This window comes from Chrysemys picta, chromosome 6 (assembly GCF_011386835.1).
Source record: "Chrysemys picta bellii isolate R12L10 chromosome 6, ASM1138683v2, whole genome shotgun sequence".
Taxonomy (NCBI): Eukaryota; Metazoa; Chordata; order Testudines; family Emydidae; genus Chrysemys; species Chrysemys picta.
In genome coordinates, this window is record NC_088796.1 from 42745811 (window position 1) to 42889989 (window position 144179).

The 144179-nt window shown below is 40.9% G+C and overlaps 1 protein-coding gene across 7 annotated transcripts; it reads left to right on the forward strand.

Moving 5' to 3' along the window:
• Positions 1-30143: 30143 nt before the first annotated feature.
• On the forward strand, positions 30144-104931 carry PIK3R1 (phosphoinositide-3-kinase regulatory subunit 1). Of its 7 annotated transcripts, XM_005301022.5 has the most exons (16): positions 30145-30283; positions 35071-35968; positions 74614-74706; positions 76644-76718; positions 79961-80092; positions 80958-81159; positions 81331-81410; positions 92617-92719; positions 93403-93501; positions 93626-93806; positions 94286-94411; positions 95835-95977; positions 96223-96399; positions 96497-96565; positions 99734-99904; positions 100416-104931. In XM_005301022.5, exons 2-16 carry the CDS (start codon positions 35635-35637, stop codon positions 100603-100605), a joined length of 2175 nt encoding a protein of 724 aa, XP_005301079.1. In that variant the 5' UTR covers positions 30145-30283; positions 35071-35634; the 3' UTR covers positions 100606-104931. The 7 variants fall into 7 exon arrangements, with proteins under 7 accessions (XP_065455133.1, XP_005301079.1, XP_065455131.1 ...); XM_065599061.1 differs by lacking the exon at positions 35071-35968 and having other exon boundaries at positions 30144-30283; XM_065599060.1 differs by lacking the exons at positions 30145-30283; positions 35071-35968 and adding an exon at positions 68989-69297.
• Positions 104932-144179: the final 39248 nt, after the last annotated feature.

A 144179-nucleotide genomic window follows, 5' to 3' on the forward strand; every position in this document is an offset into this window, starting at 1 on the left:
TTGGCACTGGTGTGACCACTACTAGAATACTGTGTCCAGTTGTGATGTCCACAATTCAAGCAATATGTTGATAAATTGAGAGGATTCAGAGAAGAAACAAGAATGATTCAAACATGCCATATAGTGAAAGATTTAAGGAGCTCAATCTGTTGTGTTTAACAAAAAGAAGGTTAAGGGTTGACTTGATCACAGTCTATAAATACCTCCCAGGGGGAGAAAATATTTGATAATAGGCTCTTCAGTCGAGCAGACAAAGATATAACAAGATCTAATGGCTGGAAGTTGAAGCTAGACAAATTCAGAGTAGAAATAAGGGGCAAATATTAAACAGTGAGGGTAATTCACTATTGGAACAATTTACCCAGGGTTATGGTAAATTCTCCATCACTGGAAAATTTTAAATCAGAATTGGATGTTTTTCTAAAAGACATGTTCTAGTTCAAACAGGAATAAATTCAGGGGAGCCCTATGCCCTCTACTGTACAGGAGATCAGAGTAGATGATCACAGTGATTCCTTCTGGATTTATAATCTATGAGTCATGGTAGAAACACTGGAAATATAACAAAAGGAAGACATGGTACTTCTCTTCTGTTAGTTATATCTTATCTTATATCCTGAGTTTTCACCCCACATTACATAAATACCTTAATACCTGTAGTGTTAATTCCTTATTCCCATTTACTCACCATCAGCAAAACAATAGTTTTAAGAACAGAATTTTAATCAGTAGGGAAAATAAATAAAGGTGTTTTTTTTTATATTTAACCAGCAAACCAATCATGCTGTAACACTGTTCAGACATCCTGAATGCGCAGAGAAAATGACAGAAAAAACATATAAATATAGTATCTTTTCAGGTAGGTTTCAGTCCATTTTCCTGTCTGCAACTTTCTTCCTCGTTTTACTGATTTCCTTAACTCCCTTTACTTTCCATATAATTATTTTTTCCATATTCTTCACCCTGCTTCTTAATACTTTCAGTCACTGACGATTTCATCTCACTCCTCCTCAAAAGGAACTTGATATTGCCACCAAAAGTTCTTCAGGCTCCTCTTTCTGCCCAAAGTTCATGGACGTTTCAGGCTCCAACACTCTTTTCTTCACATTAAAGAGGCACTGACTGGAGTGCTTTGTAATTGCTGTCTGGAAAGAAAAGACTATTGATCCATATGTACAGAAGATATGCCAGATTTGTCTCAGCTTAATGTCATTCCTCCATACCTTACAGGAAGATTTCTAATGTGAAATCTTGTCACCTTAAGCCCATTTGGATGCATCTGTAATTCAAAAGTTTGAGAAATCTTGATGGGCAACCTTTTGGCTAGGACTCCTACTTACTATTTCAGAAATGTTCCATAAATAATCTCACGCTCAGCTGTATGTAGAAAGACTATGCATGTTCAAAGGTCACTGAGACCTCAAGGTTCTTAGAAGCTGCTTTATTGGAGACACACCAATACATGCTATCTTCGCCTTCTAAGAACAAGGCTGCTTATGCACTTCCAAGAACATTTTTTAACCTGATTTCCATACAGCAAACCTGTTAAGAAATGTGGTAAATAGGATTAGACAGGAGTTGGGATAATTTATCATGGCGCTCAGTGACTTCAGCATCCTAAAAATGATATGTATTGATCTCCTACCCCCTTTCTGAATAGCTGTCTACTCTTGGATGACCCAGGTTGGGAAGCACAAACACGTCAGCTTTGTGTAGATGCTTTGCAAAAAAGAATGAACATATGTGGAATCAACACAAACTTAAAAGTCTTATCTTGGAAATGCTGGGTCCACACCAGGACTCTGACTTACCTCATAGTGCATGATTACAGGACAAGCAACGAGCCTTGAATTCACTCAGTGAGGAGATATAAGCCAATTATTGGTCTGATTCTCCTTCTCAGTGACACTGGCAGAGAAGAGAAACAATTGACAGAACTAAGGTGGGAAGTGCAGAAAGGAGAAACAACAGGTCCACAGCATGTTTCTTTTCCCTGGGAACTTTCCTAGGCACAGGATGGATTTGAAGCGTGCAGGAACAGAGCCTTGGGAGCAATAACTTTCCATGTCAGATTCTCCATATGACCCAGTAGATTTCTGAACGGAAATCTAGGTGGGAGTTATAGCTAAACTCTACTACTTAATGGACCGCACCTCCATTGCTTCTACACCACTTCAAAGAGTAGTAGTGAACAGCCATTGGGGAGTAGCCAATAATACAAGCATCCTAAGGGATGGGAGAGTGGGGGTCCAGAGAGAAGGGCAGAAGGAAGGCTATTCCCAGGCTGCACCCTCCCCCCCTCCACTACCCAAGGCTGCAAATCTGCCCCTTGGAAGTGAATATGTGGCTTCTGTTCCATGAGGTTCACCTTGTGATGTTCAGTAATTTTTTCATGGCAGGAGAGCATTGGATCCTGTGGGTTTTTTCCCTCAAAAAATCTTTGTAGCTGGCCTAATTCTCTACTGTCTTGCACTTTTCTGTACACCCACTTCATAAAAATATAGATGACTACACAAGATGCAAGACAGAGGAGAATCAGGGTCAGAGTACTTAAAAGTTCATAGGGGAAGAAGTCATTACTACTAGATGGAGTCCATTTGTTCCTGAAAATATCTCGGACAAAAGAGATGAGAAGAACATTTGCTAGGCATATAGAAAAGACAAGCAGCTGTTTCTAGTCATTACACATACATTCTTACCAAATGGTACCTTGGTATGGCTGGTGTATAACATCTAGACAAAGTGTGCCCACAGTTTACTGCAACTAGGCCTGGTCCCTATCCAGGGGGATAAATGAAAGAAATTCCTTGCATTGTTTTCCTCATCCCACTGTAGCACAGTCCAGCCCTATGTTCTTCATAAAAACAAAAAAAGTATCAAGCCACTTGTGTAAAAAAGACCTCAAACTTAATTCTTTGATGTTACTATCTGAAGTTAGCAAAAAATAAATAAATCTAAAACTGGTAAAAATGTTACGCAAGCTCTCGTCAGGGGGTACATGAGAAAAATCTTGTAATGGTGGACAATATCCCTTACAAACCCTTTCCCCCTGTTTTCATAGATATATTATGACCCTATCTCAGATGAGGGTAAGCGGTGGATTACATTACTTGGAAAGGGGTTCGCAGTCTAAGAAGTTTGAAAACCACTGTGTTACAGTATAAATTGTAAAGAGGCTAAGAGACCTAGTCCTGCTCCTACAGAAGCCAAAGTAAAGTTGCTTTAGGCCATTTGCATCTTTTGATTTACAACTGTTTTAAATTATTTATATTTTTAAATGATCTCATCTGACAACTTATCTGCTACACTATGTTACAACTCAAAGCAGTTTTAAATAGATGATCTACGAAACTTCTGAAAACCCCTATTATAATTATATTAATATATGTGCTCTAACTACAATGTTGCTATAGACCCTGCTATAATAGTTGGATAGTTCTTATGGTAAAGTTTACTTCTACTTAGGAAAATAACAGTGTGTCATGACAAGTCCCTATGTGTAACATGAATTGCCTGGCAGAGACCTATTAAGCTGTTTATTTGAAAATTAATACTTTCCATGAACTTTATTTCACCTTTGTTAACACAAACAGTGTCATACAGCTGGCAACTGAAGAGATAATTCACAGCGAACTGAGTAGTTAGAAAGGGCCAAGAACTTTGAAGCAAGTCTGAATGTAAATAATTCATTTAGTTAAAACTGAAAGTGATATGTTCTGTGCATACAATTTCACATTACATTCAGAAGGCATTAAATATGATGCTCTGGGACAGATAAAAGGCTATTTATTAAAACAGCATTTTACATTGAAATAGAAACACTAAATTAAATTAGTCAGACAAAAGGGAATTTCTTCATCATATGTTATTCATCCCAGTTGCACTATTCCAGGAACTGATGCTCCTTGTAATAAATCAGACTGTAACTTTACTCCATCTCCACCCTCATTAAAGTTGAGGTAGTGTTAATATAAAACTTTTAACAATGACATTTGAAGCATGTTCCATTAACAAATTTGTAGCCTACTCGATAAAGATGTGCAGCTATCTAGGGTATAACCAAGTTATTGTGTGGAGTCCCAATTAAACTGTTTTCGGGATGAGTATGACATATATTGAATCTCACATATTTTACATCAAGCTTGGCTTTTCCTGTTGAGAAATCTATGCCAAGTGATAAATGGACTGAAAGAGTTGATATTAAGTAGTCACTACGTTTAATCAGAAAATGAAACAAGATTCCCCATCTGTTTGGATGAGAAGTTATCTTAAATAAAAAGTACAACATTAAAGTTGCCATAGAGTGTTTTTAAATAAGCCACCATCCCAAAATGAATTAAATATACTTTATGTCTGCAAACCCTTTTCCAGAGGCAAGTGATTGAATAGTGACAGCTCACTTCAGTAAAAACAAATAGGCTTGGCTTTTACATTGTACGGCTCACCTAAGGGTGTTGCAGCTATGACAAATAGACTTCTCAAAACTTCTGCAGCCCAGCATGATACAGAGGAATCTAGACATATGCCACAGGACTTGATTCATCCAATGGTCCATTTTTTCCTTACAGTTGCAGAATTGCCAGCATTTCCATAGACTGTGTGGAAAATCCCAACATGTTTAGTCTTACATAATCATTCACAAAGTGACAGCTGAAGAAGTGTATTCCGTGGGCAACTGAAGCAATGAAGTTGACCAAACCTCTGTGGTCTCTCAAGTGCTTTTCTGAGGGGCAGAGGGCATAATGTCACCTTTGCCCTTTCTCCTCAGGCTCTGTGCTGAGAACAGCATGGCTGAACACAAGGATTAAGTTTTATCACAGAAGGGAAGTTCGATTAACTGAAAATAGGAATTTCGAGTGAGAATTTAGAATGCCTTTTGAACTTTAGCTGCATACATTGGGCCAAATTCTGTTCTCAGTTATGGGTACAACTGCCCTTTAAGTCAAAGGTAGTTGTAACCATGTAACTGAGCACAGCAGGGGTCGGCAACGTTCGGCACGCGGCTCGCCAGGGTAAGCACCCTGGCGGGCCGGGCCAGTTTTATTTACTTGCTGACGTGGCAGGTTCGGCCGATCGCGGCCCCCACTGGCCGTGGTTTGCCGTCCCGGGCCAATGGGGGTGGTGAGAAGCCGCGGCCAGCACATCGCCCGCCTGCGCTGCTTCTCGTCGCCCCCATTGGCCTGGGACGGCAAACCACGGCCAGTGGGGGCCGCGATCGGCCGAACCTGCCGCGTCAGCAGGTAAATAAAACTGGCCTGGCCCGCCAGGGTAAGCGCTGCGTGCCAAACGTTGCCGACCCCTGGAGTACAGAATTAGTCCCACTAACTCCTGCTAAAAAAAAACCCCACATGCACGCCCATTTGCTGGGAATGCTGCACTGGATTGTACTTTCTTTTAAGATGTATTTTGAGGGCTAGACTGAGGCTATGTCTATACTTCAATTGCTACAATGGGACAGCTGCAGTGCTGCAGCACTTCAGTGTAGACACTCACTACAGCGACAGGAGGGGTTCTCCAGTTGCTGTAGTTAATTCACCTTCCCGAGAGGCGGTAGCTAGGTCGATGGATGAATTCTTTCCAAGACCTAGCACTGTCTACACTGGGGGTGAGAGCGGCATAGCTATGTCTCCTGGGGGTGTGGATTTTTCGCACCCTGAGAGATGTAGCCATGCCGATGTAAGTTTCCAGTGTAGACCAGCCCTGACTGATAAAGTCCATGACTACAAAACCAACAAGGAGTCCGGTGGCACCTTAAAGACAAACAGATTTATTTGGGCATAAGCTTTCATGGGTAAAAAACCCACTTCTTTAGATACAGACTAACAGGGCTACCCCCTTAAGTCCATGACTCTTTATGAGACACTAATGGTCCACTTTGCCATTGTTCCACTCCTTGCACAGTTATTTACAATAATACAAAAAGTGGCAGGAGTAGAACACTTCCATTACACTTTGGTAGCATTTTACACCCCTTTGTACTATTGTAAATAACTACACAAGGGGCAGGACAATGAAAAATCATGCTGTAGGTGTATTTTCTTGTTTGTTTGCAAACTGCGCTTGTAGCTCCCAGGCCTCTACTAACAGCTGAAGTCTACAAGCGACTTGGCTGACTGTAGCTACCAGCAGCCTCTTCAATCAGGTTTGAGGAGAAAGAAAGATCAGGTAGGTGACCGTTTTTATAAAGTATGTATTTAAAACCATCTGCCCCTCCCCCCAATCTACACTTCATTTCCACAGAAACAGAAGTGGAAGTCTGCCACTAGCCTCTGGGAATCAATTTCAGCTACTCTCAGTTGATTTCCACAACTGAAAAAGGACCTTGGATCAGTTAAAACAAGAGCTTTTAAATGCTCTCTAGAAATAGCTTTTAACTTATTTTTACTGACCCAAGCTCAGTCTCCTGGAACCAGAGTCAGGGAGGCCAGCAGGGAGCCAGCAGCTGAGAATGAGAACTTTCGCTTATAGATTTCAACAGGAAGATGTAAGTGCTGGTTTATGAAAAGCAGCTGAAGCTCTGGGCTCCTGAAGTCTGTAATATTTTTAAGCATTCATAAAAACATTAATTAAAAATGTTTTAAAAATTCTTGCAGACAATGACTTTTTTATATCTATTTTAAAAACATGTTCTGGAAGCCATTTTATAAAGGTAACAACGTGCTTCAAGAAATGCATTTACTTTAGATTGCTGCACTTCTTGGGTGGTGGAAAGCACCCAAGGCATTTGGTATATAACCATACATTTTGTGATACATTATTTTCTCACTGCAGTCCATCCATTATGTCCAATAGATGCAAGTCTAAAGTGTCCATATAATTCTTGACATAAAATTCTAGAGCAGGGGTGGGCAAACTTTTTGGCCCAACGTGGTCATCTGGGAATAGAAATTGTATGGCAGGCCATGAATGCTCACAAAATTTGGGTTGGTGTACAGGAGGGGGTGAGGGCTCTGGTTGGAGGTGCGGGCTCCGGGGTTGGGCCAGAAATGAGGAGTTCAGAATGCGGGAGGGGGCACTGGGGGCAGGGGGTGGGATGTGGGGTGAGGGCTCCAGCTGGGGGTGGGGGCTTTGGGGTGGGGCTGGAAATGAGGATTTGGGATGTAGGAAGGTGCTCTGGCTGGAACCGAGGGGTTTGGAGGGCGAGAGGGGGAATCAGGGCTGGCGTAGGGGTTTGGGGCGTGAGGAGTGAGGGCTCCAGCTGGGGGTGCAGACTCTAGGGTGGGGCTGGGGATGAGAGGTTTGGGGTGCAGGAAGGTGCTCTGGGCCAGGATTGAGGGTTTTGGAGGGCAGGAGGGAGATCAGGGTTGGGGCAGAGGGTTGGGCGTGGGGAGAGACTCAGGGGTGCAGGCGGCGCATACCTCAAGCGACTCCCAGAAGCAGCGGCAGGTCCCTTCTCCAGCTCCTATGTGGAGGTGCAGCCAGGCAGCTCTGCATACTGCCCCATCCACAGGCATTGCCCCTGCAGCTCCCATTGACTACAGTTCCCGGCCAGTGGGAGCTGCGGGAGCGGTGCTTGGGGCTGCTACAGTGTGCAAAGCAGAGCCCTCTAGCTGCCCCTACGCATAGGAGCCAGAGGAGGGCCATGCCACTGCTTCCGGGAGCTGCATGGAGTGGCCCCTGACCCCGCTCCCCAGCTGGAGTGTCGGAGCGGGGCAAGCCCCAGACCCCACTCCCCAGTGAGAGCTCAAGGGCCGGATTAAAACAGCTGGCAGGCCGGATCCGGCCCATGGGCCGTATTTTGCCCTCCCTTGTTCTAGAGTATTGAGTTAAGAGAACTCAAGGGCATTGGCTCTGAATTTTTGGCAAAGACATGTTGCAGAAACATAGCCTCGTTCTCCCCTCCTGTTACTTGTACATTGGTGTAGTGCCATTGATTTTAATGGTGTTACTCCTGATTTTTATAACTGAGAGGAGTTTCTTTTGTAAGAAACCATAGAAATGAAAGCCCAGTTTTGAGATATTTTTCAAAATATTGTAAATGTATAGTGAATCCCTTTGACACTACTCTGCTGATCATACAGTTTCTCTTACTTTATGGATGTTTGAAACACAGACCCTGAAGAGAAGAAAAAAGCAGAGGCAATATTCTTGTCAACATACTTGCAATAATGAGGGAGCAGAGCTAGACTATGTCTACATTAGAGCTGGAAGTTGTAATTAGCATCTCGAGGAGACATTCATACACTAATTCTGATTGAGTTTCTGCACTAAATATAAAGGAGTAGTCACGGTGGGGGAAACAGCAGAAGGGGTGAGCCACCCTAAGTGTGATCCCATTCAAGACCTTAAATATGCATGCGGGGCAGCTATCCTTTCCTGCCACTCATGTCACAGTGGCTGCACTTCCATTTTTAGTACGCTAACGTGATCAGAGCTAATGCATTATGTCTTCTGGAAATGGAATTTACACCTTTCAGCTCTAGTGTAGACATACCCCTAGCCTTGTCTAAATAAGTTACTGTGCAAAATCATTGAGTACCAAGTTTTCAAAACTCAGTGAAACATGTGAGCCACTAAAAAGACAATGGGTGAGATCCTCAGCTGGTGTTCTCAGCTAAATATCATAGCTCCATTGAAATAAATGGAGCCATGACAGTTGACCCCAGCTGTGGACCTGCCCCAGTGTGCGCATGTGTTGTTTTCTATGTTTGCACGCAACACCCATTTGAATAGGTTAAATGTGTGTTAATGATGCAGATGCTAAGACTGGACCTACAGTTTTGTGGATGCATCCATTGCAGCAGGCTTTATACGTTTGGGTAGAGGTAAATTCACAGCACAGACTTCTAGCTGGGTTGGGAGTCATGTAACAAAAATTCCGTGTAGCACTTCGAATATGCAGGGGTTACTAGGTTCTTCCTTTTTCCGATTAGTTTTACACCCTTGACATGATTACAGCATAAAAATTAAATACTTCACAGTATTTTTTTCAGGAATTTTGCATCAATTCTGCACTGTATTGATATAAAGGTCAAGTTCCATAAGCTTCTGCCAGAGAATTCTCTGAATTTTGCTGGGTTTTGTTCCAAGACACACAATAAACCAGAACATTTGTTCTAAAAATGTTTAACTTTTTAGATTGTGGTGTTTTCTTACTTTTTTTTCTTCCAAGCTGAGCTTCACTTTTGAATAGTATTTGTTTATTTCTTTGTTTTTTATTTAGCTCCTTTATTTCAGCGCTGAGCCATCTCTGTCTTGGGTTAAGCCCTTAGTTCAGTCACCACAGCTCTCAGAAGTGAAAAAGAACATCGTGTTCCTACGGACTGCCCAGGACACATTCTTCACAGCTGTGCCAAGTTTGCAGCTGACCAATTGGCCTACTTTGCAAGAGGACTCATTTTCAAAATTTACAATCGTTTTTTTCAAAGTGTGCCAAATGGGCTGATGCACTGAGAGATGTCTTTGATTTTATTGAAAGCTAGAGCCCAATCCAGTTCCCAGTTAAGTCAATGGAGATCTTTCCATTCACTTCAGTAGGAGTTGGATCGGTCCCTAACAGGGCAGAACCGTTTCACCATGTCACCTGTTGCTTCCATTGATACACTTCAATAGGTGGCTGATCCTTACTATAGTGTAATCATGAACAATGGCACTTACTTATTTTGGGATTTATAAAGTCCTCCATCACATTACCTCTCAAGGGATTTACAAAAATGTAGATGGCAATTGAATTAACAAGCAACTAACAATTCCTCCAATTCAAGCCTATCAGGGAAATGGCAATGGCCAATAGTGGAATTTTGTTTGTCTTTTTCCAGAAAAAAATAGTGTGTGTATCTTCACTATTCTTATTCTCTGGTCTCTGAATGTGGTTGGCTAGTCTGGGTCCAGGAAGAACGTAAACTTCAGATGTATATTAAATCAAATGTTAATATTCTTAGCCTAAATAGGATTTGTTCATAACTGTAGAACCCTGCATAATTCAACCGTATGATGTTTTGATTATAATTTAGCATCTGAAAATATTTTAGACTGAACAGTTCAGTTTACAGAGAGTATAAACAGACTTCTGAAATTCAGTGTTTGCAGAGATGACATCATAAACTGGAAGACTCCAAACCCAGATGGCATATGAATACATAGTCAACAATAGCACACACTCAAGAAATGCAAAACGAGCAAGGGAAGTGACGATATTAACATATACGCTACAAGCCCAAGAAAATTGATACAGTACAAGTACACAGCTGCTTCTCAGGTATCAAGAGAAACAAGGTGACAAGGGAAAATGAACACTTTGGAGATTTCCAATGGAATGGCCACCACAGTACAATAGGAAAAAATAAAGCGTAAAGCCCCTTTCCATACCTCAGGGAGGAGCCCTTCAACACCCTGAAACAGCCTCATATGAGGATGGAATTAAGGAGCAGGAGAGGAAGGAAAGAAGAGGAGGAAACAATTACAATTCACCATATGAAAAAGTTTTCCCCCATCATTTTTTTCTTAACGGGCCTTCTCTTCCCTTTGATCTTTTCTCCCCTCCACTTGTGTCTCATCTTCCCCCTAATTTTTTTTCTTTCTTGTTCTGGAAGTCCAGCTGGGAAGAGATGATGCGGCAAAAGAAATTACAAAGATCAGGTCCTATAAAAACTCTTCAGTGATCTCTGAAGTCAGTAGGCAGACTTCATGCTGCTGAATGAATATTCAGAAATAGCTGGTTATTCTGCCACAACTGATGTAACCACTTCTTTTGGTTTTCCAGCAATTTTTTAATGTCTGAATTCAGGTTTGCTTCAGATCACAGATGTTGAACTGACAGCTACCTGTATGCATTAGTTTGGCACAATATTATGCACCAGCTAAGCTAATCACAAGAATGTTTTCTTTTAACCTCAAGGAGTGAGAGAAATTGTTTACTGTGATCAAAAAGGGATGTGACTAGTTCTGACTAAAGCCGGACAAGGGAAAATTAAAGCTGAATATCAGGAAAAGTTTTCTAATAGCAAAGACTATCAGAATGTGAAATAATATCCCAAGGGGAATGGTGAAAGATCAAAAGTGTCAGTCACTTACCAGTATATAGAAATTGGTCAAAGCATTTGAGAATAGCTTGTATGGAACAAATCTGCATTGGAGATGTGTATGCATGAACAAGAAAACTTAATAAGCCCTTTCCATCTCAGATTTTTATTATTTTAAACTCATTGAAGCAGAATTACTATGAAAACTGCAAAAAGGACTTAAACAACCAGTCAATTATCCAACAGTTTTCTGGTTTTACAGCACTTGCATTGACACATAGATTAAATACAGGTATGCTGAATTTTCAAAGGATCCTATGGGAGTTAGACACCCAAACCCGATTGAATTTCAATACCGATAGAGGACCTAACTCCATAATCTGTTATTATTTGTCTTATTGTAGCCCCTAGGAGCCCTAGTCATGGACCAGGACCCTACTGTGCTAGGTGCTGTACAGACCAACAGGACAGCCCCTACCTCAGAGAGCTTACAATATAGGCATAAGACAAGAGACAACAGATGGACACTGACAGACAGATGCGGGAGTACAAAGAAACAATGATATACTTGTGAACAGGATAAGTAGTGCTCTCAGCACACCTGCAGCCTAACCATTGTCAGGTTTTTTTGTAGGCATCATGGAAAAGGACAGTTTTAAGGAGGATAATGAGGCAGCTTTGTGGATACTTACAGGGAGCACCTCCCAAGTGTGTGGGGAGCAAGAGAGAAAGCATAAAGGTGCCTGTTTGCAAATTTAACAAGTGGGCAATAGAGGCTGGCACCATGGCTTCTTGAAGGCAACAGTCGACATTTTGATAGCGAGTAAAAGCTGATAAGTAGAGTGAGGCTAGACCATTAAGGGGGGGCCTGAAAATGAAGACAAGCAGCTTGTGTTTGATGTTAAAGAGAAGGGGGAGCCAGCAAAGGGATGCAGAGAGAGGGGGGCAATGTGGTCAAAATGACAGGCTAGGAAAATGATCTTTGCAGCAGCATTGAGAATGAATATACATGGGGCAAGATTGCATTTGTCAAAGCCAAAGAAGGATGTTCTAGTAAAGGCCATAAACCTTCCCCCAGGAGAAGAGAGGGAAAAAAAACAGAAGTTAAGTACAATGAGACCTTTATGATGAGTCAGCCTGGTGGCCTAGAGGTGCTGGTAATGTTTCTTGGTACCAAGTGGGAAACCGAGATTGAAGAGTAGCCTTTAGTAATGGCTCAGAAGGCTGCAGGGGTGGTACTCTCAGTTTTCATGAGGGAAGGGAAGTGCTGTAAAATCCCTGCTGGCCAGTTAAGGAGCAGCACTAACTAAGCACCAAAAGAAACCAGGTTCTTGGTGTGAGGTTGCACTCTGTACTCTTTATGGAAATATGCTTATAAAATGGATATGACATAACTGAGATATACTTTATGCAAGATGGGTCTTGTAAGGTATCATTGGAAAGGTTATGATTTTCTGAATGTGAATTTCCAATTTGTATGCACGTACCATTTCTGTATCTAAAGTTAGAAATATGGACTATGTAACAATTACAACTGGGTGTGTATTGGGAAGACACCCACCACACGACAGGTCATCAAATTTGATGAACCATCAGGAAGGAACAACAAAACCATGAAGATACTAATCTCGCTTCCTCCTGAGCGGCATCCCAGGACGTAACTGTGACACTACTAGGTCAGGTGGTCTTGTCACCTGAAACTAAACATTACCTGGGACTTTTTGTAACTTTCCACTGGAAGGGAAGGAGGGGGTCAAATTTGGGAAACAAAAGATTCCCGCCTTATGTAAACCCTATTTAAGGGTGGAGAGAAAGGCAAACATGGCTCCTCCTCTCCATGGCCTGTCTGATCAAGAAGAAAGACTGCTTAAGCCACCTGAAGGGAAGGCAAGGGGGAAGTCCAGCCTGAGACAGGGGTCCAGCCTGAAAAGGAATATAACTGGAACTCTGAAGCATAGAAACTTTGCAACCTGCATAAAATAACATTTAGGGTAAGAATTTACATTTTGTAACCTGTTTCTCAAGTATATTGAGCTTAGCTTGCGTATTTTGCTTTATTTGGTCAATAATCTGCTTTGTTCTGTCTGTTATCTCTTATAGTCACTTAAAATTCACCTTTTGTAGTTAATAAACTTATTGTTTGTTTATAATATAACCCAATGTATGTAATTTCTAACTGGGGGGGGGCAAGAAGTTATGCATATCTCCCTCCACATTGAGGGAGGTGGCAAATTTCATAAAACCTTTGGGTTTGTACCCCTTAAAGGGAGTGGGCATGTGAGTGCTGGGGGAGCGCTCTCACACAGAGCTGACTTCAGTCTGTGTCTGCAGCGGGGTGTGGCTCTACCTGTGTGTGTGTGCTGCAAGAGGCTGGAGAGCCTAATCCAGCAAACCAGTAAGAGGGAACGCAGGCTGATTGAGCAGGGGGGGGGGGGGGAGGGAGGCTTAGTTAAACCCCAGCACATCAGGTGGCATCCCAGAAAAGGGGGTCCATCCGTCACACTTGGATCTCCTGGCTGTGAACAGTTATGGCAATGCAAGCAAATATAGAAAGAAGGATGTTACATTGCCGGAAGAGGGGAAACATGGGTCACCTTTGAAGTTTACATGGGCCTGGGAATCACCCTTTACCTTGCAGATCCTTAGGCCCCTGATTTTCTGTCTCTAAAATGGTTCTTATCTCCAGGTCTCAGCGTTGTTTCATATAGCAGTTATGTAAGAATGACAAGAGCTCATGGACTAAGATGAAAGGGGGCTAGTTACAAATAGGAAGAGCACCACACCTGGATCTGAGAATAACCTTGTTATGAGAGGGCCAAGCAATCCAAGAAGAATCTCAGACACCTCTCACTTTCCGAGAGAAAGGATAAAACTATGAAGACCAGAGCCAAGAAATGACTTTTCATAGTTACTGTAGGCAGAGAGATCCAATGTTAGAATCACATAAGAAAGCCAGGGATTAATAACCTAGGCTTGGTTTTGTCACTGTAGCAGGAATGCAGAGCAGACAAAGAAGAAGCCCGTCTCAACTACTGGAGTAAGTCCAATGACTCAACAAGGTAGCAGTAATTGATTATTTGTATCACAATAGCACTGAGAGGCCCCAGTCTGGACTGAAGCCCTATTGTTCTGAGTACTGGAAAAACCCATAGTAACATACAATCCATGTTCTAAAGCAGGGGTCGGCAACCTTTGGCACGCGGCCCATCAGGGTAATCTGCTGGCGGGCCACGAGACATTTTGTTTACGTTGACCGTCCACAGGCACGGGCCCCTCCCCCCAGCTCCCAGTGGCCACGGTTTGCCATTCCCGCAGCTGCCATTGGACAGGAATGGTGAACCACAGCCACAGGAGGCTGCGGAGGGCCGGGACTGCAGACGGTCAGCGTAAACAAAATCTCTCGTGGCCCGCCAGAGTACTACCCTGATGGGCCACATGCTGAAGTTGTAGACCCCTGTTCTAAAGAGTTTACAGTCCAAGCGTATGTCTCCACTGCAATCACAGGTGTGACTGCAGCATGTCTAGACATGCTCAAATAACAATACCAGCAGCACGGGCTGTACAAGTCTGCTTGGAACCACGTGTATGTACTTCAGCGCCTACCCTGTGCTGCCACGGCTTCACTGCTGTTATTCAAGCTAGCTAGATCAAACCTAGCGCAGGGTATGACCTCCTATGCTCCTGCCACACCTCTGATTGCAGTGGAGATGCAACACCGACAGACCCCAGTCGTTGGCGGGCAGGATCAAACTGGGGACCTCTGGAGCTTAGTGCATGAGCCTCTACCGCATGAGCGAAAAGCCAACTGGCTCTTAGCTAGGGCTGTAGAGCAGACTCATTTTATTTCTCTAAGTGGTCTCGATGCCACCAGATGGGACACCACACCACACCCAGGAGGTGTGTGGGTTACAGAGACATACCCTAAGACAAGAGGAGGGTGCTGAGGATCTAGTAACTGACAACTGGGAGGGCTCGGGGAAAGAGGATGAGCAATAGAAATCCATGTTACATAGACTAGACAACTACAGAATTAGCAGGTTTCAAGTCCTTTTTTATTTAAGATTTAAATGAATACAGAGTATTTCATAACAGTAATAGATATTGGCCACCTGCTTAGTCAGCTAATAGCTTTAGTCATCTCACCTCCTCGCTTGGCCAAAAAAGTGACATATGAGCAGGAGATAATCTGGATTGCGAAACTCCAGAATCAAACGGGAAGCTGACTAGATCTCTCACATATCAGAAGAGCTAACATCGGAACAGAGGCTTGGGATGTCTGACTAAGAAGCTACATTTCACATTTTGGGGGAAGTTTGTTTTATATTTTTATGGTAGTGTTGATCTTGTTTTTATTATAAAGAATTAATTAAAGTCTTATGTCAGTGCTGCACCTGACAAATTAAGATGTAATGATTTAATGAATATGTAACTCAGACATTAAAACAATCTGCGTGGGCACAGCCAAAGGGCCCATCCACCTGCCAAGAAAAAAGAACTCGTACTTTGGTGTGTTGGGAGGGGGCCCTCGCTAACCATTAAACATCTGTACTGATCAGCAGTTTATCAGAGATACTATCTCAAGGCTTTGTGGGTAACATGTAAGTGCAGACTCAGCAGATTCAATACAGAGTCTTAGTTTACAGCCTCGGGATGAGATCTAGCTGACAAGTTTGTCTGTAGATCCCATATCAAGCTGGCTTGTTCTTGTTTGTCTTTTAAAACTGATCAAGGCATGTGATAGGATGTGCTTTGGGATGCACTGCTGACTAATGAAGACCCAAGTCATCTGAAGCATTACACTTCCAGTGTTACATGTACAAATGGCACATGACAAAAAGGGAAGATAGATTTATTTATTTATCCATCTCCATGGAACTGCATATTAGCTCTTTCAAAATGAACTGTAAGTGTAAATTAGAGTACTCGTACCATCAGCTACCAGATTTGCATCCCTAATCATCCTGCTGACCTTTAAATGGGAGCATAAAGTCAAAAGCAGGTGCAGGTTGAGGTTACTGTTTAGAAAGTTTGTTCCCTAGAGTGGGAAACCAAACCATGTTTGGCCCTTTTTAAACCCTACCTTGGGAGCTGTGCCCTTTAAAATTCTTATACAAGGTCTTAATACTGGTGAGAGAGTGGGACTGTTTGTTGATTATGAAATCTCTTCCTTAGTCCTTTTAGAGACTAAATTCACTAAGTAGTTAAAGAGGGATAAGCCAAATTCCCATTTTTCCTTTCTTCATATCAATGCCATTTTGAATCTTATAATAATGACAGATTATGAAATGAACAGCCAAGCATCTGACATGATACCTCTGTCCCTTACGGGGAAACTATTTTCTTGGAAAGCTAATGATCAAAATCCTTGATCTAGGAGAGAAGTTTGTAACTGGGCTCCTTGCTTAATTATTTTCACCTTCTCACATTGCATTAGATAACATTCATCCATTGTCCAGTGCAGAATTACAGCTCCTTTCTTCAGAGATAAACATACACACAGCCAAGATGTTCTCATAAAAGATTAAAATTCCATTCCATACCAACAAATTACTCATTCGTTTTCACATTGTTGCACTTCAGAATCAAAGAACATAAATTATTTACTATTCTTATATTCCTTACAAAAGCAACTATTTTAGTTAGTTGCTAGTTTGAGCATGACTTAAAAACAAACAAAAGTGTAGTGTACATTTTGGTCATATTGAAACCAAAAGTGGATTCCAGCAAGCATAATATTAGTACTTGGTACAGAGATTTAGAGTGTGCAACTCTTCACACAGAGTGGGCAAATAAGGAATTTCACCAAATATTGTGATAAAGAGAGAGACAGAGATATTTAATAATGTTTCTGCACTGTACATGGCTCACCAGCTAAAAGTATATTTTCATTTTTCCTATATTTGGAGACTTGACAGCTGACACGAGGGAGTATAATTATATAATTTTGCAAGTGTTTAACAATCCTGCTTGGTACCCTGATGGCAAAGTTCAATCTTATCTATTACATGAATAATTAATACTTTTACAGGACAGGACAAAGTTAAGGCCCAGTTCTACAAAAGAGGTGGCCAATGCAGACCTTTGTACCTGCACTGAACCCAGATCTTCAGCTGGTATAAATAGATATATGCCAATTTACATTCGCTGAGGACTCAAATAGTGTGGGTCCTGATGCCATAAGGAAAGTTTAGCAGAATATCATATCTAATGTTATGAACAAAACTAGTCTAAGCATTTCAATGAAATATTACTAGGCAACTCTGCAGCAAGACATTAAACAGAAAAAAAATGTACACCCTCCCCCCCCTCATGTATTTTCCTTCTACATGAAAATAACCCAACTGATGGAGTAATGGAGCCATCACAGCATTGCATCAGAATCTTTGTAGGTATAAAACCCTGATGGGCAGCAGAACCCATGGACTTCGATATGTGGGGTGGGGAGGTGGGCAAGAATGCAGGGAGCATATGCATGGAATCTGCCCTAAAATGGTTCCAACCACCCAGAACAATGGGTGAAACAGAGGGTGGGGTGAAGGCAGGGCTGTTGGAGTTGCAACTATTGTGAATCCAACAGCCAAGGTCCATCCCCCATGGGCATGTATGGGAGGGGCAGAGCTTCAATTAAGTAACCCTGCACTGATGTTATCATAGGCCTGATTGTCAGCAGGTGGAGGATGGGGACAGCATGCAAAGAGTGAGCATATGTACAACCATGTTTGTGCAATATTTTGGTCTACTTGGTGGCCTGCAGCCTTTGCTGGAGTAGGTTCAGTGAGGCCAGTAACCTTGAAGCTGCTTTCTTACAATAAAACTTCTGGAGGACAGCCAGGGTGCACATGTAACCCATACTGACTAATGCATTACTTGTCTCCCTCTGTGTCACATGCAGAGGATGCATCTGTTACAGTCCCTACCTAAAGTCTGACTCTTTAGCTCAAGCTGTTGAGACTCACTTTTAGCTTTGGAGGTCCTCACTCAGTAGGACCACCATCTTGGCTACCATCATACAAATATTGCCTGTCCTCTCTTAGAGTACATCTACAGTGCAGCTGGGCATGCTCTTGTAGAGTTACTCTAGCTAGCTCATTAAAAATAGAAGTGAGGACACAGTGGCCCATCTAGCCCCCTGGGTGCATACTTGCTTGTAAAGCTCAAACCCAGTGGTTTTCAACCCGTGGGCTACGGATCCGTAAACGATGTCTAAGATTTCCAAAGGGAATGTACCTCCATTCGAAATATTTTAGGGGTCCGCAAATGAAAAAAGGTTGAAAACCACTGGCCCAAACCAAAGGCCATGCCACCACATCCTCACTGCTATTTTTAGTGAGCTAGCTAGACTACACAAGCTGACATTTGCACCTCTAGCAGCAGTCCAGCCCTCTGAGGGCTGCTGTGCTCCTCTACAGTCACAAACTGCAACTGCCTGCATCGGTGAGGGTACATCAAGTTTGTTATTGCAAATACCATTGACACTTACATGGGAACATAAGGTCCCAGATGCAACAGCAAAGCCATATTTCCAGTAGGCCGGAGACTGTGTAGTGTGAAGGCACACAAAAGGAACCTGATTTTCCTCTTATTTAAGACAGGGTAACCAAGAGTATCTGTTGAAATCAATGGAGTTACATACCAGCATACACAAGAGAAGTATCAGGCCCACATAATGTCTATACTTCATAGCAAACAGATCTCCATAGTGGCCTTGTGTTACCATGGCTATGATGAGAGGAAACAAGACTGTGGCATACGGGTCCATGCACAACACAGATCCTCTGGGCACAAGCCTGTGAAGGGTGAGAGCAGTGGGACACATCTGCAACTACATTTCTGAAGGCAACCCATTCTGCTGAGCAACTGAGGGGATGCTTCTCTCTCAGAAGCAACTAGATAACAGAAGTGAACCTGCCCCTTCCTTGGAATCACCTTGGCCTGCCGAATGCCATACACATACATCCCTCATGAGGTCTTAACATGGGGGTGGCTTCTTCTTTGGGTGGCTGAAAGAATCAGACAGGAAATAGATTTTTAAAAGGGCAATATAAAAAAAGTGATGTAACTTAAAAAGGTTTCCATCTGGGGAAATGAAAGCCTTATCTAAGAATTCTACCCTGCCCTCTCTTTTGCCCTTCAAAACAGGTGCTCATAGTTGGGGTGGTGAGGAAGAGAGAAACCCACTTAGCACTTAGCTGTTATATAGCATTTTCCATCAGTAGATCTCAAAGTGCTTTACAAAGGGAGGTAAATATTATCTCTGGGAAAACAGGCACAGTGAGAGAAAGTGATTTGCCCAAGGCCCACCAGTAGCAGTGTCAGGACTAGAACTAAGGTCTCCTGCGTACTACTCTAGTGATCTACCCACTAGGTTTTGCCTAAGCCTCGCAATTCTGCTGTCTTCATTGAGAGCGGGAGGGAATCTTCAGTACATATTATAGTCTCATAAAGGAGATTTGGGTGCAAAATAAAGTATTTGTTTATACACCTCAAAAATAAAAAACAGCTGTTTGTTTTCAAAGCTTACAATGACACCCTAAAGATACAAGGTAATATTTACCCCTGTGCAGGGAACCAGCAGTAAGCCAATGCCTCACTAAAATCCCACCTGAGCCCTGCCTAGCTACATAGAGTGGGCATCCATCCAACCTGAGAATAAATGGTGCCCTTCTGATCCTGTTCCCACAATAAATCGTTGAAAACAGTCACTTTTCAACAGACTGCAGTACAGGACATCTTTTAAGGATTAAGGTGAGACATCCTCTTTTATTAAAAGGTCCCGCATAGATGGTCCTCTCCAGATGACAATCGTGTAGGAGTTTTAGTCTATAGGGCAGAATCTTCACAAAGTATACGCCCTTTTTAAAAATAGTCTGTTCCCTAAAAAGCATGTTTTTCAAGTTAGAGCTCAACAGCCCAGTATCTGAAATGCCATTCCTAAGTGTTCTCTCTTTTGGGGAAACAATGGCAGCCAGAGAACTAGTTATAAACACAACTGGATTACGAAGTCTAGAGCCCTAGGCTCAACTCACAGTAAAATTAATGCCACAACCATGGCTCTTGTATTAGCACATATCCACCCATCCCACATTCATCACAATGTGAAAATCCTTTGGGAATCCCATCATATTCGAGGGAACAAGAGTCTTCCAATATGTGAAGACCTAAATAATATCGAGATTCTGACACAAATCCAGAAAACCTTTAGCTTTCAGTTCAAGAGCTTGAAGACTCAGGGTTTTGTCCTGAAGATCAATGGTGAGCAAGATGGATAGATGGCACTATCCCAAACAAACACCTGATTAAAGACCCAACCAAAGAATCCATTGGCTTTTCACTCCCATAGAAAATATGGTCCTCTTTGAACCACCACTCCACATCACAAGGCAGATTCATCTACCTCCTTCATAAATGGGGACTGAGACACAATCCTATTTGTGACTTCAAACCTTGGAACACCTCACCAACCAATGTCTCACACAATCATATCCTGGTGGTATCTCTTCCATCCAATGTGCATCACAATTGAGTCACTAGTCTAGACTTGGACATCCAACATTGATGTTTTTATGCCATGCAAAAGAAGATGACCAGGCTCCATCAGCTGCTGCTCTTTCTAGAGAATCATAACCCCCTCTCCCCCCATCCAGGTCTCTTATCCCAGGCTTTCCACAGTGGCAGTGTAGCACAGTCCCAGTAAGATCCCTTCCCAACCCTGGTCTCTCTGTGTTGAGCACAGGCTACTTCTTATATGGCTCCCCCACAGGCAGTCATGTGATCCCTGAGACACATGACTCTTCCTGAGGAACTACAATTCCCAGAATTCCTTTTCCTTAGCGAGAGATTCCTCAGTATCAGGCCATCTGAGGACACTTTCTCTTAAAGGGGTTGGCTTCCCTAGAAGAACTATGATGAGATGAAACTAAGCCACACTAGTACCTGCACCCCATAGAGTTCTCTGCTGGAATGATAGTGGTGAAGGCTTTCCCTGAGCCACAGATTGCAGAATTAAGTTGGATGGGACAAGTCACAACTTTTGGCGCTTTTGTTTCAGGCTGTCTGCTACTGACACTGGCTGCTGAAAAGCTAATGCAGTTCCAGGCTGCATTAACTCACTTTCGTATTTTCCACATGGCTTTGAGGGGCTGATGCTGTAGGTATCTATTAGCCAACCCCCCTCCCTCCTTTGTTATCCAAAAATGACTAAATTTGTAACAAATATTACTTGAATTGAATAGATTAACTAACTCTGTTCCAGGCATTCTTTCCCTACCCATTACACATCGATAGCCTATATTCCAAACAACATTTAAAATAAAGCTCTGGAATTGCGGGAGTTGTACAAAAGCCCAGGATCATCATCTCACATGAGATGGGCACTAACAAGGAACAATTCTAACAGTAAGGAGCTGCATATCAGCAGCCTTATCTTTGAACTTACATGCTTTCCTCAGAACTCTCAACTTCATTTTAGTATAGGGTTGTTGTTTTTTTTGTTTTGTGGTTTAACAGTTAAAATGAGAATTGGGAGGGGGTTGCACCATTTTAGCTGCAAGTAAAAACATTAAATTATTCTGTTATTCTGAGGCTCACTGATAATAGGGAGATGACAACTGAAGCATGTGGATAGTATTGCTCTCATTCTATTAGTAACAGATGGATTTTATTTCCAATTTAGCAAAGTCCTGGGCATACTTGTTTTGAAAAAATAGTTATGGGTAGCTGTTTAAGAACGACATATCAAAACAACACTTCTCTGCAGTATTCCTTTAGGTTGGACAGCTGATACCTTCTCTTTTTCACTTTTGTAAGAAAATAACTTATAGACAACAATTCTGTTTATATTTAAAAATACTAACTAAAATTTATTTGATCACATTTTTGGTGATTAAACACATTAGTACTACAAAAAATCTTTCTGTAAAAATTTATTATATCTGGCAAACATTTTTTTTAAAGTTGCCAATGCCAACTGAAATGAATTTTCCCCCAAAAGGATTGTATATCAAACAGCAACCACTCATTTTATTATGTTTGTTTTACACTGACATTTATTATTTTTTTTCTTAAAAACATTTTATTGTAATGCATATTATTTCATAATATAGAATTTTTATAGCAGCTATAAACAGCAGAAACACACTACACAAAAGGACAATTGCAGTGAGAACAGTGGTATATATGTTTATATTATGGTCCCAATTTTCAAAAGTATCCTCTATTGATGTCTCAGATGTGGGTGTGCAACTTTAGACATGAAAATGCTTATGTCAGAGGACATGTTTTGCTATTTTCATTTGTGTAAAAAAAAAAAAAAACAACCTACCCGTGAGGATTCTTGTGGTTAGGGCACTTGTCCAATGGCTCTGGCTGCAACAGTGGGGTGGAACTAACACAATCATTGTATGTTTCACTCTGCTACTCCTGTCAGAAAAATGTTATGTGGAGGAACAACAGAGGCACTGCGTTTGTAATTTAGTATCATATGTGAAGGTGAGAGACACTCTTCCACTCCCTTACATCCATTACTATCTCAGTTTTATGAAACAACCCTAATTTTGTCAAAAAAAAAAAAAAAAAGGGTAACAGCAAAGAATCATTCTTGTCTGGTGCTTCAGCACAGGATATTTCCCCAGCCCAAGCAGCAGAATGAAACTGATTAGATCCTGCATTCTTCCTGAACCTTAAACTCCCACTGATTTCACAGGATGGGGCCCTAATTTCATGTTAGCTTCAAGCTACTGATATCTCTCAAGGAGGCATTTTATGCATGAACATTTTATGTACATATTACTGTCAGGCTGAATTTGGATCATTCATATTTATATTGAAATATCTTCACCCCCCTCCAAAAATAATTCTGTTTAAATTGGAAGATCAACCTACCCCAAAACTTTCAACATCAAGCTGAAAATATTGCACGGTAGGGCATTGTGCCTTGCATGCTTTGAAGACATGAAGGTGCTGCCTATCTGCTAGGTGTATCACTATTTAAAGTGATCACTGACTGCTATGAATAATTGTTTTACGGGGAACTGGGTGCCTCAGATGACTGGAGTCCATAGAATAAACTGGAGAGCCTTTACCATATGAGAGTTTACACAAAATGAGTTGTAGTTCATTTAAATCTAACTGGCAAGGTGGCATCCCAGAGCACAACCTCTCACGGACCAATGTGATCCTGCAGGCACCTGTCCTCTTTTCCCTCCTGGTTCTCCGAGTAACTTATTCATAGTCCTGAGTACTTCAAGTGACCCCTTTTGGGGTTATGATGTCTTTACAAAAATCAATTTCCTTTGGCCCTTTCAGGCCCAACCCTTCCCTCTTGTTGTTCCATATCACCCTTATTCCAAGGCTTCAAGTTCCCAGTTCTGATGCAGTTCATCCTGAGTCAGGGAGCTCTGCCAGTCTCACTGCAGCCTCTGGCCTCTCTAGAGCATCTTTTCCACAGATCTCCTCCCACCCTGGTCTCTGTTGGTCCTTCCCATTGGTTCAGGGGCCCCGCAGCTCTTCTTCTTGGGGCTGTCCTGTGATTCAAGATGACTTCCCCAGGTCACCAGTCTCTCTTCTGGTTCCCATCCCAGGGAACTTTCTCTCCTGACTCGATATGCCCTGCAATTCTCTTCTCCAGGCTGTCTGCCCTCTCTCCCCTTCTGAGAGTCACTTAGCAGATGGGTTTTATCATATTCAGGAGATGGCTACCTGATTAAGACCTGGTCCCCATCCCCCATCTTGTCTGCTGCTCCCTTGAACACCTGTTTCCTTAAAGGGAACACGTCATGGAACTGGGGTTGGCTGTCCTTCTCCCCCACTACTCCTTAAAGGGGACACACCACCATCCTGTTATGCAAATCTATCTGTTTCTTGCATAGGGCCCATCATCATGGAATTTGAATCCCCCCAAGGTCAGCTGTCTGTATTAAAACCCATCTTACAACTGTCACCTCTATTAACAGTCTCAAAAGAAAAGATATAAATTTGATGGCTATAGAAATTTAATTACATTTTCTAATTCCTAGGGGAGTCCCTCTAAGACAGTGTTGACTTACATTGGGTGTATCAGTTATATGGTAGTTGTAAAAACTTGTAAGACTCCTACTCTTGATGTATTTGCTGTATACACAGAACACTTTAGTCTGCAGAGCTATTTAACCTATACCTTTCATGAACATGAAATAATCTGTACAGGACAGTCGGAGGTGTTGTAATGGAACTTCAGCAACAGAAAAAGAATTACTCATATTTAATAAGAGGCAGAATCTATGTTTATATCATTTTACTTGGCTGAAAAATAAACACAGATGTCACAGTTGCAGATATGTTGTTTGTAATACATTATTTTACCACTTTCTGCGATGTCGCAGCTAAGAGAACCATTAAATATCTCTCTCAGTGCCTTGTAGTGCTGGTCAAAAACATTCCACTGACGTTTTGTTTTTAACAGAAAATAGCTTTTTGACAAAATGAAATTTTTGCGAAAAATGTTTTTGTTGAAAATTTCTAGGGTTTTGTAGAAAAAATAAAAAATTCAGTGTTCAGTGGCTGAGAAATGAAAACCCCCCACAATGTTTGGGTTTTGACATAAAACCTAAAAAATTTCAAAGAATTTTGTTGACAAAAACAAAACAATTAATTTCAATTGACATTTTTTGCAGGAACAAAATAGTTTCCCAGCCCATTCTAGTGTTTCGTAAGTTTGCTCATCACCATAATATTGGAACACCTTCTAGTTAATAGATTAGCCTATCAAGGTCCCTAGTGAATGTAAAAAATTCTTTGGCTTTTCTCCTTTTACTGATTGTAAAAAACTGCTCATGGGGTAAGGGTTTTTTTGGGTGTATTGAACTTGGGTAATTGCTCTAAGAGTCATTCTGAATTATTCTAATTATTGTGGAAAAGTTTAACCAAAAAGGAAGGTCTAGCAGTATGACTGGTCAGGATTTTTGGCTCCTTCAGATGAGTGATATTCATGTGCTTTTTCTATGTGCCTGGTCAGGTTGGGGTTATCTTGGTGGATTGAGGAAAAATCTTGGGAGCTTCGGAGATATTGTCATCACAGCCATATTCTGTCGACTGCAGAACAAAAGTCTCATACTTACCTCTCTAAACATTCTTGCTTTTAATCAAACAAAGCAAGTAGATACTGCAAAAGCTCTCCATTTGCAATATGTAGGGACTATAAGTACATATGACTTTGTTATCTTACATGGAATTGTAAAGATATACAACTAGCAGCTAGCCTTTGCTCTCTTTAATATCAGTATGAGTCATAAAACTACTCCATTCTTCACCTCTTTTACTTGCAGCATGACTGTTACTCATGTGCCAGTTCAGCTTCTTTACAGTCTATTTAATATGTATTTGGCTGGGTTTGCTTCCATGCATCTCAATATGATAGCAAGCTTGGGCTTTTTCTTTTATACATTCCTGTGTAATTTTTAGCATCCCCTCCATCTCTTTAGGTCATGGGGTGGCCATGTATTGGTGTTAAAAACACTTTTAAGCAAAGAAGCAGCTTGCTTTTCATGTTACTGTTTTGCCTTCCAAAGGCTGTCCATTAAGCTTGATTCTTTGGAATATTATATGCCCTTTGTCCAAGCTATGACAGGAATACATCACAGTTCACAGCCTTTAATTCCTTCTCTTCATTGTGATTTTTTCTCCCTTCTTTCATGTTTGCAATGAACTTGGCTTGGTTTTCTGTGTTTATCCTGACTCCACATACTTCTCCTTAATCCTTTGGGGTTTTACATAAGTAACTTAGCAAAGACAATGTGAACTGTGCTGGTACAGCCACAGACTTACTATATACACCTCTACCCCGATATAACATGACCTGATATAACACGAATTCAGATATAATGCGGTAAAGGAGTGCTCCGGGGGGGATGGAGGGGGGGGGCGCGCACTCCGGCAGATCAAAGCAAGTTCAATATAACATGGTTTCACCTATAATGCGGTAAGGTTTTTTGGCTCCCTAGGACAGCGTTATATCGGGGTAGAGGTGTATATATATATATATACACACACACACATACATATATATATATGGAACAATGAATAAACAGTCTCTTTTACAGTTCATACACGGATTCACTTTCAACCAGCACTTCTCAACTGCATTTAAATCTGCTGGTTGAAATCTATTCCAGAATAATATGATATCATCTCAAGTGTCCACAGGACTCAGTCAGTTGATGACAAGTGATGCAGACACTTCACTCCTCCCAAAGCACTTTCCAGCAGAACTTCCCTACACACAGACACCCCTTACAATCTGCCCCCATGGGCCAAATTCATCCCCACTGCAAATCCACTGAAGTCAATGGAATTACCCGGAGATGAATCTGACTTAAAATATAAAAGATTTTAAAAGCAGAAGAAGAATTTTGAAACTTCCCTGCCCCCAAAAAGTAATCGGACAGTGAATACACAAAAGGGATTTCTCAGAGGAAATTGAAGTGAGGGACTTGATGCTGTGGGAGCTCTGGCTTCCCCATGGATCCTGTTTGGTAGATGCTACTCCCCTCATCTCAGATCTTTTAAACAAATACAATTCTGGTTTCCTTTCTCTCACCTCAGTTTTTGTTTTTTTGAATTTCCAACTTGAGATCAGGCTGAACCTCTTTGCTACAAGGAAATATGCTCCCTGGGCTAATTTCAATCAAGTACTGCATAGGCAGGGCTTTTGTAAGCAGAAAGTCTACCCAAAGGTGTAATGGCTCAACTCAGCTAGTTGCTAACAGACAGCACGCAGAAACCTCAAAGTAATCAGCACCAGCTCTAGAGAATGGTATGCTTACGGTAGATGGAAATTCTGCTGATTTATTGCACCCCCTTAGGCAGCCTTTGCCAGCAGTCCTTCTGTGGAGCCCCTGATGAATGAAGATTAAAGATGTCCTTTACAGCAAACACCTCTTGTGAATGTGGCTTGCACCTTGCTAATCCAGTTTTGGTGAATTGAGTTCTCTTTTATTTCACCCTTCCCCCACTTCTGTCTTGACTTCTTTTCCCCAATCGCCTGGTTTGACAATTTTCCTTGCTTGTTATGTTACATTGTGGCTTTGCCTTTCAGTTGGTTAATGAATTTTTTCAGGAGAAACTTTGGGCCTTATCAAGCAAGTCCTCCACAAATGTAACTCCCACTGAAATTCATGCAAGCTTTACATGCAGAGGGCTTGCAGGACTGGGTCATGTATTTCTTTCCAAGCAGCTGTTCAGAGGAGAAGCACCCACAAATAGAATTTTCCCCACCTCTGCGCTCACATTTCAAGGCCCCAAACTGCAGAGGCTTTTGACGTCTCTTTAAATCCTTAATTAACTGACCAATGCCTGGAATTGGCTTTCCAACCAGCCTTCTAACCCTCTTCAAAATTCATGTGGTTTCTGCCCTCGGCTACAGAAAATGCCAGAGGTAGCAGTTTGGACAGAAGAGATGTACCTTTCTTTTCTTTCTTTACTCTACCTTTGCCTTTAATGCTGCATTTTTAAGCCCTCAACAAATGTATGATGGATAGGCCTGGCAGTTCTTTCAATATCCCTCAATTTATTGTATTTCATATATAAATTACAGTAATGTTCAGGCAGGTCCCTATCACGATTGGAGCCCTGCTGTGCTTGTTGATGTACACAGAAGCAGAAAGCACCAGTGCTGAGATAAGTCAGCCTAAAGAACTGATGAAGTGGTGCTAATGGTGTTCAAAGGGAGTCCATTCAGTTATCCTTGGATGCAAAGGCAGAGGTTGCAATGAGGTTGGGGATTCAGAGAGGAGGAAAAAATTTTAAATAATCCACAGAACCCTAGAATGAAATCATGGGAAAACTTGTCTCAGGAGAACATCTTTGAAAAAAAAAAAGTTTGATTTTATGTTCTACTTAGAAAGGTGTGGTGTCAGATTAGTGAAAAAATGCTCCTGGCTACAAAATACACCCCAGCCTAAAACTCATTTGTTTAATACTGGGCCTACATAACAGTAGTAACTAATTTAACATACCAAAGAGAAATGTAACATTTAATAATAAAGTTCAGGATTTTCCAGAGTTTTATGATTAAAAATTCCTGATTAAAAAGAAAAATATAGGGTCAAAAGTAAGCCAGAACTCAAAAAATATTTAGTTTCCTCCATGTCCACTAACCTTTTAGAAAGAGTGAAAACTAATTAGATTGTACTGAAGTGAATCTGTTTTGCTCCCTACCAAAAGTGGTTACAATCAGTCGATGAACAGATTTATTTTTTCAGGAATGAACCACTAAAAACAGGGCAGTTTCCTATAAAAATGTACTTTTGTTTTAATCATCAGGCTCCACACCATATACCTTTTTGGGCATCTGCATCACTTTATCAGTTTTAGTCTTGCTGTTTCTTCTACCACATTTCAAAGATCTGACCTTTTCCCTCTGTCCAGATAGGCAAAACTCTTATCCATGCCCTTATGTCCTGTCTTGATTACTGCAACTGCTTTTTCTCTGACCTCCTCCACACTCACATCACTTTCTTCAATCCATACAAAGCACAGCTGCTAAAATCATCTTCTTAGCTAGTCAACCTGACAATATCCCGCCCTTCTGAATCCTTCCACTGGCTCTCCCTGTTCCACCACATCAAGCTTATATTTCTTGTCCTTGCTTTCAAGATTCTGCATAACTCCACCCATGCCTACACATCCAGCCTAGTCCCTTATCTCAACGACTGTGTCCACTCATACCCTCCTCCCTCCCCCCATGACATGGCCTTGATTACCCGTTTGCTTTTTGCATGGCTGTCTCTGTATGATTTTCCATGCTGCTGGCCTCTATGCATTACCTGTCCTCCCAGAACTGACCTGCCAAGCCACTCTCTCACTGAAATCTCTCAAGACCCACTTTCACACTGATACCCACAAGTGAATCATAACATTTGTATACCTATTTATTATTTACAATCAACTACCTGTTCTAGCATGATGTGTACATGCCTTAACTGCATGATCCTGTTGCCGCAACCCATGTGCTTGTTGTCACATACAATTTAGAGTGTAAATTCTTTCAGAGCAGGGACTATGTCTTTTTAATCTGTACTGGGTGGAGCCTAGCATACTTTGGCACTGTAAAATTATAATTAATTATACCTGCCTAGTATTTTGGCTCCTACTGCCTCCCATTTTACCGTGCTTCTTGCTTTATCCTCCCCTCACCCCATGCCAGGGCTGTTCATAGTAGTGACACTTAGGTCCCTCGCAGCTCTGGGTTCATTACAGCTTAGAGTATGTACCACAGGATGGAGGTGAGCAGTGCACAAGGGTTCATTATCATCTGTCCCAGATTTTGCAGGCTAGCCCTGTTTTTTTAAATAGGACTGTCCCATAGTCAAGTTTGAGAACTTGGGAAATTTCATCACATTGTGACAGGATGATGTTTTGACACAACACCATGCTGTTGGAGCAGTCACCAATGAAGAAGCACTGCGTTGCAGTGGGTACCCATAATACACAGGGGTACAGCCAGGTCTGTCTTCTGGACACTCTCAACCCGACCCTCATATATTACATTATAAAAAAACACACCCAAAGAGGATCAGGATGCTGAGAGGACGGTAATCTCTCACTGTCCCAACTCTCGTCCCCCGTTATCCTTCCTCCTCCTTTGTGCCTTGGCGTCCTTTGCTGCGCTGAGTCGGATTCACACTGCCACTGGCCTGCCTTGGGGGCCGCGGCTGTGTGTACAGTGCCACGTACACTGCGGGGCGGCAGGCACAAAAGTCACAACTAGGCTGCCCCGCCAGCCCCCCGCATCCTAACCTGCTTTGTCCCTACGGACAGGAAAAGCCAACGGGCCCCGGGGTCCCTGCGGGGTAACCGAGTGGCAGCTGCGGGCCTTGATTTCCTTCTGCTGACTTGCTGGGGGCGGGGGCAAAGGAGGGCCCCAATTTCCGCCCTCTCGGGGCTGCAGAGGGTCTCTGGGCAGGCGGGGAGAGCGGTTCCGGGGGGGCGGCCTCCCGCTGAAAGCGGCGCCCGGCCGGCCGGGAGAAGCCCCCGGGTGGAAGCGCGGCGGCGGAAGAACCTGTGCCGGACCAAGCAGGCGCCCAGGGCGGCGGCCAGCGCAGAGGCTGCCCGCCGCATGACAGCGCGGCCGGGTGGGCGGTGCCCGGCCCTCGCAGCCGCAGCGGGTTGGTCGGGCGTGGGGAGGCGGGGCGCACGCCGGGCCGGGAGGGGGCAGCGAGCGAAGGGGCGCTGGGGCGGTGAGTGGAGCTGCAGGAGCCGAGCGGGACGCGACGGCGGTGCAGGGTGCAGGGGCTAGAGCGGGCTCCCGGCCGCAGGGAGCGAGGGACGGCGCGGAGCCGCTGCGAACGGTAAGGGCTGTACGCGCCCGGCCCCGCCTGCCAGCCGCAGCCCCGGGGAAGAGCGAGCTGGGCGCTGGGCTCCTTCCTGCACGGCCGGGGCCTCTCGGAGCGGGGCAGGAGCTGAGCCCCGCGACCCCGGGGTGGTGTCAGACAGGGCAGGAAGCGCTGCCCCGTGCAGCGCGGTGGGACTGTGCTACAGGCGGCCTGTGTCCCCGCAGCGAGGGGCGTTGGGCTGTTAAAACCTGGCTTAGCCCTTAGCCCTGCCCGTGGCCGAGATGGCGAGAGAGCGCTCCGGGTTTGCCCTGTGCAGTCAGCCTGGCTCTTTGTGTGCAGCGGCTTGTGCAGTTGCTGGGGGAGCCTGCTCCCCTGTTAGACCGTGCCGCGACCTGCCCCGGAGCTTGGGGACGGGAGAGGGGATCGCAGGACGCTCCCAACTTTTAAACTTCCAAGTTAATAAACTTGGAACCAAAGCAGGCATGATGTCCCCAAACTGTACTAGTGATTCTTTTTCAATAAAGGAATTGGCTGATTTAGCAAACCAAAGAGTGGACGACACTTCCTACTTCAATGATACAGTGTGTGGTGTATGAGCATAGCAAGATGTTAAATTTTTATATTGCTGAAAAGCTTTTATGGCATTGCAACTTTAGATTTAAATGTCAGTATTCAATCTCTTATTCGTGGCCAATATGAGCAATCCCTACAACTTCACATGAAATACTGCCCCGTTTCTTTCTTCTTATTAGAGCTCTGGGGTATATGTACATAATGCATTTATTCCTGTTTTTTTTAAACGAACTGTGCTTAGAAACTTTTTAAAAAGAAATTAATATTTACTTGCATTTATGTTGAGAGATTTATGGTAAGAACTATGCTTTGCCTTTCTTTCCCTGTGATCTCTCAAAACTTTCCCCTTATATTTAAAAAACAAAACACAAAACCCTTTCAGAGTTACTTAGTAATATAACTAATGTCCTCAATTTAGCAGGTTTATATACAGATTTCTACAACAAACTTCTTTCACTGGAGACATTTAGCAGCTTGGTATGGGAATATTTTATACTACTTTGAGAAACTGCATTGCTTTCTGAATCTTAATGAATCTTATTTGAAGAAAGAATAGCTTTTGTTAAGTGTATTGCGACTTTCCTGTCTGGTTTGTAGAAACAATCTTATGGTTCAAGGATTCTGGTCCATAAGTGGGAGGAAAAAGTACACTTGGTTGCCAAATCCCTGCCTCCAAGCAATGGCTGTACTTGCAGTATGTTGTGCTGACAGTTATTAGTTTGCCTCCCAATCCTACACCTGTAGGGACAGAATTCTGTCCCTCTCTGGCTGATGGAAAGCTGATTTCCTTGCAGAAGTGATTTCAGTCTATGGGTGACCTCTTAACTGCCTGCCAGAGGAGGATTCTAGAGGGGATTACTTATCCTTCCTCTTAATAGGATGGAAAGACACTTAGGTCTGGCTGCATTATAAGTTGGTAAAAATAAAAAATAAAAAATTAATTCATTAAAAAATCCAAGACGCTGTCATTTATCTCCAGCATGGCCTTGCAGTCAGTGTATATATAATATTTGATGGAATGTCTGCTTAAATTTCAGAATGGCATTCCTTGCTGGAATCTGGGATTGATCAACGTAGTTTGTCTGTGTAGAAATATTTGAATTAATTCAGTGCAGGAAACCACAGATGCTTAAACTGCTTCATCCAAGGATAAGGCATTATAAATGGTGTGATAAATCATACATAATACATTTTATGATACTTCATTGGTTTATTATATTAACTTTATTTTCTTTAGCAAAATAACATCCAAACAAGCTACTTATCTTGCTTATTTTTATTTAGAGAATGGTAGCATCACACTCTCATGGTAGAGATAACTGAAATTTGAATTGTACCTTGTAGACACCTAGTGGGGAGAAGTTAGTCAAGCAAATATCCATTGTTAAACTTCTATTTCAGTTCTTTCAGTGCATTGCACTGCATCTCTACATTTGTTGATCTGGTCTGTTGACAAAGCTCATGTGATAATTAAAGAAGGAAAGTTTTTATGCTAGGCAGATTTTTTTCTAGGAATTTTCTTTTTCCCCACAGTGGATTAGGGAATCTTTGGAAAGAAATGTCAGATGAATGTATGTATGATAGGAACAATTGTATCGTGTGTGTAGTCTATCGGGTCAGGGAGGGGATGGATTTTTGTTATCCTGATGATATAGAAGTATTTTGTGGATACATGTGAACATGAGCAAATTGAAGCAAGTCTCCCTCCAGCGTGGCAAAGATTGAAAGCAGCATTTATTCATGGGGGTGGAAGGCAGATACATTTTCCTTTTTAGTTAGTCAACAGAGGAATGCTGCTGTGGGAGGAAATGCTTTGGTACCACAGGTGTGGGTGCCAGAACATTATTTTTTGGATATGGGGAAAAATAGTTAAAAATCTGAGTGGAGGATGATATGTAGGAACCTCTAGCAATCTAGAGTTGAATTTTAAGTAAGTGTTGTTAGCACAACACAAGGCATATCATAGAGCGAGTGGAATTCTGCCCAGAATTAGGGATTGATAAGGGTTACAAGTACTCCTATCTCCTCAGGATCAAGCCCTTAGGCTGCAAATAGAACAAATTAGCATTTGGTATGTTTACAATCCTTCTACCCCATCGCACCCTACTCCACTCCGTCTGCCACCTGACTATTCATTCATATTTCCTCCCTAAATACAACGTTTCTTGCCAATGGTATGTCTTTTTTTCTCCTTTAAAACTCCCCTTACTGAATAATAATTAAGGCAGTCTCTTAGCTATTTATTTTTAACTCAAATGTCTGAAGATAGAGACAATATAACTCCATTTGGAATAAAGATAGTCTATTTATGTAACATCTTAACAGGACAAAATAAAGAACTAGTGACACCGTTGATTTTTCTAAAGAAAGTGTTGCTGTACAGCATCGAAGATTCATTTATTGCTGTTTTTTTTAAACTCTTTAACCACATTTGCACATCAGTGTATAAAGACTGACTGGGCTTTATGTGAGGAACTTTGGTAGTGGGACAAAATGGCTGCTGTCCCCCCATCCAAAATTGACTGATGTTGTGGTCTAACCTTGCGGAAACCGTTATTCCTGGCAGACGCCACTTCTACTCCAGCATGCTATCTGCAACTTCTGTGTCATTGTTTGGGCTACTACTTATGTGCAAGTGTGGCTTCAATAACTCCTTCCCAGTCCAACTGCAACGGTGTGCTAGTCTCCAGGTGCCATTATAGCAGCCAGAAATTACCAGGAGCAAGGATTTTATGTTCCCCCTCCCTTGGTAGGTGGGATGGAGGGTGATGCAGCAGCCACTATGGCAGTTCTGTGTCTCTTGAGAATTCTACTATACAGGATGAATCCCAGTTAAATAGGGTTTAGGGCAACTTCATGCTACCTGAGCAGGGCAAAATTTTTCTAACATAACAGTGAATTGGGCCCTTTGTTCTGTTATAGGACTATTCGTCTTGATTTTTTTTCTACTACATTAAACTGGTTTATAACCATTTCTTACACTTGCACAGCACTTCAATATACAGTAAAACTATTGCCTACTCATATTACATAATTCTTAAGACTTTTTTTCTGCTGCATTCTAAAAGTTTTTCATTGCAACACTGAATAGTTTGCACTCTTTGTTATCTTAACACAGCCGTTCAAATTACGATTGGATGTAAGTAGATGCAAAGGAATAACAGTTGAAATAATAAAGTTTAAAAGGATTCTGTTCTGTCTTCTTACTGTATATTAAAAGGTTATTTTTCAACAGTGTTTTTTACTCATTGCTTTCTAGTTAGACTTGATTGAACTTTCAGACCTGGAGTTTCTTGTATTAAGTAATTTAAGCACCCAACCTCTCAACGCTGCTCAACTGCTCCTTCTTAGGTGGTCTGTGTGTGTCATTTTCAGTTGCTGAGTAACATACTTTACCACTGGAAAAACAAATTAAAAATTGAGGAGGAAGACCCTCACCTAACCAAAAACACAAAGTAGCATAATTTAAGAAAAATTGAGAGAGGGAAGGATTACTTCTGACTTCTATTACACAGAGCATGAAAATTAAAGGAAATGGTGCTAAAAGGGCCCAAACAATTTGTTGGAGGGAGGGAATCTTAGTCAAAGTAGCATCGTTCGTCACCTCCCCCTTCCTCCCCTGGCTGTTTCTCAAACAGCAAGTAAGCTCCTCTATGCAAGCATGCATGGAGGTCCCTGCGGTTACAGGAAAACAATTCTGCACATCCTCATTTTCTATTAAAACCTCGGGGGAATACCCTGGACATGAATTCTGACCATGTCATCACTAATTCTAGTGGGTTACCATTCTGTCCTGGCATATCTCCTGTGAAAGGTTGGGGCCATGTGCTAGCAGAAAGGCATTAGATGGAGTCCTGCTGCCAGGTTAGACAGTGTGCTGAGGGAAGAAGTGTGGAGCAGCTAGTCCTCTACATGTGCCCCAATATCCATAGTGTATGCCGTGTGTCTTGAGACATGGAGGTTCAGAGGGACATACCTCCTATTTGACTGAAGGATTTAAATTGGTCTCTTCTGACCAGGTAAGACTTTGGAAAATTAGCATGTGTAAATGGCCATAGTTTTGGTGTGACTTTGACCCTCTTTTTGGCCTTTCCATGGGAATGTATGACCTATCCCATGTTTTGAGAAGTATGTCTTGCATATAACTTAAATGTAACATAGTTGAATTCTCGCAAAGTTAATGAAGTCTGAAACAATGTCATTAATCTTGTTTTTTTTTCTTTTTATAGGTACAGCATGTGTGCAGAGCTCAATAACGGATGTTAAATATATGGAGATATACCTATCTCATAGAACTGGAAGGGACCTTGAAAGGTCATCAAGTCCAATCCGCTGCCTTCACTAGGAGGACCAAGTACTGATTTTTGCCCTAGATCCCTAAATGGCCCCCTCAAGGATTGAACTCACAACCTGGGTTTAACAGGCCAATGCTCAAACCACTGAGCTATCCCTCCCCCATGTTCTATGGCAAGTACATCAGAAGAAGGTGTAACAGGCTGTAAAATTCAGCTAAACTTGAATTCTTGGTCCCAGGAGTGCCAGGAAACTCAGAAAAGGAATTAATTGGAAGAATATTGATCTAGACTTGAAGAAGTGGAACACATCAGCAACATAATACCAAATCCTGGTGCTTTTTGAATCTTTGGAGGATTGTATTCTTTAGGAATTCCTATTGACATTTTAACTATCCCATTTAGTACATTTTTAATCTGTTTGTACATAAAGATTAATCTGGACAACTTGAGTTTTGTTATTGTTTAATTACGTTATTGAATGTTGAAATATTTGCCAAGATGAGTGCAGAAGGATACCAGTACAGAGCTTTATATGACTACAAAAAAGAGCGAGAAGAAGACATTGACTTGCACTTAGGGGATATATTAACTGTGAATAAAGGTACCTTAGTAGCACTTGGATTTAGTGAAGGGGAAGAAGCGAAGCCTGAGGAAATTGGTTGGTTGAACGGCTGTAATGAAACCACAGGGGAGAGGGGGGATTTTCCAGGAACTTACGTAGAATATATTGGAAGAAAAAAAATATCTCCCCCGACTCCGAAGCCTCGTCCTCCTCGACCCCTTCCTGTAGCACCAAGTTCTGCAAAAGTTGAAGCAGACAGTGAGCAGCAAGGTTAGTGCTGTTAGCTCAATAATTGTTTTTCTTGTGAGTTTTTTCTCTTATCAGATTTCTCTGTATTCCGTAGTTTTCATTTAAATATAAGTTTGTGTATAGGACAACCTGGCAAATGTACTGTAGTCAGCAATTTATAGAAATCTTATAAAGATTTCATATGGAGAATGAGCAGATATTGTTGTTTAAGTTTTAAAAAGCTGAAGGCAGTTTTTCCATTTTTGGTGCATCCAATTCACTAGCAGGAGTTCCCTGCAAATATTGCATTCCCACTGTAAAATTATTTTGTTAATGGCTTAAAAAGACAGATATAACCCTGGGTGAAAATATTTCTAACATTTTCTCTTAGAGTAAGATCAGATATTTATAAAATAAGTAATAGAATGATCATAGAAGAAACTCCAGTTATTTTACCGTGTCCCCTGTCCAGAAAGCATCTAGTTTAGTTCTGTATAAAGCAGAAAGAACGTCCTTCGTTTAAGCACATACTTCCCTAACTTCTGCAATATGGTGGTCAGAATGAAAGTAGGATTTGGCCTATGGTCTGTAGCTGACATTGGAAGGAGTTTTAATTGAAAATTGTAAGTAAATATCTGTGTCAGGGTGATTAGTCTAATCTACCTACTAAGATTCAGACTTTTAGGCTATGTTTACACTAACACTTTTGTCGGCAAAACCTTTTTGTTGGTCAGGGATGTGGAAAAAAAACACACCCCTTACCAACAAAAGACTCACCCATAAAAGCGTCGGTGTCAACAGTGCTATGTTGGCGGGAGAGTGTCTCTTGCCTACATAGCAACTATCGCTTATTGGGGGTGGCTTAATTATGCAGGCAGGAGAGCTCTTAGATATTTGCCTTAAACCAAAAGAAACCAGGCAAGCCCAGCAGACAGTATTTTGATATTTAAATTGAAGGACACTTTTGCATTAGTCCTTATTTCAAATACAGAACAATTACTTAAGTGGATTTTTGTTTTTGTTTTAAAGCATTTCTGCAACAGTTTCCTTTTATTCTATTTTATTTGTTTTTACCAGTAATTAACTACATGTAGTAGCATTTTTGTTTAGATCACCATGATTTGTATGGTGGCACAATCCTCCTATACAATGACATCACATTGTGCTACCATGGACGTGGTGGTGGCAGTGTTACTCGGAATCATGACCTCAGTTAATCAGATGGAGTGGGGATGGAAGCTGGTTATGAGAGGTTCTGTTTATACGTAGCTGCTTTGATAATCTACAATGACCAGAAAGGGAATTCAGAAAATCGTATACAACTAAATTGGAATTTCTAAAACACACTCTTAAGATGTGGTGGAGGCTTAATAAAGAACTTACGTGACTTATTCTTCACAGTAACTCATCCTCAAATATTTATGAATTACTTGTAACTCTTAGTGTTTTGATCATAGGTACTTAGACCCCGGGTAAAAATTTTAAAAGCATCTATATCCCATTTTTAAATTCTGGCCCGAAGTGCCTAAATCACTCAAAGTATTTAGTCGCCTAGTGGGATTTTCAAAAGCACCCAGGCCCAAGTCTTTAAAACTACTTATGCTTTGCTCTGCTCATTGTTGTAATGCCTAATCCCTAGGTGGCCTGCCCCAGACTAGGCACCCAGCTTCCCGTACAATACGTGTAGAGAATTTAGGCACCTAGAAAGGGATTTTCAGAACCTGACCAACTGGGCATGAACTTTCCTAAACTATTCAGAAGTGAAGTGGTGGGAACAAGGGCTTAGGCATCTAAGTGGCTGACCTGGGGCACATGGCTGATAGGCCAGAGATAGTCACCTCTCCACTCAAGATCATCAGCTGTGACTCTTCTGGAGTTAGGTACCTAAGCCACGTCAGCTTTTAGGTAGCCCATGCCCTAGCATCCAGAACTGTATCTCCTGCTTATGCTTGAAGCCTGTCTTATGCTTGCCATGTGCACTCGTTGCCTTTTCTGCATGTGCTTTGCTGCCCCTGCACCTATTGGTAGTCTGCCTCTGACCCTCCTGATGCAGGGGTTGACGGGTAACAGGTATTAGGCTCTGAGCATACCTACAGGATTGGGCCCCACTGGTGAGATAAGTGTTCCCCTGCCTACTTTAAGAATCCTATTTTGGTGTCTCCGGGGCTTAGAGCTATGGCTCCAAGCCCCTCTTTGGCTATAGAACAGCATCAGCGCTCAGGTGGCTTTACAGAGGTTGACTTAGGTGCCTTGGGAACTTAGATGCTGGTGCCTATGAAAATGTCAGTGGTGCCTAAATGGTGAATGTGGGCACCTAAGAGGCATATAAATGCCAACGTATCTTTAAGGATTTGGGCCCTAACTCCCATTGATTTCAATGGGAGTTGGGTGTCTAAACACTTTTGAAAATCCCATTAGGCACCATATCTGTATCTTTATTTAATATTTAATCTGCTCCAGCCTCCTAAATCCCATTGGCTTTCAATGGGATTTAAGCTCCTGACTCAACTAGGTACTTTTCAAAGTCCCAATCTTTCATTGTCTTTTTGGCAACTGGAACATGCTGATTTTGATGCGACTACCAAGTCTGGTAAAGATTGGTTATTTCTGCTCTAAACTTGTTACCTGCAGAATAACTTACTTGGGTGGGCAGTAAAAACAAGAAGCGAGCACTCGGAACACAGGTAGCAGGCAGTGTTCGTTTGAAAATACAGCAGGCTAGGAGTGGAGTACATTTATTGCCTTAAGTGCTGAGGCAGTCACCATTAACGGGCAGTGATTGCTGAGTCAGAAATTTAGGTGGTGCGCAGTAACTTGCCTGAGCTCCACACGTCTCCTCCCCATTTACTTTATGGCAATTTAGAAAGCTACCCTCAGAGCTGTATAGTGACTGTCAAACTTTTCAGAGAAGTCACACAGCTAATGTTGATGCTTTGGAGCCCCATATGGAATGTGCTCATTATGGGCACTTCTGCAAGCTATGACTCTGGCTCTTCAGTGAAATTCTGCCATTGCCTTAGAGCCCATTGTTGGCTTGTATATGAGTGCACTGTGCTGGTAAAAATCCCAGACGAAAATAAGTATCTCCCTTTTGAGTAGGACAGTGCCCAGAGCTCCAGTGGCAGAATCTCCCCTAGCTCTTGCCTCAATCCAGAGTATTAATTAAATGTGAGATTAGCCTTCTTTGATTACCTTGGAGCTCTGGTGACTTAGAACTGCCAAATTTAACAGAGAATTTAATCATTTGAAAGGAGATTGGCCAACAGCCAGAGTGAGTTTTTGCAGAAACTTTTAAAAATCATTTTTGCAGTCCTAGACCTGTAACTTCCTGGTAAAAATCCTTTATTTCTCCAAGACTTCTTTGAATTCAGGGGTTTCTGTGTATCTTGTAACAGTTGACTATACAGTTAGCACGTAAAGATGAGTGAATGGTGTTCTCTGCACAGTTGTGAGGGAAACACAAAACTTTGAACTCCAGGTGGCAGTGTGAAGAGTTAAGTTTGTATGTTCACTTGAGAAAAATTTGAAAAAAGTAAAGATTGAAAAGGGATCTGTTTTTTTGTTAAATAAAATACACCATACAAACTTCTTAAAGAAGTAAGGTATGAGTATGTGCACCAAATACTGGAGACAAAAGAGGATGGGTTGAGGGGAAGGGGGAAATCAAACTGAAAGGAGGGGATAGAAACCAATGTTAAATATAAACACAAGAAAAGAGTCATTTGGACCCCCCCCCCCAAAAAAGGGGGGCAAAGGGTGTCACTGGAATGAGACCTGTAGGTGAAAGGGGAGATACAGTCTAGTTACAGTAACAGACGAAAATAAGAGTAGTTAAAAATGCATTTGATTTTCAGATGGCTAGTTCTGGTTTAAAAATTGCTACAGGGAATGGAATAGTTAGTATTGTCTACAAGCCAAACTAACATGGCAGCAAGCCAATGAGATTCTTCCCAGGATGATAAAGTATTGCTCTGCACACCCCTAAATGCATTTTGAATATATTAATGCTTGCTGAGAAACTTGCTTGACTGTATTTGGTCAAGTTTATATTTTCATCGCTTAACAATTTGAAACTGCTGTAAATCAAAGCAACAGACTGGTGGGGGAATTGGAAATAATGACATCTTTCTTCACTGCAATAGTCTGTCTATAGTTTGTGTGCTTTTTATTCTGTAATTTGAGCCAACTGCGTGTGTATATCGACACAATGATAGTCGTTTTAGTGAGCTTATCAGAAAGACAGTTCTTTATACCATACCAGTTCCTTAAAATTAATTTTAATCTGTCAGTGTCTAAAGTTGGGAGAATTTTTAATAATCTAATGTTTGACTATTAACATTTTATGTTTTTTTGTTGTTTTTGTATTTTTCTCATTTTAGTCAACTTCACTTTCAGGTTTCCATGCACTAGACCGGGGGTAGGCAACCTATGGCATGCGTGCCAAAGGCGGCACGCGAGCTGATTTTTCAGTGACACTCACACTGCCCGGGTCCTGGCCACCGGTCCAGGGGGCTCTGCATTTTAATTTAATTTTAAATGAAACTTCTTAAACATTTTCTATAAGTCTATAATGAAACTATTGTTGTATGTAAAGCAAATAAGGTTTTTAAAGAGACCTTCTAAAAACGTTAAAATGTATTACTGGCACACGAAACTTTAAATTAGAGTGAATAAATGAAGACTCGGTACACCATTTGTGAAAGGCTGCCGACCCCTGAACTAGACCATAGCCACCATTTTTGGCCCAGATGAATAACTGCACATGTTAGTAGTCCTATTAAATTTAATGGCACGAGTAAAATTAAAATTATTCCTAACATTTGCAGTATCAAAGCCTTTGTTTATAAACTGCATAGAAATCTTTATTATTTTTCAAAATTATAAGATATTAGAATATTTGTCAATCTTAAATTCTGTAAAAGCAGTTTTTACTAAACTTAAACTATAATTTTGGGCACCATTTGAACTGACTGTCCCATTTAAGTTATTTATAGGAGAATGGGGAGGGCCGGAATTCTGGTTAGTTACATGAAATTTTAGGACTTTTTTCATTTTGCGTATCTTCTCTCCTCCTTCCAATTTCTCTGAATTCAGAACATGTTTGTTTTGCATGGGGTTGATTTTTCTACTGCATCTGGGTGGGATCATGGTTTGGGGGAGGGTGGGAGGAGGAGCTACAGGGCACTGATTTCAGTGCTGGTCAGGGCTATGCTGCACAGAGCCAACCTTACCTTATGTCACTGGTACAAAGTTCCTGCCCTGACATGCACCTGGTGTACGGAGGAAAAAGGGAGGCATAGGGATGCTGGCACTGTAGATAGCAGAGCCACTTCCACCAGGGGAGCATTCCCCAGCACAGTGTGGATTCTCTCTCAGCCTTCTGTAGCCTCTTGAAGTTTACACATTGCAATATAGCCTTATCAGGCAGGAGAATCCATCCCTATGACTTCAATGGACATAATAAGTTCATGTTTTACAGCTTAGGTGAGCGATTCCCTTCCTCTGCCCTACAAATCCTTCTCTAATTCCAAAATTAACAGGTTACTTGTAGCCCTGTTAGGTTCCCTGGTTTTTTGACTCAGCTCTCATCTGACCAAATGTATTCATAGAATATAATTTATGCATATCTGAATCAGTTTGCTGAAAGTGGATCTTAGACTCTGGGGTCTGAAGTTTCATTAAATTACAGAAATGTTTTTCAAATTGCATTTTATATGCTAAGTTGTTCTCATTTTTTAAAATTGCCCACCTTATTCTGCAAACTCAATCAGACCAGAATTTCACCTTAGCTATTTGTTTCACTTTTACTATTCTAGAAAGCTTGGTTACTTCCTGTTCAATTTAAAATGGTCACATCTGTTAACAATGAACTCGCTCAAAGGGTATGCAAAGCATTAATAATCACAAGAGGCCATTCAGCGTCATCACAGAAATTCAGCATAATTTTTTAAACCCTTCGTTCTCTATCCTGCTATATAGATAAAAATCAGCAAGTCAAACACGATGGCTGTGATGGGGTACACTCATTATAGGGGGCACCTCCTTGTGTCTTCCTCTGGAGACCAGCTCCTGCGTGATGTGGTGCCCTCTTCCATTGGCTATTCAGGCTGTGACCCTTCTCTCTCTTCGATTCAGGGTGCTCCCTCTTTGTGACTCAGTCTTCCGGCCAGGACATTATATAGTCCTCCCAGGATAACAAAGTGCCTCCAGACTAGCTGGCATCTCCAACAATTCTTTGCCATTTCCCAGGAGCTGGTAGGGGAACCCAAGCCTGCTCTCTACACAGGGTCCCTGGGCTGGAACCCAATAATGAGCAGCCAAGATCTGCTCAGTTGTACTCCTTTTTTCGGTTTACCTAGACTCTTCCTACTCAGCCCTCTCAGGCATTCTTTCCCCACAATTCCTCTGGGATTGACCTTTCTTCCAGGGCTAGGATCCCAGGGCTTATTCTCCCTCTAGGTTTTCTCCTCCCCTCTCTCTGGTCCCAGAGAGTGACGGCACACTCCCTCTTTGCAGCCGCCTTCTGCTCTCAAGTTCCTGACTTTAAGCTAACCGGCCTGCTCCTGCCTACCTGGGCTTCATGTTCAGTTAAGCCTGGTATTCCCTCCAGGTGCAGCCAGATACTATAATTGGCCTCTCAAGCACACATTAAGCCCTTCAGGGCCTGAGTTAAAGTTTGCGCATGGCACAAAGTGTTGGGACTCCCTTTCCCCATACTCCTTAACCTGTCATGACCAATTGTGGGATGCAGTGTGTGGCAAAGACCGAAATGGAGGGCGACTAAAAACTTTATTTATGCCTGAAAGTTAAAATGCTATAGGATTCATTTCTTTATTGTAATTAACCTCAATGCAATTATTTCTTTCCAATGTAAATAATGTTCAATAATAGCAATGAGGGAGACACTTTGTGTGGAATATAGGTAATTTGGGGACTAAAATGAGTAATGTCCTTCAAAGTAAGGGGCATTTGAGAAGTATGCCTGGAGCACCACTTCCTAGAGAAGTGATGGCTATCTGATGACCTGCAAGCTCAGGTATACAGATCTTAATGTTGTATGAGCTGTGAGACTGCATAGTTCTAAGGTTCCTCTATCCAGAAATAATGTTGATTTGGTGCTCCACTCGCGTTGCTGCACTGGAAAGCTGAGGGGAACACTACATCAGCACTTTCTGCTGGCAGATAAACCCTAGTGGTGTGGGGAGAGGAGATGCCAAGGGCTCATTATTTCCTTCCTTCCTTTTTCCCTACACAAACACACTCTTTGAGGATGAGTCTCCATCCTCCTCTGCAAGGTGTGGAGGAAATAGATCATGTTCCTCCCAACCCATCATGGGTTGCCAACTTTCTGGCTGAACAAAACCAAAAACCCTTGCCCCGCCCCTTCTCCGAGGCCCCGCCTTGCTCACTTCATCCCCACTCCCTCCATCGGTTGCTCTCCCCCATTCTCACTCACTCGCTCATTTTCACCGGGGTAAGGAGGGACCCTTTTCGACCGAGTGTTTGGTTGAAAACTGGACACCTAGCAGCCCTACCATGCGGGTGGAAAAAGAAGGAAATTGTCAGGAGAAGGGAAGAGTCTTTATCTCATTCAGTTAAAGTATTTGAAGGCTTCTAGGAAGTTGTCAGGCTTGCTCCTAGTGTCTTAATACTGGTCATAACAACCTTAGAGTTGTGAACTTCATTTTTGAAATGTTTACTCATGGGGGAATTCTGCACCACTGCGCAATGCACAATTTGCGCAGAAATTAATGTTATGTGCAGAATTTCCTTTTCTTCCCACAAAAATGGGCTGCAGAGTTGTTGGCCACCGTTATGGGGCGCTGGACCTGACCGAGCCTAGCTCACAAATAGAAGACACTGCCTAGGGGAGGGGGAAGAAGCTGGACGGTTCCCAGCAGCTACAGTACCCAGCCTGCCCTGAAGGAAGGAGGCGGCATGCTGGAAACGCCATACAAAACTAGGACCCAGCATCAGGCTGTTTCTCCTTCTGGATCCTGGGGGGGGTGTGTGTGTGTGTGTGTGTGTGCGGGGCAGGGCGGGAGGCGGGGGGCGGGGTGAGTCAGGGCTGGGGAGGCACAGCTAGGCTCTGGGAGATAGGGGGTATGTGCAAGTGTCTGGGCTGGGGGGGGGAGGGCTACAGCTGGGTTCTTGGGGAAGGGGGTGTGGGTGTCTGGCTCCCCTGCTGGGCTGGGGGGCGGGACAGAGAAGCAGACACTGGGTTGTCATAAGGGTTTCCGTAGCGCTCTACTGCTGAGGGAATTTTTTTGTCTGTATTGTTATAGACACAGTTGTTAAGTATTTTGAAATAAATTACAAAATAATTGAAACTGGCCTGATTATATAGGATTATTTTGACAAAGTTTGCAGAACTTTAAAATATTGTGTCTAGACTTTAATTTTTTGGTGCAGAATTCCCCCAGGACTAAATGTTTGACCTACCGTGCTGCTGTAAACAGAAACATGACAGTAAAACGATAATGTGGTAGTGCATTGGTGACTTCATTAATTTACAAATCTAAATATTTTCTAACTGTCAGATCAGCCAATGTATCTGAAAATCAAGTTCACTACCTGTTACATCATGAACAGGAATGAAAGTTCTCCAGTCTACTGCCACCTAGCGGAGGCAGAACAGAACACGGCTTACTTTCACAGCTATAGTGGCTCTACAGTGCTAACTGTAGTTAAAACAGGAAATGGCTGGCCCTGAGTAGGAAGGTGTCACTTTATTGACCATGGCTTTTGACTATTAACCCACATTTAGATTTGGTTAGTTGTAATTTAATGTTTTCTAAAACTGCATTTAATAGTTGAAGAAAGTTGCCTTGCCAAGTGCCTAGTTTCTGAACTATTAAATTATATGGGCCCTTGAAACTTCATAGCAATGAATCTTTTATATCTTCTTGCTTTTCTTTGCTTCTTCCTCCTTTTAAAAAAAATGTGAAAATATCCCCTCCATTACATTAGAAAATTATTAAGAGGGGAGCTCTATCTGCAGATGGTACCTGTTGTGAGATACACTTGTTGGGCTGTTGATTTTTAGATGGAGTTGCTAAAAACAAAATGTACAAAATATGCAAACTGAGTATACAAAATAGCTATATATTTTGCAGAACAGTTCTACTCTGAAAATTGTGAGAGGCGTCTCTTAGGTGCTTTATATTTGGTCAGGATCATCTGCAAGTTAGAAAGGCTAGTGTAGTTGTCAGGTCCTTGCAGCATAGCAACAAGGCCAAGCAGTTGGCCGTTATGGTAAAGATTAAAAAAGATCAGCATCAAAGTTCAACTTCTGAAAAGCCACTTTTCATATTGGATTGCTGGCTTCTGGTCTCAAAAAAAGCTTTTCACGGGTGTGTGTGTGTGTGTGTGTTTTCCCCACCTCCAAGTCTGAAGTGCTCTTGTGAATCTTGTTTGTTTGTTCCTCAAAAATGTGTTGCCTTACTATACAAAATGTTTTAAAACAACAAATACTGGGGGAAATGTCAGGTTTTTCCATAGTTATGGGCATTTTTGTGAGCCTTTTTCTCCATAGGATCAAGGCATTTGGCCTACATGATGATGATAAATGATCTCTTGTGCCAAATTCTGCCTTGGCTTACACTCTGTGTGCAATCAGTTGCATTGGGTGTAAGTCACTAAAGTCAAGGCAGATTTTTCTTCTTTATGACTTTCTTTGTGGATACTGTTGAATAATTGCCCTCTATTTCACATGCCATGAGCTCTGTAATGTAATAAATACCATAAAGACAAATGTCTAGCATGAGGGAAGCTAGTCTGTCTGTCTGACCTATTCTTGCAGTTAATGTGAAATACTGAACAGATAGTTGTCAAAGGACATTGTCTTCAAGTGCCCTTTTTAATTAGCTCAAAGAGTAATCATGCTTCACTTTTCACAAACAGCCTAGATATTTTTTAAAAGAATATGGAAATTGTGTCCTTAGTAGACTTGTAAGGATAAAAAATCCTAACCATGTTCTTGTTTTATTCAAAACAAGAAAAATGACTCCTTAAATCCAGTAATCTATACATTTTTATGTTTGTGCATGCCAGTGCAGCTGGTAATTGTTCAATGATCAGAGATTTTATACTGAACTGGTTAGTTTTCAAGTTGTATTTGCATTGCACAAAGTATAGTGGTATATCTGTAAAATTGAGCTTAAATTGTATGTTAAACACTAAGACATGAGGAGGTGCATGATTGTTGCCTGACCCCACTGGCTGGTAGAGGGAAGTAAACATGCTAGTATTGCAAAAACGCAGATTGACAAAGAAACTACCTGTTTTACGCTGTAAGGAATACTCACCTGTTAGTTTGGTTCTGCAGTTATTTTAATGATGCTATTTTAGTCAAATCTGTTATTTAGCTCATTATATTTGTGTTTTAAAAGTACAAAACAATCATTTTGACTTTCAGTCTTTTATACTACACATTCGCCACTTTTAATAGCTCCATATGTTACACACGCACAGCAGATTTAAACTTTGGCAAATACCAAGTGGCCTCCACATCTTAATCAGGATCATCGTAATCTGTTCTAGCATCTATAACTCATGGCTGTCTGAAACAGACACTAGACTAGTAAATGCTTTTCATTTAGGTTGTACATGAGAAAATTAAAACTTTGAGATTCTGCAACACATGGTGTCTTACAGCTGTTGAGTACTTGCCAAGAAAGAATAATTCTGTACCACCAGCAAATGACCATACCCTCTTAAATAGTTGCATGGTGCCAATTACACATCCGCATTTTCTTGTGTGAAAGAACACAGATGTTAGCAATATAGCTGGCCATCAAATCCTTCACATGTATATCTTTCTTCCAAGCTGGTTTCCATGATAAACTACCATGAAATCAGCTGAAATCTGATGAATTACATTATTTTAATAGCTAGGACAATTGCATGATAAGTACTTAAGAATAATGAGGCCTTATGTATTCAGAGCACTTGCAATACTTTGGACATTAGATTGAAATCACCCTAAACTTGAGAACTTAGTTACATTATTTTAACACCAAAGGGAAGAAAAAAAATGTAATCTTAGATTTTATTTAGTAATGTAATTAAAATCAATATCCCACTGTTTGGTTAGTAAGACTGATTTCTGTTTGCACATTTTACTTTAAAAAGAACTATTAAAACTCTGTCATAACTTACAAAATGCTTTTTTAACTGTAACTTCATATGTACCTATTAAATTTGTCTTCCTAAATCATTGCTGTTTGTTTTCAAAGTTAAAATACTTTTTTCACCTTAATTGACTTAGTTAAGGAAAGGTGCTATGTCTATAACTTATCACCTGAAGTCTTGTGATGAATTACAAGGAGGTACAACTGCTTGTACCAACTCAACTTCCCTTTGTCACAACTGATGTTTAGATTCCATAGTGCAGTCTGGAGTAAGAGCACCGATATGTTAGTCTGCAGTTTCATAGTTTGACCATTATTACAAAATCATTTACAATTGGATGGTATCAGAAGTTATTAATTATGATGGTAATAAGTAGGAGCACAGGCTTGATATAAGTAGGAGCACAGGCTTGATATAAGTATTTAAACTCTCGAATAGTTAAACTGAAATGCAAGCTTCACTGGAGATTTAAACCTTTATTTTGTTTTTAAAAAAATCTAAAATGGCAAAAACCAAGACATAAAAATGTAAACTTTGAATGAAATTTGAATGAACAGAAGCTTGATGAAAAATTAAGTGATTGAGGGAGAATGAGTTTAAAAATCACCCTCTTTGGCAGTCTTTTATTGGATTATTTTTTATCCCTTTTACAAGAAATCTAAAACACTCTGGGATCTATCATTTGTCTCCATTGTTGCTCCTTCTGTTTTCGATTATGTCAATATCAGTTACACGGTATGGACAAGTGCTACATTTATTATCTCTATTTTTTGGGAGGGGGTTAATAATGACAAATGGGAGCACTAAGACAAACCAATGTATTTGATGAGGGTACCGTCACTGACTCACTTTAGCGGGAGGGAAAAAGACCAAACTCCTACCTCTGTAGCCTAGGAGAAAGTTCCTGCGCTAGGAATGGTGAGTCCTGGGGTTCAAATCTCATCTTTTCTAGCTACTGTTGATATTTCCATGCACTTTACTTCCCTTACCATTGACTAAGGCCATGAATTCCAACCCTGGAAAGTGCTGGCGAAGAGCTGCTGAATCTCTGCTAACATTTAAATAAATGAAGGTAAAGAGCTTATGTTAAGTCATTTCATGCAGTCAGGAATAGAACCCAGACAGGTGTCTAATGTGACAAACCTCAGTCTTATTCTCTGCACCATATTAGCTGTCAGTATGATTATACAAATTTTGGACAGCCTATCTCTAAGCACAGTCCTCTCCCGGAAACAAGGGTGGAATCCAGGATTCTTGATCACCAGTATTCTACTGCTGACTAGTAATAGTTGTGTAACCCCCTGGAAAGTGTATGTGAAGTCCAGCTCCAGGGGCTGGTAATGAATACTGTAACTCAAGTAGTTAGGTTCTAAACTAGAGAGCTAAAGGTAAGGGTGTTCAAAACCTATTGCTGACCTACTGTGGGGGATGATTTGACTGCATGTGATTCACACAGTGGGAGAACCTCTCTAAAACATATTTGGTACATTAAAAACTAATCTGTAAACTATTGTGTGAATCACCAAAATGTGTTTCACATTTCAGTAATTTGTCAAGCATTCTACTTGTGTAATTGACCGTCATTGTGTGTTATGCCTCCTTTTTGGGACCCATTTGATCCAAAGAGGATATGAGTTTGTGGCAGCTCCTTAATGTGAGAGCTCTGGGGCTCCCTGGTTCAGTCGCTGAGGGTGGCCGTCACACATGACGTGTTGAGGGGTATGCTTCATAGGGGCAGGGACAGGAGCCTTCCTGCAGTGGTTAGAGCTGCTGCTGGGATGCAGCTGCTTCTGGCTGCATCAGGGATTCAGAAGTCTGATTGGCCATGGAGTGATGACTTGGGATGGTAGAAATTTTTCTATCAAAAATGTGTTTTGACATCAAATTGGGTTTTTGACCTAAAAAAATTATCATGGAAAGTTTTTTGCTCTCCGAGGAAAATTCTAATATTTTGCCATAAAACTTGGTTGACAACCAAAATATTTCAATTGAAAATGGCATGCAGTGCCTCATAGGACTTGTAATTTTGATGGCTTATGTGCCCTTTCTCCTCTATTGGCCAGCTTTTCTGGCCAGGCTACATCTGCCATGATGCGGCACAACCAGGGACTCCTATGAGACACACCTCACCACAAAGGGAGAAGGTGGTAAATCACAGGATTTATAGTTCAGCTGGAGAGCATGGCCATAGAGGAGAATGGAAGCAAAAAATGCCCCCAAACTACATCACCCACGCCATGAGACACCCTTGCCCACTTTCAGTGGAAATACTTAATTTTTTTTATATTTTGGTAAAAACTCAAAATTTTCAGGGGGAAAATGGACTTTTTTTTTTTTTTTTTTTTAACTAGTTCTCGTGATGATATGAACTCCTTCAGAGGTTCCCCTCAGCTAACAGGTTATGTCATTGGTGCTAAATAGGGAGGGTTGCTCTTGATGCACTTACTTCCAGTAACTTTTAAATGGATAAAATGTTACAGACATACAGACCTTACTGCAGCGTGTCACAGCCTTTCTGATATCTTCTGTCACTGGGTTTTTGGTTAGGCCAGTGAACACAGAGCTCTACTCCCTCACACTAGGGAGCTGTCCCCTGGAGGTTCACCAAACTTGTATAAAAATACTAGTAAATTAACAAAGAAAAACTACATATAGTGACAGTTAAGGTTGCATCACATGACAATACCCCAAAAACCTTAAAAACTCTGAAATAAGAATCTAAGGTGAAAGATTCTTGCAGACTTTTCCACTTTCATATTGCCTACAGCACTGTCAATAGTGCATCCCAATGCTCCATTGCTAGGTTTTGGTTTCTGTTGCTACCTGATGGTGTTAGATGGAGGAGTAAAAATGTCTACATTATTTAAAGAGTTAGGCCCAGATTGCCTCCAGCTTGGGAATGGTTGTCGGAGAGTGCATTATCACTCCCTGATTCTCTGAACTGGTTGGTGCTGGCCCTCCAGGCTTCAGTGCCAGCTAATGTGGGTTGGAGGTCTCCCAGGTACTGTAAACTGTCTGAGGAGGGGCAGAGTGCACTGTGTTGCAGCCATGTCCTCTCCCTGTCCCAACCAGCCCCATATGCAAGCCAGATATAGGGGGTGATGCAAGGGTCAGCTATGTTGACTTTGCAGCAATTGAGAGCTCCACCACACTGGGGGAATTCTTAGCTAGCCAGATGTGGTTGCTTTTCAGCCCCGTTGTGCCTCTCACAGCAGTACAGGCAAGATCTGGCCATTCCTTTTTCACTTCATGTTTATTTTACTTGTTTGCAGTGTACTTTTTCCCTGGAGAGAAACTTCAGAAAATGTCATCTCTTGACATTTTTGAGGCAAGTTATTTTGAGTAGTTTGGAGTGGATTCTGTACAATGGTTTGAATTTAATTTAAACTATGTTCCTGCCAATCCAAATCTAGTCAATTGTTCTAAAGCCAGAATAACATAGTTACTCATTAGCCTACATAAGCAATTTTCTTATGAAAAGCAAGCCTTAGCGAGGGTTTTTTCCAGTATAAGCCTGTTCTGAAACTTAAATTCTCTTTGTGGTCTTCACTTTCTGGCCTGTTAGCAAGAGAAAGTGTTGAGGAATACATATTCAGTTACACAATGGTAAGTAGCAAAAGCTTGCTTTGTATCAAATATCTGGAAATAAAGGACCTCTGTTCATTTAGTAAGGGGTCCTCGAGGGCACTGGGAGTTGTGCTGAATTCTTTTTGCTTTGCTGTATTTGTAATTTATTACCATTAGTTGAAGGATTAGCCTGCATTCCCTACTGCTTTTATGTGTTTCTAACTTCCTCTTGGGTTCAAATTTAGGGCTGACATCTACTAACCTCGTTGTTGTTTAATCTGTGTAATTTGCAGTCCCAAATTTAAACTGCTACATTTTCCTAATCTTATTCTTAGCAGGATACTTTCTTTTTGGTATAGTAAATCACTGGGTTAATAGCATTTACCACAGAACGTTTTAAGATCCCCGGCTTCTTTTGAGCTGGTTATTGGCTGACTGTAGAATTCTGTTGCTCTGCAGAGCTAAAGGAACATTTTGCACCCATCTGTTGTATAGAATATTAATTATTGTCCTGGACTATGCTAGTTTAACAATCAGATCTGCAAATACCAGATGTGTTTTTCAAACTCATGTTAAATCTCACAGTGAAAAACAAATTGATATCTCGATGATGACTGAAGATAAGAAACTTTGACTAGCTTTTATAGCTTAGTGAAAAGGGGAAGACAGTTATAGGCTGGTATGGTTTTTCTCCAGATGTTTCCTCCAAGACAAATATCTAGGGTTTTATTATGACACGGTAAGGGCGCACCAACCAAATAATGGAAAGCAAAGAAGATTCTTATCTTACTGTTCTAAATATCCAGTCAGTCAAACACAGTGGTAAACAATGTATGTCAAAACATTCAGATGGAACATACATGTACTTGTTAAAAAGATGTGAGCAGTTCTCTTCTAAATAAAGAAATAAAATATTTTATTCAAAAGCCTATCAGATGCAATGAGAAGTTCTTTTTAGTACTAGAGTGCTTGTAAATGTTGCACATAAGTAGGGGGTGGGGTTCTTTGCTTGTTTAAAGGAATAGTAATATAAGATAGAGGAGGCCCTGATCCTACTCCTACCTAGATCAGCGGCAAAACCTCCTTTCATTTCATTGGGACTAGCACCCAATTTATAGTCAAGGATTAGCAGCACTGGGACACATCCTGCAGTCCTTTAATTTGGTCAATGGACATTTTGCCTGAGAAGTACTATGGGATTTGGACCACCAAAGACATAATTATGCCAGCTCTGTGGTGTAGAACCACCATACTTACAGTACACCAAATTAGTGAATAATACACTATATACAATAATTTAAAAGAAAACAATTATTCTTTGTCCTTTCTGAGACTTTAAAACCATTATGGGACCATTATGATCATAGCAGAGGGCACAGAATTTCACCCAATAATTCCTGTATCAAGCCCATAACTTCTGGTTGAGATAGAGTCTCTCTCTCTCTCTCTCTCTCTCTCTCTCTCAGGGTATGTGTACATTGCAATTAGACACCCGTGCCTGGCCTGTGCCAGCTGATTTGGGCTCAAACTAAGAGGCTATTTAATTGTGGTGTAGATGTTTGGACTTGGACCTCAGCCTGAGCTCTGGTCCCTCCCACCTTGCAGGGTCCTGGAGCCCGGACTCCAGGCAAGCCTGAATGTCTACACTGCAGTGAAGCAGCCCTTAGCCCACGTCCTGTGAGTCCAAGTCCGCTGGCATAGGTTTTTATTTGCGGTGTACACATACCCGTAGTCACCTCTGTCCCCTCTTGCTGGTACACATTTAATGAAGTTGGTTTAACTTTTTCACCATGCATATTTCCTGTACAAATAAAGATTTACTGGAGTCATGGTACTATTGCCACCAATTATGGTCCACAAACTTAACTTAATTGCAGCTGGTGCTTAAAACATGGCACTTTATAAGTAGATGCTGTTTAGCCAAATTGCTGTCTCTTTGTATTCCAATATCTTCACTAACTAATGTAAATAAGAGAGATCCATAAAACTAGATAATCTGGCAAGCACACTTGGTTTCTTAGGTTACAATTGAGTAACTAGTATGGCAGTAACTATGGTTTCTCATAAGTGAGGAAATGAAATGGCCACAGTTTAAATTTAATACTCTGTAGCAATAACATTACTGTACTAGAGTAAACATGGAGTTTTACAATTTTGATGTAGGTGCGTACTGTACATAGAATGTATTACACACAGACAACTATGTTTAAAAGAACATTAAGGTTGAAAAGTCAAGAAATGCCAGAACTAAGGTTGCCTGCAATCTTAATTTAGCCCTGTTGAGTGTATGCATGGCGATTGGGCTTGGTAGGATTCGGTATTAATTGATAACTGTTGGTAAACGTCGATTTCAGCTGACACTAAAATCAATGGGGAAAAAATATTAGTTGGTAACAGTTGTCGTGCCTGCAGAGACTGGGTGTCGCCACCCCTGTGGTAGTGCAGGGAGCCTTCTGCAGCCCTGCTGTCACAGGAGTGAGGGAGCAGATCTGTCACAGTGGAGCTGCAGAGGGCTCCATGAACTGCTTCAGGGTAAGAGACACCCGATCCCTGCGGACGCAAGGTGTGGGGTGGAGGGAGGGAGGCTGTGGTTCTCGCAGGGCAGAGCAAAGACCCCTGGCCAGGACTGCAAGGAGGAGGAAAACGAGCCCCTGGCCATGGGGGAGGCCACCCCACTGCCTGTGGTGTAGGTGCAGTGAGCTCTTCGCAACCCTGCTGTCACAGACCCTCTCTCACTCACTACATGGGAGTGCTAGGGGTCTCTGCTCTGCCGCACTAGGAATACAACTGTCCCTGCACTTTATGCCAGCAGTGTGGCTGTGCATCAAGCCCTGTTCTACAGCCCCAGTGTAGCAGGAGTGTGGGAGCAGGGCTGTGACAGCGGAGCTGCAGAGGGCTCCCTCACAGCCAAAGGACAGGTGACACCCGTTCGGGTGTGGGGAGGCTTCAGTCAGGCTGGCCCGGCAGAGCAGAGACACCCCCCTCCCCCACCTCCCTGCCAGGATTGAAAGGGGGAGGACAAGTCTCTGGCTGCGGGGGAGGTCACCCTGCTGCTGAACAGTTCCTGCCTGGGGATGGCTCCCACACTCCTGGCAGTTGAGTGAGTGGGGCTGGTGACACCTGATCCCTGCAAGCACAAGGTGCAGGGAAGTACTGTGTGCATGTTCTCTTTCTGAGATTGTTTGCACAGTCCTCCTAGTTGTCATTCCTTTGACGTCTCATGTTTTGCTGGATCTTTGGCATGTAAAGAAAGAGTGCGTGCAAATGAAAATGTCTGTGGGGAGGGGTGGCGCGGGCACAGGACTTACGAAGAACCACAATATTTCCACTTTTGAAAACCAAGGGTGAATGAATATACGTCCTTATGAGAAACCCAAATTACAGGAATCGTTGTGTTAGGCTGTAAAGGCATCTGACAGATTACGTGCGAGTACATACATGTGTGTTTCATTATTTGATTGCCGTAGGAGACTGGTGTTTAAATTGGCAGATCTACTTATTAAAAGCAAAGCTTGTCTGCTGGCAAGATTACAGAATGCCAAAAGAAAAATAAATGGACCAAATGCCAAGGAAGGAGGAAGAGTATGTAGTGTGTTTAAAGCATGGGGAAGCTATAAAGTGAACAGGAAAAAGTATAATTAAATGTGGTTTCAGTCTGTTCTACTGTGTTCAAGATGATAGCAGTTCAGCAGTAAATGATGAAACTTTCTTATTTCAAGATCAAGTTAATATACTGGAAAATCTAGAACTCTCTATTCTATTAACTGTTAGTGTGATTTAACTTCTCGTTTGAGGCTGCAAAGAAGGCTGTGTTGTCTTCTCTCAAATAAGAGTAGGAAACTCACTTTGGGCCTGATCCAGACCCACTGCAGTCAGTGGAAAGGCTGTCATTGACTTAAATGGACTTTGGAACAGTCCCTTAAGTTTTTGTTCTGATTCTATTTTACTGGTTTGTAAGAAGTGATGATATCAACTCCCAATATGTCTTAAATTTATACAGGTAAATTGGTCCCTATTCAATCACACCAGTTTAGAACAGGATTGGTCCCCTTTAAAGCTGACATGGAGACAGAAGCCAAACAGGTTGAATTTTTACGTCTCCACCTTTTACCACATTTTCTCATTCTGGTCTATTGCTGGAAAACTTTGTACAGCAACTTCAGGCAGCATAGGTAAGAAGCATCATATTCCCTTTCACTATTTTCTCTTAACTGGATGTCATCAACACAGCCATCATTTACCCACTTCTGTGCATTGGACCAAGTACAAACCCTAGGGTGTGATGTTATATAAACCTGCAACCTTAACAAACAGTCCTGCATACCTGCCTTAGGCTTTGTCTCCCAAGTGTCCTCTGATTTAAGCATTGGTGGAGATGAAGTGCAAACCTGACTAAAGTGCGAGGAAAAGAAGCAAAAGAACTGGATGACTCCTCTGAGAAACAATCTAATTCTTGGTTTAAGAAATCCAGTGTTTCTGTTTAAAACAAGGCTGTAGTCTTAAGTGAGTTCCGTTTAGTTTCTCTTCATTGAGACAGTCAATAGTGTAGTATGAAATAGTACAAAAATGGTTTTTTTGTTGTTGTATGTTACAAAAAATGACTGAATCCTAAAAGAACCACAGTTCTGGTGGTGGTGATATGTGGATAAGGTAGTTTATATAAGCATCTGCAGTATCAACAGTTTTTAAAGTAGCTCAACTTCATACAACTTTATAGAAACTTCTAAAAATGAAAGGGTACAAGTTAGTTCCAGCTGCATGTTCATGTTCAATAAGGTAAAACTAAATGGATATGGATACAAAGATTTCAGAGTGTTCTGGAGCTGCATGGGGACATCTGTAATATCCTTAGGAATAAGGGATCATTAGCCCATTAAAGAAAAATGAAGTCTACTTAAAAGACAGGTTCTTCCTCTTTTTTGGGCAGGGAACAGTTTTTTGCAATGAATTAATTTTGGCAAGCAGGAAGGAAGTTCTGTTCCTGCCTCAATAGGGTCCAAATAAACAGCTCCCTTTATTCCTCCTTGTAAGTAGGGAAAATAAAGGGGGGGAGGTCCCCTTTTAGCAGGGTCAAAGAAAGTCAACTTTGGTTCTGTCTTTTGGCAAGAAGAAAGCCAAGGGATTTCCTCTTGGGCACAAAAGCAAAAACAAAGTTCCGTTTTTCACAGGGTAGCAAAAAACAAGTAGAAAGTGTCTGGCCTCTTAACATAAGAGCAGCCAGAGCCAAATCCTCACTAGCCAGCATGGAAGAAGGCAAGCTCTCTCCAGCCAGAAGCCTCTCAACTCAGCAAACCTCCACCCGTTTTATGGCTGCGTCTTGTTGAGTCATAGCTGGAAGACCTTTTCGTGTACATTTTTATCATAGCTTGTGCAACTGTGGATATTTTACTAGTCATTAATCATATATTTGAAGAAGCAGCTAGAATATTTTGCCCTTCCTCTATTTATTAATTATAGAGTATTTTTTAATTATGTTTGAAGAGGTGAGTAGGCTGGTCAAGGTAGTGGATAACATAAGTGGGGAGGCAGCTGTCAGACTTTCCACCGTGATCTGTGGAGATGGGGAAGGAATCTGCCTTATGCGTGCAACACTTTAAACAAATGTATGGCAGATTGTATTTTTTGGCACACTGAGTTGTACGCTTAGTGCTCCCATAGGCTCAGATGGAGCCAGTTGACTCAAGCTTCTATCCTGCTCCTCTGAGGTTCTCTCAGTCTGGTAGGGAAGCACCGGAGCCACCACAGCTACTCCCTCTGCCATCCCCTGCAATATGCTAGCAGAGGAGCTGCTGATCAGCTACAGCAGATGCTCAGCGTGCTCCCCTATCCCACTAATACCTGCCCTGGCAATGCAGGAGTAGCAGTGAGAAGCAGTGCCCCCTACCTCCTCCCTGTAGCAACGAGGCTGATTCAAACACTTGAAATCAACTTAGCAGGGAACACCTCTTCAGTTCCTAATCAAATACAGGTGGCGGTGTGTTTGTTTTTGTTTTTTAATCACAACCACCCTCAAGCACTCCAGTTCAGCACCTCCAGGGTCCTTCATGTGATCTTTGGTTACTTCATGTGATAAGTGGTTGAAATGAAAATGAAATATTCTGTCCCCGCAATTGAACCTTGCTGCTTTTGTTTAACATGTTATGTTTGATCTATAATCTGACCTTTAAAAATATTACATTACTTATAGAGGGCCAAATTCTATCTTAATTTATATCCTAGGGAAGCCCATTGAGCCCATCAGGGTTGCATGGAGTGGAAGTCAAGCCTTTTCCCAGAAGCTCAATTGTTTAAAATTTGGATTTCCTTAAAGAGAAAGCATCTTCATGGTCTTCCCATTGTCACCTCAACTTAGCAGCACCAAAACATACAGGGTGAAATCCTGGCCCTATTAAAATCAATGGGAAAATTCAGGAGGGTCAGGATTTCACCTGTGGGCACAGACATACACTAATATCTGCTAAAGTATGAAACTTCGAGCTTTTCAGTAGCTCCAACCTAGCTATTCTTTCCAGTTCTCCATCTTTTCTCTCTTACCAAAAATAAACTTTGTGTTGTTTGTGTCTAAACTGAGCACTACTCTGCAATATATAGAGAAAGACAAGTTGTTGTCCCAGTTTAGATTAAAGGGACAGTACAATTCAGAGACTTACTGCTTTGAATTAATCCAATTGCTAACTTAGCAAATAAGCCTGAATAAAATAAGTCAAGCTTCTAGCAGTCAGACAGTAAAGTTTGAACAAATTTACAATGGATTATGAAGGCGCTAGAATAGATTACTTTGAACTCCTGTGCAATACATGCCAGTACTTCATATTCTTCAGAAGGATATTTGGACAGCACCCTGTATGGTATGTGAGGAACATGAAGCATATTAAAATGAGAAATCAAACACATGTCTACACTGTAATTAAAAACCCATGGCTGGCCTGTGCCAGCTGATTCTGGCTCAGGCTAAGGTGCTGTTTAATTGTAGTGTAGACATTCTAGCTCTGAGCTCTAGGACCCTAACAACTTACAGCCTGAGCCTACATGTCAATTAAACAGCCCAAGCCCCGCAAGCCTGAGTCAGCTGGTACAGGCCAGCCACAGGTTCTTAATTCCAGCGTAGACATACCCTGATACTGATGCATAAAGGAATCTAGGTGGCTGGGTGGCAGGATTCAAGGATCTTCTTATATCCAGACTAAGAATCATCATCTTCTGTATCTTAAATAAAATATTATAATTATCATTATTAGATTTGCCATTGCTCTTCTACAGGACCAGTTTATGAATTAAGAGGCAATCTGAGTTTTGGAAGTCTCCTGATACTGACTTTTATTGTTCCTTACCAGTAATATATTCATGTGAGGTCAGGCTGTAATTTAATGGCTCTAAGGTACAATTAGCCCATATTTAGTTTATGGTGAGTTCACCACAGCATGAATTAATAAAAATTTATTTCACATTTAACTGATTGCCATCATACTTCTAGCATTGCTCTGCTCTTTCAAATTCTTAGAATAAGAGATGCATTTCCCCTTTTCTTTCAGGGTAAGGTAGAGAAAGAGACCTGAGTTGAAACATGTTGACTTACAGAATGAAAAAAGCCATCCTAATGCTGGGATTTTTTTTTTGATGGGTGACTGCTGTACACTCATTATTTTTAACTTTCTCATTTCTCTGGAAGGATACTTATAAATGCTTTCCATCATTCCCAAGATGAAGTAGTTGTTTTGGCTTTTGTCTGTCATCAGCTTTTGCCAGGATTTTTATGTAAATCTTCCAAATCTAAACAATTTAACTTCTCAAACGCAATTGCACACAGTATTTTTCTATTGCAAAGGCGAAGATTTTGTTCTACTTCTCTAAATCGCCTGGCTGGATACTGTGAGAGTGACTTGATTTTTCCTTCACTTCCACATTCATGTACAGTCACTTGATAAAACAGAATTTCATTTTATCTGCACAAAACATCTTATTACCTCAAAGTTGCATATTTTCACTCAAATTATTGAATAAACAGAATCCTTTAAAAGACGTCTCTAGAGCAGAACACTAGCACAAGTTGGTGGTCCTTCCTGGCCTTAAACTCAGTGACTCTGATGAGGACCTAGTAACTAATGATTAGCTCGCCAGCAATATTAGTTGGTGCATATTCAGTTTGATACAATACCGAAACAAGCCAAAATAGCATATTCACAACACTCGTAGTAAGGCAAATTCTGTGGTGAGTGTGAGATAAATTGAGGTTTGTGTTGTTAAAGTAGTAGTCCATTTTAAAATTTTTCCCCAGCAAAAATAATTATGGAGGAATTTGTATGTGATCTATACTTCTACTATGAAAAATGGTACATAGTAGCAAATAAAGAAACAGTAGGAAAGAAGCTGTGGCTCCTGTTTCTCTACTATATAAAATTATTTATATTTTCTCTAGTTTAATTTTGTTAAGGTTCTCTGAGATTTGAACCCTTTCTCTCCAGCCCTTGTGAGCCTGTTTGCCCTTCAGTGGCACATCATGGCCTAAGAGACACTTACTATGACCTTGTGTCTGATTCAGCAAAGCACTTCAGCATGAACTTAAGTCCCACTTAGGTGACTAGGAATTCAGATGTGTTTAAGTTAAGCCTGTGATTAAACTCTTTGCATATGATAGGTGCTTTGCTGAATTGGGGCCTTAAATTGTTAATCAAAAACTATGGCTACACTATGAGCTAGGGCTGTGATTCCCAGCTTGTGTAAGCACACTCATGGTAGCTCTCCTCTGAGCTAGCATGCTAAAAATAGGTAGTAGCGATGATAGCACAGGCAGCAGCAGGGATGGCCCAGGCCAGCTGCACCAGTATGTGCCCTCAGGGGTCCGGGTGGGTTTGTACTGGGGTCAGCTAGCCCCTCGTGCCACTGCCTGTGCAACTGTGGCTGCACTACTGTTTTTAGTGCGCAAACTCAAATGAGAGCTAGCACAAGTATGTCTACGTGAGCTGGGATTCACACCCCTAAGTTGTAGTGTTAGCATAGCCTAAGAAGTTAAATATGCAAAATATTTATTAGATTATCAGCAATACCAGCTCCAAACATTGAAAAATCATGAGTCAGAACCCCCTCTCCCCCCCCAAAAAAAATTAGTTTTAAAATCTTTTTTGGAGGGGTCTGCTTTTGGGTTTTTCTGCACATTTTGAGAATGATGGTACCCCAAACTTGTCTCAGGGACAAAATGTGCACATGCACAAATTTAGAACCCCTTGTTCACAGTTTGTGACTTAGGGGCCACCATTGTCCCTAATGGCAGCCTGACTTCAGCCCCACTGGAAACAATAGGAGATGGTGGTCATCCTCTTTGCTGGGGCATTGTCATTTTCAGAGAGTAAAGATAAGGTAGTTATCTTGCTGAGGACTGCCTGCAGAGCAGCCCCGTTCACTCCTGTGAGGGTCTACAGGTGAGTCAGCAATGTCTTGTGATCAGTGGTATTGAAGGTTGCTAATAGATCTAATAATACCAGCCTGGACACCCGGTCTTCGTCCATTGCCAGGAGGAGATTGTCAACCAGTGTGGTTTCTATGCCATAGCCAGGTCTATACCCAGACTGAGAAGGGCCAAGGAGACTGAAGGTCTCTAGTTATGTGAAAGCTGACCTATCACTTTCTCCACAATCTTACCCAAGCAGGGAAGGTGTGATACTGGTCAGTAATTAGCAAGTTTGTCAACTCCAAGAAATGCTTTCTTAAACAAAGGCTCCACTATTGCTTCCTTCTGAAAAGTAGGCAGCCTGCCCTCTCTTAGAAAGGCATTAGCAGTCTCTGCAAACAAGTGACCCAGTGCTTCCTCACTCGCCGGGATATGGCTAAGAATATGGATCCAAAACACAAGTTGTATGACAAAATTCTCCCAACACCTCCAGGGTGAAGAGCTGGGTGGAGGAAAGTGAGGACTAGCATAGGGACAAGCTTGAAGGGGAACAGGGGCAGAACGGTCTATGCCCACTAGAGGATACTCCCGTTCCAGAACCTGAATGGAACCTAAGAAAACAGTCTCTTCTGCTTCTTAACCCCAAGTAATCCCTAGAGCACTCTCCTTTCTGTGCACTGAAGGAATCAGGGATCCTGTGGGGGAAAAATAGTCTATGTAATTAAAGACTTACCAGAATGCATATGCACAAGGTGGGCAAATTAAGATTTCACAGGCAACCTTAATTCTGTCATTTCCTCATTTCTGAGTGCTTGGCTTGGCAACCTTAATATTCTTTTATGGTAGGGTATTTTTGTGTGTGTGAGTAATTTGTATTTATTGTATCCCTTGTAGTGTACCACAAGTCAGCCGGAGGGAGCCCTGCTCCTCCTAACACTCCCCTCAATATGTTCACAGTAAGTGAAATCCTGTGTAAATAGCTAAAATGATATTCTCTTCCTACATCTGGTATGTTTAAAATAAAGTGTGTTCTTATTGAAGTTGGACAGTGTATTTTTAAATGGGACTACGGAATGCAGAAGTAGTGTTAGAAATAACTGCATGGTTTTAAATGTAAGGAACGTTAACATTCTGACAAGTCACATGCTTAACTGAAAGGTCATTGGGGCAAGGACTGTGTTTGGACTGTGCCTTCTACAACGGTGCTTTGACTAGGGATTTCTGCAATATAAAGTTATGCAAGGATCTGGTAGGTCACCAGACGTTGTCCTCAATACAACACACTGGTAGCGCTCACAGCCTATCCAGGATACACGCTAATATTCAGTGGAGCACCTTCTCTCAGCGCCCCCCCCCCCCCCCCCACACACACACACACCTTCTTTTAGCTATAAAACCACTGCTACAAGCTGTAACATTGTTATAGCCACTCTGTGGCAGCAAAGTTCTTAATCACAGCGTTTGCTGTGAGGGAAGCTGGATAGGATTCACACTTAGGAGCACGTCACTGCTGTAATTCTGGAGCTGCCGTCTTGAACAAGAAAGAGAAGGGGAGAGTGTGCCTCAGAACATGCGCATGACAACAGGAAATGAAGAGCGCAGCTTCTGTGTACAAAATAAAATAACAAAACCAAAGGACTGGGGTGGTCAGGAAACATTCCTCCACCAAATATGTCATAAATTTTCACCCTGATGATCACGTAGGCTGCTTCAGCTCAGAGAGCAGTTTTCCTGATTAGTCATTTAGAGAAATGATTGACTTGGGGAAGCCTTGGTATATACTGTGCTCCTGTAGTCACTCAGATATTTAGGGTGAGGGGCATGGTATACAAACCTAGATGGAAATATGTATTGGCTCATACTGGCATATCGGTTAGAAAAGCGTGGGAACTACTGAACAACCAGTTTTATACATACATACTATTAACAATTGGGAATGAAAGAATGAGACCCACCTTTGATCCAGACAGGCAGTAGTACAAATCTGTAGCCCAATTCTGCTCCCATTGCAGGGTTGAAAATGTCCTGTTAGAGAGTGCGCCTATTCTTGCCAGCTCTTCCTGCTGGGTTCATTCCCATCCTTGGAGCAGACAGGTAGCTTGAAAACCAGAATGAGGTAAAAGCAGGAATTACTTTTTATTTTAGTGTTTCTACTTGTCACACCTTTTGCTTGACAACTATTTCTTTTCTTTCTACCTCCTCCACTCATTTTGAATCTTTTTACAACAGATTAAAATTCATACAAACAAGGCATGTAGCTTTGTGACGGAATATATGTTGTATAGATCTGGTAACTTTCTTGTTAGCCTTCCATGGGTGGTTGTGGTTGTTGTTGTTTTTTTCCCCAGAGTGCAACTTCTTATCTCTTTTCTTTAATTATATGATGTGCATATATTTCTGTAGAAAGTGCTGATTAGTAATGTAATGCAATGCAGTGATTTCAATAACTAAATGAAATTAGAGAGACGAGGTGGATGAGGCAGTATCTTTTATTGGACCAACTTCTGTTGGTGAGAGAGATCTACATGGCTAAAACAACGCTGCTTCCATAAATGCAATTAGACCTTTAAGGGGTACTGCAAAAACTGACCCACGGGGGAAGCAGAATACAATCTTTACAACATGCTGTTAACTTCAGGCTGCTGCTTTTTTAAAATTATCTATGCTCCAATTGAAGCCAACAAAAAACATCTGTTGGATTATTTATAGCTCCTATTTCTAAGAAGTATATTATATAGCAGATGAAAAAAGTGGATGACAGCTCATAATTCATAAAGTTACTGAGGCCTAATCTGATAGAACACTATGTACACGACTCCTCCCCACCATAGACAATATCACTTCCTTTTCAACAGAAGATAGAAACAAGGCTTTATGAAACATTAAATTAATAGGTGCAGGACCTAACTTGCAGCAGTTAAGTATTACATCTTAATGAAGAAAAATAGTATCCCAAAATATCACCAGTTGGCTTTAAGCCAATGGCACAGTGTCACTAAGATTTATTTTGTTTGCGCATCACACCAATCTTTTCCAGTCAGATGCTTTTTTTCTAAAGTTTGTTGTGGAGGGATTTTTCCATTATTAATGCTGGAGCTCTAGCATGCTCTGTTGTGTCTGTGACAAAAATTTGTTTGCGGGAACACAGATAAATAGTCCCCCTCCTTTGGTGGGGCAGAAGATCAATATATAGGAATGTATGACTTGCCATACCAGATCAGAACATTGGCCTGTCCATCATCTAGGAGTGACAACTACATTAGTTTTTATAGCAAGCTAATTTTCATCCATGCATGCTCCCCTGACTTCCGCAACCACCTCTTGCTACCCGCTTCCCCCTCCCCCCAAAAATTGCCCCAAGTCTCATTCAGTGTTGTACATGCTGACTGGGGCAGGGATTGTTTTCTGCTTTTCTCTCTTCATCTCACCCCATCCCCTCCACCCCATCACATGAAGCTTGACACTTGCTTAACCAGATCTTTGCTTGTATAGCTATACTGGTATGTCCTGAAAATATCCAGGCAAAGTATTTGACTCAACTCACTTATAGCATTAATTTCTAGAAGCGACTGTATGACTTGTAGCAAACTTATTTCCCTTTTTAATGAGTAGGCAGGGTAAAAAAGAAGGTACATTCAGTTTTCACTATGTCCTTTATATATTGTGTTGATCAGATGGATGGTCCAATTGGATTGTAGTTTTATTGTACTTTTATTTGCCCACTTGAAAATCAGTTGTATTGTTGTGGGTTTATTCTATGAAATATTGTGTGTTATTTTCTCTCCACAGCTATACAAAAATATTTTTACACCTTCCCTTGAACATTTTTGTCATAAGTACCTACCTCATTTACGGGATTCTACATTTGTTCACTAAACATTCTGAGCAATATTATGGATTGATTGAAGTTCAGAAGTTCAAGTTAATAAGGGTGCCCCTCCCCTTGACTTCACAGTCCCTCTTAGGAAAGAGCATTATTTTTTCCTTGAAAGCATTCTTACCATTATTCTATGCACTGGTATAGGACCGAAAGAGGTTTTTTGTTTATTTGCCTTTTTTCTTAAAAAACAAAAAGGCACTTAGCAGAGTGCTCTGTAGGATATGAGAGGTCATTGGCATTGTTGAGAGAGATGTCATAGGAAAGGTACTGCTGGGTCATTCAGCTCTCTCCATGCCAACTGGGGAAGGAGAGGACAGGCTGTTGTGGTAAATTCTCCTGCCAATAAAAATCCTCCCTCTCTGATTGTGGCTAAAATATTCTGCAGTAGCATTAAAAAGGAACATCTAAATGGAGTTGTCATTCTCATCCTCCAAATCATAGCACAGCCTACTGTTTTGGTTGCAGTAAGGGGACAACTTTGGAGAAAATCTCATTTGCAGCATATTGTGAAGAAATTTCTGATGTGGCTCTAGGCACAACTCCATTGCTCCCAAGTTTCCCAGTTGTACTTTACTTCACCCCAGGTGAATGGCAGTGGTTCTTTCTCCCACTCCTTTTCCTGTCAGAATTGTTTGTGCCTTTCATATCGTTCACAGCCCAATAAATCTTGACTTGCAAACCTCTCTCTGCTCAGACAAAAAGGGGTTGTTAGTCCAAAAGGCTTTTAGCCCAGGTAGGCCAAATTGCTTCTGTATCTAGCTCAGCGACATTCTGCATTTCTCCCTTACTGCCAAGGCTTTCCTGGTGACCTGAATCTGCACCATCTGCCAGGTTGACAACATCAGATAAAAATAAAAAGCCAAATTTAGTAAACAGGCCTATTAAGCCACCAGTAATCACACATGTCAAGATTAGAGATGTTTGAGCCCTCTCTTTTCCCCAGGAACTATGTTGACTTTTAAAATATCTTCTTAATGAGGTGCTGGATAGCTCTGTCCTAATAGTCTCCAGAGCCCTGAACAGATCTCTCTCCCATGCTGAGTGGCACTTTCATTCTTCATATAGCCAACCCAGCCTCCTTGGTTAATGAGGACCTTAAGAAGAGCTTCTTCCCTCCCAACAGCTTGACTTTCTACTCTCAATTATAATACTTGACTAATTTATGACAGACTGTGCATTGTTACTTAACCTCTTTCTCTTTCTTTACCCACAACTTTCTTCTTTATATACATAACGCAGTTAAAGCCTTGGTTAACAGAACCTGGCTTGCTTGCTCCTTTAGCTAATACCATTAAACTCTTTACCATTACTAATCCCAAAGCTAAATTGTGATCATAGGTTCCAAGGCCAGAAGGGAGCCTTATGATCATGTAGTCTGACTTCACATACAACAAAGGGCATAGAACATTCCTAAAATAATTACTAGAACATAACTTTTAGAAAACCATCCAATCTTGATTTAAAAATTGTCAGTGATAGAGAATCTACCACAATCTTTGGTTAAATTGTTCCAATGATTGATTAATTCTCTCAGTTAAAAATTGTATCAGAAACCACATAACCTTCTTAGCAGTATAACAACCAGGGGTACAGAACTCCCTAGCAGACAGTCTCAGCAGACATTTGTCCACAGACCATGAATGCGAAATTTATTATTCTGTTCTGAACCAAATCTTCAACAGTGGGAAACACCACCCTGGGATCTCTTTGCCTCACAAGGAAACAAGAATCTACCCCAATACTGCTCCAGGGAAGCTCTGGGCCATGGCTCAAAGGACAATACCTTGCTGCTACCCTGGATGGATCACCTCAGATATGCCTTCCCTCCAATCTCACTAATACCACAAGTCTTGCAAAAAATCTGCCATGACAGGGCTTGGGACATCCTGATGCCCAACTGACTGACAAAGTTCTGAATCTCAGAACTCCTGAGGATTTGAACCCATCTGACCATTTCCAGATCTGCTGATGGTACAGTGAGGCATGCCAACCAAGGACAGCTACAACTCAAGGCCTGGTATCTGGATCAGCATCAGATGTAGAGCCCTCATGCTCAGTGGGAGTTCTCCAACCAAAGCAGGAGATGCTGTTTGGGCCCATGGAAGTGCTTCTCCTCTTAGCTGGCATTCTTGTGACCATCTCCAGAATCCACTAGGATCCCTATTGTTCTAGAATACCTACTTACCCCTAAGATATCAAGCCTCTCGTCAGTTCCCTGCAGGTCCATCTTGCAACAGTTCCCCTAACTAATGACCATACCATTCTTATTCATCCCACAATGACTAGATTTCTGATGGGACTTATTAGAAGTTTTCCACCAATGGCGAAGCCAGCACCTCAGTGGGACATCAACCTTGTACTTTCAGTTCTCACCAAACCTCCTTTTGAACCATTAGCCCATTTCTCAATAAAAGTTGCCTTGCTAGTTGCCATCACATCATCTAGGATCATGAGCAAGTTGGGAGCACTTATGACATATCCATCATATACCATCTGTCATAAAAAGAAGGTCTCTCTTTGCCCCCACCTGAAATTCATCTCTAAAGTAATTTTAGAATTTCACATGAATTAAACCATCCACTTACTGGTATTTTTTCCAAAATTGCTTGCCTCTGATGAGGAGAGAAGGCTTCATTTTCTAGACGTCTGATGGGCACTGGCCATTTATCGACAGAGAACAAAAGCAATTAGAAAAACCCCCAAACTTTTTATCACAATAATGGAGCAATCAAATGGTCAAGTTCTATCTGTGCAGAGACTCTCTAAGTGGATTTCAAGCTGCATCCTCCTTTGTTACCAAGAGAGCCCATTCCACCAGAGTTTAAGCAGCCCCTATGGCATCTCTGTGAGATATACCTTCACTAGATATATGTAGGCCGGTGACCTGGAGCTCCATACACATATTTATGAGACGTTACTCATTGGTCCAGACTTCTACCAAAGATGCAGCTATGGACACAGCAGTAATATGGATAGCTATACTATCTGCATCCTTGCACCTGCCTCCTGTTTGACTACTGCTTACTAATCTCCCACATGTTGAATGAACATAAGGGAACATGCTTCATTTCTTCTTTGAGTGTACTTATCTATAACTGGAGGGTCTTCTAAATGTATGGTCCATATGTGTATTCCACTACCCAACCTCTGTCCCCTCTACTGTGGATCATGACCATATTCATGGTAAGAATAGGAACTGGAGAGGGGTCTGTCCGCACTGCCCTTTATACGGTTGGTTCAGAGCACAATGAGATCTATTGTGCATGTGCACACCAATGGACACTGCTTAGTAAAAATTTCTAGACTCAGGCGCATGGTGCACATATATACCCACATATGTAATACAGAAAGGGACCAACATCTTGAAGAACCCGCAGTTACAGGTAAGTAACCTCCATATTTTGTATTGATAAGCAGTTATTTGCACTAATGAAGAGTTTTAAAGCCTCCAAGGGTATTTGCCCAAAATTGGTGAAAGCCAGTATTAAGGTAGCAACTAGGATACATTTAATGGCAACTGCCAACTGATGGTTAGTGAGAAGGGAAGCCTTCATGATAAGACTAAGAGTTACTCTGCGCTTCCACACCAGGCTTTGTAGAACTGTACCTTTGTATCAGTAGAGAGAGTATAGTGCTTCTGCCTTCTTGAATCCCACCTTCTCTATATTTTGGAGTCTGGATTTGTGTACAAGTCTGGAGATAAACAAGTCCACACAATCAAAGTAATGTGTTGGTGGGGTTGTTTGTTTGTTTTTGTTTGTCTGTGGTTGGGTTGTGGTGTTTGTTTTGTAAACTGTCAAGCAGTCTATTTTGCTGCGTTTGACAGTCAGGTGTGCAAAGATTGCGTCATCTTTAATTTGTACCTTCATTTAACTTTTAAATAATATACTGCACAAGCATTTGCACTCAATCATTATGAATTCTAAATTTAAATTTAGAAGCTACTTGGGGAATATGGATGGTAAAATGAATTTTTTTTTTCATTTTTCCCCCTACCAGGTATTGTACATATGTTTGTTTCCTGGATTTAACTATATGTGAAGCAGCTAAGAAAGATCATTTATTTCCCATCAATTTTCAATACTTGAAATACTTAGTATGGGTGCTAAATTATCTGGAGGTTCTTCTAATGTCATAAATTATACTGAGGGCATCAATTTAATTTGAGGATATTGTTTGAAAATGTGTTGAGTGGCTCCTGACATCCACTATTTCCTAATCATTTGCCTAGCTAATCATGTTGAAAGCATTACCCAATTTGCTTGATAACTCCGTTTACTGTTATATATTTAAGTTTAGTATTCATCAGGATCTCCTTCTAACTAGGCAGACTTTTTCTTGCTCAAATGTGAAGAGTTTGATTTTCAAAACTGGTGTGTGTGTGTGTGTGTGTGTGATAGACATATGGAGAATGATACAGTTGAGTGGACAAAATGGACATCTTTGCTCACACAACTAGCTATGAACATAATAGGACCTATATACTTTCATATACCAGACTTGCATGCACCACTCTGATATTTGCATGTGTAGTTTGTGTTCACAATTGCACATACCCATGTCTAAAAATCTCAAAAAAATTGCGTGGAATCATTTTGGTTCCGATCCAAATTCAATTGTTTATGTATGGTCTCCTCTATAAAAGACTTGTAAATGAACCTTTTTTCCATAGTGTATCTTATTTCATTTTAAAGGGCAGGCTTTCATTTTTTCTATCCACTTTCATGCTTCTTCCAGCAATAATGAAAGATTTGGCTCAGAGACTTGTGGATCCAATATTCCACCTTTAAATTTCCATTTGGCTTTGCCAGGTACTAACTCTAAAATATCTCTTTTTACTGAGAACTCCTCCAAAAGGTGCAGCTGTGTGCTGGTTTCATCTTGCACTTTGCAGCTATGTTGGCAGCGCTTAAATGTAAGGTATGCTATCGTCTCCCTCCCATTGCTTTTGCCTTAGAGCTGTTCAGGCCTGCCTGTATTGGTGAGAGAGAGAAGAGCTCTCAGATTGGAGGGAATCCTGACTTCTGTTTCATCTGATTGGTTATCACTATGGCAAGGTAAAAATAGAACTAGTGGAAAATTCAGCATTTATGATGTGTCATCAGAAGGCTTACTACTATCTGAGATACGTACTACTTCCCAGACTTAATGGCTAGCAAAGAAGGCAGTAGTAGTTTATAACAACTTGTGAGAGTCGTGATATTTTGGAGACAGTGGGATTTTTAAAAAAAAGTTACGGAATTTGTTTTGTGAAAAGCAAAATGATTACTTTAAGTGAAAAACTGATATTGGATTGTAGCAAAGGAATCTACAAAGTTGCTCAGATTCTTAAGAGTGGATTTGGTTCTCCAAACCTCTGTGCTGTGCTACAGCATGCTTCAAAACAAAAGATAATTTTAAAATCAGGTACTAAATGCAGGTTGCATGAGGGTTTGATTCTTTGTACTTTCACTGAAAATGGCATGCTTAAAAGGGTTTTTCCCTCCCACAGTAAATCTCCTGATGTGTACTGTGTTTTGCTCTAGAACATCTAATCCATGTTCAGGACGTCCTTTAATGATAACTTGTTTTATGGCTTCAGAAGTTGAAGCAGAGACTTTTTTTCCAGAGTTGGTCATATTTTTTCCAATTCAATTACTGCCATTTCCTTTCAGTATTTTAAAAGTGAAGGGCACTGTGCATACATTTGGCTTTCTTCTGTGTAAATGTTATGAACTGGCATTTAGTTCTGAGAGTGGTGTAAAGTCTCTATTCTGGCAGACATATGTTTTCTGAGGTCTTTCATCTTGAAATGACTATAATTTTCTGTCTTGTGCCAAACGTAGAAAGACTAAATTACCAGTGACAATATAATGCTATGGGAATTTTATAAAGGAAATACATTGAATAGCATATGTAGCAGCAGAGAATAGAAAATTGTAGAATTGTTTAAAAAAAAATTTGTTTTAAATGGTATCTCTTCAACTTTTATATTGTGACATTTTGTCAATGTTGATGACTTGTGCGTCTATGTTGTTCAGTTAAATTTCCCTTTTATCAGCGTATTAAAAGACAACTTAACGTTTTAAAAAACTTCCTTTATATTTATAGCCTTTTGTTATAAACTCCTTATTTCTGTTGTGTGTTATTATTGAAATGGGGATTTGTAGCCCAAATAGTCACGAATTCAAAAATATTTGATCACTTATGCAGTTATGAAACAGTATTATTGTGGTTTCAAAAATATTCTAAGTATTTGCAAAATTATCAGTTTCTCCGATGTAATAGTTATCTGTAGCTGTGGGAAAAAATGAAACCAAAATCCTTCAAGCTCTCTATATTTTATTATATTATGTTTTTTTCCTCTTTAAAACAAACATTTTCATTTGAGAAGGAGTATGGGGGGAGGGGTGTTAATTTTAAAAAAGATTAAAGTTGCTCTAAATGTGTATATTATATATGTAAATATGTACGGTGTTTCCTTTTCATTGAAGTCTTTATAATCCAATACTGATGTATCAAAAGAGGATTTGAGCACAGGTCAAATAGCTTGTAAATTAGGCATGTGCTTCAGATACTGCGTGTGTGTTGAAAGGCCATCATCAGCACTTTTACATAGGCACTGGAAAATCCATGACCTGATTTTCAGAGGTGCTAAGCACCAGCACCTCCTCCTGATTGAGAACATCACCAGTAGCTAAGATATGTGGGAAAAAATTAAGCTACTTAAGTGCCTTAAGATGGATTTAGGTGACCAACCCAAGAATTTGGGTGGAATTTTCAAAAGTGTCTAAATGAATTGGGAGCACAAGTCCCATTGAAAAATCAGCTCTGTTGTAGCAGGGCAGATTTCAAGATCAAAAGATGGGACGAGGGGGTAGTGTTTCTTTTGTTTTGGAAGAGAATGGTTTTATGTCTCAGACAGGTTTTTACATCATTGATATAAAGTCTTTAGCATTTCAGGGTATTTTTGGAAATGGGTAGTAGACCTAATGTCTGCTTCTGTTTCCAGAAGAATGACATGACAGAGGACTCTGTTTACATTTTGCTGTCACCTCATGGATGCTTACATATGTTGCCATAAGTCACCTGCTTAAAATGTAAGTGAAAAGCAAAGGAAGTAAGATAGGGTCTGGAGAAGCTTTCAGTTTTGGAGTAGGTTGGAGGCTGTGTCCCTCCATCTTTGCCCTTTTGAAAAGAAACCATGTTTTCTGAGAGAGTTCCCTGCCTTCCCTGTGGCTTCCTCCCATGACATGAAGCCTTCAGGGGACACCAGAAGCATAGGTTTTCATTTTTGGTCTGCCTAAACTACACCTTTAACTTTCAGAAACAAAAATCAAGTTAGAAATTAGTTGAAAGGGTGTTCCTTTTCCTAAAGACAACTTAATTTTTCTAAATAGGCATTTGTAATGTGCCTATTATCATAGTCTCTAGGCACTGCTCGCTTAATTTGACGTAGTGTAGCACTCTAATTCCTTCTGTTGTATGAACCAAAGAGTATATTGTGGGTTAAGATCTGTAACTGGGCCTTCCCTGCCCTGCTCTCTCCTCAAGCCTTTCATCCTGGATGTCATTTACCCCTACCATCCACTTTTTCCTCTCCCCTTCCTTTCAGTTTTGTGTAATAGCTCTGCATCTTGCCTTCAGTTAGAAGAATGAGGTGAGCATCTCTGCTCCGAGCTCATGCCATTTCATGACTTGGCAGAAGGGAGGTGGGAGAGTAGTAATTAATGCAACTAACTGCCTAAGGGGGCAAAAGGTTATTTTCATCATGGAAAAAATGTAATCTCTATTTTTAAAACACATTCTCACCTTGATATTGGGAGGGATTTTATGCCTTTGACTTTCCAAACATCAGAATGAGACTTATTAATAGTAGTAGTAGTGTTAGATTATATCTTGCAATTGGTATTTTGTAATTTGAGGATTTTCTTGGCAGAGCCTTTGATTTGACACTGTCATATTCTTTGAATAAATGTACATTTATTATAGCAGATTCATAAATTCTAAGGCCAGAAGTGACCATTAGATCATCTAGTCTGACCTCTGATATATACAGACCATTACATTTCACCCACTTACTCCTGCACTGAGCCCTGCACTTTTAGTTGTCTGGCTAAATCGTATCTTCCCAAAAGACGTAAATTTTATTTGAAGACATCAAGAAATGGAGAATCGGCCACTTCCTTTGGTAGTTTGTTCCAGTGATTAACTACCCTCACTGTTAAAAGTTGTGCCTAGTTTCTAATTTGGTTCTTCATATGCCTTTTTCCACTACATCAAACAGCATTTTAGTAACTGGTATTTTCTCCCCGTGAAGGTACTTACACACTGCAATCAAGCCACCTCTCAATCTTCTTTTTGATAAGCTAAACAGAGGAAGCTCTTTAAGTCTCATTGTAAGTCATTTTCTCCAGCCTTCAAATAATTCTTAGGACTCTTTTTTGCACTCTGTCCAATTTTTCAACATCCTTTTTAAAATGTGGACACTAGAACTGTATGTAGTATTGGTCTAACCAATGCTGTATACAGAGGTAAATCATCTCCCTTCTACTCACTACTCCCCTGTTTATATATCCAAGGACTGTGTTGGCCCTTTATGCCACAGCATCACAATGGAAGCTCATGTTCAGTTACTTGTCCACTATGAGCCCTACATCTTTTTCCGAGTCACTGCTTTCAAGGATCCAGTCCCCCATTCTGTAAATATGATCGGCATTCTTTGTTGCTAGAGATAAAACTTTGCATTTGGCTACATTAAAATGCATTTTGCTTGAATGGGCCCAGCTTACCAAGTGAACCAGATCACTCTGTTTGGCTGCTTTATCCTTGTTATTATTTACCCCTCGGCCAGTCTATGTGTTAGCTGCAAATTTTTATCAACAGTGATTTTATATTTACTTTCAGGTCACTGGTGAAAGTGTTGAATAGTGTCAGGCCTGGTGCTGTTCCCTGTGGAACTCCACTAGAAACACCCCTGTTTGATAATGATTTCCCATTGAAAACTACTTTTCATAGGTGCTAGAACTAAGAGTGTGAAGGGTGCTACCGCACCCCCTGGCTTGAAGTGGCTTCCATTATATACAAGGTTTACAGTTTGGTTCAATGGCTTTCAGCACCCCCATGATACAAATTGTTCCACCACCCTTCTATTTTTTGAGCTCTGTCAGCCAGTTCTTAATCCATTTGATGTATGCTTTTCTTATCAATATTCTATACTTCATAATGTCTAAATTCTATCAATTGGTATCTGTTTTCCCTGTTTTTTCCATTTGTTATATATTACTCATTTATTTCTAATTTCTGTATTCACTTCACCACTGAACCAGGATGGACTTTTAGCCAAAATAGTCCTTTCTGTAGATTGTGGAATCATGGCTTTTTAGCCATCTAATAAACTCTTCTGAAATAATTCTCAATTTTCATTCACATTTTTCTGTCTTAATTTTTCTTCCCAATAAATTTTGTTCATAATATTTTTCAGCATTGTGAAATTAACCCTTTTAAAGCATAAGGTATGTATATTACTGCTTGGGACTGTCCTCTGTTTGCCCATATTGAATTTAATCAGGTCATGATCACTGGTCCCTAGGCAACCACCAATTTCTAATCCAGTGATTAATTCATCTTTATCCATCATAATCTGTTGCTGGCAGCTGTTTAATAAGAATATCTTTCTGTAAACGTCCTAGCTTTCCAAAAATTAAACACAACTGCTTTTAAACTTTTAAACTTTGCATTTATCACAGAGCGAGAACGTTCTTTTATTCAGTTTGTTCTTTCAGTAAAGAAACTGCATTGTGTGTGAACTGACTTTGGATAAAATCAGTATGCAGCTTTGTTTCAGTTTGCAAAAGATTCATTTTAGAATATCTTATTTTTATTCTTTATTGATCATTGTACAAAACAGGAGGCTCTCTCTGCACCACGGGGCATATATTGTCAATATTGTGAACCTATAAAAATTAAAACAAACTGCAACTGTTATTGAGCTTTTGCATTAATATGACATGTTGGTTGTTCCTGCAGAGAGTTCATACCAATAGAAATGTGTTTCATTCAGTAGATTAGCAGTTGCAAGGAGATATGTATATAGCTCCCTCATCTGGTGCACCATAGGAGAACTGTTCTTTTTTTATCCACCTTTAAGAATTTTATATGGATTCTATATGGCTTCTGTGTGGATTCTACACTTTTTACTTTTTTTACTTACCTTCCTCACAGCAGTAGTGAAAATTTATTAGTGATTTATAACGCATTTTTTATATTCTCTGAATGAAGGTGCCATAAAAATGCATTTTCCTTACTGTTATTGTTTATCATCACTATTCAGTCTTGGAGAATGGATTTGTGTAAATACAAAAGGTGAGGGGTTGGAATATTGGAGGTACAAAATGTCATGAAGTGGACGTCTTTGCTTAATTAAAAAAGAAAAAAAATAAGATAAACAAATTAGGGAACAGTTACTAGGATTTTGCTAATTATGTACTGGATATTTGTCTTTAGTGTAAATATAACAGTGATATTTAGCATGTGAGGGTTGTTTTTTTTAAATTACTGGTAAGTAATTATGTAGTGTTCTAATTTGCATGCAGAACAGACGAGCAAAATGTCTACATGGACTTTCACAGCTGATAAAATGAATTTGTTCAGTGTTTAAAAATTAACCAGTTGCATTATATCTCATGACTTTCATAAACTGAAATTGCATCTAACTGTAGCTTAACTGATTTTTTTTAACAGCTTTTACACTTCCAGATCTTACAGAGCAATTTTTGCCTCCTGACGTCGCTCCACCAATTCTTATCAAGATAGTGGAGGCTATTGAAAAGAAAGGTATGCTGATGAACAGTCTGCCAGTGTTTTAGTGATGTTTGTGAATGGGGACTGCAGGATCAGGCCCAGAGTTTGTACATTTCCTACCAAGGGTTTGTAATGTATCACATTGCTCAATTGGTATTCAAGCAAATCTAGTCAGAGCCTTATCTTGTTGGTATGTGCTCAACAGAGGTTACTTGGGTTATAGAGGTAATAACATAGCTTATACCACCTGACACCTGGTAACCTGCTACAGAGCAAAAAGAGAGATTTTTGAGGTTTTGAATAATATAATACAAATATCAACTGGCAGCAAGAGTAATTGCAGAAACGCATTGCCATGAGATAGCAGGGGAAAATATCTCAATGCTAAGTCTGGGGAGGTATTTTTTGCCCTCCAAAAGGCAGTCCTTTATTGCTACTGTCTGTTCAATCGGCCCGTATTTGTTGTATGCCCTTTGACTTTTCTCCCTTCCCATACTTCCAGCTGTCCCCCTCTGTACTGTTCCCTTCCTCCCTATCCCTGCTGGCCTTCTCAGTCCTTTGCTTCTCTTCCCTCCTGTTTAAATAACCTATTCTCCGTCCATCTCTTTCCTCCTAATCCCCTTGTCTCTTTCCCCAGCTTCTGATGCTGATGTCACCTTCATCAACCTTATGTGATCAGGAGATGCCCCCTGTTCCCTGCTCTCCTAATGGCCATTTAGCTGGGAGTGGGAGGGCAAGACAGGATTTGTGGCCTGGTTACTACCAGTGTCAACACTTTGAGGGTTGGGAAGACACAAACGTTTGATGGGTGGATCAGGGGCTGCTGATGCCAGTACTGAGAGCCAGAGTTTAATGGCAACCAGCATAGTCAGTCACTGTTTCTAGGAGACCATACTGAATGTTATTAAATCATATATGACCTGTATCCCTGGGCATGCTCTTTAATATAAAATATAGAGCAAAAAATTGTACATTTATTATGGTGGCTTTTATTTGGAAGGATGTCTGCGCTTTAGAGTATACCTAGGAATCCCTCCCTCCACCACTGAAATGGTGCTAATACAGGGCAACTGTTTAACATATCTGCAGCAACACCGCCCAGTACTGACAGCTTACATACTGTGTGTGCTCTGTATGTCTGAAGTCAATAAAATAAATATGCAGAAAACCAGATACCGATTGGCTTTAGGGTAAGAACAGTAAAGTATCCCCCCCAAAAAGAAAAATAGCCCCTTCGGCTCTGGATTACACACACTATCACAGTGTAAGGAATTATTTATTCTCGAGCAGTTTTTCAACTGTTCTTTTCCCCTTGAGGCAGGCCGTGTTTGTTGTCTCTGCTCAAGTTGTATTGCTGGGGTGGCAGGCCCTGAGTGTCTCTCCGCTTTTGGTAGGACAACTCCACTTCATTTTCTCTGTCTCCTCCCTGCATCCCATCTCTTCTCGCCTTATGAAGGCACTTGGGAGAGATGGGGCAATAGAACACGCACAAGGGAGCAGTAGTTCCTAGAGGGTTTAGGGCCAGCTGTTCCTTAGCTGGAAAGGTACGTAGAGTGGCAGGGAAGGGCTGGGTGTTTCCTACTGAACTGCACTCTGCTCCACTGCAGGCAAACCTTTACCTTGGCTAGTACACACTTCTCCTTCTGCTGGTGTTGGTCTCCTAAAGCCAGCGCACAGCAATTTGTTTGAGTGGCGGAGGGGGAGTGGGGGAAATGAGGGTTGACTGTATTTCTACTGTTTCTTGGCTGGCAGCTTCTGCTGGCCCAGCAGTTTGCAGGCATGGTATATTTTCCTGTGTGCTATATTGTTGCCCTATAAAATCAATAGCATACAGTATTTTGTCATGATGTATAAGAATGATACTAACTTATACTGTAAATGATTATTTGAGGACAATAGAAATATGTTGTTTCCTATATAAAGGCACAAGGGATATTAAGTTCATGTATCCAATGTATTGTGTTTTTAAGGTCTGGAATGTTCAACTTTGTACAGAACACAAGGGTCAAGCAGTATTGCAGAACTAAGACAAATTTTTGAGTGTGGTAGGTACAACTGTTCTTAAAGTACAAAATAGTTTTTGTATTAAGATTGAACGGGGGGTTTTTTATGCCCCCTATTCAAACTATATAATTTGATGCTTAGTTGATATTAGTTTTTATTCCATTGCATTTGCCGTAATATTAACCTTTCCACTTTCATGGAATAAATATTTTTCTCCAAGTCCCCATTATACTGGTATTTTGTCCAAGAATAATCAGTTTAATGTTGATTAGTAATTTAACTGTTGAGGACAAAAAAAGCAGGGAGAGGAAAGGAGTCTCATTCAGAAGCAAGATAAAGATGCACTGTCCCAATAATGCTGTGGGCTAAATTTTATTTATGCATGTACAGCTGCACACAATGTTGTGCATCCATTAATACATTCAGCCTTCTGCTTCCTTTGGCCCAATAGAAGGAGTTGGAGGGAAGCCTACTGGCTCTGCTGCATGTTCCCTGCCTGGTTCTGTGGTGATGGGAGGGAGGGATAGCTCAGTGGTTTGAGCATTGGCCTGCTAAACCCAGGGTTGTGAGTTCAGTCCTTGAGGGGGCCACTTAGGAATCTGGGGCAAAATCAGTACTTGGTCCTGCTAGTGAAAGCAGGGGGCTGGACTCAATGACTTTTCACGGTCCCTTCCAGTTCTAGGAGATGGGATATCGATATTTTAAGATGCTGGAGAGTGAGGGAAGAGAACCTACCTGACAATGCTACTCTGTGCAGGGATCTAGGTATCAGGGCAGTAGAATTCCTCCATTTCCCCTTCAAGTACAACATGCTTCCCCAACTCCTATCTCTCTCTTCTCCTCCCCTGTGCCAGAGTCCTGGGGTTTCAGACATTCATCTGGCTTCTCCCTTCTCTGGCCCCTGCAGTAGCCTAGTGGAGTGGGGAGATACCCACCTGGGTACTTGTCCTCTCGCCTCAAGACATACATGGAACTAGGGGTTTAGCAGCACCCCCTGGCTTGAAGTGGTTTCCATTATATACACGGTTTACAGTTTGGTTCAGTGGCTCTCAACACCCCCATTATACTAATTGTCCCAGCACCCTTGCCTCCAGTCTCCTTTAGCACAGATAAATTGTGATTCTTAAAAATTTAATAAAACCTAACCATCTAAATGAGAAATAGTTCCAGAGCAACAACCAGTCAAACTGTGGAAGAGCAGGAGCTCTACTGTTGTGGCGGGAGCGTTACCCAAGCTTCTGCAAGCCGTATGAACTTCCCCTTTCAGAGCAGTGCATGAGGGTACAAGGGCATCATACCACTGCATGAGGCTCGGAAGTGAAACTGATTACACGCCGTGTTATCAAAGGCACAAAATATGCAAACTCTAAAAAAGGAAGTAATTTTTCTACTCTTTCAATTTTAGTAATTAAAAGTAATTAAAGATTAAAATTGAGGAGGAAATGATTTTTGAGTTCACTATGTTTTAAATCTAGCTGGCATTATGATCTCAAATGATGGTAGAGAAAGGTATGGAATTGTGGGGTTAGCAACAGAAGCTTTATTCTTAATATTTTTGTTTTCAGCACTAACTTTCCAAACCACAAATACCTGAATTTCTTAATTTATTCAAAATCCATATAGAATCTCATATCTGCAAGATCTACCTGTATCCTGAGACCACTGTAAAACTGGGGTTTGCCTGTATTCTTCTTCAAAATTTAATTTGGTTGGAAAACAGGAAAATAAGGCTTTAGCCTTTGAGGAACTGACTGTCCTTCATTCCTGTTGAGCAGAGCTCATAATCTTTCAGGATAAGCCAGTAAAGGTGATCAAAAATAGAAAGGTCACAACAACAGCAACAACAAATAGCTTGCTTTATAGCAAATAGGTCCAGCTCTCACTAAAGCTCTCGTTCTAGTAATTTGAGATATTTCTTACAGACGCTGGACCAGTGGAACCCAGACTTGATCTAGCATAGAGAATAAAAGCCACAGTGACTAATGTAGTTTGAGTTCTTGCTCCGATAGACTGGGCTTTTTAAAGAATTATTTTCCTTTCTTCCCCTATTCCCCACCCCAAATTATTGGGCCCTTTGGAACTTCCTGGATTTGGGAGCATTTGGGAACTTTTGTGAGAGCTTCATGTCTGACAGGAAACCTGTCTGGCTTGTAATAAACACTTCTAAAATTTTGTTTTTTATTTTCACTTCTTGCATTCACTAAACCAGTGTTAACAGACAATCCTATAAGTGATAAAGTTCAATAGAATATTCTATCCCAAGTCGTAATTACACTAGCAGGCCAGGGGTCATTACAAGTGTGTAAATTCTAATTGCTATTTAAGAAACCAAGGACCCAATTCTGCAAATATATCTACATGTGCTTCAGTTTATTCACATAAATGTTTCCAGGTTCAGGGCCTGAATTGCTAATCAGCTATCAATAGAAATACTGCATTTGTACCCAGCCCTAAGTATGGATTGCTCCTTACTATAGTAGTGTTTACACAAAATATTTACAAGTAAAACATAAACCTGTTAAAAATATCCAGGTGTCTCGTAACCTTGCAGCCCTATAACAATATTACAAATATTGCCACAAGCATAATTTGTAACTTTATAGTAACATTTGAAAAGTATGCAGAATCCAGGGTCTTCCTTATATAATTTACAAGGTTGGTATATAAAGAAAGCAAGGTGTTTTTAAACATTGGTCACTTCAAAAATAATACCAGTGAAGGTATAACAACCTTCACTATGGGCCATCTACAGAGTTTGAACGCAGGACCTTCGTCACCAATATATAAACCACCACTACTATAGCTATAGTAGTAATTTTATCAAGTGACAGCTATAGTATGCTGTTAGTCTCTATGTAGATTAGCCACTAGAAGGGACATGAGACAATTTTCAAGCATGTTATAAAGCCATTTCTTGGGTAATAGAATTTGTGTTACTTATAACATTTTAACATAAATATTTTCCTGGATTGGATATTGACTCCCATGCATAATTTACATCTTATCATTTATTAGTCAGAATCTCTTAATGATTGAAGAAGGCTCTGACCCCTTAACTTTACAGTGTATAGCTGAACAATTTTGGTATCTACTGTGGGAATTCACTGCACATTGTAAATAATACATTTTAGCAAAGACTTGTTTAGATGTTTTCCGAGATTTCTTACAAATTGTTCTTCATACATCAGATTTGGGTTATCTGTTCTGGTTTGGTATGAAATGACAATTTTAAGGTACTCAGAAATTTTTAAATTGCATATGTCTGGGGTTTTTTTTTTTTCAGATGCCTCATCAATGGATTTTGAGCCAATTGATGTGCAGATCTTATCAGATGCTCTCAAGAGGTATCTCCTGGACCTGCCAAATTCTGTCATTCCAGCATCTGTTTACAGTGAAATGACTTCAGGAGCTCAAGGTATGAATGTGAAAGTATTTCCACTCACAGAGGGAGGGGGAGGAAGGTTTATTAGGATTGTCAGTACCCAGCATGAAGGGGCTGATACTGTCTCAGCCTACATAAAATGTGCGGGAAGATTTTTGCACACCACAACAGGTGGTGCTCATAAAACAAAAATAAGTCTTTTCCTCACTTATTGTATATTAGCTGGTTTTGATAAAAGCTGCTGAAATTACCTGACAATATAAATATAAATGAAAATTGTAAGATATTACACCGCTTGATGCATTTAGTCAGTACGAATAACTGCATGTACTGGTTAAAAAAAATCAAGGACTTATCTGTGTGCAGAAAGAGCTAATCGTTAACCTTTTATCAGTGCTGACAAAGTAAATGTATTAGAGAACACAGTGTTCTGAGGTCCATTGGCAGTTATGGAATACAAAGTAATAAATACATGAATATAAGGTATATCTTTGGCAGTGGTCATTTCAGACAGTACAGTTAACAACTTTCAGTATGTGGGCCTAGTACTGTTGCATGTTCTACAGGCAGGACATTGTGGTTGGTAACCTTCAAAGTTAGAAAAGCACCTGTGATTCTTATCTACTGCATCTCAGAATTACCCAATCATGTGTGACGCTAAACACAAGACAGACTTCTACCAGTACGCACTGCACATACTGTGGTTTTTACCAAACGAATGTTCTGTTTCCATTTTACATTTATTCAGTTGTTTTCTTCTGTCACTTGAGTTTTTCACTTTTGAAAAAGAAGAAACAAGAATCTGGGTTCTATTGAAGGACAGAATATTTTTTCTGTAAAATTGATACTTACCAGGGAACCATTTAATGGTTTCATTTTACTTTCTATTTGCTTGCAGAAGTTCAGAGCTCGGACGAATATGCTCAGTTGCTGAAGAAACTCATCAGGTCTCCAAATATACCTCACCAGTATTGGCTCACTCTCCAATATTTGCTTAGACATTTCTTCAGACTTTGTCAAACCTCCAGCAAAAATCTCTTGAATGCAAGATCCTTAGCTGAAATTTTCAGCCCTCTGCTTTTCAAATTCCAGTTAGGAAGGTATGTGAGACATCTTAATTATCTAGTATATTGTAACCATGATATGTGGCTTTGTTATACAAAATAGTTAATAAATTCATGTATAGGAATCATGCTCATGCTGTTATCTTTGCATTACTTTTCTAAAGGCATTTATGTAAGCCTTTACATTTTTTCCATTACATTTTACAGTTCTGATAATGCTGAACACCTCGTAAAAATCCTAGAAGTTTTAATCACAAGTGAATGGAATGAGAGACAGCCTGTACCAGGTAAAAACAGTTTGGATTTTAAAAAGTAATTGGTTATGGATGATTTTTAAATAGTTCAAAAATCAGTTTGATGGCCGTTAAACGTCCATTATTATTATTATTATTATTTTCAAATTAAGTAAGCTCATTGAACAAATGTATTAAAGTAATAAAATTATGGAAGTAAGTAGATATGCAGAAGAAGTTAATTTTTGTTTTCAAGGAACTATCCTTTACTCTGAAATCTTTGCATTGAATAATTTGTGCATATTTTTTCATAGCCTTAGAATTTGTATTACCTCTTACTGAACACTGTATGAAAAATCAAGAATGTGAGATACTTGAGAAGCAGTATATATTTACTTTTGCATTCCTTACTATTAAAAGCGGGCAAATTCTGAAGTCCTTTCTCAGCTCTCACTCAAGCCTTTCTAGGCATATTTCCTCAAAAGAACTGTGCCCAATGAGGACTGATTAAAGACCTCAAATTTGGACCTCTGTTTAGCTTTGTGCATTTTTCAGCCAGGTACGTGGAAAGATTTGTCTGTTAAAATCCACATTCTTATTAGTGCAGGCAGAATCAAAACTGGTTCAGGATAGCTAGTTGACACATTTTCACTGTCTGTGCTAGCACTCAGTTCAAACAACCAAAAGCAAAGGTTAGCAAACTTTATGCAACAGATTGTATTTGAAATCAAGTGTTCCTCCTTTTCCTAGTATGGGCGAGGCAGTGTTGCTAGACTTGTGCAAAGGAAATTGTGCTGCTGTGCAGCGCGACTTTCTCAGTTAAGCAAAGCAAGCACGTGGTGATATAGAGAAGCTGAAAGCCTTGGTTTACAGTAATATTAGCAAAGGGTACTTTAAAAAAGAAATTACCACGATGAACAGAACATTTTTTAGTGTTCCTCCTTCTCTGCTTCCAAACAGTAAAGAGATCACAGCAGTAAGGTTTTGCAGGATTGGGTAAGAACTGGAAGAGCTGGTACAGACTTCTCAGAGTGTTGGAACAAGGAATCTTCCAACCCCACCGTACATTGATTTGAGCGAGTGATGTTGCAACCTGACATGCAGGGTTGCAGCACCTTTATGCTGCAGGGGCACCTAGGCCAAACCAGACCCACGCTGTGACAAGAGCGGGGAGCCAGGCCCAGCCCCAAGCTGCAGGGTGACTGCGCGGTGGGCTTGCTTTCCAACTTCCTCCCTGTGCCTCCCCTCAACACTGGGCCAGGATTAGGGTTGCCGTGTCAGGGCAAAGGGTGCTCTACAAGTGGTCTGTGTCCCCTCGTTAGGACAAAGAGAAGCAGGTGAAGGATTGTGGCCTATGATTTTTGGTCTCCCCATGAATATGGGCCCTAGGCACATGCCTAATTGGCCTCTCCGTTAATCCAGCCCTGCCTACTATGTTTTAACTCTGCATTTTGATAGGATTTGTTATAACAACTACCATTCTTATCTTTATATTTCAAAATCCATACTTGGCAAAAGGACAATCTGTGTAGTAATTGCCATACTGTACATTATTCTTCTGTTAAATATAATATCTGCCCATTCATTAATATGTAGCCAAAAGGTTTAGGCCAAAATTTTCAAACTTGGCAGTCTCTGGTTAGTTCCTTTCAATCCTGCTCCTGAAAAGACTCTCTCTTGTGCTTAACTTTGCATGCCCGAATATTTTTCAGAAGCATATGAATAAATCTTTGCAGGTCTAGGATCCAAATCTCTGCTTGGGCTCCTGAAAAATCGAGTCATCTGTTTAGAAGTGCAGAGTCCCCACAGCTCACATTGAAGATTTAGGGACAGATTTTCAAAAGTGCCCAACCCCCAGCAGCTCCTTATTGTTCTCAGTTGACGCTGCATTTAAGTTCCTACATGGGAGCTGAGCTCTTATGAAAATTTGGCCCTTCATATAATTTAGGCAGCTAAAGTAGAGAATTTTGACTTGAATTGCTTTACAAACATCTTGACACTAACTGAATTGTAATGGTTATAAGTGGGGAAGGGGAATTTGCAATTTACCAAGGCAGGGGTTTACTGTTGACATCTTTATTTTGACAATGCTGGCTCCCAATGCCCTATAAACCCTAAACAATGTAAATGTTCTACCAGACAAAAGTACAATAAACTGGGGTTTATATGTGTTATATTTTGAGATGACACTTATAAAAATGCATCCATGTGCTTCTGACTGTCTCTAAGAAAGTATCTCCTTCTCTTGTATATCTTTAATTTGCTGGACATTTTTCCTCCTGGATGGAAAAGCTGTCATTTCTAGATAGTTATGATGCATTGCATCATAACTGAAGTTTAAAAATTGAACACCTTAAGCGTATGTAAAAATATGCAAAACCCACTGTCAAAGTTCATTTCTAATATCTGGTATGTTGCAGAATATTCATGTGCAATATAGTTATGAATCAGGCCTTTTAACATCTCTGGCTTGAGCTTCAACCAGGGATGTTGCAAGATGTTAAAATAAAGAAAGATTCCTAAAAAAGTGAAAGGCAACTTTCAGCAATCTTTTTCCTGGTCATGAGCAGTTTGTGCCAACACCTAGTGAAAAGAATTTCAAAGATGAGAAATGGAAGGACTTTTTTAAAACAAATCTTACTTTTAAAAAAGATTAAGACTTCTTCATAAAGTGATTTGGTTTTGCCTTTCTGTTTGTCTTTCTTTCCTGTTGCCCTTTAACCTGGCAAGATATACGTCCGTCTAAAATGAGTTGTGTGTGAATTTTAGTTGTGTCATGTACACGATGCAGATGTTTTAATTCAGGGGTGGGCAAACTTTTTGACCCAAGGGCCACATTGGGGTTGCAAAACTGTATGGAGGACTGGATAGGGAAGGCTGTGCCTCCCACAAACAGCCTGGACCCCGCCCCCTATCTGCCTCCTCCCACTTCCCGCCCCCTAACTGCCCCCCTCAGAACCTCACCCATCCAACCCCCCCCCCCCGCTGTTTGTCCCCTAACCACCCCCTCCCGGGACCCCCCGCCTCTAACCGCCCCCCAGGACCCCACCCCCTATCCAAGCCCCTTGCTCACAGTCCCCTGACTGCCCCCCCCCATCCACACCCCCGCCCCCTGACAGGCCCCCCAGGACTCCCACGCTTATGCAACCCCCCCGTTCCCTGTCCCCTGACCGCCACCCCCACCCTAACCTCTGCCCCATCCAACCTCCCCCTGCTCCCCTGACTGCCCTCTGGGACCCCCCATCCCTTATCCAACCCCCCAGCCCCAGCCCCCTTACCATGCCACTCAGAGCAGCATGTCTGGCAGCCGTGCTGCCCTGCCAGAGCTAGACACGCTGCTGCTCAGCTCTGCAGGAGCGCGCCACTCTGCCGCCCAGAGCGCTGCTCGCGCGGCGGCATATCTGCAGGGGAGAGGGAACAGCAGGGGAGGGGCCGGGAGCCAGCCTCCCTGGCCAGGAGCTCAAGGGCCAGGCAGGACAGTCCTGCAGGCCGGTTGTGGCCCGCGGGCAGTAGTTCGCCCACCTCTGTTTTAATTGCTTGGTTTTTTTTAAATACAAACTTTCTTTCTCTCCATGCAGCCATGGGACGTACGAAAAATAGGACTTGTATATTAAATTGAGCCATGTGCAGCTTTTCATCTGTAGTTATGATGATGAGTATCCTAAGGCAAAAACAGGATTTCTCCCTAGGCCCATTTTTGATATTTTTTTAACACAATCACATAACCTTACCCTGCCAATATGTCCAGCCCAATGTCTGGTGGCTGAAATAATTATTAACCAGTTCCATTTTCTGTATTACATTGTCCCTTTCTAGTTCTGTTTAGCTATTCAGTCTTTTGACTAGAATTACCAGATTTTTTCAATCTTTTTTTTTTTACATCCAAATTTGATCAACTAAACAAAAATATAAAGGTGGTGGAGGGAGAGGGAGAGATTGCTTCTACTCTTGATTAAGGCACTGGGAATTTTAACATTGAATTGACGGTTATAGCATCATGAAAAAGGTGTGTGTTCCTTAACATGTGCCATATGAAACAACAGTGCTAGGAGAAAAGTATTTTAACTATAGTGCAGTTTAAAAAATATCAAGGAGCGTGTCCTTTTACATGTACATATTTAAAGAGAGTATTTGGGAGTTGGGGCTATAAGTTCCTACAAGTATAAGAAGCCAGCTGATTTTTCAGGTCATGAAAGATGTTAGCAGTGTAGTTGTGGCTGTGTTGGTCCCAGGATATTAGAAAGACAAGGTGGGTGAGGTAATATTTATTATGGACCAACTTCTGTTGGAGAGAGAGACAAGCTTTCAAGCTACACAGCTGAAGAGCTCTGGGTAAGCTGGAAATTTTGCCTCTAAAGTTGGTCCAATAAAAGATATTACCTCACCCACCTTGTCCCCCATCAGTGACATTGGCTTTTCTATCTAGGCTATTATCCCAGTTTATTCCAGGCTTGCAAACATTTGTGAAAGATGCCTCCTGTGACAAATGTTACAAACTTTGGTGTGAAATGTCAGATTTTACTGTTTTTATAGGGTCCAAGGTAAAAGAACATATGAGGTAATGAGACTCTTTCACAATTCTGGTTTATACACAAACTGTCACTTGCTGAAATGTTGGTTCGTGGTGTGGTCATAAATGTCAATGGCAAAGCTGAAAGACAAATTCTCTGATTTTATAGCTGTAAATGCATTAGAGAGATTTCCAGCTTAAATGTTATGAAATATACAGACGCTGTAACTGATGCTAGTTGTTTCAGGTGAGTTTAGTACAATAATAAACAGAGCAGGAAAATATTTGGCTCACTCCTGTTCCCATTGAAATCAGTATCAAAGCTTCCACTGACTTCACTGGTGCAGAATCTGCCCCCTACTTCATAACTGTATTGTAGTGTGTTGTGGTACCAAAAAAAAAAAAAAAAAAAAAATGTAAGACCGTTATCAGTTGTCAGCACTTTACATGCAGTGTCATAGATTTAGTCTATATGTTTCTCGTAATTCAACATTATTTTGTAAATGTTAATAGTCCTGTGAATATTGTGGCCTATGCTAAGAATGTTCTGACTTTTCACAATTATAGCTGTTGTACATTCTCTTTTTCATCCAGCAGAGGGCTCCCCTCCTAAGCTAATAAAAATCATGCGGTTTACACCTAATTTAACAAAGTCAAAATACATTGTTAACTAATCTCCAGCCTTGGCAACACAAGGTTGTTCTATTTAAATTTTGACAATATGTAGAGCTTAGGTTTCTCAATGCCTTGTAATTATTGTAAAACCACATGTACTTTATTATAACAAGTATATACCAATTAACTGTACACAATTCATCCCCATGCCCAACTATCAGTCCTGCTTCTTACATTGTATGTCTTGCATGCAAACCACTTTAAGTAGCAGCAATCGTGTAATAAGAATTAGTATGAAAACTGATCTTTCAGCAGTTGTAAAAGCTATAAACTGCACACCAGTTGAGGTGATGTAACTTGTAAAGATAAGTAAAGTCTCAGATTCAGCTGTAGTGTGCAAATGCATGTGTGTTCATATATTCATGTGGAGACACACACCTGAATCGCATGTGTGGGGATGAGTGGGAATTCATTTTTGCATGGGTCATTGGAGCCTAAACAAAAATTAGACTTAGTACCGCTTTTCCACAGTGAAATTTCAACAGTTGTGCCTTGTTTGTGTGCTAATTACAGTGCTGGTTTGGCTGTTGTTCCTCCCCCTCAGATCTCCTGAGGGAATACCATAGTGTACTGTGGCTGGTTGATGGAGGTTGTGTGATGCATGCTGTACTCCCACCTCCTTGAAAAGGGAAAGTGGCATCTCCAGCAGGTGAACGGTCTGTGCCAGCTCTAAGATCAGGACATCTCTGATGGCTCCAAAACTCTGAGCCTTCCACAGCACTGTTTAATAAATCATACTGGCTAGATATTTTTTAAAAAATCCTATAGTAGAGTGCATATCAATTACTACCAAATGTTAGGTTTTTCTGTTCTCTCACGGTTTGATCATTAGTACAGAAAGACAGATTACCATCCAAATGAAATATGCCATGTTATTTCCAGACAAGACTGCTTCAAGGGGCAAGTAAAAATGGCTATCCTTTAGTAGGCAAAGGGAAAAAAACAACAAAAGCAAAGAACTGTTGTAGGTGAAACCACTTAATTGGAAAATTGATGTATAGGTTTTTTTCTGTGTAGTTTGGGTGTATGTGTGTATTTTTGTTTTGGGGGACAGGAGTTGGTGTTGCAGTAGCATTTTTGACAAATGTAGAGGAGCCCAAATTGATCCCAAGGAATACAGCTAATTAGTAGAAATACTAGTTATGGTGTGGTAAAGGAAACAGGAAGTCTTAAGCCTCAGCCCTTTGGAGGCCTGTTTCTCCTTTCACTAACTCCTGATCCTCCTTCGGTATAACAATTGAAGTGGTTACTTAACTGTCTTCACTACTGAAGATAAAGGAGTGAAGCCATGTAAGTGAAGGGGGAAACTGACCCTTTAATTCCCTCTTCCCTCCCTTATCAAGCATGCATACTTTACCTGACACTAAAACTTGGAAGATTGATTTGTCCCAGTCACCTTCCTGCACCACATGCCCATGAAGCCAACTTTGTCTCACCAAGTAATGAAGAGAACATGTATCTGGTATTGGAAATCACCATGGACATAGACATGTGTCTGTCTAGTGGTTAAACTAATATTAATCTGACTGTCCAGTGTTGTTGTAGCCATGTTGATCCCAGGATATTAGAGAGGCAAGGTGGCTGAGGTAATGTCTTTTATTGGACCAACTTCTGTTGGTGAGAGAGACAAGCTTTCGAGCTTACACAGAGCTCTTCTTCGGGTCTGTATAAGCTTGAAAGCTTGTCTCTCTCAGCAACAGAATTTGGTCCAATAAAAGATATTACCTCCCCCACCTTGTCTTTCTGTTATTCTGACTAAACAGTTTAGAACTTCATTCTAAGGGTCTTCAATCAACACCTGTAGTTGTGGTCCTGTGAGTATGTGGGAGGTGGTGCAGGGCATGCAAACGAGCTACTTTTGCATTGGGCTGTTCTGAGAGGTACAGAACTTTACAAGGAAGCCTTTGATTCTATTTTTTTCTAAACTAACTCAGCCACTTCCTGTATTTGGCTGCTCATAGTGCTTTTCTTGACACTCGGTTACTTTAATACTGCATTGAGCAGCCTCTTACAGAGACTATTTTAAATTCACTTACAATGGTCTTCTCATTTACTTGGCAAAATGAGAAAGTTACTCCTGCATTGGCCATTTGTTAGCTGATGACAACTTTTACTTTGACTCTAGCTCCCCCTCCCCCATCTGAAATCCCTGGCTCAGCAAATATTTGAACCTGCCCAAGTTAATCATGAAACTGAGATCTTTATCTGAGGGAGCCAGGCAAGCTACTGAGGTTTTTTCTACAGTACTAAAATCCTGTTCACTTTTTAATGATGAACCAGAAATGTGTGGATACCCGTTGCACAGCACAGAAGTTTAATTTGTTTAGAATAGAAGAGGGGGCTTGGATTTTCTGACTTCATGTTACAGCTCTTTCGAGTGGATTTTATGGAGTGTTAATTGGAAAGCACAGAGCGTCTTTTCAGAACTGTTCACCTAATTCATTCAGAGAAGTGTCCTAACAAAGGAATTTTTTGAAAAGACTTTTCTATGTGAAAGAATTGCTATCTGAACTTTTCAGGTTGTTGGATACAAGTATTACAAGGGGGAGCATTGCAATGCATAATTTACAAAGTAAGTGGTTTTGAATGTGTATGCATTTCCCCCCCAAGTCCTTATAGAAATACGGGTGTAAATATTTTCAGTACTTTATTATAATTGATCACCAGTCATAACGTGCCAGGTTAAGCTGGGACAGTGGAAAATCACCTGTCTGTCTGTATCCTGCCTGTTCTGGTTTGCCATATGGTGCCACAGCAAGCTAGACTAGTTTGGGCTGAGCAGTAACCTGATTTTACAAGTGTGGCTCTCTAAAATTTGGCCAATGATAAAAGAAAAGTGGGCAGAATTTTTTTTTCCTGATAGCAGTTTTTGATGGAAGTTTAAATAAAAATCATACTAACCTCCTATTAGACTAAATGTAGCAATATATTCTTTGTAGGAAATCTCTCATAACCTACTTTAAGTAATGTACTGTGGCAACTCAACTGCTTGAGGAGTAGGTGGGCTGGCTAAACCCTCAAGTTCAATGTTTGGACTTGTGTCTGGGAGCATCTTACGTATCCTGTTACCCTCTGCAAATAGAACAAATCTTTGGTGCTTGTCTGCCTAAATGGGGAAGAGAGGGAGGCTACTTCAAGAGGAGCTTAAGCGTGATCATGTGTAGGCAAACCAGCGTGTACAAGTATTGATTATGTTGGTACTGTAACCATCTTCTTGCATGCTAGTACTTGTCTAAAAGGATAAAACTACAACGGGATAGTTAGGGTCGGGATGTGGGTGCAATATTGAGGAGATGCAAATAATTTTGTTCATTTTAAAGTATATAACAAGTATTAGTATAATATGTGCAGATTTTAGCTATACACCGGTCAAAAGGATTTCTTAAGATGACTGAATTGCTTCAGTTACTTATATTTTTGGTATCTAGTTTTCTGCCTAGATAGAGGATAGTGAATATTAAAGCATTCATAAGTGCTATGCATAGTAGCCCACTGCTGCGTTAATAGTATTCTTTAGAGGAGGCTCAGAGAGTAATAGTCAAAAAATCTTTTTTCATATTCAGTATGGTTGAGAAGAAATACTTTTCAATAGCAGGAGGCTCTTGCTGATACAAAGTCAGATGTATAAATAAGAAAATGACAATGGCTCCTGCGTTCAGAAAATAACTAGCCTGGTAAATAATGAGAGCGGGCCAGAGAAACCATGGGAAAAGGCAGACTAAATCCTGTATTCTGACTGACAGGCTCTGTATGTTCAGAAGAGTCATTTTTCAAGATTTTGCTTAGTTTGGTTCACTGCCCTGGTTTAAAAAAAAAAACTCATTAACATCTTTAGTATGAGATTGCAATATTTTATTTCTAGCTTTCAAAATTAAAGTGAAAATGTTTAACAATTGTATTGCACTACAAAATGATAAAGAAACAAGACACTTGATATTATATAGAATGTATCAGGGCATTGGGACCATTTAAAACTTGAAAACTCGGCACTGCTTAGAAGTGCAATTTCTGTTTATTACATATTTGGAGCGCATGATTCCCCCCCCCCTTTTTTTTTTTTTAATATGTAAAGTAGGTACAAAAGGCTTAAAAAGGATCTTGAATGGTCATCTTTAGGTAACTTAGTGGGCTATTGAAACTGAGAAGTTACCTGCCTATCTGTAAACACAGATCCACTGTGTATTTTTTTAAAAAAATAAAAAAAGCTACGTGCTGCAGCATATCAGCCTTTGTCAACCTGCCAGCAGTGGAATGTACCATGCTGCAAAGAGTCAGAAAAATAAAATGGAAAAATCAGCATAAGGAGAACATACTCAGTCTGTTTGTGTATAACATCGTTCATATATTGCAATTCTGTTTAAATGTAGAGTCTTTCTGAAACTGAAATTGTTTTAAGATTAGTGTAGAACAAAATGATGAAACAGGAGTGGTCTGGTGACATTATTTTGACATGATTGGCTGAGGATTATGATGTAATAGGTTACAGTGCAGCCCCTTATAGGTTTTAAAATGAATTCCAAGACACCATTACAAAGAGAGCCTGATTCTTTTTTCTTATAACTGAGCTTTACTCAGTGAAACTCATACAAATGTACAACACTGTTTGGAATATGGAAGAACTGGATATAGAATATCCCAAGACAGATATAAATTGTGGCACAGACTTGATGTTTTACATAGAAATGGATCCACCAGGTAATACTGCAGTCTTATTGTAAAAGCCTAGTTCATTTTGGTCTTTATGATAGCTGCTGCAAAATCCTCATTAGATGTTTAGGATTTACTTACTTTGTCATTGATGCAAATTATTTTATTTTTTTCATAAATTGGAATTAAAATGTGGTTTTAATGAATAGAAGTAGCAATTAGAATCATAGCCTGTAGTAAAGAATTGAATTGAATTCAGGTGTTTCAGTTTTGATTGTATTTTCTCATATGTAGTCTTAGTTCTGTTTAGTATATACTAAAAATGTTGCATCATTTTTATTTTTATTTTTGCTATTTCTGCTCTATATTATGACTGACAAGAGATCTTATAAATACACTTATATTTCCTGATACAGTGATTACACATCAATATGCAAGATTGTCTTGAGGAAAACATTTTAAAATCTAACAACTTAATTCCTCACTTCGTATCATTTAGTCATTTGATATTGGAATTGTTATACTATCCTGACACACTTTTTATTATTATAAAAACATCGTCTTTTGCAGTCAAGCATATTATACAAACAATCATATACATAAACAATGTAAAATTTACTATAGAACTCAAAACCTTGTTTCATTTTTAATGCTGATTCCAATGTTGTCCTCCTAGCTAGTAAGACAGAAATGCTGCAGTATCTTTTTTGGCACCCAGTGGTGTACGTATGCAGCTTTGACATTGAGAAAAGGGGATGTGGTTTTTAATCAGACTTGGCATTTGGAACACAATTTATCCTGTCAAATACTAAGATTAACACTAGGGATATTTGGGTCACAGATGGGTTCCTGAAAGTGGTTTTTAGCAGATCATTGTATAAAATGCTGAGGATCAGAGAAACTCAATTCCTCCCCCCTAAAACATACAGTATTGCTGTGGTTTTGCTGTTTTTATTACCCACAGCAGCTCTTGTACAAGAAAGGAGCAAAATTCCTCTTGGATAATTAAATGGGAGGAAAAATAAAAATGAAGCTTGACATGTTTTATTATTTGTAATGATCTCAAGATGGACATTTGTTGTAGGAGGTGGACTAAGGTGAAAACAAACTTCAGTTTAAACATTTTGCCCAAAAATGCTTTTTTGGGGGTTGTGTTTTGCTTGAAATTTATTCTTCAGTAACTAACATACATCTTTTGGTATAGTACATCCTTATGGTGTAATTACGTTTGTTGCCAGTAAAATATCTTGATTTATTTGGTATCTTTCAAAGATTGCCGATAACAGAAACAGTGTGTTTTGCAATCATTTTAGCTTTGTTTTGACATAATGATTGTTGTAAATCATAGCACAAATTAGAATTTTGAGGCATGTACTATTTAATTCGCAGCTAGGCTACAAACAACTTTTTTTCCCCCCTCCTCTGCAGCACTGCCTCCTAAACCACCAAAACCTAATACTGTAATTAACAACGGTATGAATAACAACATGTCTTTACAAGATGCTGAATGGTATTGGGGAGATATCTCAAGGTAAGAGAGAAAAAGGCATGTATGTATTTGCTATATTCTCTTTGTATTCTACTTAACTACAGAAGAATGACTGTAGTATTAAGAACCATTTTCAGAACATTTTCCAACACAAACATACCATAGATGGTTTTGTTGCAAAGATGACTAAAAAGTGACTGACAGTCAGTTAGAATGCAGTATGTCCAAAAATATAATTCTTTGTAAGTTCTATTATTTTAAGACCTCTATATGAAACACTAGCATGAAAGGACAACCCTGAGAACCATCATTTTCCCCCCTTCTTGCATCCAAGACCAGAACTCTGAGGCACAATACTGTTGTGTTAATAAACCAGACTAAAAAATGTTGTATATAAGCAACATTTTTAACCTTACTATATATAGGTACAGTAGGGTGTCACTGGATGCTCCAATTGTGCAGGCTTGTATGAACAAGTAGGAAGAACTTTGCATAAATATAAATCTGTTCCAGCAGTGGGAGGGTATTGGGTACAGCATTTTTATATTCCATTTTTTCACCAGTAGAACTATTAAATGAATGTAATGTTCTTAGGGAGATAGAGAAGGCTGATGGAAAAAGGCAAAGATGTATTTCTGTTTTAAGAAAGATAGAGGGAGAAATGACAGATTACATTGAGGAAATGAGTAAGAGGTAGTCATTGGTTACTTTTGCTTTCATTTTAGGGAAGAAGTAAATGAGAAGCTTCGTGACACTGCTGATGGTACCTTTTTGGTACGAGATGCTTCTACCAAAATGCATGGAGACTACACACTTACACTAAGGTAAAATACTCAGCTAGATTCTGATATTGGAATATATTTTTACAGAGCTGCATTTAAAAATGCTACTTTCTTTTGGCAAGAGCATCTGAAGTATGGCTGACTGTTTTCCAAACTTTATTTACAGGAAAGGGGGAAATAACAAATTAATCAAAATATTTCACCGAGATGGGAAGTACGGCTTTTCCGACCCATTAACTTTCAACTCTGTGGTTGAGCTAATAAACCACTACCGGAATGAGTCTCTAGCCCAGTATAATCCTAAACTGGATGTAAAATTACTTTATCCAGTATCCAAGTACCAGCAGGTAACATTTTTTATTCTCTTTTTATTCTGCTTATGTACCGAAAAGTTATTAGCATGTAGAGCCATTCAATATGGAGAAACTCACTTCAATTAATATTTGAGATAAGAATAAACTGGATCTAAGACTTAAAAAGAAAAAGTAACTTTACATATTGTACATCAAATAGTACAAACTTTAAATACTGTAGGTAGCTCAGTAAGAAATAAACTTACCAGGTTAAATATGACAATTTTAATGGTGAAATATATCATTTTCAGCATCATGCTGACAGTGCAAAATTGTCTTTTTTGCTTAATTCCATTTCAAATGTGCATATTATATGCATTCAGTACATCTCTTCTCCATATTGTAAGAGAAATGTCAAGTTATATTGTATTTCTTTTCAATGGTCACTTTTTTTGTAACCAATTTTATTATGAAAATTTGTACTGTGTAACTGTTTCTTTACTGGATATAGTTTCTTTTGCTTATCCTCCCAGGATCAAGTTGTGAAAGAGGACAGTATTGAAGCAGTGGGAAAGAAATTACATGAATATAACACTCAGTTCCAAGAAAAGAGTCGAGAATATGACAGACTCTATGAAGATTACACCAGAACATCTCAGGTGAGTTATCTTTGAAGCAGGACTAGTAGAGTGCAGGACTTCTTGTTTGGTTTTAAGAGGACACTGATATAAATCGCTAATGTTAACTTTGAGATACTTTTTTTCTTTTCTTCTTTTAAAAGACAAAAGTTGCTTGATGTGAGAGTTCAGTAAGTTGGAATCGTTTACTCATGTTTGAGCCGTTACCCTCTGCACAATATAACCATAGGTTGGTACCCATTCTTGCAAACACACAGTATGAGGAACTCCTACTGGTTTGCATACTGACCATTTGTAGGGTCTGGATCCCCATGCCTTGAAGGCACAAATTAAAACTACCACAATACCTTAGAATTTCTTTTGAGAGAAAAGTATCATGTGCAAAATGTATGGAGCATGGGTGTGACAACTAGACACAGTGCAGGAATGAATAGCAACCCACCTCTTTCATATTTACCAGTAATTTACAGAGCCTGGGAATGCCAGGGGAGTGGCACTGTTTTATAGTTGCAGAATGAATACTGTGCCTTCTGGAATCTGCAAGAAACATACCTAAAAGATGGGAATTTTGAAGCATACTGGAGGTGTGGGTGAAACCCCAAGAAATCACTCAGATCAGCTGAGTATTTCAAGAGTCCCAACTATACCTGTAGGGGTACAAAGGGTGAAGTGAGGGCAGTGTTGAAAGGCTCCCATTGCAAAAATAAAACTAATATATAAAACAAATGTAGTAGATAATTCTATTTATGGTCATTGCCTTTCTTGGAAAGCAGCATCCCTGTAGATGACAGAACAAGGAGTAACGGTCTCAAGTTGCAGTGGGGGAGGTTTAGGTTGGATATTAGGAAAAACTTTTTCACTAGGAGGGTGGTGAAGCACTGGAATGGGTTACCTAGGGAGGTGGTGGAATCTCCTTCCTTAGAGGTTTTTAAGGTCAGGCTTGACAAAGCCCTGTCTGGGATGATTTAGTTGGGAATTGGTCCTGCTTTGAGCAGGAGGTTGGACTAGATGACCTCCTGAGGTCCCTTCCAACCTTGATATTTGGGGGGAGGGATAGCTCAGTGGTTTGAGCATTGGCCTGCTAAACCCAGGGTTGTGAGTTCAATCCTTGAGGGGGCCACTTAGGGATCTGGGGCAAAATCAGTACTTGGTCCTGCTCATGAAGGCAGGGGGCTGGACTTGATGACCTTTCAAGGTCCCTTCCAGTTCTAGGAGATGGGATATCTCCATTAATTTATTTATAATTTATATTCTATGATTCTAAGTTATACAAGGCTTGCTTTTCAGATATTGGATGGGTCCACAAACAATACATATGTTGCTTCAGGGATATTAAAGTACAATCATTTTGCTACAAGATAGCTTAAACCTTTCCAGAGATATAGGCCAATAAATCATCCCTTCAATTTTATAGGGACTATAATGATGATTACTTTATTTTCAGGAAATTCAAATGAAAAGAACGGCTATTGAAGCGTTTAATGAAACAATAAAAATATTTGAAGAGCAGTGCCAGACACAAGAAAGATACAGCAAAGAGTATATTGAAAAGTTTAAACGGGAAGGAAATGAAAAAGAAATACAAAGGTTGGTACTAATGCTTATCTATTTAAAATGTGTGTGATTTAGACAAAGTAAAAAAAATACAAAGTCCATACATGAGAAGGAACATCAACGGAATAAATCTGAAATGCAGTGGGTGACAGCTTGCAAATTTTGCAACTGAATCTTGAAAAATAAATCTGGTTTTAGCTGTTAACAAGTGAAAATAGGAAACCTGGATTATGTACCAGGATCTAACAAAGTATAACAAACCTAATTCTTCTCTTCAGAATAATGCACAACTATGAGAAGTTGAAGTCTCGAATAAGTGAAATTGTGGACAGCAGACGTAGACTAGAAGAGGATTTAAAGAAGCAAGCAGCTGAATATAGAGAGATTGACAAACGTATGAACAGCATTAAACCAGACCTTATACAGCTGAGAAAGACAAGAGACCAGTACTTGATGTAAGTACATGTATGAATTATGAAGAATTGTTTTCCCATAATGTCCAAATTTTGCCAATTAAAAAAATGTATAAACCTGTTTTTAATTATTTTCCAGGTGGTTGACTCAAAAAGGTGTTCGGCAAAAGAAGTTAAATGAATGGCTGGGCAATGAAAATACAGACGAGTAAGTATTTAAGGAATTGAATATTCCTGAAATCAAATAATTCTACACAGTAATGAGTTTAAGCATGTTTAGTTCAATGACTGTAGGAAGACACACTGTGCTATGCCAGAGAATCTGAGCATATCTGATACTGGTTTGGACCTGACACTCTGTTTTACTGAGAATATTAGCAAGGGCACCAGTCTTATCCTTTGTTCTTCTATAAATACCTAAGTCACCTGACCAGACACGTCTCTATAATGAGGAATTGGAATCTAGGATTCTGGGTTTGGCTCTTGACTCCATCACTGACCTCTTAAGAGACTTGAACTTAAACTCTAACCTTGCTGCTCCTGTCAGTAAAATGGGGATCATATGATATAAATACCTCAGAGGGGTATTATGTAGCTGAATTAATATTTATAAAACACTCTCTGAGAAATTCTGATGACAGACTCTTTACAAGTGCAAAGTATTGGTGGTGGTATAGTATCAACCATCACCAGAAATGGACAGAATGGAATAGCTCATCCAGAGCGTGGATCTGCTCTGCCTTTATATTCCATTTTATGACTTTTCTGAGTGGAGGCAGGTATTGTTCTGACATTAAAGCAAATGAGTTGGGTACAGGTTTTTAACTTGCTTTGGCCACTGGATCATCACCACACATAGATCATGGGTGAAAAGTGCTGATCATGTAACTGTTGAGTATTCCAGGCTATGTGAAGTGGCTATAGTGATGGATTTTAGTTTCCCTTTAAAACCAAATCTAACCAACAGAAGAATGCAAAAAGTAACTTCATGAATCAATAGTTTTTAAAAAAATAAATAAAACCTGAATGTGAGAAGGAGTGTCAGTGGAATACATATCATGTTAACATTATCACCCTGTGTTGCTTCCTGTCCTTAACTTCTACACTGCCTTTCTTGGTCAAAGGTAGCAGCAGCATGGTCAGTGGTATGTTTTTCTATGGTTCCACTCTAGCTTTGTCCAAAATAGTGGTTTGGTTTTTCTTAGTTGTCTTCTATTGCTATAGAACTGGTGCAGCTCCACTAGGATTGGCAGTCATAGAAGTATTGGATAGACAGGGCACAGACATTTTTACAACCATGTTGTTTAACCTTTCGGAGCTCCGAAAGGTTAAACAAGATAAGGTGGTAAAAATGTAGGCAGACAGTCTCCATTGGCCCTCCCATCATTGTTATGACAAGAATTCTGTCATACCATACACCAAAGTGCACATAAATAATTGGTTAAACAACCACAAACAAAGTAACTATGAATGGAATGGTGTCGGATTGAAAGGAGATCTCAAGTGGGTTTCCACAGGGATCTGTTCTGGGTGTTTTTTAACATCTTTATTAATGACCTGGATGTAGGAATAGAGAGCAAAATGAAATTCAACAAAGACAATAAGGTGCTACAAATCACTGGAGGTGATAGTACCACTCTACTTAGTGCTGGTTAGGCTCAGTTGGAGTACTGTGTCCAATTTTGGTCACTGCTGTATAGAAGGGGTGTGGCGAAACTGGGAAGGATCCAGAGACAAGCAACAAAGATGATCAGAGGGATGGAATGCACGCCATATGAGCAAAGGCTGAAGGAACTGGGTATGTTCAGTTTGGAAAACAGGAGATTAAGGGGGGGAACATATTAGAGGTCTTCAAATACTTGAAAGGCTGCCATAAAAAAAGTAGAGAAAAATTTTGCTCTCTTGCCACAGAGGGGAGGACAAGAGACAATGGTCTCAAACTACAGCATAGCAGATTTAGATTAAATCTCAGGAAATACTTCCTAACTGTAAGAAGAGTAGGACAATGGAACAAGCTGCCTAGGGTAATTGTGGAAGCTCCATCACTGGAGGTTTTCAAGGACAGACTGGATAGCTATCTGTCTTGGATGATTTAGACGCAACTAGTCCTGCATCTTGGCAGGGGGGTTAGACTAGATGACCCTTGCAGTTCCTTCTAATCCTGTGGTTCTATGATTTTATTCTTAACGCTAGAACCAATTGGAGATTTCTCCAAAATAAGGCTAGTGCAGACAAGGCCACAGTTTGGGAACATAGGATCCAAATATGAAATGAAACATTGAAAAAATAGCTTTTTTTTATTTTGTTTCTTTCCTTGTTAATGAGCCATCTGATTTCTGCCTAAATTTATGCTGACACCATTCAGATTGTTTTCTGAAGTTATAATATAGCCAAAATAAACATTGAAAATGAGCATAAACAGACAACTGGGATCCCTGTCTAGGAGATGGCTGGAGTTAGAGTGGTAGAAATACAAATAAGGACAATGGGGTGTGGCAGGATAAGGAAGGTAGATGGTGTTCATTAGTGAGAGAAACCAGAATCTTCCAAAGAAACTGAATTCCAACAATGGACACTGATGTTTGTAGCACAGATTGAGGCTAACTAGAATCAAGGAATTGGGGATGAATGAGAAGCCGTATTTATTCAGTGCTTGAAGGCATGGGGAGGGAAGAGCCTCTATTCTGTACCTTTCTTAGAACCCCCCATTTGCAGCAGAGAGGAGAGAGAAGTCTATTATTCTGCCCTTTCCATGCACCTTTTATTTTTTTGGGTCTCTTTCCCAAAATGAATAATTCAGTTGCCTGTCTCTGCTGTTGCACTTAACTTTCCCAAACAGCAGCATGAAATTGACATGATTCCTGACCATTTCACTGCTGACCACAGAGTTCTGACCATCAGCAATGAAATTGACCCAGAGTGCTGTTCAGTTTGCTGGGCCTGCTGTTTGCCAAAATTAGGAGCAGCAGCAGAAGCACTGAAGCACTGTCTGAAGACTCAGGAAGATAACACTGCCTCCATTTATATTTCTTTCATATTTACAAGGGTATCTGCACAGTAGTGCTAGAAATAATGTTTTTATTTTTACATGAAAACTTAAAGTCAGAAGAATTATATGGCTTGGGCCCCTGTACTCACCTTCCTGCTAGTGGGTTTTTCAAGTCTTGCTGCCTGTACCTAGTTTCTTCACTGTAACACTACTGAATGTGGCTTGCTGGTGTAGGCATATGATTCTTGCTTTGGGTGTGAGAGATCCTGAGTTCAAAAAATCTTGGACAAGCCCTTGTAAAGTCTGCGTTTGAAGGCTGGACTCGATGACTTCTTGAGGTCCTGCGAGTGTTACATTTCTATGATTATTCTTTTCATATTTGTACAGCCAATACTCTATGGTGGAAGATGATGAGGATTTGCCCCATCATGATGAGCGAACGTGGAATGTGGGAAATATCAACAGAAGCCAAGCTGAAAATCTGCTGCGGGGAAAACGGGATGGAACGTTCCTTGTTCGGGAGAGCAGCAAACAGGGCTGCTATGCCTGCTCTGTTGTGTATGTATCCTGATTTTTTGCATTGTTTGTAAAGCATAGGGGTGACAATGAGGTCAAAAAAAATTGTTGCTAGTAAGTTTACCTGGCTGATGAGCAGATATCCTGTTAGGGCCTTGATCCCATTGACTTCAGCAGGCTTGGGACTGGGCTGTTAGGCATAGGATCATCTACCCTCATTGCTGCTCCTCTCCCTCCTGCAAAGTTCAGCCCTGGGAAGTTCCCACAGATGGACCTTAGAGCGAAGGGGGAGAATGACAGCATAGAACTACTGGCTGTCAATCCACTAAGTTCTTTGTACCTTCTGCCTATCAAAACAGTGTGTAAAGCATGACGCACTGAGAATTTGGTTAGATTTAAGATGAATGGAATTATTCCAATGTAGCATACTGTCATTTTGTATATTTACCAACATTTATATGTTCACTGTCAATTCACTATTCTCTAGCCTGCTTTTTAAAATGTAAACTGCTTTCTTGACCAATTAAAAACCTTTCTATTTTTTTCCCTTTAGGGTGGATGGAGAAGTAAAGCACTGTGTCATAAACAAAACCCCTACTGGGTATGGATTTGCAGAGCCATATAACTTGTACAGCTCTCTTAAAGAACTGGTGCTACATTACCAACACACATCACTCGTGCAGCACAATGACTCTCTCAATGTCACACTAGCCTACCCAGTATATGCACAGCAGAGGCGATGAAGACCTTAATACTCTGTTTTAAAACAAAAAAATCAACAACACTGAGGCCTCTGGAGAGAGAAGGTTCCTTTCAGCCTGATTTGTGAATTTCAGCTGCAGTATCAAAGCTGTCTGTCTTCAGATGGGACTAGAGCTTTCTTGACAACTGCGGTGGGAGAGATCACAGTATTAAGCTGTGAATGTATGTTTCTAATCTAAAGTGCTTTTTTATTGAGAAAAGAAAAACACAACAAGAGAGGGAAATGCTATACCTATCTCCCTGCAGGAACATAGAGGCCTTTAACCATGGTGCTTGTTTACGATCTCTTTGAAGCTTTACCAGCTAGAATGTGGGATTCTGCAGACCCAAGGGGCAACAGGTCTGTGTAATTCTGTTAATGGAATTTCTCAGTCATGGCGAGGTTCAGATTTGGTGTTGCTGTACTCAGTGGATCCGGGCACAGAGCATTGTGGATTTTCGTTTCCTGATGAATGATATGTAGCAGAATGGCAGGCACTTTCACTTATAAGGGACACTTTAAAAAGACTTCGGTTACAGTATGTTGTTCAGAGGAAATGATGTAGTAGCAAAGTGCCAGGAAGTGTTTTGTTTAGATGTTTAAAATCCCGTGTTAAGAACATATTTAAAACTGAAGAGAATGGGACTTTCAATGGCATATGGTATATAAAAATGTACATAGTGGATGACTAACTATCATCAATGGAAACTATCAATACCAAACTGCTTCTATTTTCTCTTTTCTGTTTGCTGAAAGCTGAATCCTTAGACAGTGCTATGCAATACTGAATTTTCTTTTGGTTATATTTCTTTTTCAAGTATACCTACAGGATAAGCTTTTTTTCTGTTTTTTGTTGCCTGAAAATGTTTTTCCTGAGTATTATTTTTTGTTAATATTCATTTTGTTGTTCGGGATTTTTTGTTTTGTTGTGTTTTTTTAAGAAATGTACAGGATGCCAGTAAAAGTTGGCTTCAGAATTAAAACTATGAATATTTTACAGTTTTCCTTGTATAGAAGGTTAAAAAGGTTGGTTTTTTTTATTTTTTTTTATTTTTATTTTTATTTTTTTTTGGACTAAATATTTTGTTGGGCAGTGCCTGATAAGCTTCAAAGCTGCTTTATTCAATAAAAATATATGAGCATTACAAAGTATCACTGAGTCTAACAATATTGTTTCAAGGATACCTTTAGAATACGGTACCACGCTATATTTGCTTCTTAAAGCCTTTTGAACTTCTGTCCCGATTGTCTTTGTATTTGGAAGAAAAAAAATGTGCATCCTCTTCTGAGTGTTACTATGGAAGAACAAATGAAAAACTGGATACTATAGTAGTCAGTTTGGATTTCAAGCTCAATCCACATAGTAAAGCCATCATAAAAAGTAAATCCAGCATCTTGACCTACCATAGTAGACTTTGTCAGCATGTCAAGATACCTTTCATTTCATATGAAGGAACAGAGGGGTAGCCATGTTAGTCTGGATCTGTAAAAAGCAACTAAGAGTCCTGTGGCACCTTTTAGACTAACAGACGTATTGGATATGTCTGTTAGTCTATAAGGTGCCACACGACTCTTTGTTGCATATGAAGGAAGATTCTCTAAAATGTTTGTTTTTTGTATTAGTAGAAAAAGACCCCCAAGTTTGTTCTGAACAATAGAGTACAAGATAAAGTAAATTCAGATGGGAAAACCTTGCTTTTTTAACATTACGATTTTTTGTTATTTTCACAAACTTATTTACTGAAAGGTAATGTCATCTAAAACAACAAATTTAAAATTCCAGGTACCGAAGAGTTACAGGATTTCTATTAGTTAAAGAAACAAAGGATGTCAGTGTCCCACTTACCAAAATTGTAAAGGGTTATTCACTGTGGGTTTCTGACATGGTTATCCACTCACAACATTGGATAAATTCATGCTGCTACTTCGCGTTTTATGGATTAATAGGGCAATGATGTCTGAGAGGAATCTTGAAGATTTTTAGTCCAGGTGAAATATTAATTTGTTTTTCTTTGAACTACAAGTGGAACACCCTTTATTGTTAAAGGGAGTTAGTTGCATGCACAATGGTGGGAATAAATCCCATTGAGTTCTCTGATTATTGCCCCCCTTTCAAGAATGTACATCTCTTAAAATGAAGTATTAAGTACTTATTTAGAAATCTTTACCTTTTAGAAATACTGTTCGGCAATTAGTTTGTCACCTGTGGTTTATTTCTACATTACCTCTTCATTTCTGATGTTGTGAGGTTTTTGTTTTTATTTGGTTTTTGTTTTTTTAGCCTGTTGACTTTGCTTTTCTGTGGAATGTATTTTATCTTACCAGAACCTAATCTTTCACATATCAGGGAGCAAAGCTCAACCATCATTAATGTCTCAGGACAATTAAAATTTCAAAATCATTCTGAACTTTTTTCCAGTTATACAAGCCTACAGTTCATCTCTCCTTCCCAGGCAGACTTCTCAGAGTGAGACAATCTGAATTTGTTTTTTGTAATGCCTTTCCTTTACTTCACCAATTATTCTGCTTTAAATGTCATTCAACAGAGCTCAAAATTCAAATCCATCCAGTATACAGCAGTTAAGCAACCTTCATAGTATGTCAAAATATCCTTGTAAGGATAAACAAAAATTAAAAATGTTAAACATGTTGGAGGAAAAGTATTGCATTTATTTTCTTTAGGCAAAATGTATATAGCCTGGATTGATGTGTCCCTTAAAACACTTTTCAGGAAAGGAGGTAGTGATTAGACATTTGGGACCTGACTTTCCTCTCGTGTCCAGAGAAGTCAGTGGGCCTAGTTCTCAGCTGGGATACATTGGGTTGGTCCATTGCCTTCAGTGGTGCTAGACTACCTGAGGATCTGTGCTTACGGTGGAGAAAAACTAGTATATGTGAGAATCAGGCCCGGTCTTCTCTTGCACAAACAAGGACAAACAAGCACAAAGCTGAGAAGATTTTTTCATTAAGGCATCTTAAGGTGAAATTTAGCCTGCACAAGGTCTATGCACTACTTAAGGATCATTTAAACCCTCAAAATAGGGCTTTAGTTGGTTTGATGTGGTACCTAGTCCATGCGTGGACTCTGCAAAGTGAGGTGTACAGTACTGCAGCTTTGCCAAACACCTTTTTTAATTGTTGAGGTTTATGTCCTTCATATATTGTATGATCCACTCACTTTGGTTGAACTAAACCAGCTTTAATATACCTGGAAACTCAAACTTCATATGAACATGAAACAAAGATATGTTGATATAACAGAAGAAACATGGTGCTTTTAATGTCATTTCAGCGGTAATTTTCCCATCTAATATGATTAAAGTTTTTGAATACTTAAGTCTCTGAGTTGCCGCAGTACTTTTTACAAGGCTGCTGAAAGGTAGATGTACATGTGACCACAAGAAAAGTGAGAAAAAGCAAATTATTGTTTCTTTAAACTGAAGCTTGGATTGGGGGTGGGGGGTGAATGGATCATAATTTAGGTGCATCTTTCACCAAACACAGTCATTTTGTTCAATCAAGCACATGCTGTCACTCATTCCTTTGTTTAAAAATACAAACATACACACACAACTTTTTAGGTGAAAGTTGTTTCCAAATAAAGTGAGAAGATTGTGTAGTTCTGTTTTTAAAAACAACTCATCTGGATGGTTCACTTATCTATCAAAAAATCTGTAAAGCCAAATCTTCTATTTAATGCCAGCTGTTCTGTAGAAAAGGAGTGACTTTGTCTTGTAATTGGCAATGAACCATAATGCTTGGGAAATCCTTCTGATGCTTCTGATTGGGAAAACTTCTGCCGGTTATAACACAGTGCTTTTGCTATGCATGGTATTCAGTTGGGAAAGTGAATCCTGATATTATTTTTCTTCAGGGTCACTTTAGAAATGGGCAGCTCAACGCACAATGCCTCCCATGGGACAAGATTCCAAAATGCAACATTCTGTACAAAAAAAAATATGAAATATTACTATCATAGAAGGCTAAACTGGACTGGTGTGTGAGTTGATAGTTACATTGCACTTGTCCCTATGAGACTGCATTAGCTGCCCAAGATGCTGCTATTTTTTGTATTCTTGTTTTAAAAAATAAAGCTCTGTTCTGTTAAATGTCTTTAAAACATTAAAATTACTTTGTTAAAAAAATGGTCTTGGAGGAGATGGAAGGTAGGATGGGTTGTAAATTGCCTTTACAAGGCAATAATAAAAATGTGCCTCCTTGAAATTTTGTTCAAGCTATAGATTTGATGGAGCTGTGTCTTGTTTTTAAGTTGCTTTAAAAATTGTACTAGGTCTTCAAACAGAATAAAGATTGTTTTGAAACTGCATTTTATTTGTCGAGGCCTCACTAAGGACTTTTTGAGAAGTTAATTCAACAAGTTACATCACTGACTCCTACAGTGTGCTTGTTCCCCACTTTATAGAGGAGAATTGAAGGTGCATATTGGTGAAGGGAGCTAGTTAGCTTATGATTTATACTCATTCTTAGTTATTCTTCTAACTTAGTGAAGTGACAATAGCCACTGAAGAGCTCTGAAGTAGTATCGTGCATATAATGACACCAAAAATTGTAGTTATCTTAGATCAGTGACACTGCAAAATCAATGTAAGGTTCATGAGTTATAAGCCTGTTCCCTATACCTTCAGTGTAATCCTGGCTCCACTGACGTCAATGAGGGTTTTGCCATTGACTTCGGTGGGGCCAGTATTTCATCCCCTGTATCCAAATTTAACCTAGCAGCATGAACACAATCATCTACAAAAAAACAATGAGAAAAAAAGGAGGGAAAAAGTCATTCTCAATGTTTTCTTCCAGACTTTGCTAGTGGGAAATGTCTAATTGTCTCTACTTTGTAAAAGAGGGTGGACTTGGGAAAAACAATCAAGATTTCCCTTCCATCTCAAAACAAAAACAAACAAACAAACAAAAAAATCCAGACGTCTGAAGGCTTATAACCTTATCTGGGGAGGTCAGGTGACAGTTCTATCCATAGTAAATGTTCCATTCTAGAATTTGCACAAATAGTGCAAATTATATTTGCATACTGGGGCCTCCAGAAATCACAGCATGCAAATAATAAGTTATGAATGTTTTCACAGCCCTAGTAGAGCTCCCATTACTGGACCCTCACCAGGGTCCCATGATTTGGGTCCCATGATGCTGGACCCATGTTCTCATAACCGTCCCTTAATCCTGGAGCCTACCCAAACCATCTCTTTCTTTGGCTTCTCTGGACTATTGCCTGGGCATAAACACTGACTGTTATTCCTCCTCAGAAGTCAGACCTCGCTATCCAGTTGCCCATGGCACCTAGGTGACTTGTGGTGAACACTCCAGTAGCTTAAGCAGAACTCGAACCTTGTGGGCACTCTGGTTTACAGCTTCTCTCGCCAGAGACACGTGCTAGTTGAAGCACATAACAGGCTTTGTAAAGGGTTTCTAACACACTTTACGTTAGCACAAGCGATATACAGATCTAGACAAAAACACCTGTATGTCATTCCCTGCCCCAATTACCTCCCCACTTTTGAAGGTTGTTTGGGATTTGATCAGAGTCCTATAGAGTATTCAGGATCCCACATCCTGCACATTGTTTCTCCTCTGAATGAGGGAGTCTCTCTCTCGTCCTACTTCAGCTGATCTTACCATCAAAAAGGACAAAAGCATGCCCCTCTATTCGTCTCCCTTGCCCCAAGCCTGCTTATTCTTTTTAAACCTCTGCTTTGTCACCTCTTTCCTTTTATTCCCCTGTTTGGGGATTTTCTTTGAAGTAGTCAGTGATGCAGCAATATCATAAAAATCAACCAGAATTCAGAGGCTGTATATAGATAGACTCCCCAAATCATCGCAAACATGTATTGGAGATTATTATTTAAAATATTTACTATGGGCTACTGTTAAATTTTTATTCCACTCAATATTGAGTCTGGTTGGGTTTTTAAACTGATCACACACACTGCAGTTCCCTTCTGCTAAAACTAGAAACATAGCAAACTTCTCTCATTTCTTCTACCAGAACACGTTAACACAAGCTTCTCTTCTAAACAATGAACTTCCACAAGATCCAACTTCAGGATATAAACTTATATGCTGTTATCTTGAACCACAGAATATTTTATTGTCAACTATTGGAATGATTTTGGTTAAGCATATTGCTGGACTGTGTAGATGTGGTCCTTGGCAGACATTGGAAATTTGCAAAGATGTTGCCTTTCCATTTTGATTTTGATCTCTCTCTCTCTCTCTCATGGAATACCAACCTCCCGTCCCCCCCCAAAATGTCTAATTTGTGCAAAATAAGGTACATGAGCGAGTCCTCCACACTAGTCCCTTTTCCATGAGTTTATGGACCCAGAAAAGGAAGAAATGGTAAACGCTTCATTTGTTGCCGCCTTCAGATTAAAAGATTATATACAGTGTGATTTCTGGAAGTTGCACATGCTCAATAAAGCACCCTGAAGGATGATACTGTGGGACTAGTCCCTCCCCCTTAACCCTTCTTCCTGTCCAGTTTTCCTTCCCTAAAGCTAACCAGCGTATGCCCCTGGTTCAAACACTGATGCAATTAAGTGAATTTGTATTCCTATACAATAGAACCCCTATATAGGAACTAATTGGGGATTGAGGACTTTCATAAAATCAAAAAGTTCATAAAATTGAACAGCTCAAAATTACAGTATGCATCCATTTATAAATTGTTCAATGGAAGTGTACATAAAGAATGGTAACAAAGGTCTACAGTCTGCCTGATTTTTCTTTGAGAGAACTGCATCTTTTCTTTGCTATCAAATCTCTCTTTTCAAACCTGTACAACTGCTTGAACATTGGCTGAAGGATTGAAGTCACATTCAGGGGAAGAAAGATGACTTTGGTGGCAGGAAAATGGCTCATGTAACTAGTTGTCATAAGATCGATGTTCATAAAACCAGAGGACTACAGTACATTGCTCTAAGTCAATAAATCAGAGGCCCAGCAACTCAAGTGCCAACATTAATCAACTGGGCATTAAGAAGCAGTGCTAGTGGTAGGCATAGTGCAAGTTATGCCAACTAGGCAAGGAGCAGATAAATGGCACCACTCCACACTAAACTATAGGAGCCAAAGGACAAAGAACAGGTAGAGACTATGTGAGAGAGCATGGGGGGAGTGGTGTACTGCATGTGCACAACAGCAAAGTTAGACCTTAACCACCTTTCCTTTTCCCCAAACACATTTCAAGTACAGTAATCACCAGTCAATCTGACCTTTGACTTGCCGTCAGCCAGCCACTGGACTGAAGGTACATATGACTCATCCTCATGCTGCTGCCAATTGGTGTTGTGAAATCAATGGCTAGGAAGCAATAAAAGATAGCAGCAGTGGCAGCTTGTGTTTTATGCTATTGCTCTACTTTTTGAGCGGTTTTAAACACTTGTCAAGACACAGTTCACTAAAATGAGGTGGAATGAGGTCCCCATCCCAGCATCCTCCTTGCCCATTAGAAGAGTCCTCTCCTCCGAGTCCCGCGCAGCTTCATTCTCTTTGTGGCCAATCTGCACCCTTCCTTCTAGCTCCCTGATTGTTTGGTTCTTCGAGTCACAGCTGGTAAATTAAACCTGTTTTGGGGCCCACAGCCTGAGCTGCCTGATTCTAAACTGCCCAAGCCTGAGGAAGCTCTACTACAGCCCCTACTTGTGGGCCCTACCATACAACTGCAGCCGCCTGATAGGTGCCTCAGCCGGAGACACTACTTTACTTTTGCTCTTCTGCCCTGGATCCTCTCCTTTGTGAGGATGAGGAATGCTTTTGGTGTACTGCAGGGGTTCCCTTTAAAGGATTCATAGATGTTCAGGCTAGAAGACAGGTTTCAGAGTAGCAGCCGTGTTAGTCTGTATCCGCAAAAAGAAGAACAGGAGTACTTGTGGCACCTTAGAGACTAGCAAATTTATTAGAGCATAAGCTTTCGTGGACTACAGCCCACTTCTTCGGATGCTTATGCTTATGCATCCGAAGAAGTGGGCTGTAGTCCACGAAAGCTTATGCTCTAATAAATTTGCTAGTCTCTAAGGTGCCACAAGTACTCCTGTTCTTCTTTTTGCAGGCTAGAAGAGACCATTATGATAGTATAGTACAGTACGCTAGTACATCCTCAGGATGATGTACTACTCCAAAACTCAGGAGCGCCGCCAGCTTTTCTACCTCCCTAGGCGGCGGAAGGTCCCACCCCGAAATGCTGCCCCCCACAGAGGCAGCGGAAGGTCCCACCGCCGAAATACCGCCGCGGTCGCCACCCCCCAAATTGTAGCACCCTAGGCAACCGCCTAGGTCGCCTAATGGGTTGCGCTGGCCCTGCCGAAACTTTACATTTAGAGCCCTCCAACTGCTTTACTGAACAGAGGGAATTAAAGTCCACTATAACCCCTAGATCCCTTTCTGCCGTACTCCTTCCTAGACAGTCTCTTCCTATTCTGTATGTGTGAAACTGATTTTTCCTTCCTAAGTGGAGCACTTTGCATTTGTCTTTATTAAACTTCATCCTGTTTACCTCAGACCATTTCTCCAATTTGTCCAGATCGTTTTGAATTTTGACCCTATCCTCCAAAGCAGTTGCAATCCCTCCCAGTTTGGTATCATCTGCAAACTTAATAAGCGTACTTTCTATGCCAATATCTAAGTCGTTGATGAAGATATTGAACAGAGCCGGTCCCAAAACAGATCCCTGCGGAACCCCACTTGTTATGCCTTTCCAGCAGGATTGGGAACCATTAATAACAACTCTGAGTATGGTTATCCAGCCAGTTATGCACCCACATTATAGTAGCTTCATCTAAATTGTATTTGCCTAGTTTATCGATAAGAATATCATGCGAGACTGTATCAAATGCCTTACTAAAGTCTAGGTATACCACATCCACAGCTTCTCCCTTATCCACAAGACTCGTTATCCTATCAAAGAAAGCTATCAGATTGGTTTGACACGATTTGTTCTTTACAAATCCATGCATTTCATCCTAGAATACTCAAGGAGCTAATAGAGGAGGTATCTGAGCCTCTAGCTATTATCTTTGGAAAATCATGGGAGACGGGAGAGATTCCAGAAGATTGGTAAAGGGCAAATATCGTGCCCATCTATAAAAAGGGAAATAAAAACAACCCAGGAAACTACAGACCAGTTAGTTTAACTTCTGTGCCAGGGAAGATAATGGAGCAAGTCATTAAGGAAATCATCTGCAAACACTTGGAAGGTGGTAAGGTGATAGGGAATAGCCAGCATGGATTTGTAAAGAGACTGTCTAGGAAGGAGTACAGCAGAAAGGGATCTAGGGGTTATAGTGGACCACAAGCTAAATATGAGTCAACAGTGTGATGCTGTTGCAAAAAAAGCAAACGTGATTCTGGGATGTATTAACAGGTGTGTTGTGAGCAAGACACAAGAAGTCATTCTTCTGCTCTACTCTGCACTGGTTAGGCCTCAACTGGAGTAGTGTGTCCAGTTCTGGGCACCGCATTTCAAGAAAGATGTGGAGAAATTGGAGAGGGTCCAGAGAAGAGCAACAAGAATGATTAAAGGTCTTGAGAACATGCTCTATGAAGGAAGGTTGAAAGAATTGGGTTTGTTTAGTTTGAAAAAGGGAAAACTGAGAGGGGACATGATAGCAGTTTTCAGGTATCTAAAAGGGTGTCATGAGGAGGGAGAAAACTTGTTCACCTTAGTCTCTAAGGATAGAACAAGAAGCAATGTGCTTAAACTGCAGCAAGGGAGGTCTAGGTTGGACATTAGGAAAAAGTTCCTGTCAGGGTGGTTAAACACTGGAATAAATTGCCTAGGGAGGTTGTGGAATCTCCATCTCTGGAGATATTTAAGAGTAGGTTAGATAAATGTCTATCAGGGATGGTCTAGACAGTATTTGGTCCTGCCATGAGAGCAGGGGACTGGACTCTATGACCTCTCGAGACCCCTTCCAGTCCTAGAATCTATGAATCTATGAAAGTCTCTGAAGTCTATGAGGCTGGACGCCTTGCCCAAGGCCAGAGGGGATGTCAGTGTCACAGCCAGGACTAGAACCTGATGGCCTGACTCTCAGTGCTCTGTTGTAGCCACTGGCCCATCCACGTATGAGGCTTATTTAGAATCTAAGATACTAGAAAAGGAAATCAGTAAATACAGGAAGGTGCTGTCAGCTTCTCTGGCTAAAAGTAGGACAATAAATATTCATCCCTTCCCTCTGGTCAAGGAGAGTGGGCTTAAACATGGCCCCAATCAGACTTTAATCACACCAGCAACAGAAGGTCTGTATTAATGATATTGACACAACAAAAAAATTTCATTAATTGAGTCCTGATGAGGACAAAATTCTTGTACAGAACAGTCCTGAATCTTGATCTTTCAAAGGACCTATGCCCTCAGATACATGGACTGCCAAAAATAGAAGCTGTGGAGGGGCACTTCTTACAGTATGTAAACAGCTGTACTGATTGATCAGCCACTATTCAAACTTTGGACGATCTTTGTGGAGACTAGCACTTTAACCTCCTACTGGATACTGATGTCGTCAACCCACTGATCAGAAAGGCACTGAGGTTTCCTCGAAAAATTAGGAATATTAACTATGCGCATGCCCAGCCATGTCTATTGCCAGAACAATATTATGAGAACCTTCCACTTCTTACCACTCATTCCTTATATTTTGGAGAGATGACATTTGTCCTATTATTAAAGATGGAATTTAGGCCACTAATTTAAGCACATGCAAATAGTTACAGAAGAAAGACCTGATGGCTAACGCACAGCAGCACACTAAAACCTCCCACCCGTAGTCATTTGAACACATAGTAACTGGCTAGTGACAATAATAGTGGACATAGGTTTAATTAGAATATGTATCTTTTCCTCATCATTAATTTTAGTCTGAAGCTGCAGAATAATGGAAAAAACAGGTAATGTGTTCAGAACTGGCAAAATGCTTATTGTTTTATCCTTTGAAGTGCAGAAACACTGGCATCCCCACCCCCCACAAGGCAAACCCGCCATAACCCCAACCACAAGGCAACTCTGCAACTCCTCCACTTCAACAGCCACTTATCATATCTAGTGAGAGAACACATACAGATAAGATTGGTAACATCAAAGAACTCCTCACTCTCACATGACTCAAAGCCTCACACACACATGGCCGGTGCGCTTGGGTGTTGGTGGGCAGACAGCTGCTGTATTTTCAACTATTTTGATCTGTTATCACTTAAACTGTGGACGTGGGAACACTGCAGCGTCTTTCACTGGACACAGAAACTTTTCACACTAGATATCCCAGTGTATTGTGATAATAATGAAAATCTTTAGACCCACATAAAAAAAACCCAGGCAGATTAAATTATTTTTCTGGCAACTGGCAAATCCATTAAAAAAAAACTGTCCAGGCTGGTCAAATACTAGCCAGGTGATCACCCTATTTTATCCAGACACTTTCCTTTTCCTCAGCACTCTGTTCTCACTATGAAAGCTATGCTCTAGCTAGGCTGCTAGTTCGGGGGGCAGTTCCAAGACCCAGTGGATCTCAGACCCAGGCTTACAGAGCGAGCAGGCAGCAAACACCTGCACACTACTCTTTCTCTGGCAGCTCTAACCAGCTCCCTCTCCACTACTCACTGACCCACTGCACACAGAGACCACAGGAAGTCCCACCTCAAGGGGTCTGACAGGCAGCAGCCTCATGGCTCCTCGCCCTATATGAATCCCAGGGGTGTCCAGGCAACACTGTGGAGCTCCTATACCAGCTGTGACTATTCCTGCACTTAAACTCCTCACTTGGACTTTGCATCCTGATCTGGACCCTGAAACCTGATTTGGACTCTGATCCAGGGTATCGACTCCAGCCTGGAACTTGAGTATGAACTCCTCTGCTACTCTCAGCCTCTGTTTGACTCTGCTCTTTGGTCCTGACTGCCCTTGTCAGGATCCTGACAGTTTGCCTAGCCTACGGTGAAGGCCTACCTTGGGGCACCAGGCAGGCAGTGGGTCACTCCCTGCCCAGCATACCCCGGAGGGTACTGGAGATAATGGGCTGCCCGCTCCCAGGAAGATTGCTCAGGGTCCATGCTTACCCACAAATTGATTGTCAATGCAAATGAGCCAATTGAGTGTTAGAAAATATTCACACTGCTTCATGAATTTCCATCAAGACAACTGGTCAAGCCTCCTACCCCACACAGAGTTTGCTTATTACAATGCTGATCATGTCTCCACCAGGCAGAGTCTGTTCTATGCAAACTGTGACTTCCACCCCCATCTCCAGTTGGCTGTACCTGTGAACTCCACCAATCCTGCAGCCACCGACTGGGTGCGCCTGATCCACGAGATCCAAGAAGAACTCAAGGCACATCTGGACAGGCCAAGGAAGATTACAAGCAGCACATTGACTGCTGACGCTGGGAAGGCCTGGCATTCACCATTGGGCAAAGTGGGCTCTCAGTCAAACACCCCTGCATCGACTGGCTGTGTTGTAAACTGGATTACCAATACCATATTCCATCATCCAGGTAATCAACACACTGACCATGAGACTTCAATGACCCAAATCCCTCAAAATCCACCTAGTGTTCCACATATCCTTGCTAAAACCCTTCATTGAGAAACCCTTCACTCACTGGGCCCAACCACTGCCCCCTCCAATGTGGGTCCAAGGACATGACAATAATGAGGTCCACAAGATGCTGGACTCAAAAATCAAATGCAGCTCCCTCTGGTACCTTGTAGGCGAGGAGGGCTGTGGGCCAAGAGAGTGATCCTGGGAGCCAGTGTTCCAAGTCTATGGCCTTGACCTCATGACAGCCTAGACAAGCCCAGACCAGCAACCGGTGCTCAGGGAAGGAGAGTACCCATAAGGGCCAGGGGGTCTCAAACATGGGCCTGTAGAGCAACTAGGCAGCAAACAGCTGCGTGCTGCTACCCAAGGGTAGCTGTAATTAGCTTTTGCTCCACTTTCCATGACTTGCTGCAAACACAAATCACAGAATGTCCCTCCTCAAGGGGTTTGCCAGGCAGCAGCGTCATGACTTCTGATTGGCTCCCTGCCCTTTATAAATCCAAAGGGTGATCCAGGACGTTTCTAGTCAGCAGTATGGATCATCTGTAGCTGCCACATTCATTTCTGCTCTTGAATGCCTGGCTTTCACCTTGCCTTAATTTGAACCTCATCTCCTGTTCTGGCCCCTGATGCCTGACTCAGACTTGGATCCGTGGTATCAACCCCAGCCTGGAGCTTGACTATGAAATCCTCTGCTACTCTTAGCCTTATGTTTGACCCTGCTCTGACCCTTAGTCCTGACGACCCTTGTCATGATCCTGACAGCAGTAAACTTTGTGTTCATCACATCTATCAAGATAGTTTTGCATTACAAGTCCCCCAATATCTTTTGCAGATGTGGTCACATGGAAATAGTGCAGCTCAATCATCTAAGTAAGTGTCATATGTTTCAGTGACATGCCTGAAGGGAGTGTCATTTAGCAGTCAAAGTAGGGGATGAGAAATCAGGCCTTCTGAGAGTCTGTGCCTGACTAATACTGAGTTGCTGTGTGATCTTGGACATGTCACTTATCAGAGGTGGATAAGGCCTCGCTATTACTCAGCTAGATAATGCATATAGCAACACTCACATACTTCACTAGCATGTTGTGAGGCTTAATGGTTGTAAAGAACTTGTAGATCCTCAGAGGAAAGATATTCTGGAAATGCAAAGTAAGATAGTTTAGTAATGGTTTCTTCTTAATGCCAAATGGAGTTGCACTTGCTTACATAAGGTCTGAATTTAATCCAATCCTGTTTATTTGATCTTCTACAAATTTCTCCCCCTCTCTTGTTTCGATAAGACAGTAAATTTGGATAACTTCAGGGACATGTGGCGGTGGATAGGAAACTAACTTCTCTTTAACCCTGTCAAATGTTGTGTGATATCATTATAATGAAGAATATAGCATAAGACATGATTAGTTTGTGACATGAAGGTCAGCCCGTTTCACGTCACAGTGTTTCTTGTAGTTCATTTTTCACTGATGAAGGAGGTTATGTTTGAAACTTTCAGGATCATATTTTCCTCATAGTTATATCACTGTGACTCCATTAAAGTTAATGGAGATAAATAGTATAAGGGGAGAATTTGCTGCTCTGTTTCTATTCTTGATTCCAAAACAAGCCATGGAATTATCGTGGGCATGTCTGATCAGGGCTTTGGACTGTACATTTTTAGGGGCAGGGATTCTATCATTGTCTGTTGTGTAATGTACATGCACATCTGTGGTGCTCTATAAGTAGGCTTGGCAGAATTCAATTGTATTTTTATAACTGACAGATAACATCTGTTTATTCTTAAGCATTTTTTATTTTTATTGTTTTAAATTTTCATAGTTGTGGGATATTATTGTGGGAGGAGATAATGTGGGGAGTTCGACAATTATTTATAACAGTAGACCCTGAGATTCAAAAAGTTAAAGCTTTATAACTGCTAAAACACAAATTGTCAACATCACATGTCAAAATATCCAAAGGAAATAGCCTTAAATCAAACTCTAAGTTCTCAAGCAACATTTTTCTTGCTTTGTGTATCTGTAAATTTCAGTTATTAGCAATGGAAATATTTGTCTGTTTGTGTATGTGTGTGCAATGAAATCAACTTTTACCAACATTTACTGATTAAAAAAGTAACCCTTCCAAGCCTATCTGTAAGTAGTAATATAGCCTCTTGCCAAATCACGTCATCCTGGTCAGCTGAGGAAAGATGACTGAATGAGAAGACACACTGCTGAGTTTCTCTAGTGAGGTCAGTTTACTACTCACCATATCTATGTTTCCCTCCTTAGCCAAAGGGAACTTAAGCTGCTTGCTTTTCCAGCTTTTCTTTGTTGTCATGAGGGTCCATTGCCAGGCATACAGGGTGGGGGGATATTGAAGATAAACCTATGTTGAAAATCTCTGCAGTCAAACCCCCAATCAGCCTGACTGTTCTCTACCTTAGGCAGCCTGGCAGTGTGAGATTCCCCATGCACCCATTATGCAGATAATGCAAGAAGACAGCAGGTCCTGTAGCATTTTCTTAATATAGTACTACACGCATCCTACAATTACAGTGAACTTTGTAGTAGAGCCCTGTGCGGAACTATTTTGTTAATCCTGCTCCAGCTATTATGGCAGTGGGTCCTGCAGTACCGCCAGGATCCCAGTCTTGCTGCAGGACTCTACTTTGTAGTAGAGAAAACTCTTTAAATTGTATTAGGCAAGAGTGTCACTTTGCAAGAAACCGCTAGTAAAATGAAAGTTAAGTCCCCAGTCCTGAAATTAACAGTTGTGCCCATGTAGAGCCCCACTGACTTCAACAGGGCGCTGTGCAGGTAGAGTGAATTGCGGGGTTGGGGTGGTAACTGTGAAAAATCTATTGAGATCCTTAGGAAGGCTTGAGACAAACAGGCCAAAGCTATTTTGCAAGCAGCTGTTGCTAATACTGATAAGGGATAGTGTACACAGGAAAAATTTGAACTTTCTGAAGCTCCTTGAAATCTAATAACCTTTGAGTTCCAGGATTCCTTTAATTATTGGTGGCAGATCCTTGGAATGTGTTGTTTGCCATTGTTTTGTGCTAGGCAACATGTAAATTTTGAAATAAAAACAATCCCTAAAGCCTAGAAGAGTGAGTGGGCTTCTCATACTTGAACTTTGAAAAAAGAATTGACTATGGTTTTCAAAAAAAAATTAAAAGGGGAATGGCTTTTAAAAAAATGGATGTTAAGAGTCAGGTTTTATTATTTGTATTACAGTAGTGCCTAGAGCTACCAGTCTGTTGTGCTAGAAGTTTACACTCTCTATATTTTATAAGACAACAACAGGTGGATAAACCCAAAAAACTCTTTGCGGGGGCAGGCCATGGAGGGGGAAGTGTTAGAGGAAGCCAAGGTAAACAGAAAAAGAATCCAGATTGGCTTAAGTGGAATGCTATATTGTGTTGGTGTTTTAAATGTCCAGTGCTGTGTTATTAATAACACCTTAAGTTATTAAAACTGAAAATACTTTCACAATCTAGTTTACTTTCCACTGCTTGCCTGGTACTTTCTATTTTCATAGAATCATAGAAATGTAGGACTGGAAGGGACCACAGTAGGTCATCTAGTCTAGTCTCTTGAACTGAGAGGCAGGACTAAGTATTATCTAAAGCAGTGATATCAAAGCTGGTCCGCCTCTTGTTCAGGGAAAGCCCCTGGCGGGCCGGGCCAGTTTGTTTACCTGCCACGTCCGCAGGTTCAGCCGATCGCGGCTCCCACTGGCCGCAGTTCACCGCTCCAGGCCAATGGGGGCAGCGGGAAGCAGTGTGGGCCAAGGGATGTGCTGGCCGCCGCTTCCCACCGCCCCCATTGGCCTGGAGCGGTGAACCGCAGCCAGTGGGAGCCGTGATCGGCTGAACTTGCGGACGCAGCAGGTAAACAAACCAGCCCGGCCTGCCAGGGGCTTTCCCTGAACAAGTGGCAGACCGGCTTTGAGAACCACTGATCTAGACCATCTCTGACAGGTTTTTTGTCCAACCTATTCTTAAAACCTCCATTGACAGAGCTTCCACAACCTCCCTAGATAATTTGTTCCAGTGCTTAACTAACCCTACCGTTAAGAAGTTTTTTCCTAATGCCTACCCTAAATCTCCCTTTCTGCAATTTAAGCCCATTACTTCTTGTCCTGTCCTGTGGGGAAAACCCATAAGAGCGTTTGTACAAGATCAAATAATATTAAAATACTTATGATCTAAAATCTATGATAGCTATAGAGGACAATTTTCCAGGTGAAGTTTGCAAATAACCAATTTGCCTATAATTTATTCTTCACTCCTTTGGACCTCCCACAACTTCATGAATTCAAAAACAATTTTCCTTTATAAGCCAGGCATCACTATAAGATGTTATATACAGGAAGAAAGAAGACCCATCTTGTCAAAACTAATAGTGTCAAGAGATAGTACAAGTGTATTCCAGATGCCCCTTGCCCTTTTCAGGTTGGCTTGAGAGTTGATTATTCTCCAGCATGATCACATTCACACCGTATACCCCAAAGTAAAGAACAAATGTAGGTCCTGCTTCTTGTAGTGGGCTCCATTATAAACGGACTCCTCCTGTAACTCTGAAGAACCACATTGGCACTGATGCTCATGCTGAGCTCATTTCAGGAGTGCAACTTTAGGAATGATCCAGCACTTTCTAAGCTGGAACCATTGCATTTGAAGTAAGGGGGAGTGTTGCCTGAATCAGGAGCATGGGTCTGGGCACATAAAGGTAGAGCTGGCGTTAAGTTCCCCAGATGAATATGCCCCATAACAAGTTTTAAATTTCTTCCACCACTTCTTTTTAAATTACTTTGTCTCTTAAAGTGGCTGAACATTAATGAAGAAAACTGATGATCCCAGCGCCTTCTAATCCTAAGAACTGCAGGGCACTTAAAGAGTGATTAAGCTACATGTGCAAAATAGGTAATCGCGGGCCTGTTCAGCAGCACAGTGCATCTACGCACTCGTGGCCATTTTAGTTGGAGTGACTTTAAAGTACAGTTCCGGTCTGAAACAGCATGTCTGGATTCGCTGTGTATGGTGTGCCTATGACTTCCATTTCAGATTCTTCTCAGTTTACTGCCAGCCGCACAAATTCAGTCTGGGATCTAAAAGTCAAACTGTTCTCTTTGACTCGTGCCTCACCATCAGTAATGTTCTGCAGGCCACATTGTGCCCTCTGTTCCCCCTATCCAACCACATCATCTTTCCACCAGTGATGGGCAGATTCAGGCTGGGTTTTCAAAGAATGCTAAGGGAGCTAGGCACCAACTCCCATTGAATTTCATTGGGAGTTGAGCACCTAACTTCCTCAGGCGCCTTTGAAAATTCCAGCCCTAATCTCTAGTCACTGGAAATTGCTGAATCAGCATATCCCTTGGCCATCTACTTTTGGGACTGAACTGGCCATTTGTGGGCTCCCCAGCAGAGGAAAGATTGTAAGTACCTTACAGATTTTTCAACCCTACCAGCTCTCCACCAGCTCCCATCTTTCTAGGTTCTAGAGCCTTGAGAAAGCTCCCCCACTGAAATATGAGCTGTTGGAATTCACTCCACTTTCAATTTTTGTTCAAGTCTCCCGTTTCTACACCTCAAAGTACTGTGAGAGCTGCTTGAATGGGGGTACAAAGAATGGAAACTCCACAGGCCAGGCTGCTACTTTTCTGCTCACATCATTTACAAAGACTGAGCTTGGATTTTTTTTAGTTATCTCAGGCATTACACACACTCCGTTAAGGGTCCGTTTTACAAACTAGCATCTTTAATCAGTTTACAGTTATAGGTGAATCTATACATTAGACATTCCCGTAGTCAGATATTTGGCATAATCAGTGACTTGTGGTTGCTGACTTCCTATCCTTTTGTTGTAATACACTTCAGCTCTGATCATGGACACTGGACAATAGAGGTGAGATAAACAGAAATGATGTAAAGTTACATATCCTATTACTAAGGCTATGAGTTGGTCACGGAGGTCACGGATTCCGTGATTTTGTGTGACCTCCATGACATCAGGCCCGGGCAACCAGGTTCGGGCTGTCAGCCCCAGGTCGTGTGGCACGGTTCAGGCATCCATGATTTATCTGTGACTTTTACTAAAAATACCCGTGACAAAATTTTACCCTTACTTATTACTAATCTGGGGGTGACGATGCTAGTACCTCTGTTACCCATTGAATGTGCCCTGGGTGGGCCTACTGATTGCAAAACCTAAGCAGGCTCAGTCTGAGATGTATGCTTATGCAGTTAATAAAAGTGTTGCGACTCTCTTCTCCAACCAACTTGACTCCTTGGCTCTTTACATAACGTTACAGCTGAAGATGTTGTATCTACATCTGGATTAGTTTTAGGTTAGCATTGAGGTTCAAGGCCTTTGGAAACATAGACTTTCAAAAAGATTTGGGTGCCATGGTGGATAATCAGCTGAACATGAGTTTGCAATGCAACACTAGAGCCAAAAGGGCTAATGTGATCCTTGGAAATCTTGAGTAGGAATAGTGAGGTTATTTTACCTCTGTATTTGGCACTGGTGTGATTGCGGCAGGAATACTGTATCCAGTTCTGATGTCCACAATTCAACAAGGATGTTGTTAAATTAGAGAGGGTTCAGGGAAGAGCCATGAGAATGATTAAAGGATTAGAAAACATGCCTTATAGTGATAGACTCCAGGAGCTCAATCTATCTAGTTCAACAGAAAGACGGTTAAGGGGTGACTTGTTCAGTCTACAGCACGTACATGGTGAACAAATATTTGATAATGGGCTCTTCAGTCTAGTAGGCAAAGATATAACATGATCCAGTGGCTAGAAGTTGAAGCTGGACAAACTGAGACTTTAAATAAGGTGTAATTTTTTTAACAGTGAGTTTAGTTAATCATTGGAACAATTTATCAAGAGTTGTGTGGGATTCTCCATCACTGGAAATGTTTAAATCAAAATTGGATGTCTTTCTAAAAGATATGGTCTAGTTCAAAGGAATTATTTTGGGGAAGTTCTGTGGCCTGTTTTATACAGGAGATCAGACTAGATTATCGCAATGGTCCCTTCTCGCTCTGGCATCTCTGAATCTAATTTAATTAGGGCTCAGTTTTGAGTTCAGGTTTGAATTCTAAAGTACCATAACCTTGTCAGTTTCTCTCATGAGATGGCAGAAATCATGCGATTTCACAGGAGAATTCAGCTGCATCCAACCCAGAACAGGAAAATAAGCCCTTCCAGACTGGAATCTAATTCAGAACCCAAACTAGAATGGAGTACTTATACTTGGGGCTTTGAATCTTGACCCAACCAAAATTCAGGGTTCTGGTTTTGGCTTATATTTGCCAAAAAGTAGCAGCTGAATATCTAGAGCTCTTGGATCAGAAATAAAAAGCAGGTGAATTCAGCAGTAACAAACAGGCCACTGAATGCATGGTCCTCTTATATGGCCCTTCTCTCTCTACTACCTGAGCATCTCACAACCCGTAATGGATTTATCCTCCAAACAACCCTGTGAGATAGGGCAGTGCTATTATCTCATTGTACAAATGGGGAACGGAAGCATGGAGAGCTTAAGTGACTTGCCCTAGGTCACATGGAAAGTTTGTACGAGAGCAGGCAGCTGAACCTAGACTTCACCAGTCCCAGGCTCTGGACCATCCTGCCTTTCTCAGTGGCTCCAGGAATCGTGGATTTTGTGGTGTGGAACACTGGTTGTGGTAAACTGATTTAAAGATGCCAGATCTGAAAACAAAGGTCCTTAATGATGTTAGTTGGAATACAGTACTCAAAATGCCAGATTCTTATGGTCCCATCATATATGTTCTGGTATGAACACATGCTCTGGAAATGGATTAATATGCATTATAAGTGGGGTGGGGGGGCTAAGAGAGAGAGAGACAGGAATTTCTCTGGGATTACTGCATCTACCTAGATCCCTGTATCACAATCTAATAAGAATCATTTTCAGTCCCTATAGTCAGGGCTGGATGTCAGCCAGGTTTCAAAAGGTTTTTATTATTGTTAAATTAAAATGATTTATCTACCTGTCCACATGCTGGGTAAATATATTTACAGTTTCTGTTTTTTTTGCTTGGCATTTGCAATTTTTAATTGTTAAGTAATAGAAACCACTGATTTTCCTTCTAGGCTTAAAGAAACATGCAATATGTTAAAGGCTCAATCTGACTCCCATTTGTTTGAATGGGAGCTCTAAATGCAGAAACCTATGTTGATGGTAGAATTGTTTTGAAGAGTATTCGTCGGATAAAGTGCTTGATGGATGAATTTTTTGATTAATGCTTTATTCAATTAATACTCTTTTTGGTATATTTGAACAACAGCTGTTCAAACACTATTCAACCAATAGAGTATTTGCCAAGTAACAGTAATATTAATTCTACTGACATGTTTTCTGTATTATAGAGCCAAGGTGGGTGAGATAATATCTTTTATCGGACCAACTTCTGTTGGTGAGAGAGACAATCTTTCAAGTGTTTCTGTACTTCAACTAGCTCTGGCTAATGTATTGATACTGTATGTTTGAAGTTTTACATGAATGAAAGTAAGGAAACCTAAGTTATGGGTCTCATTCAAATGTTATTAGTGCTTCTTGCTCACATGCAAAATTCTGTATTAGTGTAACGTATGTTTTTAACTTATGTGCCCTAGTACCACGTGACCAAATTACATTTTCCCCAACCGAGTCAAGGTTGGTTGACATTTCTTACAGCTGAAGGTTATCTCTTTCTCAAGAGTCTTCTTGCGGAGCTAGGTGGGTGGAGGAAGTGGTTTGTTGATGGTCGGGGCAGAGGGAGGTCTCCATTTCCTCTAGTAAAAAGGAACAAATTGTAGATTCTTACATGTAGATAGGGTGTATTTTATAATTCAGTACATAACTGAAATTCATGCAGCTGCACACCTATTTTGTACAGATCTAAATTTTTTGGAAATATCTAAAAATTGCATACTTACTGCTTCAAAGCCTCCAAGGATCTGAAAAGCAGGCCCACTGGTTCTGGAGCTTCAGACGAGTGCGTTGTTTTATCAAACATAAAACCTGTGGGAAGCCCCAGATTGTGTGCATATAGGTATTACCCACATTGGTTCAGAAATTCAAGATTTTTCAGGTGTTTCAAACATCTTCAAACATAGCTAAGGCATTTGTGCTCATTGAGAGCTAAGTCCATGGCTAATTTAAAAATAAAACTGGTGGCAACTAGGAAAATAAGAATGGCCATATTGGGTCAGACCATTGGGTCCATCTACTCCAGTATCCTGTCTTCTGACAGTGGCCAATCCCAGGTGCTTCAGAGGGAATGAACAGAACAGGTAATCATCGAGTGATCCATCCCCTGCTGTCTACTTCCAGCTTCTGGCAAACTAGAGATGAGTCTAAGCTGCTAAATTCACACCTGGATTCTGAACTCCTCCTGAGTCCAGGGATTTTGGTTCAGTCCATTAGAACATAAGAACAGCCATACTGGGTCATACCAAAGGTCCATCCAACCCAGTATCCTGTCTACGGACAGTGGCCAATGCCAGGTGCCCCAGAGGGAGTGAACCTAACAGGTAATGATCAAGTGATCTCTCTCCTGCTGTCCATCTCCATCCTCTGACAAACAGAGGCTAGGGACACCATTCCACTGTGTGTCTAGGGACAGCTGCAAAATTCAGATTCATGGCCTTGTTTAGACTTTGAATCCTCCAAATTTTGGGGTTCTGTTTTCTTTTAGGATTTTGGTTCAAATCCATCACTAAACAAATAAGTAAATAAATAAAATTACACTTTTTTTCTATTTGGCAAAATTCCATCTCTGGCTCATGAGAAATTTCAATCTCATACATAATTTTTTCCTGAAAGATACAAGTTCTTGACTGTAAGGGCAGACAATAAAAGTACCAGCTCACCCATAGCTACAAGTGCTAGGATTGCACTATTTGTCAACACAAACAGATAAGGGTGTGTTTTTCTGAGTTGCAGTGACCTTTTGCTTCAAAGGTAAATGCAAGCTTAATTTCTAGTATTTCTCAGCTTTTGCAGCTACATTCTAAGAGGCTCGGTTTTAAACAAGATTAAACATGTTCACAGCTGAAATCTAAATGGGTTCTGCATAAATGTTGAAATGGTGTGCTTAAATGCTTGATCCCTAATGCAGCCTACACACTACCCACAGCAAATGTTCCTCCCAGCTGCTGTTCTTCCCATTAACAGAATGGGGGAGAAGAATTAAGGTATTGCTTTATCTAAACAATCTGAAGCCAAGAGTTCAGTAGCTGTCATCCAGTCTGTGGAAGCCTATAATAGATGAGTAATTGCCTATCCATGTATGCAAGGCTCAAACTGAAAGGAAATAACATTCTCTATTAAAATTATTATGGCCTTGAGCCTGCAGTCCTTAAAACTCTAGTGACTTCAAGAGGATTTTCCCCTTAATTTTAGAAAGAGCCCAAATTACTATCTGGAGGGGACAGAAAAGAGGGTGGTGTTCCTCTTGCAAAGTGACTAGCATTGAAGGAAGTTTAATCTTGTGGCTAGAACACTGGATGCAGACAGAGCTCAGTTCTGTCACAAATTTCCTGTCTGAGTTTAGGGGACAAATCGCTTAATCTCCCGGTACCTCATTTCCTCATCTGCAAACTATAGGTGCTTATTTTCTCCCATCCTTCTTCTATCTTGTCTATTTAGATTTTAAGCTCTCTGGGGCCTGGCCTGTGTCTTACTAGGCATACAGCACCTCGCATAGTGGGGCCCAAGCTCTGCTCTACCCTGCACTAGCCTGCTATGGGCCAGCTGTCCAGGTGCACCCTGCTGACATGCATTAACTGTTTGTTAGTTTGCTTTGATCTAGTCCCATTTCAAAGCAGGGTGGCTGACAAATGTTTGTGTGGACAAGGCCTAAGTCAAATATTTCAGTGCACACTTAATAGTGAATGGGGAGAGCCGGGGCAACTAATTCAAGCTATAATTGAGGATCTATCACAAAAGGGAGTGTTTCAACTTAATTTTATTTGATAAACTCCAGGTTCCACTCTGTTACCTGAATTTCATTTGACAGCCTCAAATAATTTTGGTGTGTGTGTGTGTGTGAGAAAGAGAGAGGAAACAGTAGATGTAATGACTCAAGGGCGATTATTAATGAGAAGGCACAGCCATTTTGTTAAACCATGTGAGAACTGAGATCAGAACACTCTTCATGTATTTCTAGAAAACACCGTTTACACTGGGCATGCTCAGGTGCTTAATATAATCATTAGAATAGTCACTTACAGATTGGTAAAAAGGGACTTAGTACCTACAACTCACATCGGCACAAATCTTGGAACAAATTCACTACTGGCATAATTGGACGCAATTCAGTTGAATAATGCAGTTATCCCTGCTTACAGGAGTGGTGAGTTTGGCCTATTTTTGTTTGTTGTGTAAAAACTTGGGGATATTAAAAGGTTTTTCTGTCCCTGGAATTTTTCTGTGGGTTCAAGCACAGTGTCTGGCTGCAATAGCTGACTAGTGCTGTGGGCAGGGAATTCAGCTGACTACTTGATAAGTTACCCAGTGCAAGCTTGTCACTGCAATTGGTCACATGCCTTCTTTTTTGCTGTCTCAGCAAAGTCTTATCTCCTCAGCTCACTGCCACAGGCTGATTTGAGGAGGGAAATGCTCAGTCTGTACATAATGGGAAATTACAAATGAGAAAGTTAATGGGAGCAGTTCCCACCGACTCCAGTACTTCCAAAATATCAGCTACAGCTAGAGGGGTCAGGAGGGGCATGCCAAGCACTACAGCACTTGTAGAAGAACAGCGTAGCATCAGCCCTGACCTCAAAGCTCAGCAAACCCATGATACTACCAAACCCCACCGCAACCAGGGACGATGATCCCTTCCTTTGCCTTGACTGAAGGAACCATTAAAAGACAGAGCAAAGGCTATCCCCATGGCCTAATGATAGTGTACTGTAGTACTATGTGGAGACCTGGGGTTGAATCCTAGTCCCAGTCCCTCATTCCCTGGGCTAATGTGAACTGAGAATATATGGCAGCAACACATTCAGCCCGAGACAGGGGATGCCTGCCTTTCCCTCAGTCGTTACCTTACTGGTGAGCTCTGGAATCAAATGAAAACCAAGTACTGTTGTAAAGCTGACAATGAAACCACATGAAGCAGGTTTCACATGTGGAATCACTTAGCAATATGGCACAATTTATGCCTGTCTAATTTGAGTCAAAGCAATCCCCTGCCCCATTAAGAGGAACAGTTGAGACCCTCAAAAGCTCAGAACTGGAAGGGAGGGACTGAGAGCTCTGGGCCCAGAACTGATCCCATGGAGGAGAATTTGTTACAAATCAGCTTAGCTAAGAAACAATTTTGTAAGGATTACTGAAAGAAAGCCAGCAGAAGCATAATTTGATTAGAAACATGGAATTATGAGATGGACTGGCTTGAAATAAATTGTTCGGCTTTTTAAAAAAAATTAGTGCTATGGGAGAAGTGGGGAATGTAGAGGATGTTCAGTAGTTAAATTTTCATACAGCATTTGGTAAGATTCCTCATTGCCAGGGGTAGCACCGCATAGTACAGGGGTATAATAGATAGGGACAGACAACAGGCTCAAAAGTAGGAAGCAGTGAGTGTCAACAAATGGTAACATCTCTAGCTGGAAAGGGGACATCACTAGGTGGAACTTGGATCTCTCCTGTTTCCATAAGCCATTATTTGAATCAATGTAAAAGCCCCATCGTCACTGATGTACATTGCAGTTTGCTGCAGATGGAAATTGAACCACAAGCCGGGGTGAGGGGGAGAGCACGGAATCCTTTTCCCTGCCTGAGAGATTGAGGAAGCAAAAAACCTCATCCTGCTTTGGCCTTGGGAATAGAGATGGACCGGCATCACAATCAATATCTAAATACAGTACACTTGTACTTCAAGGAAGCCTGGATCTGAATTAGAAAGTTGCTGTATGTGAACCCTATCCACTGAAAATCTGAAGTAGATCTGGATCAGTACTTAGCACCTTGAATCTTGTGATAGAATATCTGGGAGCTGAGACCTCTAGTGGGCTTCCTAGTCTTCAGAAGGCACCAGAACCCTGCTAGAGCTGGCATGTCTATATGGAGCTAGGCCTTGTATATTTATATATAGCTTGTGAACATGGTTATTTGGACCTCAACTACGTCTGTGTGGTTTCCTTATACCTTAATGTTGTGTAGAGAGCAAAGACACATTTCAAGGAATGTTAACTGGTGGTGTTGAAACCTAGACTTCCCACTAGGTGAAAACACAGCCAGCCAGCTAACACCCCTTTGAACAGGTTAGCCTGCCTGCATCTTGATTGTGGGCTTTTCAGTCATGCTAAGCTAATTCACTTGAGCCAACATGACTGAAACACACATTCTTTGTCTGTTAAGACAGGGCCTCTGAGGCAGAGGTAACGAGGGTCAGGGAGAGAGGGGTGCTGCAGGGAAAATCTCTGCACACAGCCAGGAATAAGCTGAGGATTGTTTTGTGGTGGTGTTTAAGAAAACCATTTTGGCAAATCTCTGGATTTAATCATACATGTGCAATATTTACTGTGTTAGGAACCAGCTGTGAATGCTACCTGTTACACTCTCCTTTCTAGTTCTGGGGGTGTATATCCTAACCCTCTGCCTCAGACTCTCAAAAAACAAAGTGAAACACTTTGTTTTAAAAATATAGCTTTATTACCATTCAGGTAGATAAAATGAGAAGCCACTCTATTTTGCAAGTGATATTGTAGGCTTCAGTTTCAAGGTTTCCACTGCAGTCAGTGGGAGTCATATGGATGGCTCCCTGTGCAGTTCTTTGGTAAGTTATGCCAAACAGCTTGAGGACTTGGTCTTACAAGGTGCCAAACAACTTCTGAGGAATGCTGAGTAGCTTTCAGACCCCATTGGCTTCAGTGGGAATTGAGTGCTCATCACCTTTCAGGAGATGCTCAGCATCTGGCAGGATCAGTCCTTACGAGAGGAAATTCTGAATATGGTATATTTCTTTAGTTATATCTCTGCTAGTAGCTAACTCAAGTGTTGGTCCAAGCACTGGCATGCTATACAATTAGTATCTCAACTGCGGGTAGTTTTCAGTAACCCTTCAGTATGCAATTCCCAGTACTCTGTGTCTTCCCTGTGCTCAGAGTGCATCATCTGCAGAAAAGATGGCCCTTCCACTTTACATTTCATCTAGAAGAAGGAAAAACTTCACATTCTAAATTATCTGACACTTCAGTACAATAACTTCTTGGGACTGCTCTGTTACATCTGCAATAAATGTAACTTGAAAAAAAGAAAATGAAACTTGCTTCTGTGCAGTACCTGATTCTTGTGTTATGTGAAGGGGTAAATAACACTTCCTCATTCACCTTCTCCACACCATTCATGATTTTATAGAGCTCTATCATATCGCTCTTAAGGCGTCTCTTTTCTAAGATGAACAGTCCTAGTCTTCTTAATCTCTCCTCATACGGAAGCTCTTCCACATCCATATAATTATTGTTGCCCTTCTCTGTACTTTTTCTAATTTTAATATATCTTGAGATGGGGCGACCAGAACTGCATGCAGTATTCAAGGTGTGGACACACCATTTATTTATATAGTGGCATTATGATGCAAGCACTTATTAAATGTGTTAATATCTAGTTGTCTGCCTTCATGTGAAGTGATTGAATGGGATACTCTTTCATTTGACTGTTTCTCTTCAGTTCCTACCCGTACTTTATCGACTTCTATGGTTGTCTCTGTCCAAACTGTGTGCTTCTCTGCACCTGTCGGCTTTCCCCAGCCCTTCATTTAAAAAATCTTCTACAACCTTTTTTAATTTTACATGCTAGCGATCTGGTTCCATTTTGATTTAAGTGGAGTCCTTCTTTCCTGCATTGGCTTTTCCTTTCCTAGAAGGTTCCCCATTTCTTAATAAACCTAGATCCCACCTCTGAACACCATTGTCTCTTCCACACATTGAGACCCCACAGTTCTGTCTTTCTAACCCTGTGTGGAACTGGAAGCATTTCAGAGAATGCTACCATGGAGGTCTTGGACTTTAATATCATATCTAGAAGCCTAAATTTGGCCTCCAGGACCTCTCTCCTACCTTTCCCTATGCTATTGGTATCTACACGTGCTACAACCACTGACTCCTCCCCAGCACTGCACATAAGTCTATCTAGATGTCTTGAGAGGTCTGCGACCTTTGCTCCCAGCAGGCAATTCACCATGTGGTTCTCTGTCATCACAAACCCAACCATCTATCTTTCTAATAACCCAATCCCCCATTGCTATTACCTGTCTCTTCCGAATAACAGGGGTCCCCTCCCACTCCTTACTTAGTGCAAGAGAATATCATGACATCATCTGAATAATCACAATTTATCACATTTAGACTAAGTTCTTTGGAGCAGGGACTTGTGACTTGTATGGGACATGGTTGGATCTGAACATTCCTCACTTCCCTATTATGTTTTCTTTATAGTACTGTACATGGTTGCATGTATCAGGTATTCATTATCCAATCTCTTGTATTCAAAAAGGGGTTGTGATATTTCAACGAGGTCATTTTTGATGTTTTAGGATTAGGGATAAGCAAACTTCTAGATGTTTGCTTTGGTTCTCTGAAATTTTCGAGGTATCCTTCTCCACATAGTCTTCTGACAGTGCCCAGGTCTCTCCCTCCATACAACAACCTTTTCTAATGGGCTCTGGGCTACCACAACCTCTTATCATTGGATTGTTCCATTTTCCAGGAGTGGTAGATTCTTAGGGATCTATGTGGTCCTGTTTCCCAGTCCCTGGAGGCAGCTCATTGGCTGTGGAATCCAGTAGGCTTTCTGCTGGGCCTACCTACTGTGCTGTTTAAATCTTGCACCACTCTGAGAACTGAGACATTGCTAGTAGTTCCTACAGTGAGTGCCTGGAGCCCCAGAGCTCATGAACCATAAGTAATTCTGGGGTTGTGCTGTGCCTATGTAACCCATGCCTGCTTGGTGGCAGCTAGACTAGCTAGAGATTGATGAGCCTGCTACAGTCTTGGCTAAGGCTTGGTCTACACTACCCCCCCTAATTCGAACTAAGGTACGCAACTTCAGCTACGTGAATAACGTAGCTGAAGTTCGAAGTACCTTAGTTCGAATTAGTTCAAACTTACCTTGGTCCACACTCGGCAGGCAGGCTCCCCCGTCGACTCCGCGGTACTCCTCTCGGCGAGCTGGAGTACCACAGTCGACGGCGAGCACTTCCGGGTTCGACTTATCGCGTCCAGACTAGACGCGATAAGTCGAACCCAGAAGTTCGATTTCCAGCCGTCGAACTTGCGGGTAAGTGTAGCCAAGGCCTAAGAGAGAGCTGTCCTTTAGCTCACACAATTACAGCTCATGTATTAAGCTCCAGAGGTTCCAGGTTTGATCTCGGCACTGATGTCAGCGTTACACCCACATTTTATAAAGAAGTCCCCAATCCTGCAGCTATTTGTGCACATGCCTAACTACCTCTGAGGAGTCCCATGGAACTCCTTATTGACCATGTTTAAGTGTTTGCAGGATTGGGGCTTAATATATGTACTGTGATACATTTGTCATTGACACAACACCACCACCGATCATTTCAGTTGAATGCAGCCTCAGTCTATTCAAAGTGGCACAATCTGTGCTGCTCCTCACAGGAACCACAAGCTATTTCTATCACGTCTGAAGTTATGTGCCAGCACCACACCATCCAGTTGTAGTGCCCTTCCTACATAGACACCCTGTATGGAGCTGCTTCTTTTGGGCTTCACTCAGGAAGAGTCTCTTTCATCGACTGTGTCCATGTCAGCGTATCAGACTACTGCTTAGGTGAAAGATGAGAGTTCATAGATCAAATGGAAAAACCCTTAACAGGGCAGTCAGAAGTCAAGGGAAAGACTAAGGCTACGTCTTCACTACCTGCCTGAATCGGCGTGTAGAAATCGATCTTTCGGGGATCGAATTTTCACGTCTTGTTGGGATGTGACAATCAATCCCTGAATCGACGCTTGTACTCCACCAGCGCAGGTAGGAGTAAGTGCCGTCGATGGGGGAGCCACAGAGGTCGATTTGCCGCCGTCCTCACAGCGGGGTAAATCGGCTCGGATACGTCGAATTCAGCTACGCTATTCGTGTAGCTGAATTTGCATATCTTAAATCGACCCCCCCTCCCCCAGTGAAGACGTAGCCTAAATGTACATAACTACAAATTGTCCACACACCACACAGGCCACACATCAATATGTCCTAACACTGAAATACATTCTTCCTGTTTAGACTGTATAGCAATACCACTCAAAGCAAATGACCATTTATCTCTTCGGGCAGATAAGATAATGCTCCTGTGGGACCTACTGTCAGCAGGGATTTTGGGCGCACACAGCTATTCCGAGTACAGGTATTCCTCTTCCTAAAAACTCTCAGGGATTCAAATTCCACTAACCTTGTCGGGAGAATTCAGAGATTCATTGACCTTTCTTGTTCTGTAAAAAGGAACCTGGAAAGAAGTTGGTCTCATTCATATTTGGGGATTAGGTTTTTATCTGGCAGATCTCTGACACTGCAGGGCCGGCTCTAGCTTTTTTGCCGCCCCAAGCGGCAAAGCGAAAAAAAAAAAAAAAAAAAAAAAAAGCTGTGATCGGCGGCACTTCGGCGGCAGCTCAATCGTGCTGCTCCATTCTTCGACAGCAATTTGGCAATGGGTCCTTCAATCCCTCTCTTCGGTGGCACTTTGGCGGCAGCTCAAAGAGGAAGAGAGGGACTGAGGGACCTGCCGCCGAAGACCCGGACGTGCCGCCCCTTTCCATTGGCCGCCCCAAGCACCTGCTTCCTTCGCTGGTGCCTGGAGCTGGCCCTGGAACTGCCCATATTTTAGGGGTTTCATGATTGCACATAGATCAGCAGGGCGCCAAACCTATGAGGTGGTGACCTGTAGATAAGGATCTCGATCCCACTAGAATTCCACCTCAGCCCATCTTGTAAGAGAGGATTGGGCATTGATTTTTTTCAAAGGTATTTTCTATTTTAGTTGATTTTTTTTGGTGCCTGTGTAGGACCAAACTTCCCTCCCTGCCGATTTTCCTATGATAGTGGGAGCTGTTCTGTTTTATGTTGCAGGTTAACTATCTGTAACATCCCAAGCACCTTAGTAGGCACTAGAGTGCTTTTAATGTTATTATTGTTCTTTGTTTTTCAATAACACCTAAAGCCTCCAAATGAGATCAGGGTCTCCTTACACTAGACACCACACAAGCGCACAGTGTGAGATGGTCTTTCCCCTGAAGCGCTTACAGTCTAAATAGACAAGACAGACTATAGATGGGAGGGGGAAAAGAAGCAGAGAGGCCGGGTGACTTGCTCAAGGTCACACAGCACATCAGCAGCAGAGGCCAGAACAGAATCCAGGTCTCCTGGTCCAGCACCCTACCCACTGGACCATGCTACCTCCCCAAATGAAAATACTGTTGTTATTATTTGAGAATGAAACCAGACCAGATGTGGATGGCAAGAAAGTCCTTTTCTTGTGTGTGCGCTCTCTCTTCAATTCAATTCACCTTCAGCAAGTCTGGAAGACTTTCCACAAAGACAGCTTAATACAAATGTTGCTGCTAGTCCTTGCCGTTCCACTCCATACGGTACATGAGCTAGTTATCTAGTCCTGGGTCTGCTTTCCCCTCCACCCCCCTTAACTGAGCAATTCTTTAAATGTCATTTTGATAGCAAGATTGCAGCCACAATAAGGCCCACGTCATTCACAGATGGTTTTGTCACCCATTTTCTCAAACAGCTCTAAGCTTTTACAGTAGCTGGTTTTACTTACGTAGTAAAAACTAAAATAAAAGAGTACATTTACAGCTTATTGCACTACCGATCACAGCGGTAGACCCCATTAACAGCCACATTGTTCAGCTAGAGCAGTAGTAGGACAGTGCATCTCATGGTATATAAAAGGATTTGACATTGCCGAGGTCACAACTCCGTGTCTTTTTTTGAAAGATATCAATCTAGTTGTCAAATATAAAAGGCAGGAAGGGTCAGGTGTGCCAGTTTAGAAAATGGCCAGACTGGAGAGGGAGGAGAAGAGGTAATGATTTAAATGCATGTTTCTTTTATTATGATTTTACATATGTTATCCTGGTATTAATTCACATAGACTCATAGACTCTAAGGTCAGAAGGGACCATTATGATCATCTAGTCTGACCTCCCGCATGATACGGGCCACAAAAGCTGACCCACCCACTCCTGGAAGAATTCTCTCCCTTGACTCAGATGTTGAAGTCCCCAAATCATGATTTAAAGACTTCAAATTGCTGAGAATCCTCCAGCAAGTGACCCCTGCCCCATGCTGCGGAGGAAGGCGAAAAACCTCCAGGGCCTCTGCCAATCTACCCTGGAGGAAAATTCCTTCCTAACCCCAAATATGGTGATCAGCTGAACCCCGAGCATTCGGGCAAGATTCTCTAGCCAGACCCTCTGGAAAAAGTTCTCTGTAGTAACTTTTAATATCCCATCATTCGCCATTGTTACTAATTTCCAGCGATGGCACGTTATTGACCTATTGACTAAAATCACTTTATCCCATCAAACCATCCCCTCCATAAACTTATCAAACTTAATCTTAAAGCCAGAGAGGTCTTTCGCCCCTACTGTTTCCCTCGGAAGGCTGTTCCAAAACTTCACCCCTCTGATGGTTAGAAACCTTCGTCTAATTTCAAGCCTAAACTTCCCGACGGCCAGTTTATATCCATTTGTTCTCATGTCCACATTAGTACTGAGCTGAAATAATTCCTCTCCCTCCCTGGTATTTATCCCTCTGATATATTTAAAGAGAGCAATCATATCCCCCCTCAGCCTTCTTTTGGTTAAGGTAAACAAACAGAGCTCCTCGAGTCTCCTTTCATACAACAGATTTTCTATTCCTCGGATTATCCTAGTGGCCCTTCTTTGTACCCGTTCCAGTTTGATTTCATCTTTTTAAACATGGGAGACCAGAACTGCACACAGAACTCCAAATGAGGTCTCACCAGTGCCTTGTATAATGGAACCAGCACCTCCTTATCCCTACTAGAAATACCTCGCCTAATGCATCCCAAGACCGCATTAGCTTTTTTCACGGCCACGTCACATTGCCGACTCAGTCATCCTGCGATCAACCAGGACTCCGAGGTCCTTCTCCTCTTCCGTTACTTCCAACTGATGCGTCTCCAGCTTATAACTAAAATTCTTGTTAGTCATCCCTAAATGCATAACCTTACACTTCTCACTATTAAATTGCATCCTATTACTATTACTTCAGTTTACAAGGTCATCCAAATCTCCCTGCAGGATATCCCGATCCTTCTCCGAATTGGCAATACCTCCCAACTTTGTGTCATCCACAAACTTTATCAGCCCACTCCTACATTTGGTTCCGAGGTCAGTAATGAATAGATTAAATAAAATCGGACCCAAAACCGAACCTTGAGGAACTCCACTGGTAACCTCCCTCCAACCTGACAGTTCACCTTTCGGTACAACCCGCTGCAGTCTCCCCTTTAACCAGTTCTTTATCCACCTCTGGATTTTCACATCGATCCCCATCTTTTCCAATTTAACCAATAATTCCTCATGCGGTACCGTATCAAACGCTTTACTGAAATCGAGGTATATTAGATCCACCGCATTTCCTTTATCTAAAAAATCTGTTACTTTCTCAAAGAAGGAGATCAGGTTGGTTTGGCACGATCTACCTTTCATAAAACCGTGTTGTAATTTATCCCAATTGGCATTGACCTCAAGTTCCTTAACTACTTTCCCCTTCAAATTTTTTTCCAAGACCTTGCATATTACAGATGTTAAACTAACAGGCCTGTAGTTACCCGGGTCACTTTTTTTCCCCTTCTTGAAAATAGGAACCACATTAACTATTCTCCAGTCAAACGGTACCACCCCCAAGTTTACAGATTCATTAAAAATTATCGCTAACGGGCTTGTAGTTTCTTGCGCCAGTTCCTTTAATATTCTCGGATGAAGATCATCCGGTCCGCCCGATTTAGTCCCGTTAAGCTGTTCGAGTTTGGCTTCTACCTCGGATACGGTAATGTCAACCCCCACTCCTTTATTCCCATCCGTCTCACTTCCACTATTCCTCAGCCCTTCATTAGCCTCATTAAATACCGATGCAAAATATTCATTTAGATATTGTGCCATGCCCAGATTATCCTTAATCTCCACTCCATCTTTTAATTCCCCTTGCAAGGTCCAACTCTACACGGCTTTTGGCTTTTCTCATTCCATCTCTACATCCTCTGACCTCAATAAGGTAGGTTTCTTTGCTGATCCCATCTTCCACTCCCTGTACGCTTTCTGTTTTTTCTTAATGACCCCTCTGAGACGCTTGCTCATCCAGCTTGCTCTAAATCTCCTGCCTATAAACCGTTTTCCCTTTCTCGGGATACAGGCCTCCGACAGCTCCTGCAACTTCAACTTGAAATAATCCCAGGCGCCTTCCGCCTTTAGATCCCTAAATATGTTAGTCCAATCCACTTCCCTAACTAGTCCCATTAATTTATTAAAGTTAGCCCTTTTGAAATCGTAAACCTTAGTCTCCGATTTAATTCTGTTAATCTTTCCATTTAGTTTAAACCGAATTAGCTCATGATCACTCGAGCCAAGGTTGTCCCCTACAACCATTTCCTCAACGAGGTCCTCACTACTCACCAAAACCAAATCTAAAATGGCATCCCCCCTCTTTGGTTCAGCAACTACTTGATGAAGGAATTCATCAGCTGTCACGTCTAGGAAAATCTGAGCCCTATTATTGTTACTAGCATTTGTTCCCCAATCTATATCCGGGAAGTTAAAGTTTCCTATGATTACACAGTTCCTATTAGTATTTACTTCCCTAAAGAGTTCTCTGTCCATATCCAGGCTAGATCCCGGCGGTCTATAGCACACCCCAAGCACTATCCCAGGGGAGGCTCTAGTAGTTCTTTTACCCAATGTGAGTATTGCCCAGACAGACTCTGTCTTATCCATTCCATCACTTATTATTTCTTTACAGTTTACCTCATTATTGACATACAATGCTACTCCCCCACCTTTACCTTTGATCCAGTCTTTCCTAAACAGCACATACCCTTCCATACCTGTACTCCAGTCATGACTACCGTTCCACCACGTTTCAGTTATTCCTACGATATCCGGTTTCATTTCTCGGACCAGGAGCTCCAATTCTTCCATTTTGTTACCTAGGCTTCTCACATTGGTGTATAAACATCTTAATTTATGCCGTCTGGCCTCTCTCACATTCGTTATCCCATTTGGTATGGACACCGTACTGCTAGTATGACCTATTAGTCTAGTATCCATCCCCCCCCCCTTATGTCCAATCTCTTCCCCCCGGCTATATCTGTTCTTATCTCATTGTCCTCCCTCTCCATGTTATAATCTGGTGTGGAGATTAACTGGACATCTCCCAGCCGTCTCCCCCAAATTCCTAGTTTAAAGCTCTTTTGATGAGATGAGCCAGCCTCCCTCCCAGAAGTCTATTTCCTTCCCTACTCAGCTGAAGTCTGTCCCGTGAGAACAGTTTTCTGTCCCCGAAAGCCTCCCAGTGGCCATACATCCCAAAGCCCTCTTTATAGCACCATGCCCTTAGCTAACTATTTATCATCACATTACTAATGAGAAAAGGGGCACCTGCTCATTTCTCACCCGTAAATGGTATTGCTTTTTCATTTAATCAAAGAATGGTGAGCTGTCTTGGGTCTTCCTTGTCCAAGAGGTGAAATGCTGCATGCTATATCAGATGCAGTTTCTGTATGGTCTTCACAGTCATCCCCATGCTAAGTGAGTTTCAATAAACTGATCTTCGGGTGGTGAACATATGGATCAATGTGGATAGAACCCAGGAAGAAACTTCTGGAAGCAGTGAGAAAGTCCTAAGCTCTGGGGGTACTCAGCTGTGGAAATTCTTCGCATTAGTAGCTCTAGTTAAAACCTATAGGGGAGCCTGGGTTTGAACTTGAGCAATGTACCTTTGGTAAAGGCCAAGTTGCTGTCTCTTCACTGCTATTTTAATTAGCCCAAATAATAAAGCACCTTTTTGCAGTGTAGACCTACCCTGAACCTGGTCATCTTCACAGCACAATGCAAGAGACTATTTTTATGCAAGCCTTACTGTAAAAATACTCAGAGAATACCAGCCAGACTTTTCGTGGACTATGTATTCAGAAATATAGTAACACCAGGTAAGACAAGAATGCTACTATGGAATCATACGTTCTTTTCCTATGTAGTCCACCCTCATTTGTAAAATAGCCTGTCTGCCAGTGATTTAGTTTGAGACAGCTGCTGCTATGCAGGGAGTCTCACACACGGTGCTCTCTCATACAAGCTTTGCATGTATTCTTTTCTTTGATTCCTTTCATCTGACAACTTATCCAGCCAGTAATGACATGTTTGCTCTGTCTATGAAAACACATGAGCAGAAATAGCAGACTGTAATTGCATCTGTGGGTAACCGATGCAATTTTTCATGTTGAACTTCATTGCTAACTTCCATGCAACGGTGAATGCATTAGAAGTGCATAGATTAATTAAATTGTTTACATTTCCTGCTGGGCATCAGGATCATAGTGGCATCAGTATCTAAAATTGCCTTATGTCACCTCCGGCTTGCTAGCATGCATTGGTCACCTCCAGACTGGATTACTGTAATTCACTGTACCTGACGGTGATGTACAGGCTCCAGCTAGTACAGAATGCAGCTGCCTGTCTTCTCCATGGTTTAGGCTGTCTCGAGCACCTCAGCCCTTTCTCAAGTACTTCCACCTGCTCCCAGTCAGCTTCCAAAGCCATTTAAAGTCTTTGATTCTAATCTTCAAAGCAATTACTGGATCAAGCCCTATTTACATTAAAGATAGAACTTCGAACCACCATGACAGATGTGCTCCCCTGATACAATGCATGTGAGAGCTAGGTTCAAAGCACTCTCCATCAAGGAGCCATGCAACAATCTTCCAGAGGAGATCAGGTGAATGCAGTCTGACCATCTTTAGGAAACACTCCAAAACCTCTCTCTTTGAAAAAGGACTTTCCACCATACAAATGACACTCACAACTCTTACACCTCTTCTGTCCAAAAAGACACAACTAACCAGAAATCCCCTGAAACAAATCAACCAAAAACCAAAGTAAATTAATAAAACCTAAAAAAAAAAAAAATCAGATCAACAAATTCTCCCTTTTCAGGGTTAAGCTTGGCTTGGGGGAGAAATGCCAGAGACTTTAAATCCATGGGGGACTGTGCTAGTTTTTATTTACTTTTTTTTTTTTTTAATGTGGAAGGCACTCAGATATGCTCGTAATGGGTGGCAGTATAAACCTCTAAAATGGATAGAGACCTCTATGGATTAGAGAAATGTTGGATATGGTCCCCTATAAACTTGTCACTCAGCAAAAAGTTGTGAAAGTTTTATTTGCTCTGGGCCCTGTATGATGATTATCCAAATCCACAACTCCTAACCATGAAACTGTTCTAAACTGTAAACATCAGTAGCACAGCATCTCCTTGGAGCATGGCCTTGAACTCAAAATGTTATTGTTGTATACCAGATCTGGAGTTGGGGCCCTTACCCCTTTCCTTCAACAGATCTACAGACTATTCTAGGTACAAAATACTTAATCTCATTTTAGTATAAGTATTCCAAGCATCAACATATAGTCAAAGTATTTTTCTCTTACAATATTAATAGCAGCATGTAGCAAGAAAAGGTATTGTTTCAGCAACATCTTGTTCTAAACAGATACAAAAAAATAACTGTGAAAATCATCCCTTAATGGCTGATAAATACAGAACTGCAATTTATGCTCCCAAATACTATCTTTATCTTAAGGAGCATTTTCAGTAATAATGGCTGATTTAGATGGATTCCCAGGGTGCTGGATCATTGCCGATGACATTAATGGTTTAAGGCTCCCTGAATTTTGATTGATTGCTGTAATCTGCAGAAACTATTTCAGGACATAGATTTATTATTATTAAGCCTATAAAATGGTGTCAGGGTCAAAGCAAGCTGATGATTTGTGTTGTGATGCAAACATTACACAGGAGAAGATGAAATCTTTTAATAAATGTGAAATGCAGGCGAGAACAGTGTTCCATCTTCTTTCACTGAAGAATCTGTGGCCAACAAATACAGATTACAACAGCAGGGAGAGTGTATTTAGGTTAAGATTGTACTAAAAAAATAACCTTCAAAACCACACTGAGCACACTGATGATATTCCCCTCCGTGACTGAAATCTTTCAAGGTGTCTCACGCTGTTAACATGGTTACCAGCCCTTCTCCATACTGTATCTAGCAGTCTAATTTAATCTCTTGATTTTATAAAACCTACATGTTGGACCTAAATCTACTTGATAGCAACCTGACTTTCAAAGGTAATTTTTCTGATGGTCCCCTGCACCTTCACCTCTTAGTCTTCCTATTTAGAGGCAAGAAGGCCATGTTTCCTACCTCATTGTTACAATGTAAAAGCTGATGATTCCTATGAGAAGAGAGAGGTTACATGGGCCAGAATCAAATCTCAAGAGCTTTTTTTCTAATTTTTATTTTTATTACTGATCATAAGCACAAACTGAATAGCTGGCATCCTTAATGCTGTACGGGGGACATTGGATTTTAGAGAAAACACATCACAGTATTTCATAAAGGGGATACAAAAATATCTTTGTTCCCTTCTTCTCTTATGAACACGTGAGCATGTGTTTTCAGGGCTTGCATTAGTGGCAGTGGGCGATATGCATGTTCTCAAATAGTCAGTGGACATTTGTGTGCCAACCAAGCCTGGCAGGTCGTTTACGTACTTCTGGCAAAAATTGATTTGCTCCATTTGAAAGGACCACTGCTGAGGCACTGAAAAGCATACAGACTGTGATAATTCAGTCATTGTAGTTGTTGTAATCAACTAACGACTTGGAAACAAAACTACCAGAGAGTTCCAAAATCATGACAATTTGTTTTGTTCATGGCAGCGTGACTTGATTTTCTTGTGACATGTTAAATCCAAAACCACGGTCATCATCATTACTGTTCATTATTACTATTCTTATGGTAGTGCCAACAATCTATTAGACACCGTGCAAACCTAAAAGGACATACAGTTCTGGCTAAAAAGACAAGGGCGGAGGGCAGAGGAATGGGTGTGTGTGTGTGTGTGTGTAAGTAAAAATTAAGCGGTTAGGCTTTCCAGTGGCCACATCATGTTAGTTCAATGCTAAGTTGTGCTCTTTGTGTATCTATACACTGGGTATATTTATATTCTAAGAATGTTTCAAGGGGTACTCATTGGAGTAGAAATGGGAGAGTGGAAGATAGAAAGGAGAGCAGGCAGGAGGGTAATAAGCAGGGCAGGGAGCACATTTTGGCAGGGATTCTAAGATGGGCAGCTGCAGTAAAAGATGGGCAGAACCAACAACTAATGGCTGCAGAGCAACTAAAAAAAGAACACCCAGAGTCCAAGGTGCAGAGTTTAGTGAATCATGATGTCAGAAGGCTGTGAAGACTCCTGCCAGCTGCTCCTGCTGGTGAGATCGGATGCTGCTGGGCAAGTGCCCTGGAAAAATTCTACTGCGTATGGTGGGGGAGGCTGAAATTACCTTATCCTTGCGTCCATAGTACTTTTGGTAGGGAGCCCCCAGGGTCAGGGAATTTCCACCATGTGACTAAGATAACCTATCAAAAATGGCAATGAATACCACCAAATCCCAATCAACAACTAATGTTGTCCAAAACTGGTGAATTTTGAGAAAATTACAATGTTTTCATGACTATTTTCATCTTTATAATAGGCCATTTTTTCAATGAAATATCTTTACTTCACAACATTTTGACAGGCTGTGTTGGCTAGGTTTATCACTCTTTGCTTCACTCAATGCATTATCTTTAGCATGACATTTAGAGGACAGCCTTTAATCCCACAGATGCAATCCAAATTAACTTGTCTTGCCACTAGGTTGTAGATATCATTAGTAATGAGGGCTTTCTTAAGGCCATTTCCTATTATATGAAGATTGCCTTTGGCTCTCAGCCATTTCACTCGAAGCCAGGGCACCAAGAAACATACAGGAGGTGCACAGTCCATCAAAAGATTGTGCTTAGGGTTATCTTGACACTTGAAATATCTTAGATTCTAGGAATGTGACACTGGGTTACTGGCCACATGTCAAAGCCCTGACCATATGATCTGCTTTACCTATGGATGGAGAATCAATGCTGCTGGAATTATTACTAGTAACAGTGCTGCTTGGATGTCCTTTCAACTCAATTGCCACTGCTGAGGATGCCTGGACAAGAGTTTCTTCTCGTATGTGATTGGAAGCATTTGGGAAAACTTTTTTCACTTATTTTCCAGGGATTGTGAAGCAGGACTTCTGAGGGGAAAATAATTAAGGCAACTGCTGTACTTTTTGTGCACCTATTCAACCCTATTTCCAAAGACACTATAATATACATTAAAATCATCCCCTGTAGGCCAAATGCCCTCTATATCTACCTTCAATATATTTTAATGCTTTATACTCTGTGATGTCTAGCAATACGTTCCACAGTTCTTTTTTTAGGAATGGGCACCCTTAGCCCCTACTCCCTCCATTTACATGTAGATGATAATTCAAAGAATACTCCAGCCACTGTGTTTATTTAGAAGGGAGGTACATAATGTGCCAAAGCCTCTGCAGAATTAGTGGATGTAAAAGCAGCTTGATAGGTTTCCCTTTCTCTCTATATTTCTCTGTGTTTCTAGTCTCTCTACATTACCCTTAATGTTTCTAACCTCTCTAATTTACCTTGATCAATCTGAACTCTCAGTTTAATAGCGAGCATCTGGGGAAAGCTAAGGCAGTATTTATTTGAAGTTTTCAGCATAATAATCTTTCCCCACAACAACTGTGGGTCTGGGAAGATGGATGGAAGGGAAGGTTTGTTAAGGAAAAGTTCAAGTACAGGGCTGTCTCAGTGTACAGGCTGAGAAAGTGTTTATTTGGAGTTAGTAAAAAACAACCTCTCGCCCTCCCTCCACTCATCATTCAACTATCAATTCGCATGCCCCATTCCAGGTCACCTGACCTTAGCCTTATGCAGCAAGTGCAGCATCACTTAAAGCATTCATTGAGCACCAAGATGAAAGTAAGGAAAAATTGATCAAAGACATCAGTACCCTGGCTTTGGGACTGTGAGATCTCCTGCACAGCTCTTGTACAATGTTGCCAACAGGTATTGAAAAATGGTGCAGCAAATGGGATGTGAGTCTTAAAAACACAGTAAATAATCTGGGGAAATTAGTTCATATTAGCTGGTAGAACAGCAAATAAACCGATCAATAATGGCCTAGTGAGGGTGGCTGAAAAAAATGAATATTTATTAAAGTGGCATAAATAAAAGGGGAGTAGAGGCAATTTCTTAAAAAAACTCCAGGTTTGACTTTTATTTTACTATGATCTTGAATGGTGATGCCTGCAAGAAAAGACTCATTTAACAATCCATTGCACTGCAGTCCATTGCAGTAAATAGTGCAATGTATCAGTGGGTATTTGGGAATGTTCTTATAACACTTTTGAAAGAAAGCGTAGAGTCAAATGAAGTAAAAATCTTAAATGAACCAAACCGTACAATAGAATCTCGATGGATATTCATGCTTGAATAATAAGAATATAGCAGTAGGGAAATACTACCAACCACCTGACCAGGATGGTGATAGTGACTGTGAAGGGATATTAGGGAGGTTATAAAAATAGAAAACTCAGTAATAATGGGGGTTTCAACTATCCCCATATTGACTGAGTATGTCACCTCAGGACAGGATGCAGAGATAAAGTTTCTTAACACCTTAAATGACTGCTTCTTGGAACAGTCAGCCCTGGAACCCACAAGAGAAGAGACAATTCTTGATTTAGTCCAAAGTGGAGCACAGGATCTGGTCCAAGAGGTGAATATAGCTGAACTGCTTGGTAATACTGACCATAACATAATAAAATTTAACATCCCAATGAGGGGGGGGGGCATCAAAACAGCCCACCCTGATAGCATTTAATTTCAGAAAGGGGAACTACACAAAAATGAGAACGTTATTTAAACAAATTAAAAGGTACATGGCCAAAAGTGAAATCCCTGCACGCTGCATGGAAACTTTTTAAAGACACCATAATAGAGATTCAAATTAAAAAAACATAGTAAGAGGACCAAAAAAAGTGTCACTGTGGATAAACAACAAACTAAAAGAAGCAGTTAGTTGCAAAAAGGAATCCTTTAAAAAGTGGAAGTTCAATCCTAGTGAGGAAAATAGAAAGGAGCATAAACTCTGGCAAGTGAAGTGTAAAAATATAATTAGGAGGGCCAAAAAAGAATTTGAAAAACAACTAACCAAAGACTCAAAAAGTAACAGCAAAACAATTAAGTACATCAGAAGAAGGAAGCTGCTAAGCAACCAGTAGGGCCACTAGACGATGGAGATGCTAAAGGAGCACTCAAGGAAGATAAGGCCATTGTGGAGAAACTAAATTAATTCCTTGCATCGGTCTTCATGGTTGAGGATGTGAGGGAGATTCCCAAACCTGAGCCATTCTTTTTAGGTGACAAATCTGAAGAGCTGTCCCAAATTGAGGTGTCAAAAGAAAAGGTTTTGGAACAAATTGATAAATTAAACAGTAATAAGTCACCAGAACCAGATGGTATTCACCCAAGAGTTCTGAAGGAACTCAAATGTGAAATTGCAGAACTACTAATTGTGGTATGTTACCTATCATTTAGATCAGCTTCTGTACCAGATGATTCGAGGATAGCTAATGTGATGCCAATTTTTAAAAAATGCTCCAGAGGCAATCCCGTCAATTACAGGCCAGTAAACCTAACTCAGTATCAGACAAATTGGTTGAAACTATAGTAAAGAACAAAATTATCAGATACATAGATGAACACAATTTGTTGGGGGAAGATTCAACATGATTTTGTAAAAGGAAATAATGCCTCACCAATCTACTAGAATTCTTGTGGGGGTGGGGGTCAACAAACATGTGGACAAGGGTGATCCAGTGGATATACTATACCTAGATTTTTAGAAAGCCTGTGACAAGGTCCCTCACCAAAGGCTTACATGGGAGAAGAGGGAAGGTCCTCTCATGGATCAGTAACTGGTTAAAAGATAGGAAACAAAGGGTAGGAATAAGTGGTCAGTTTTCAGAATTGAAAGAAGTAAATGGGCGTGTCCCCCAAGGATCTGTACTGAGACCACTACTGTTCAACTTGTTCATAGATGATCTGGAAAAAGGGGCAAACAGTCAGGTGGCAAAATTTGCAGATGATACAAAACTACTCAAGATAGTTAAGTCCCAGGCAGACTGCAAAGAGTTACAAAGGGATCTCACAAAACTGAGGGACTGGGCAACAAAATGGCAGATGACATTTAATGTTGATTAATGCAAAGTAATGCACATTGGAAAACATAATCCCAACTATACATATAAAATGATGGAGGTCTAAATTAGCTGTTACCACTCAAGAAAGAGATCTTGGAGTCATTGTGGATGCGCAGTGGCCATCAAAAAAGCTAACAGAATGTTGGGAATCATTAAGAAAGGGATAGATAATAAGACAGAAAATATCTCATTACCTCTATATAAATCCATGGTATGCCCACATCTTGAATACTGCGTGCAGATTTGGTCGCCCCCATCTCAAGAAAGATATATTAGAAGTGGAAAAGATACAGAAAAGGGCAACAAAAATGATTAGGGGTATGGAACGTAATTCCATATGAGGAGAAATTAATAAGACAGGAGCTTTCAGCTTGGAAAAGAGATGACTAAGGGGGGATATGATAGAGGTCTATAAAATCATGACTGGTGTAGAGAAAGTAAATAAGAAAGTGTTATTCACTCCTTCTCATAACACAAGAAACAGGGGCCACCAAATGAAATTAATAGGCAGCAGGTTTAAAAACAAACAAAAGGAAGTATTTCCTCACACAATGCACAGTCAACCTGTGGAA

Excerpts from the sequence above, each read along its gene's own strand:
- PIK3R1 (XM_005301022.5), top strand. The coding sequence starts at position 35,635 with ATGAGTGCAGAAGGATACCAGTACAGAGCTTTATATGACTACAAAAAA. Across the intron at positions 35,969-74,613 it reads AGCAGACAGTGAGCAGCAAG|CTTTTACACTTCCAGATCTT; the intron begins GTTAGTGCTGTT and ends TTTTTTTAACAG. Across the intron at positions 81,160-81,330 it reads TTCAAATTCCAGTTAGGAAG|TTCTGATAATGCTGAACACC; the intron begins GTATGTGAGACA and ends TACATTTTACAG.